This window comes from Mytilus californianus, unplaced genomic scaffold (assembly GCF_021869535.1).
Source record: "Mytilus californianus isolate M0D057914Y unplaced genomic scaffold, xbMytCali1.0.p SCAF_4, whole genome shotgun sequence".
NCBI classification, from domain to species: Eukaryota; Metazoa; Mollusca; class Bivalvia; order Mytilida; family Mytilidae; genus Mytilus; species Mytilus californianus.
In genome coordinates, this window is record NW_026262690.1 from 39922939 (window position 1) to 40044834 (window position 121896).

The 121896-nt window shown below is 33.2% G+C and overlaps 3 protein-coding genes and 1 long non-coding RNA gene across 6 annotated transcripts; 1 reads left to right on the plus strand and 3 right to left on the minus strand.

Moving 5' to 3' along the window:
* Positions 1-24059: 24059 nt before the first annotated feature.
* Positions 24060-35997, minus strand: LOC127738016 (annexin A7-like). 2 transcript variants are annotated; one of them, XM_052249027.1, is made up of 4 exons: positions 35721-35997; positions 32891-33147; positions 26234-26309; positions 24060-24387 (listed from the first exon to the last, which is right to left on the minus strand). In XM_052249027.1, exons 1-4 carry the CDS (start codon positions 35724-35726, stop codon positions 24370-24372), a joined length of 357 nt encoding a protein of 118 aa, XP_052104987.1. In that variant the 5' UTR covers positions 35727-35997; the 3' UTR covers positions 24060-24369. The 2 variants fall into 2 exon arrangements, with proteins under 2 accessions (XP_052104987.1, XP_052104986.1); XM_052249026.1 differs by having other exon boundaries at positions 32891-33153; positions 35721-35993.
* A 17314-nt stretch (positions 35998-53311) lies between these two features.
* Positions 53312-77987, minus strand: LOC127738012 (lys-63-specific deubiquitinase BRCC36-like). Its single transcript, XM_052249021.1, has 8 exons — positions 77894-77987; positions 77631-77808; positions 70876-70995; positions 69898-69985; positions 68734-68822; positions 66903-66967; positions 54549-54724; positions 53312-53742 (listed from the first exon to the last, which is right to left on the minus strand). The coding sequence occupies exons 2-8, from the start codon at positions 77733-77735 to the stop codon at positions 53585-53587; spliced, it is 801 nt and encodes a 266-aa protein (XP_052104981.1). The 5' UTR covers positions 77736-77808; positions 77894-77987; the 3' UTR covers positions 53312-53584.
* LOC127738008 (uncharacterized) lies at positions 77787-101967 on the plus strand. 2 transcript variants are annotated; one of them, XM_052249016.1, is made up of 4 exons: positions 77787-77842; positions 96803-97881; positions 98204-99147; positions 100479-101967. In XM_052249016.1, the coding sequence occupies exons 3-4, from the start codon at positions 98215-98217 to the stop codon at positions 100764-100766; spliced, it is 1221 nt and encodes a 406-aa protein (XP_052104976.1). In that variant the 5' UTR covers positions 77787-77842; positions 96803-97881; positions 98204-98214; the 3' UTR covers positions 100767-101967. The 2 variants fall into 2 exon arrangements, with proteins under 2 accessions (XP_052104976.1, XP_052104977.1); XM_052249017.1 differs by lacking the exon at positions 77787-77842 and adding an exon at positions 77850-77883.
* A 5151-nt stretch (positions 101968-107118) lies between these two features.
* LOC127738021 (uncharacterized) lies at positions 107119-110508 on the minus strand. Its single transcript, XR_007999917.1, has 3 exons — positions 110012-110508; positions 108849-109024; positions 107119-107168 (listed from the first exon to the last, which is right to left on the minus strand). It is a non-coding gene; the product is annotated as an uncharacterized LOC127738021 (long non-coding RNA).
* Between the last annotated feature and the right edge of the window lie 11388 nt (positions 110509-121896).

Below are 121896 nucleotides of genomic sequence, written 5' to 3' on the forward strand. Positions count from 1 at the left end.
AATCTACTCAGCTGCATTTTCCTGTGATAACATACTCATCCCTTCTCGTCGAATGGAAAATCAGTATTTTCCCTTCATAGTAAATGGCTTTCCATGCACTATTTACATGTTAGACAATACTTGGTCATGTTTGGTGTAAATTTGATGGTATTAAATGTCATAAAATATGAACAATATCAAAATAGGGAGATGTGGTATGATTGGCAAGGAGACAACTATACGCCAAAGTTTAAATTAGTGGATGTAAGCAATTATAGGCAACAGTATTGTCTGGCCCACTAATAACATATTCACACCTTAGACTGTAAGAGTGGCATTCCAAATTTATCCATTTCCATTGTTATTAATCAAACCTTAATATGAGTTCATTGTTAAAGTGTAAGCATGCATGGGTAATAAAAGGGATGTATATCATATTTAATGGTGATTCTTGTAAATGTATTTTATAGTGCTATATAAAAATAATGGTGATTCTTGTATTGCATTTTAAAAACTTTGATAAAAAAGAAAGTGGTTGAAAATAGAAAAAGGATGGAATCATATCGTTTTTATGCCTGTTGATTAAAAGTCAATGTCGTAGTTTCTAAGGATAGTTGTACATAGTATGAAGTTCTTGGAAAATTTGATGAAATCTCTTGAAAAGTTTTTCTTGAATTGTTTAATGGGCATGTGCTTCAAGACCCAGTGGATAAAGGCCAAGTTCATGGGAACCGGCCTAGCTGGAAAAAAAGGGCCCAAAGGGGTTTTCTGTATATCAATATTTTGGAGAAAGTATTACAATATAACAGCAATATAAAGATTGAATAATAGGTTGAATCAGAATTTTAGATGAATTTCTAATGATATAACATTTTTCAAATATAAGTAATATAAACTTGACATTTGAGTTAGGGAACCCTTGCCCTATTGTGTAACGATGGATCAAATCTCTTTAAAGGTGACCTACTTCGAAACCCTAACATAGTTGACATTTTACTTACAGTATCTGAGAAACTGATTTTAACCATGAAAACGAGACCAAATTAAGTCAGATGCACCCTGTCAGACGAACAACCCTTACAGTCATTCTATCCAACACATATAATTAACCTGTATTGGTTTAAAGTCTAAAGTTAAATACTATAATTTCCTTTTAACAGGTAGTCTCTGAATAGTTGTTTGGTGTAACTGTAACTGAATGATACTATGAAGATGTATTTTGCTGTGTTAGTTTAGATAATGTACTTTTATCTTATGTTGCATACCTGTAATTTTGAGGACGACGAGGAAGATAAGCTTATCTAATCAGGTTACCGTGTTAAAACAAAGATAATCTGTTTCATTTATTGTTATTATAAAATATATGCAAGATATAATTAAATTATACAGCCTTTTCCCTTTTCGCAGATGACGGTTTTTTTCAGAAATGTTATTTAAAGCGCCAATATTTTGTAAAAATTGTTTGATTGACTGTGTGATGTACTTTTCATAAAGAATTATACGTTTTCATGAATAATTTTAGCATACAAGAGCCAGAACAAGACATTTCTTTTAATTTATGTTTGAATTTAGGAATGTTCATCCTTGACCCTTTTTGTAAAGCAAAAAGAACAGATGATAAGCATTTGAATGGTCAAAATATAACATATCCATGTCTAATTTAAGTGCATAAAAGTCATATTCTAAAAGTTTTATTTTTAAATGACACGTCTATTTATTTTCATTGCGTTTTCGCTTGCTACTGGAGATGACTTTGGAACCGTATGAAGGGTGATGAATGCCTAGCTTTATATCCTTACCATGGTGTCCCAATGTCTGCTTGTTGAACACGACCTGGAAGATATATTACCCGAACATTGGTATATTACCTGGGTTGCGTTCAATATCGTAGCAGCTACATAGTGCTACGTAGATTTTTGCCTACTGAACGAGTAGCTAGCCTAGCTGCTATCAATATCTATGTAGCAGCTAGGCTAGCTACACGTTCAATAGTCATAAATCTACGTAGCCCTATGAGGCCGCTACGATATTGAACGCAACCCTGTACATCACAAAAACAAATGCATTGATGCTCCATATATTTGAAAATGAGGTCAAAGACAAGAAATCATATTCTGTCGGACATGTAGATCTTTGGTCGACTGACTTTTAACTTATACTAATCGAGAAACCAACAAATTGTGAACCATTCGAATAATGCTTTGGTCAATTGACCCCTGTCGGATTGTCATATGAAAATGTATATGTTACAATTGCTTCAATTCTACGATACAGTTGAAGCAACTCAAAAATTTAACTAACACGACCACGAAAAATATAACCGTAAAAATGAAATCTGGTTCATAAGGCCCATCTCTGTCTGATGAGCATGTTCAGTTTAACGCTTTTTAAAATATCTTCTCGAATAAAGTTATAACTGTTAAACTAATAATATCACGTAAACTTAATGAAAACATGGTTTGGTGACCTCTGTCAGGCTGACATCTTCCATAACAGTTATTCTAAAGGTCCTCTTCTACATTTAATCATTTGTAAGATAGCATGAATAATCCCAAATGACAAACTAAATCCGTAATTAAAAAACAAAAAAATTCGTAAAAATGAATTTTAAAATAGGTAAAGGCAAACTGTACACTAAAAATTATTTTTTATTGATTTTGCTGATTTGTTATTAAGAAATAAGATACAACCGTGGTCATCAAAATTATAAGATACTAGTAGTACCGTTGTAATCAAACTTATAAGATACTACCGTGGTAATCAAACTTATAAGATACTACCATGGCCATCAAACTTATAAGATACTACCTTGGTCATCAAACTTATAAGATACTACCGTGGTCATCAAACTTATAAGATACTACCATGGTCATCAAACTTATAATTAAGATACTACCGTCGCCTTCAAACTTATAATTAAGATACTACCGTCGCCTTCAAACTTATAAGATACTACCATGGCCATCAAACTTATAATTAAGATACTACCGTGGCCTTCAAACTTATAAGATACTACCGTGACTATCAAACTTATAAGATACTACCGTGGCCTTCAAATTTATAATTAAGATACTACCGTAGCCATAAAACTTATAAGATACTACCGTGGCCATCAAACTTATAAGATACTACCGTGGCCATCAAACTTATAAGATACTACCGTGGTAATCAAACTTATAAGATACTACCGTGGTCATCAAACTTTTAAGATACTACCCTGGCCATCAAACTTATAAGATACTACCATGGTAATCAAACTTATAAGATACTACCATGGTCATCAAACTTATAAGATACTACCATGGTCATCAAACTTATAAGATACTACCATGGCCATCAAACTTATAATTAAGATACTACCGTGGCCTTCAAACTTATAAGATACTACCGTGGCCATCAAACTTATAAGATACTACCGTGGCCATCAAACTTATAATCAAGATACTACCGTGGCCTTCAAACTTATAAGATACTACCGTGACCATCAAATTTATAAAATACTACCGTGGCCATCAGACTTATAAGATACTACCGTGGTGATCAAACTTATAAGATACTACTGTGGTCATCAAACTTATAAGATACTACCGTGGCCATCAAACTTATAAGATACTACCATGGTAATCAAACTTATAAGATACTACCATGGTCATCAAACTTATAAGATACTACCATGGTCATCAAACTTATAAGATACTACCGTGGTCATCAAACTTATAAGATACTTCCGTGGCCATCAAACTTATAAGATACTACCATGGTCATCAAACTTATAAGATACTACCGTTGTAATCAAACTTATAAGATACTACCGTGGTCATCAAACTTATAAGATACTACCATGGTAATCAAACTTATAAGATACTACCATGGTCATCAAACTTATAAGATACTACCGTGGTCATCAAACTTATAAGATACTACCATGGTCACCAATTTTATAAGATACTACCGTGGCCATCAAACTTATAAGATACTACCGTGGCCATCAAACTTATAAGAAACTACCGTGGTAATCAAACTTATAAGATACTACCGTGGCCATCAAACTTATAAGATACTACCATGGTAATCAAACTTATAAGATACTACCATGGTCACCAATTTAATAAGATACTACCGTGGCCATCAAACTTATAAGATACTACCGTGGTGATCAAACTTATAAGATACTACTGTGGTCATCAAACTTATAAGATACTACCGTGGCCATCAAACTTATAAGATACTACCATGGTAATCAAACTTATAAGATACTACCATGGTCATCAAACTTATAAGATACTACCATGGTCATCAAACTTATAAGATACTACCGTGGTCATCAAACTTATAAGATACTACCATGGTCATCAAACTTATAAGATACTACCATGGTCACCAATTTTATAAGATACTACCGTGGCCATCAAACTTATAAGATACTACCGTGGCCATCAAACTTATAAGAAACTACCGTGGTAATCAAACTTATAAGATACTACCATGGTCACCAAACTTATAAGATACTACCGTGGCCATCAAACTTATAAGATACTACCGTGGCCATCAAACTTATAAGATACTACCGTGGTAATCAAACTTATAAGATACTACCATGGCCATCAAACTTATAAGATACTACCGTGGCCATTAAACTCATAAGATATTACCCTAGCCATCAAACTTATAAGTCAAAGAAAGGTAGTCAACACTATGAGCAAAAGAGATAATGACAAAGTCCACAAAATGGATTGAGCAATAGATCAACCAAACGAAAACAGGTGCTCAGAACATTTTCTACTAGTGGCATTCGTTGGTCAATTCTGGAAGTTTTCAGTGTTACTGATTTCATTAGTTACAAATTTTAAAAGCGATAGGGCCAATTTCCCACTGTATTTGTTTCACATGGGGTCAAAATATATAAGCAAGGATTGATATAGTAAATTTATATATAAATCCTTGCTAAAAGTGACGAAATCCTACTGGAAATTGAAAATTTAAAAGAGTGTATATCATATACGGAAAATATTGTTCCACAATTTTACACATTTCAATATACATGTAATAAAAATGCTATTCAGCGCTATATGTTGCTGTTGAAGGAATTTTGCAATTTTACATGTTTTTGTCAAATTTTGAATCGAAACATGTCGCTAACCAAAATAATACAGTTTGTATCCGAAAGACAATACATAGTGTTACTTCGTACTGAATTTCGGTTTTGGTTAACGATGTTCTTCTTAAACAATTTGGAATTTAAATCTCAAAATTTGTCAAAATTGTGGATTTTGGTTATTTTCAGGTGATCTGCAGGATTAGAAATAAGCCATAATATTGTTATAACCTTAAAGTACATTTGTACACACATTTAGCTGTAATTGATTGAAAAACTTTTCAAAAATTCAAGAGTCTGTAATTTAGTGTTGTCTTTGGTTGCGGTATATCATACTTTGTTTGTCGTTTATTGATTTTTTACATAAATCAGACCGTCAGTTTTCTCGTTTGAATTGTTAACATTTTGTTATGGCAGGGACTTGCGAGATTGGTTATGCTCATTGATGAAGGCCATACGATGCCATCTAGTTCCTTACATCTATATGATATGGGTTTGAGATTGTTACATGATTATCTGCATAGCTATATTATTTTCTGTATATGCAAAAGTAAAGATTTTAGGTAATTGAAATAAATATATTTTTATTAATTTTTATAAAAGAAGAATATGCCAAAAAAAAAAAAAAACTTAAATATATTTATAAAAATGAATGTTCATTGTTTTTTTATGCACATAATGCGTGACTCATATTTGAGTTAATTCCCAAATCGGGTTATTTATAAAAATGTAAACAAGCCACGGTACCATAATCTTACAACAACTCGTCGACTCGTCGGAACATGGGAAATGATTTATAGTTTGCGGTATTTTTTTCTCAAAATAGTTATTTTATATTCTATTTTGATTATTATATATACAGTTTTCATCACTAAGAAAAATAATCATAATAAAAATATCTTTACTTTCAACGTAAACGATCTCGGGAGTTTTTGTAGGTAACATGCTTCCATATTTCGCGGGTTTTTCACAAAGACACAGAAATGTCAAAGTTCAAGCTATTCGTTTTTCTCGGAGATTATCATCAGTCCAATCCAGAAGCATCGCACAGATACAAATTGCTTTCTTTCAAAAAAAAAAAAGAAGAAAAGAAACACGTGAACCCAAGACCGCTGACTGGTCACCAAAAAAATTGTTGCTGAAAATTGTTTGCAGTGGCGGATCCAGAAATTTTCATAAGAGGGTCCCGCTGACTGCCTAAGAGGGTACCCGATCCAGTCATGCTTCAGTGATTCCCTAAATAACCAACCAAATTTTTCCCACTAAAGGGGGGGGGGGGGCCTGGAAAACCCTTTTAATCCGCCTCTGGTTTACTTTTGAATTGAAATAATTGACTGTGAATAGAATAAGATAATGATGATGTTAAAACACCTTTATTGAAAATATGTAATTGTGTGTAGATTTTTGCACAAGTCATTTGAAAGCAATGTTGGATAATTGTACAGCTACTATTTGAATATACATTTTGAGGCTCGACTAATTTATTTATTACTTGGGAGTGTTCATCATTTTTTCATAACCCTTTTGAAAATCCCAGTTTCTACAAAGCGGATGTCTAATGCAAATTGCACAAACCAATCGCAATATAGATTTAAGAACTCAGTTTACTTTATAAACTGGATGCATTTATTTTATCTATCATATCTATTTTTTTATTCACGACTGTTTAAAATTTAAATATTTAGCTACCTTTAGATACACCTCCCTGCTCGTTGGTGCTCATACGTTGCATATAATTTTCATAAATGTAATGACTGTTCAAACCTGTGAGACATAATGCACGTATATATATGACTATCTTAATCATATTCATTCAGAATAAATTCAGTCTCAGTTTAAACTTAATAAGAATATTCTCTAAGTCTGGTAGTATCTATTAATGAAATATAGATATTTTAGCAGAAAAAATCCTTTTGTTTGATTATCTTTCTGCTTTCCGGCCACTGTGTTTTCGACCTAAGATAAATATTTTTAACAGAAATATCGTTTTCTTAATTTTCATCATGCCTTCCGACATTTTCCCATGCTATGATTGAAATACAAAATATAAAATGATAAACGTTCAGAAATAATCAGTTTATTCTGGGACATTATATATCAATAAACTATTCCCAGGTTTATAGTCACAATGCACAACGTGACGCTATATTAAATACCACACACACAACGCGTACAGGGACCGTTTCAAAGCATGAAGTATATAAATGCGTTTTCATTATACTTGATATTTAATAAACATTCACATTATTAAAACACATGTTTTGTCGAAAGCAAATAGGTTCTAAACATATAAATGATTTTTTTACTGCAATCTAGTCTTTATTGTTTTACTTTCCAATCTACAAATGAACTTTGATTGTTGAAATATAAAATGTCACGTGGTAGCCTATCCACAGAGGGACCGTATCGAAGACATAGATAACTACTTGTATAAATGATCGAAAATTTTCGAGACGATCCGAGAATCTTGATTCTGAGGATATTGAATGACCCATTGACACTTCCAAACCTCACCAATATATAAGCGTGAATCCCTCAGGGGGTTCACGCAATAAGGATTTTTAACTTCAGTAACTGAAAGCGAATTTCAAGCCTCTAAAATATTCACTTGGTGTTTGTTAATACTTTGCAATTTTATTGCAACCCAACAGAAATGACAACATTTTGTCAAGGATTTCTCAGCTGTTACGAAGAGAATAATTTGCTATACTGTCTGAAGCTTTCTGATTTTTAGTTGTAGTATGTAAGCAGTTTTTTAGTCTGTCGTATACCCAACGAAAATATGAAGGAATATGGAGTAAATGTACATGAGACAATATTAATATCAATACATGGTAAAACCCAAAAATTGAACGTTTTTATTGTTGTCATTCATCTTCAAGTTACCATGAGGCATTCGACAATGAGCAATATTCCTCATAAATGGTAATGAGTTCCAGTTGACCCCTCGCATCGGTTTGAGCAGAATTCATTGTTAAATATCATACAAAGCTTCATCCATATTTTTATGTCTGTTTGTTGATACTTTAAAATTTCACCAAAACCGAATAGAAATGACAACATTTTGTCGAGGATTTCTCAACCTTTACTGAGAGGAATAATTTGACATTTGTTTGGTTTAAGATTTTTATATCTTTTGTCAAAAGAAGTTGGGGAAGGGATATAGTGTTTCATCTGTCCGTCACAAAGTTAAAGTCCATCTATCTGTGGAAGTATAAGTCATAGTTCAGGAGATTTTGTTCATAGATGCGTCTTGAATAAACAAGGGGTCCTGATAAAAATAAGGTCATTTTGACCTACATTTCATATATGAGCGACTGATTAAAGTTTGCCTTAGAGTCCATATCTGAGATATAACTCGTGGAGAAATAATATTTTGTCAGCAGATGCATCTTTTATAGTCAGGAGGGTCCTAAAAAATAAGTCATCTTGACATAAAATTCATTGATGAGAAAATGAGGTGATAGGCTGCGTTAAAGTCCATATCTGAGATGAGGAATACAAATATTTTGTCAGTAGATGCAACTTTGATAGTCACGAATTCCAAAATCAAGACTTGAAAATGAATTAAATGATATTCCATTTCATCAACTGCACTTAAATGATATTCGATTTCATCAACTGCACAATTAAGTAATATTTTATAGCATTATAATAACTAATTGGATTGGAACAGTTCTGACAATTGAGGATTCAAGTCAAGTCAATATACAGATTGTTTATATAAGCATTTTGCACTTTTTTACACCAAAAACCTCTTTACTTCCGGCCCAAACATTTGGTGCGTGCACCAATTTACTATCTTGTGTATGTATGGAACGCCGACACTGTCTTATTATGCCTTTTCCCATATATGATGTTCATTTGCCATTATATGATGTCATTTTACCCTTATATGATGTGCAAATGACATTATGTGATGTGCACTTATCGTTATATGATGTACACTTGTCATTATGTGATGTGAACTTGTCCTTATATGATGTACACTTGTCATTATATGATATGAAGTTGTCCTTATATGCTGTCCAAACACATTTATATGAGGTGCAAACATCTTTATATCATGTCCACAATTCATTAAATGATGTGCTTTTTCCATTATGTTATGTGATTGAGTCCTTATATTATGTGATGCTTTCCTTATACGATGTAGAAACGGCATTATGTGATGTACAATCACCTTTATACGATATGCAATCACCTTTATATGATGACAATTTGACATTATCTGATGTGCAAATTATATTATATGATGTGCAAATTATATTATATGATGTGCAAATTATCTTATATGATGTGCAAATGGTCTTATATGATGTGCAAATTATCTTATATCATGTACAGATGTCTTTATATTATGTGCAAACTTCTTTATATGATGTGAACTTATCCTTATGTTATGTGCTAACATCGTTATATGGTGTGGTTCGGTTTACATCTTTATATGATGTCAGAACATCATTATCATGATGTCGAAACATCATTATGATGATGTGAATTCATCGTCCTGATGGTCAATGAACATGATTACGATTAAAGCGATTACTCACTACGTCAGAACTGATTCCAATCTGCTTCTGCGGAGTAACAATTAATCAGGCTCAAGTTTTTAGCTGTCGTTTGGAAAATGGTTGAGATTTAAAAAGAGATAAACCTTTGCATATTAGTACCTCGTTTTAAGATGTAAAAAATCACACCTGATATTGTTGGAAAAATGTCAAAATATATGAATTGGACCGTTTTGTTTTAATCGATTGGTCTAAAATAATAAACATACGGAGTCTGCAATAATGAACATACGGTTAAAATTATTAAATTTAAGAAATAATTCTTTTATTTCATGCTCTTTGCTCATTTTAACAAGTGAGGGCATTATATTTTTCAATTTCTGTACACCATAAAAAAAAAAAATCTATAAGAAGTTAATACACGAATTTCTAGTATGTACATTAATGTAAATTTTGCCTTGCTGATTATTTTAGCTGTTCGAGTTTCTCTTTATATATTCTCAAGATAGACACAAAAGAATGGGAAAAAATCGGACTTTGATAGGGTAATGGCTTATATAAGGGACCAGTCATTTGTAACCCCAAAAAGAGGGATAGGAAGAAATAAAAGGGGCCTTTAATTTCATCATTTTTTTAATGGAAAGGTGCATTCAATTTTATATAGTTATAGATTTGCGGTATAATGTTATGGCGATGTCTTCAAAATCCGTAGGCATCAATTTTTACGCCTGGTTCCGCTCGCCTCAATTGTTAAAACCTGAATCCTTAGTTTCAACAATTTCACTAGCAGAAAATTTTTCATCTGAAGCTAATATCGAATGAAGGTGTGGTAAATATTAATGAGACCATAACCGGCAAATCTAAATTAAGTTCGTTGAAATTTGTAGGTCTTTGGAAAAGGGGGTATTTATTGACTGTTTTTCCTTCTTCAAGGTGTAGACTTGAAAAAAAATAAGAGAAATTCCACTGTTTCCTCACACGTCCCCACCCCAATGAAAGAAAATTACCAAAATTATTACTTATTTATTTATTTTAACATTCCGATATATTGTTACCAAAGAGATTTCTACTTACGTAACTTTCGTTTTTGACTGGTTACCGATTTATAAATACGGACATTATAGAGTGCAAAATAACATTCCTTATCGCTTGTTATAAGTTTATTTCTTCAATGAATACTCATAAAAAAATTTTTTTTTAGATCACAGATTAATAATATATAATTTGTACCACTACAATTTAATAGTTATTACGGTGAGGCTGAATTCCCGAACATTTATTCATCATCCACGCACGAACTTGTCACAGAAAAAAAAATATCTCTGTACATTAACATTACTTTCAGGTACAGATATGATTTTTTTCTGGGACAAGTGCTTGTGACCATCCACAAGAATTTGCGGTCATCCGATGATCAGTACTTCACTACTTTGATTATATCTGTTCTTGTCTATACCAGTTTTCAAGAAAAGGTTTCTCTATAGATAAGTTATCAAGATAATAGCCAATAAAACAACAAAACTCAAAATTGCCCAAAAAGGACCTTTACTATAGAGTTTACTCAGAAACATCGCACTATTTGTTTTTTAAATCTATTATAGTTTCCAGGATAAACGCAAAATATTAAAAGCCGCTGCCGTAAATCTCCACTTTGAAAAATTCAAAATGCAACTCTCTATCTGTAAGAGAACAACAGGTCTCAGTAAACAATAAATAAATGCAGTGTTTAAGTTCATTTAGACACCATTCTGATTAGATTACAGGTATTGTGTGTTCAAGCTTTGCTTACGCCGATCTGAAAACGCTCAATTCAAGACCATTGGGATTCTCTGGTTTTGTCGGATTGATCCACACCTTCAAAAATATGAAGGCTGAAATTTTATTGGCTGATGTAATATTAACCAGGACAGAAAGTAAAACGAAGTGTTGTCAGATCCTTGTAACCAAAGCTTAGACAGATGATCTGTACATTATATATTAATCATTTGTTAGACACCGACTGTAGTGTGGGTAGGAGCACGTGTATTTCCTTGATGGACTTTAATAAAAAAAGAACATGGTTATTTTTTTTTAATTTCATTATTGTTTTATTTTTCCCTGATTTAAAATGGAAACAAACTATTTTGCTCCCCTTCTGAAAATATAAAATCTCTTTCAAGAAATTTGAAATCAAACATTTTCCAAAAATGTTGCCCCCCTCCCCCCCCCCCCTCACCAAAAAATGAGCGGCTTCCCACAAAACCTTTTATATTGCGGGTTACTGCATGCGGTGGTGCTTTCGTGGTAGCATGTTCGCATAGAGTGGAAGAGGTCATGGGTTCGACCCCGGCCGGGTCAAATCCAAAGACTTTCAAATTGATATTTGCTGCTTCCCTGCTAAGCCCGCGAAATTAAGGAATAAGAGCAAAAGCTGGTCGGCTCGGAATCAGAAGAATTGTCCGGGTAAGGTGACATGTCTTCCTTCGGAAAGTTACCTTGTGAACTAGCATGTTAAAAATCCGGCTCAGGGTGTCGGTCTAGTACAAAGCAGGGTTAATATTCATATCACATTACAGCTATTTTCCTAATGCATGTAGTTTTAAGGTTTGATTGGCTTGATTGCTTTGTTTTTATAACTGTTTGCTCATGCATTTTAATTAAGTTTTACAATTCTAATCAACAGATAGGCTGGGTTTCAGCTTGTATGATGTTATTGAATGCTTGAACAAACATTTATACAAGCAAAGCAAGCAAGCCAACCAAACCTTTAAACTACATACATCAGGAAAATAGCTGCACGGAAACATAATAAAAAGCTGAAAGCAAATGAAAAACATCGAGTTGAAGTTCATTCCATATCTCCTTTAAAGCATTTCGGATGAAAGAGATGGGCGCTCGCTGGTCGAGTGGTGTGAATAGTCGAACTACTGTATCACTTGTCTGTCGACACTTAGGTGTGTGAGTTCGAATACCGCATGTGGCAGATAAGCTCAACTCCTATGTTAATTGACCGTTTTCCAAACGAAGGTTGGGTGGTCTCTCTGGGAACTTCGGCTTCCTCCACCAATATAAACTCACCGCCACGAAATAGCATGAAAGTGTTGAAAGTGGCGGTAAATATAAATCAATTAACAAATTAATCAATCAATCATCCATACCGGTATAATTATGGCCTCTAAATCTATATCTTTATTCTCATAAAGTCAATGTATGACATCAGTACAGAGATAACAATAATAACTTTACAATATATACAAAACAAGAGAGAGAGGTTTCAAAAGTCTTTAGTCAGGAGGTATACAAAATTTAAGATATATTTCTAATTCTCTTTCCAGATCTTCTGGTATAGTTCTGTTAAGTCCTGTAATATTTTTACTCACTAAGAATTTTTTTTAGTCAATCAAAAGTAAAGAAAATAGAAAAGGTGATAAGTTTACTCCTTGTCGAACACCATTGTCTCAAGCAAACAAAGTATTTCGAATTATAATTACTAGAAGATGCCAGCGAAAGCGCGGAACAATTGGGCAAGTGTTGAAACAAAGAGTGTGGACACAGTAAGGATTTGGACACGTTTAATGCATTTAATTCTTTTTATTTAAAGAGACGAAAACGAGGAACATAATGCAAAAGACGGGCATCACCCCATTCATCTCTGTTGGAAAATAAAAATATCAAATACCCTAAATTGAAAAAGTGTGGCAAAGTGTGATTTTCAGTGGGTTTTTTTTTCCTTTTAACTAAATAACCGTATGAACTACGTAAAATCCTTTGACATTACCGAAAAGGATCAAAATGAGTACACAATGAAAAAAATCTCATCTAATCGGATGAAAAATAAAATCCAAAACACTTCACCAGGAATCAACCCCTCTGTATCTCAGAAACCGTTGACGCCATTCCAAATCTGTTGTCATACTCAAGTTGCAGAATTTTATTAGCAATTAAAAAAATCTCCATTAAAATAAGTTGAAAATAAACAATCTGTATATACAAATATGTGAACATTAACCAACCTGACCATTTCGCATTTCGCGGGCAGTACGTGGACTAAGCATGCGGTCTCCAAATTTGGATATTTTGGCTTTTTCTGTGGAAAAAAGATTGTTTCAAAGACAAATTAAGGAAGTACAAAACACTACATGTATACGTCATATCACAAATATTTCCGACTTTCAAATTGTATGGTTTTGTAGGAGTAACACTACATTATACATCTTACCATTTATATTATACAATAACATTTTATAAAACAAACCATCTCGCCATATTATGCACGAGTAGATAATTTTATAGCTATTGTTGTGAAATTTTTAAAACTGACTGTGAGTTCAATGGTGCATTTTGCAATGCATAGAAATAAGAAGATGTTTCATGAGAGCCAATGAGAAAACTCTCCATCCAAGTCATAATTTGTAAGAGTAAACAATCATAGGTAAAAGTACGACCTTCAACACGTAGCATTTGCTTAACCCAAATAGCAAGCTATAAAGAGCCTCAAAATTTGTTTTATCATATTTTCGCCACAGCCTCAAATTTCTCCAATTAGCTCCTGTATTAATTGATCTTAATCTCCCTCCGAAATGTTTGAAACGTTGATTTTGTTAAATTGCATTGTCTCATTTTTCCTATTAATTGCACTCTCGCTAGCGATAGACACATATTTGAGCTGGGTTTATAGTTTACAGAAGCAGATCGGAATCAGTTATGACGTAGACAGTAATCATTCTAATCGTAATCATGTTCATTGACCATAACGACGATGAAAGCACATCATATAATGACGTTTCGACATCATATAATGAAGTAAACCAAACCACATCATATAAGATTACAAGCACATAATATAATGACACAACCACATCATATAAAGATATTTGCACATATTATAATGGTAACTGCACATCATATAATGATATGTACACATCATATAAGTATATCTGCACATCATATAAGGATCTTTGCACATAATATAAGTACATTTGCACATCATATAAGAATGTTTGCACATCATATAAGAATGTTTGCACATCATATCAGTACATTCGCACATCATATAAGTACATTTGCACATCATATAAGTATATTTGCACATCATATAAGTATATAAGCACATCATTTAAGTATATATGCACATCATATAAGTATATATGCACATCATATAAGTATGTTTGCACATCATATAATGATGTTTGCACATCATATAATGATGTTTGCACACCATATAATGATGTTTGCACATCATATAAGGATGTTTGCACATCATATAAGGATGTTTGCACATCATATAAAGGTGTTTGCACATCATATAATGACAAGTGCACATCATATAAAGGTAAATGCTCATCATATAATGAAAATGGTCATAACAAGACAGTGTTGGCGTTCCATATGTATGTCTTTAATACGTTCCCTCTATGGATAGGATACCACGTGACATTGTATATTTCAAGAATTGAATAGATAAAAGAAGATGTGGTATGAATGCCAATGAGATAACTCTCCATCCAAGTCACAATTTGTAAAAGTAAACCATTATAGGTCAAAGTACGGCCTTCAACACGGAGCCTTGGCTCACACCGAACAGCAAGCTATAAAAGGCCCCAAAAATGACTAGTGTAAACAATTCAAACAGGAAAACCAAGTCATATCTATCTAAAAAAACGAGAAACGAGAAACACTTATAGTTCATTTTTTGATCGGAAAGTGAAAAAGTAAAGAGGCTAGATTGCAGTAAAAAATAGTATCTATATATACCAACCTATTTGCCTGTTAACAGAACATATGCCTTCTGATTTGAATGTTTGTTAGATATCAATGGCTCTGGAAACTTTCAAAGATTATGAACAATATAGCTCCTGTGTGCTTACACAGTTTGGTCAGTGTTAAAAAATCTAAGTATTCTTTCAGGTATGTACAAATTCTGGATGTGCCACAGGTAAAGCCGAACCGTTACGGTAAAAAAATCAAAGTACTGAAGCACTGAACATCGGATGACTGCAAGTTCTTGTGGATGGTCACAAGCACTTGTCTCAGAAAAAAAATCACATCTCTATATCTGAAAGTGAGGTTAATGTACAGATATAGTTTTCTTTTCTTAGACAAGTTCGTGCGTGGATGATAAATAAATGACAGGGAATTCAACCTCACCGTAATAAATATGATATTGAAGTGATACAAATCAGTATACTCTGCCCGGGTTTGTTGTTATATATTATATTAATATTTGTATATTACAGTTGCATGTATATATAATTTTCATCCATTTGTATATCATTCTATTCTACTATATTAATAATAGTGCAGTGCAAGTGCACAGTGGACACTCTTCTGTAATAAATCGATTTTTCTAATAAATTGGATTTGAGTAGGCATTCATATTTTCCCGCCAAACTTTCAATCGCCAATGCAGAGTTATCGATCCTTGAGAGAAAGCGAGGACCGATAACTCTGCATGGGAGATTGCAAACGTTCTTGAGATATTCTTCCGCATGCGTTAACACCATTTTCTGTACGTGTGTATAGATATTAAAGATTTTTTACTTATATATATATTTCTAATGACAAAACATTTTCATATTATTAATTTATGTTCTTAAAAAATATTTTTTGGAGTATCCATTGAAAAAATGAATTTATAACAAGCGATAAGGAATGTTATTTTGCACTCGATAATGTCCGCGTATTTATCATGTTTATAGATCAGTTACAATCCCATCACGAAAGTTACGTAATGGAAATCTAGGCGACAGCAATACACCGGAATGCCCTCACGGTCATCCGATGAAAAATCCAAATTTGTGCCGCAACTTTATGGAACGGCCTTCCAAACCATTTCAGGACTGAAAATAGTTTTTCACATTTTAAAAGTCTTGTTCAGTCCTGGAACGGTTTGGAATGTCGCTGATCTGCTTGCAGATAACTCTTGAGCTGTTTATTATTTATTTTGCTTTTTGTTGCTTTGGACTAGCATTGATGTATTTCTCCATGAATTTTTATATATTAATGTTTAGTTTCTGACACATATTTCCAGAAATTGGGTAATCAATGCATATTGAAAATATTTTGTTCAATGAAATTTCTATATCTCGAAGCAAATACTATAGTTCCAAACTTTTTTCTTTGATTTTTATAAAAGAAATCTATTTATTTAAATAGTTACCATGAAATATATAGATAAATGTTGTACTTCATTCTAAATTTCCCGCTTAATTTTTATTGCATGTTATGTGGGAGATTCAACTTTGTATTGCAGGTTGTTTATATCTTCGACTGTTTTTATGTAATGTATACGTTTTTATATTCGGTCAAAAGCTCCGTAGAGCTTGTGTTGTATTTTTGACTTATGCCAAATCAAAATAAATTTTTCTTATTTTTTCTTATCAAGTATAATGACAACGCAATTATATAATTAATGTTTTGAGACGGTCTCTGTACGCGTTGTGATTGATTGATTGGTGTTTGCTTTACGCCGCCTCAGCACAAAAAGGCTATATCGTGGCGATACGCGTTATGTAGTATTTGATACAACGTGCTATTATGCATTGTGGCAATAAGCCTGGGAATAATATGCTGGCAATATCTTATGTCTTATAATATCTAATAATAAACTGATTATTTCTGAATATACAAGGTTTAATCCTTCATTTTCTACATACGGAAATGCCTGTACCAAGTCAGGAATATGACAGTTGTTTCCGCCATTCGTTTGATGTGTTTGAGCTTTTGATTTTGCCATTTGACAAGGGATTTTCCGTTTTGAATTTTCCTAGGAGTTCGGTATTTTTGTTATTTTACTTTTCACCACGTGATATTTTGTATTTCCATCACAGCCTTAGCAAATGTCGGAAAGCAAGAAGAAAATTAACGAAACGATATTTCCGTCAAAATATTTATCTTAGGTCGGAAACACAGTGGTCGAAAAGCAGAAATTAAGATAAATAAACAAAACGATTCTTCAGTCAAGAATATCTAATTTCAATTTATAGATACTAACAGACTAAGGGAATATTCATTAAAACTAAAACACACCCGTGACATCACCTGTCCGTGACTGAATTAAAGTACCTGGGCCTTATTTTTATCCTGGATTTTTAGTTTTCGTATTCCATGTTTTCTCATCATCTGATAAAGTCATGCCGATTATAAGGTGTTCATTTTTCTCTGCTTTCAAAACTTTCTGTTTGAACCCGTCAACTTGTTAATTATTGGTAATATTAATTACGTGGAAAACAAAAGGGCCTGGAATGGTGTAATTTTTAATCAACACCATTGTCCCATATTAGTTATAATTTTTATATATAGTTGATTTCTTCGATTTGTCGTTTTTACATCAAGCCGGCTAACGAATTGGAAAGTACCTTACGCCTTATATTTAACCTGGATTTTAAGTATATGTATTGTCATCTAATAAAGTCATACGGATTTTAAGGTTCACAGTTTTCTCTGCTTTAAAAATCTTTCTGTTTGAACCCGTCCTGGTTTTCTTACTACAACCGGAAACTACATTTATGTTTTATTGCTTTGTACTTATTGTTTTTGGGATGGTTAGCTTTCTGGTAGTAAGATCCGTCAGGGTCAGGCTGGGAAAGTGGGTAGGCAAATGCTCACATAAAATCTGTACCGATACATTGTGTTAAATGTCATACTTTACACCATAACCAATGGTGGCGCTACTTGTAAAGGTGGAACATACCGAACATACATACATGTGACAAATACTATTGGTATCGGTATAGGATTCGACCTGGAACTTGTTAATTATTGGTAATATTAACTATGTGGAAAACAAAAGGGCATGGAATGGTGTAATTTTTAATCAACACCATTGTCCTATATTAGTTATATATAAAGTTGAATTCGTTTTTCCGTCGTGCCGGCTAACAAATTGGATCTCGTTATTTTAGTAGTATAGATTATTAACTTTAAACTAAACTAAATTCATCATTAATGGAATATAATTAAAAATGTTATTTGATGTCCAACAGGTTTTAACAGTAATTTCATTTATGAAAATTATATGAAACAAATGAGCACAAATTATCAGGGATGTCCACAAATAAATTGAATAGTATCTAAAATTTAAACAGTAGTGAATGTAACCACGAAAAATTCAATTCAATTCACAAGGAGTTTAAATCCTTGCATCACACAAAAAAAACGTAATTAATAATTTACATTAGTCATTTAATTACTACGTCAATCATTTTATACCGGTGTAGTATGGTTTTATAAGTTTCTGCTTATATTTTGTGATTTGATAAAGAAAAATGTCCATCAGTAAATACTTGACGTTTGTGTTATTGATAGTACATTGTAGATTTTCGGAAAAAGATTTATTTACAGAAAAAAAACTCATAAAAAAAACAGGATTGAAATTTGCACGCCAGACGCGCGTTTAGTCTTAAAAATACTCATCAGTGACGATGTATGTTAAGAGGGTACCCAACACTTTGACTAAAATACATTTGGCTCTTTTAATTTCATAAAATTTTGACAAAATAATTACTTTGACCTGTTGACAAAAATATTAAGATTTCAAAAACTTTTAACAACACAGTTTACAGGATTAATTTCATTGGATATAAAGCAGTTCGACAAACACTAATCTTGATCATTGAGAAGATGATTTCCCTTTACTAATAGTATGTGATTAAAATGTTGAGTTGATTTTTGAAGAATTAACTCCCTTATATGTTCTGTAGCCCCTTAATTAAATTTCAATTCTTTTTTGTTTTTAATAGTTCAACCTTATTAGATCTAAATCTTTTTAATATGGTGCGTTTTGAAAATTGTAAATGAATCCGGAGTCAACCCACTTGAGGTAGGTAGTTTGACATCCGGATTCAACCAACATTAGATTTGAGCCTAGAATAAACATTCATGATAACGCGAATGCATATTCTTATTCAGAAAATTAGTGCGTATGCTTTCCATTTACTGTTTCTTGAGCAAGAAAACACGTGCATGTATCAATATTAATTTCACTCGCGGAATGGGAATTTTCACATTTCTTATCTAATTTCAGAACACGACAGTAAGAGCTTGACTTTGAAACGTGGTCATCATTAAGGTATTCTGACTTCTAGTTGTTTCTCTTTTCTTTGTATATTTTTTGAGTTACAGTCCTATTTTAAACTTTGAAATTTTCGAAATACTTAGGATTTTCTACCCAGGTATAGATTACCTTAGCTGTATTCGGCCTTTCGAAATTTTTGGTCCTCAATTTCGTACTTTATTTGGTCTTTGATGAGTCTTTTGTAGACGGAAGGCGCGTCTGGCTTACATAATTCTAATTATGTCATCTATGATGACTTCACCAAACATATCTTTTTAAACAAATTGGTTCTTTTGAGGGCATGTTCAGGTATTCATAAAATTTCTGAACACAAGACATTCTTCAAAACTAATTTTTTTTCTGGAGAATATTTGGATTGATTTAAATAACTTCAGCAAACCATTTTAAAACATGTCAGATGTTATATGAGACCAACATAATTGTCAGTATATAAGTGGTCCTCATGAAACTGGTGTGTTACTCTCAAAAACAAAATACGAAACCTTCTTCTAAGTTGCATGACACAGAGTTACACTTCACATGGAAATGGACTTTCAATGTCTCTATACCACCTCTACCATGAGTTCATACAGCTCCAAGGAACAAAATATGAAGATATGAAAGATAAAAATAAATGCATCCAGATTTTAAAGCAAAATGAGTGCTGAAATTTATATTGCGATTTGCTGTAAATATCCGGTTTGCCGAAATTGGGAATAACAATAGGATAAAATAGTCAATTTTTAAAAGGTAGCTGTATACACTTTTCTATTTACAACTAAAATCCAACAGTGCTTTTAACTGACTTGTGCATTGTCTACACACAATTACATGTTTTCAATAAAGGTGTATTAACATCATCATTTCCTTAATCTACGCATAGTCCATTATATCAAAACAAAAGCAAAACCATTCAACAATGTTTTGGTGACCAGTCAGGTGTCTTTGGTTCACGTAATTTCTTTCTTTTTTTTTTTTTTAAAGCAACTTGTTTTATCAGTTGAGTGAAATAAATTCAAGAGAAACCGACCCTACATCTTTCTTATCACAAATCTTGCATTTCATGTTAGTTTTCTTTAACAGTGGGCTTGAATCAGCAGTGGATAACGAAAGAGAAAAAATAAGACATCTTTTTATTTCTATTTATCATTCAAAAATATAATGTTAGAATAAGAGGGTGTCATAGTATGTATTAACAAGTGTAGAGCAAAACAGTTTTTTTTTGTCGTCTTTATAGAGAAAATTAACTGTTTGTAGAAATGTAGACAGACAACTCGATATCCGTATTACACTTTATAATGTAATGAAAGTTTAATGGTTTTAAATGTCATAAAACATGAACAGTATAAAAATAGGGGGTGTGGTATGATTGCCAATAAGACAACTACCCACCAAGTTCAATTGAAGTGGATGTAAGCAATTATAGGCAACCGTATTGTCTGGCCAACTTAGAACATATTCACACATTAGAATGGCATTACAAATTTGACCATTCCCATTGTTATTAGTCAAACATTAATATGAGTTCATTGTTAAAGTGTAAGCATTTTTTATTAAGGGGGTGTATATCTTATTTAATGGTGATTCTTGTATTGCAGTTTATAATTCTATATATATGCTATAAAAACTTTGATAAAAAAAAGAAGTGGTTGAAAATAGAAAAAGTGTGGAATCCTATCATTTTTAGGCCAGTTGATCAAAAGTCAAGGATATGTTACATAGTATGAAGTTCTTAGAAAATTTGGTTTATTGATGAAATCTCTTGAAAAGTCTGAAATTTTTTTGAACTGTTTGACTGGGCACGTGCTTCCAGACCCGGTGGTTTGCCAAGTTCATGAGAACCCCTACCTAAATAAGGACCAAGAAGGGGTTTCTATATATCAATATTTTGAAGGGAGCATTATAACATGACAGCAATAGCAAGATTGAATAAAAAGCTTGAATACGAATTTTTAGATGAAATCTCTTATATCTTTTTTTCAAATATGTGTAATATGATTGGGCATTTGAGTCGGGGAACCCTTACCCTATTTTGTAAAGATGAATCAAACCTCTTTAAAAGTGACCTAGTTCGAAACCCTAACATAGTTGACATTTTACTTAGTATCAGAGAAACTGATTTTAACCATGAAAACGAGATGCACCCTGTCAGACGTACAAGTTCCCCGTTCAGTCATTCTACCCAACACATTTAATTTACCTGGTTAGGTTAAAAATTGTAAAGCTTAATATGATCTATTGGTTTGCTGAAGCATTTGCTGTAAATGATATGTAGATGTATTTTACATTTATATAATGTACTTTTATCTTATGTGCATACCTGCTATTTTGAGGACGATCAGGAACTTGATAAGCTTTATCTAATCAGGTTATCGTCTTAAAACAAAGATAATCTGTTTCATTTATTATCATTATATGATATATAGAAGATATGAATTATACATCCCTTTTCTCTTTTCGCAGATGACGATATTTTTAGCAAATCGGTTAAATCGGCAATATCTTGTAAAAACTGTATGATTGACCGCGTGATGTACTTTTCATAAGGATACGTTTTCATGAATAAATTTAGCATACAAGAGCAAGAAAGACATTTCGTTTGTTTTTGGTTTAATTTGGAAATGTTTATCCCAGATCCTTTTTGTAAAGTAGAAAGAACAGATAAGCTTTTGAATGGTTCAAATATAACATATTCGTGTCTTCGGTTGGTGCATACAAGTCAGTATGCTAAGAGTTTTTTTTTCCAATGACCGTCCATCTATTTATTCTCATGGCGTTTCGCATGCAACTGGAAATGACTTTGGAGCCGTATGAAGGGTGATGCATGACTAGCTTTAGATCCTTATCAGGTACCAAGATATATTACCCGAACATTAGTATATTATCTGTACATCAGAAAAACCCATGCAATGATGCTCCATATATTTGAAAATGAGGTCAAGGACAGGAAACCATATAACCTCCTTGTTCTGTCTAACTAAAAATCGAAAGAATTCGTAATTTTGAAAAAGGTCAATAAACTGTACAATAAATTATTTTTTATTGATTTTGCTGATTTGTCAATAAAAAATAAGATACTACCGCGGACATCAAACTTATAAGTCAAAGAAAGGTAGTCAGCACTATGAGCAAAAGAGATAATGACAAAGTCCACAAAATGGATTGAGCAATAGATCAACCAAACGAAAACAGGTGCTCAGAACCTTTTCCACAAGCGGCAGTCGTTGGTCAATTATTATGGAATTTTTTCGGTGCTACTGATTATAAGTTACAACAAATTTTAAAAGCGTTAGGGCCAATTTCCCACTGTTATTTTTTTTTTCACTCACAGGGTCAAAATCTAAAAGTGATTTGATTTGATTTTTGGTATTTTAACGCCACTTTTAAGCACCGTTTTGGGGCTATTTCGTTGCGGCCAGTTTTTATTGGTGGAGGAAGCCGGAGTGCCCGGAGAAAACCACCGACCATCGATAGGAAAACTGACAATCCTAGTCAATTAAGATTGCAGTCGAGTGCAACAGCACGAGCGGGGTTCGAACTCACAACCTCAGTGTTGACTGGCTAGTGATTACAGTAGTAACTACTTACACCGCTCGGCCATCGAGGCCCCAAATCAGTGACAATTATACCACATCTTATTTTATTTTAATCTTTTGTGAATAATTCAAGAGAAATTGACCCAACTCTTATCACAAATCTTGCATTTCATGTAAGTCATCTTTAAAGGGGCTTCAGCTGTCAAATTCATGTTCACCGATTTGACTCAAATTCTCATTTTTGATTTATAACATACTAAAACATATATCCAAATTACTTAAAAGTCCAAAATAAATAATTTATAATGCATGGACTCGATACTGTGTATCAGCATTTCGTGTGTAATTTAGTCTAGACGCCATCTAATTCACCATCGAGATGACATCCGAAGACTGCCGACGGTCATAAAAACCGATATAAACAAATAAATAGATAGCGAGCACGTGCAATTGGATTTTTCTAGGTGTGTTTGATTTCATGTTATATGTATAAAAAAAAATTAGTCATCAACTAAATGAATCACTCTTGTTTTACTTTCAATGTTGACATTCTTTTCCTTTTAATAGCTAAGTACGCCTAGTACATGCATAATCCATCCCCAGCTAAGGGGTTAAATTGAAGGTCACATGCATGAATACGGATTCAATTGAGGTTGAATTATTGAATTGCAAGTCAATGATACATCACTGATGTTTTTGAGCTTATTTTGACAAATTTGGGCCAAATTGACGGCTTATAACGAAATATCATTTCAAAAGTCCGCTTTTATTAATACTCGGGGGGGGGGGGAAAGAATCGTATTTTTATTTTTTTGGTCTAGATCGTAGCTAATACATCTTTAACAGTGGGCTTCTGTTAGTATCTCATTTTGAACCAGCAGTGGACAACGAAATGGAAAAAAATAGCAATTTGGACGTCTTTTTATTTCTAATTATCAATCAAAAATATTATGTAAAGAGATAATTGATGTGTTTAACCACAAGCACTTGTCTGAAAGAAAATTTACCTGTATAAAGTATATAGGTAAACAAAAACTCAGAGACAAGTGCCTGTGAATGTACACTCAGAATCATATACGAAAAAAATGTCCAGCAGTTTTATTTCGTTATAGTCCTTGTAATCATTGATAAATAAGAATGCCTGACAAATTAGAAATAGAACAAATTATGTCTCTCAATAAGCACTATCTTCTATCTTCACAACTTATCGTCTTTTTAAGTTTCACAAATGCACTGAAAGGAAAAAAAAAGTTATAAAAAGCGATGTTAGAGAAGTACTAAATAAACTGTTTACACAAAAATGTGTCTCGCCTTATATTCAAAGTCAGTTAACCATGACTTAAGGTACAGAGCCAAACAATCTCCATGGAAATTAGATTTGCCAATGATTATACAACTGAATATCAAATATCATTGACCTACCACTAGTGATTCCCCATAAACTGACCTAATCACAAACTAATACAAAGTCATGTAAAGTAAGCAGAGGTTTCAAAGTCAATAAACCATGACTGAGGGGACGGGACCAAATAATCTCCATGGCAATGAGATGTGCTAATATTAATACAAATGCATACCAATTGTCATTGACCTACCAATAGTGGTTCCCATAAACCGATCTAATCACAAACTAATACATTGTTGATGCCTCCGACGACGCCGGAAACAGCATATCTATGTCTTGCTTTTTGACTCCACAAAGGCGAGACAAAAATTACGTGGTGTTATTTAACAATTATACGCTGATGCATATTGGAAGTGTATTTTCTTCCTAAGTACAGTTCGTTGTCCCGCAGCTACAACAACGAACATTAGCTATGTGTATCAAAACTGAAAGTCTCCCTCCACTACGAATCTACACTAATTAAACTGACCATTACTATGGATTTTGCTTTGTCGCCATCGGTGGTAAAAACTAATTATAATCTGACAGCAGAAACATATGTAAGAAACAAAATTCGCTTCTAGTTTTTTTTACTTTATCATTGTTGCCAAGTAATATCGGTCAGCTTCAAAAGTATGATATAATAGGTATATTCTGTGATCCAGAAGTAGTCTGTATCTCCCCACCATAATAGAAGACATGTAAAGTCAGTTTACTTTTTTTCCTAGGGGGAAAAAGCAAGATTTTGTTTTCCAAACTCAAATTTTTTTTAAATCCATTATCTTCCAAAAAGCAAAAAGGTTCTAACATCTTCTATGGGGATGGATTGTATTCCGAACATTTCTAAAATTGCCCATTATTTTTTTTATTTTCCAAATGTGGATCACTACAAAACGTTGTTTTAAACATAATTAAGCATGCGCAAATTTTCTTGAACGTCTAGCAGCAAGTATTACATGCATTTTCCGAACGGTTACATGTTATTGTTGTGTGATAATGCATTGCTTTGTAATAAAACGATACGCTGGGGCAGATTTTAACGTGCTTGGTCACAATGAATGCATGACAACCTCGGTTAACATGCATATGCTCCTATTTCTAAATATGCGTTCTTCACATAGGAGCATCAACTACCAGTTTTAAAGTCTTTGATTGTTCCGGCTTGTGATCGAATTTACGACCTCTGACACTTGAGACAAGCATGTTACAATGAAACAACCGGCGCGGCGGTAAGTATAGACGATTGAGCAGGATCTGCTTACCCTTCCGGAGCACCTGAGATCACCCCTCTGTTTTTGGTGGGATTCTTGTTGCTCACTCTTTAGTTTTCTATGTTTTGTTTTGTGTACTGTTCTTCTTTTTCTTTTTAACCATGGTGTTGTCAGTTTATTTTCGACTTGTGAGTTTGAATGTCCCTTTTTGTATCCTTCGCCTCTCTTTGAAGTCATTTTCAAACCCGCATACCTTTAATTTGATTTGATATCTTTCATATTGACAAGTTCCGGTGAAGTGCATTCTGTATTAGTTGTGGCTTAGTAGAAGTGCTTAGTAATTATGTCATTTGTAGTCTCCAATTTACATATTTCTGGCAATAAAGTTGGTCTGACAGTTTAAAACAAAACAACAAAAAAGAACAACGTATTTCTGGCAGAAACTGCATCGTAAAAAAACTAAATATTTAAAAAAAAAACTTACCATACAAATCCATACAATTATCCAAAACGGAAAGAACAGTGTAATCACAATATTCAAACAGATTTTGTCAGCAAACCTGAAAAACAGAAGCATTGTTAATGCAAATCTATTCTAGTATACTAAATTGGCCTTATTACTATATATTGTCTTCCTATTTCACCAGTTTTTTTGGTGTTGGACATTTTTTTCTCTCTGTAATTGATGATAGTTTTAGTTTTTGAATGATTGGAATTTTTTTGTTTAAGTATTTGATTTAATTTTGATTTGCTACCGTTTGCTAATAAAAATGTAAGGATTTAGAAATATTCTTTAATATTTTAACTTATTTAATGTGTTCTTGCTCATACGATATTACAATAACAGTTTATATACGTCATGATGTCCCTCTATTCTTTATTTTCCGCAAGTATAAGAATAGAGGGCATCAAATATAAACTAATATTACATATGGTGTAGCATTCTTCTATTTTCATTGGTTGTTACGATCACTTGATTCAAAGGGTATTCAAGTATCATGGACTCTATGTTTCTATTTATATATATGTATTTACGGTCAATATTAAACATCATGCAAAATACAATGCAAAATACACAGAAAGAACATTGAAGTCGATTTCAATAATACACTATTTATATAATTACATATGTAATATATAAATAAAGGACTCTCCCTGTCAATACGTTATATATGGACCTGTTAGATTATATTGACACTCCGGGACTTCGTCCTTGGTCAATATAATCTGAACAAGTCCATATAAATACGCGTATTAACCTCGTCAAATGTCCATAATTGATAACTGTTAATAGTATTGTAATATCGTATGGATAAGAGCAAGAACATATTAAATAGGATAAAATATGAAAGAATATTTACTTTAAAAATATTTAAAAAAAACATAAAAATATTTTTAAGAAAAAGTCGAGGTGTCAATTCCACAACCGCATGTGATCTAAGCGAATATAATTAGGACTAATTACATACTTATCAATTATTCATTTTTCTTTATTTTTCCTGGACGAACCTATTATTTTGTATTTGTTATATCCTGTTTTAGATAATTTACAATGATTTTCATGATGTACAAGTAATTGACGTCAACAATAAAGACAAACCTATTAGTTACAACTTAAAAACTTACTTTTTATACTGTTGTAAATTATTGCCTTTTCTGGTGTTCATTAGGTAACAGCAACGAATGTTTGACATTTTATAAGAGGAAAGACGTAAAGACGACCTGCGACTTACAGATTATCTATGTGCTGCTTATTGGTATATACATCATATATATCTTAATTAATATTCGAGATATATATAAAGGGGAGCAGAACAGGAATAATACTACTCCCGATATTTCGTAATTATTCAATCTATAAAAATACATTTTCTAATGAAGAACTGCAGCCTTCAACAACTTTGATCTCAGCCGTTATTTTTCATAACTTTTCATATTCAATGGCACTGGTCACCACTAGCTATTTTTGCCATTTGTTGCAATCCGATTTAAACCAGCTCTTCATTTGATACATATTGATCAGTGAAAGCAGCAATTGCAGATCTGGTTTTAATCACCATCCGACTGTATGTTGACCGCCAGATGTATTTTTCTGTTGTTTGTTTTCAAGTTTTGTTGTTGGGTTTCCGTTTCATTGACGTACATAACTCATCTATTAGAGTATCGTTCCAATGCGAAAAATGCTCCAATCAAATAGGTCAGGATGCATAAATCACATTCACTAAAGAGTTCACACACAATAAGTCGATATGTATTTCTATCGACCATTAACTTATACATAAGGAACACTTAAGTCAAACTGAAAATATATTCACATTCATTTGAAGTCCGAAAAATTGACGATGAATTACTTGGAAAATTGAACCAATATAAAGGTTCTAAAGAGTCTACATCGTTAAATGTATCACGCTCCAATAGTATGAGACCTATTCAACCTCCTTTAGTTCGTATTAAAAAAAAACTTGCTCTTTGCGGGATTTTTATAAAATATTTCTTGCTTTTGATTTTGAAAAAGAACAGAATAAAAACAAGAGAAGTGAACACACTAATAATGTTTCGCCTACTTTACTGAAAATAATTGTGATTGAATTTTATGTTTAATGCCTTTAAAATAAGGTTATACAGAAACTTTACATTATCAACGAACAATGAAAATGAGATTATAACTAGATGAACACTACCAGACGAACATGTACACATTGTAATCCTTCAATTTACTGAATGTTGTTGACCTATTACTTATAGTATCGGAGAAAACGTACCTACTAACAAAACGTTGCTATTGTGCCTTTTATATTTAGTAAAGGCCAGACGTACTCGTACACATAGCAATCCTATATATATACTCAATATAGTTGACCCATTATTAATAGTGTCTGAAGGAGGAAACAATCACGAAAACCTAAGGATGACCAACCAACCATGAAAATGAGGTCAATGACGGATGAACTCTATCGGACAGACATGAAAATTGGGTCAAAGTCGGATGATACCTTCCAGACAAGACATTTACACCTTACAATCATTCCATACACCAAATGTAGTTGACCTATTGCTTATTGTACTTGCAAAACAGAACATAACACAAAAACTTAACATATTCCAATGAATCATGAAAATGAGATCAAGGTCTGATGACACATGTCAGTTGGGCATGACGTACACCTAACAATCATTTCATACACCAAATATAGTAAACCTATTGCTCGTAGTATCTGCGATATGGACTTGACCAAGAAAACTTAACTAACCTTGTTCACTGATCCATGAAACGAGGTTCAGGTCAAGTGAAAACTGTTTGACATGCATGAGGACCTTGAAAGGTACGCACATACCAAATATAGTTATCCTATTACTCATAAAAAGAGAAAAATTAACATTATAAAAAAATCTTAACTTTTTTTCAAGTAGTCACTGAACCATGAAAATGAGGTCAAGGACAATGGAAATATGACAGACGGAGACTTCATAACATAGATATCTATAAAAAAAAGTATGAAGCATCAAGGTCTTCTACCTTCTGAAATATTAAGCTTTTAAGTTATAAGTTTACGCCGCCGCCACTAACCCTATGTCTCGCTTTCTGCGACAGAAGTCGCAGGCGAGACAAAAAGAGATTATGTTGGATTTTGACAATTTTGCCCTTTGATTATCTTTAAAATATTGGGTTTATTTGTTTCCAGGCGATATAAACTAACCGGTGTACCACTTGACAGGATATTTCTTAATTTAAACATTGTCATGTTTTAAGCCTTAATACAGCTGCGCATCCAAGGTTTTGAAAAAATGGGAGGGGCCAACAAGATAACGTTAGGAGTGAGACGTGTAGAGGGTCTATGCATTAACCATGAATGTAGTTCAATAAGGGGGCGGGTCCCTTCCCCCAAAAATCAGCCTCAGAAATATAGCCATTACTAGTTATTAAGATAAGTTTTATTCTGACAAGTTTTTTTTTAAAATTCTATGGTCTCAGTATATATGTAAGAGTTAAATCTATGTCCAGCCTCAAATCTGTGTCACATGACGTCATGACACTCATATCTTTGGCACTTTGTCTAGCCTTAAATCTGTGTCCTTTCTTCAGATCTATGACTTCGGAAGGCACTTGAAGATTGCAGAGGGATTAGAGTATTGAAATTAAAGCACTCAACCCTCCCCTATCCTGGGACCGTTGTGTGACAACACATAGGAAAACACTATAAAAATCAGTTGGAAAGGGCTTGACTCATCAGATCTGCACATAGTTCAAAATTTAACTATATACAAAACGACAAGAAACAAGATACAGAGTTTCGATATAACAGAACTCGAATTTATTTTACTGTTTGTCCTTCAAGCCTTCGTTACTTATTTGAAGAATTCATATTGAAATAAAAACAAGAGTGCACACGCTGAAATGTCTCGCCTTCTATACTGACCATTGATTTTATGTTGAAAGTCCTAAATATAAAGTTTTACAAGTATCACATTAACATTTATGATCCAAGAAAATGAGGTCGAGGTCAGATAAACCAAGTCGGAAATACATGTACACCTTTAAAACAATCATTCCACACACCGAATATAGATGACTCATTGCTTATAGTATAAAAGAAACAGACCAACCCCTGGAAATTTTATATTGACCAATGAACCACAAAAATGAGGTCAAGGCCAAATGAACCCGCCCGACAGACATGTACACCTTAAAATCATTCCATGCATCAAATATAGTTGACCTATTGCTTATAGTATCTAAGAAACATAGTTAACAAGGAAAACTGAACATTGACCAATGAACCATGAAAATGAGTTGAAGGTCAGATGATACCTGCCGGACAGACATATACATCTTACAATCATTCCATACACCAAATATAGTTGACCTATTGCTTAAAGTTTAAGAAAAACAGACCAAAACACAAAAACTTAACATTAAGCAATGAACCATGAAAATGAGGTCAAGGTCAAATAAAAACCTGCCAGACTGACATGTACATCGTAAAATATTTCCATACACATAATATAGTTGACCTATTACATACAGTATTAGAAATAATGACCAAAACACAAAAACTTAACTTTTACCACTGAAACATGAAAATGGGGTCAAGGTCAGATGACACCTGCCAGTTGGACATGTACACCTTACAATCATTTCATACACCAAATATAGTAGACCTATTGCTTATAGTATCTGAGATATGGACTTGACCAAGAAAACTTAACCTTGTTCACTGATCTATGAAATGAGGTCGAGGTGAAGTGAAAACTGTCTGACAGGCATGAGGACCTTGAAAGGTACCGCACATACCAAATAAAGTTATCCTATTAATCATTATAAGAGAGAAATAAACATTACAAAAAATCTTCACCTTTTTTTCAAGTAGTCACTGAACCATGAAAATGAGGTCAAGGACAATGGACATATGACAGACGGAAACTTCATATCATAAGGCAACTACATACAAAGTATGAAACATCCAGGTCCTCTACCTTCTGAAATATTAAGCTTTTAAGAAGTTAGTTAACGCCGTCGCTGCTGCCGCCGGATCACTATCCCTATATCGAGCTTTCTGCGACTTCTGGTTCGACAACAAGTTTTTATATTCTGACTGTGTTCATCACTATTTCCTTGATTAAAAAAAAACTTGATATTAAGGCTAATTACTGATTGAAAGATCAGAAGTATAAGTTTTTTTTGTGGCAAAAAACTCAAGTCCTATCTTCATTATCATTCCTCGATGATGTCAACACATAGGACGTTGTTGAAAGAGACACAGATTTGAGAAAAGAAATGACATAGATTTGTAGCGTCTATGACACAATACAGAATAGGACACAGATCTGAGGGAAGATTTGCGGCTGGACATATATTTGAGGCTTACATTCCATACAATGAAAATAATTGACCTAGTTTTTTTATAAGTAAAATATAGTATTATTATCATGTCCGGAATAACTTGACAAAATTGATAAAAAAACAACTATCCCAAAACAAAATAGAATTCATGATCAAAATATGAGAATCATTTACTGAAATGGTATATTTTAACGCAATAAGCTTCATGATAGAGTTAAGATTAATACGGAAAAGAACTTCGATCCTAGTTATAGCAATACCATCGTTGCTCGTAAAGTCTTTCCTTAGGATACTTGAAATCTATAAATACAAAGAATCTAACAAGGCTTACTGGTTAATCTACAGTTTGATATCTAACAAAGGAATGTTGTAGTCAAGTAGTCTGTCTGATAAAAATGATGTAAAACTATAGGACAAAATAATTTAGACTTTTTACGTGATGAAATTCATTGCATGTTTTGGATAAACTGCTGACTGTGTGATAAGGCAAATATTGAAATTTAAATGGAAACACTTCAATATGTAAACCGTGCAAAGGTATCAAAGTCAATGGACTATTATCAAGGACCAAATAATCTCCCAAAGTCAATGGACCATTATCAAGGACCAAATAATCTCCCAAAGTCAATGGACCATTATCAAGGACCAAATAATCTCCCAAAGTCAATGGACCATTATCAAGGACCAAATAATCTCCATGTACAAGAGATACAACTGAATATCATTATTTTTTGTCATTCACTTACCCTTACTAGTTCCCCTTAAATCAACCTTATCACAAACTATTAAACATGTGAACTATGCAAAAGTATCAGTAAATGGACTTTAACTGGAGAGCGAGGCCAAATAATATTCATGGTTATGCTAATACAACTGCATATCAAATACCATTGACTTAACATTACTGGTTTAGAAAAACATTACTGGTTTCCCTGAAACTGTAATCACAAACTGCAAAGTATGCTTTATACACATTGTGACTTGGATGGAGAGTTGTCTCATTGGCACTCATACCACATCTTCTTATTTATAAGGTAAATGAACCCTGACAGAGGGAGCTGGTTCAAGTAATCTTCAAGGAAATAATGATATGCCAATGCTAACATAACTGCATACCAAATTTCATAGAATTACCATTATCAGTTCCCCTTAAACTGACCATATCACAAACTAACAATTGACGTAGCCTTTGAAGTGAGACGCCCATTTTTTTCATTTTTTTCTTAGGTCTCGCCTCAACGATATCGTGGAGGTGAGACAAAACATTGTCATATTAACAAAATATTGTGTAGTACTTACCGTTCTCTTTGTTGCACTAAAACTGTCGATTGTTGTGCACCACCAATGTTTACAACTGTTGTTTGTTGTTGCTGCTGCTGCATTTGTTGTGGTGGTGGTGGTGGATAATAATGTTGTGGTGGTGGGGCATATGCAGGTTGAGGCTGTGGGTAATACCCCTGAGGAGGTGGTGGACCATACCCTTGTTGCGGCGGTGGTCCATATCCTTGAGGTGGTGGGGCACCTTGTGGTGGACCACTGTATGGTGGTGGCATTTCCTTTTGCTGAAAAAAAAAACGATTCTTTAGTCTAAAAAATTCGTAAAGGTTCCGCGGAACCAAGTGTCTCGCCTACTTTTGCTGCTAGTCACAGGCTCAACAAAAATGGGGAAAAAATTATTAAAAATTTTCCTATAGATACTATTTTTGGTAAAAATCCAGAATGGTTTATGAATCTAATAAATGTTTTAAAAACTTTAATGATTTATGAATCTAATAAATGTTTTAAAAACTTTAACTACAGACTGTATGTAATGTTAACTGGAAGAAAAACTAAGTCCATTTATAAGTTATATACGGAAAAACAGGAAGTAAATTTTTACAAAATTTCTTTCTTGATACTAGCATTTGATCATAAACAAGCTTCTGTCCAAGTTTGGTACAAATCCAGGATAGTTTAAGAAAGTTATTAAATTTTATAAAACTTTAACCACAGAGTGAATGTAATGTTACCTGGCAGAAAAACTAAGTCCATTTATAAGTAAAATACGGATAAATAGGATTTTTTTTTACATTATTTACTTCTGGATATACTATCTTATGATCATAAACAAGCGTCTATCCTAGTTTGGTAGAAATCCAGGATAGTTTAAGAAAGTTATTAAAATTTCTAAAACTTTAACCACAGAGTGAATGTAATGTTACCTGGCAGAAAAACTAGTCGCAGGATCGACACAAATGTAGTATTTTCTGATGATTTTTCAGACGTAACCAAACTCATGATTCAACATCTGATGTATTTAACTATTTTATAATTCCAATCAAAGTTCCACAGGTGGCCTTATTCGACATGTTACTTTTGTAAAAAAAAATAATTCCTTTGTGTTTATTTTTCTTTTCGCATCATCCTTCGGAAGAATTAAAAAAACACATGCAATAAATATCGCCCCTGTTGAATATGGAATGGAGTTTTCATGCATAGTCTCATCTAGCAGTTGGTCTATGGGTTATTCATTTGATACTGTTAAATAACAAACATAATTTGTTTTGTTAAATTAATTAATAACAATTTCAGTCATCTCCGCGATATAGCCTTTTTGTGCTGAAGCGTCGTTAAGCAATCAGCAATCACCAGTCAATCAATCAATTAACTTCAGTATCATACATGATGTAATACCTTGTGGACTCACATTCGGGAAAACATGGTCAAGGGTTCACAATAAGGACATTATAAAAAAGGCTGTAAAATACTGTCCTTTGGTATCGATTTTTTATCATTTTATCCTTTCGTACACAATTGCAACACCACATATCATACATAACCAACTTCAGACAGAAACTTGCATCATTGATTACCTGTCCCTTACTTAAAATTGAAAAAATCAAGATTATTTATCAAAAACAGTAGTCATTTAACAAATTTCAAGGTTTTCTTTTTAGATACGCGAGAGAAACGTTTACCTGTATATGCCCAAAAAAAATCACGTTTTAGTAAAGAATATACTTATACCTGGTTATATTGTCCTTGGTGTAACAAAAATTTAATCAATCGGCTCTTAAAATATTTTGTCATAAAATAACCACTTCCTTATCTCATTTTGTAGCGCACTTACATATGTAGACGACTTTGTCTTGCTGTCTGAAGAAATGTTCCAATAAACCTAGGACAACTGCAAGCGTAACACTTATAATGTTAATGGTCTTTAGAAAAACTAAGTTTCGAAGGCAACAAAATATATTTCAAAATTATATGTAACATAAAAACATATAGTAACAGCTTAGACACGTTTGTTACACCATGAAACTAGAGTATTTAAATCAATTTAAAAATATTTTTTAAACATAATATTAAACGTCTTATTCTTTCATTTAACAAGACAAACATGCTAAAGTTTTATTTAAAAATAATATGTGGTATGGTTGCCATGAGACAACTCTCTACCAGAGACCAAATGACACAGAAGGTTAGCAACTATATGTCAATGTACGGCCATCAACAATGAGCTATAAAACCCATACCGCATAGCAAGCTATAAAAAGCCATGAAATGACAAATGTAAAACAATTCAAACGAGAAAACTAACGGCCTGATTTATGTACAAAACCTGCCTTTCTATCCGCCATCCAATTGCCCTAAGACTATATCCAACACTAAAACGGAGGCACGGATCGAAGGAAGTAAGTAAGTAGGTAAGTAAGTAAGCAAGCAAGTAAGTAAGTAAAACTTTATTTTGAATCGGCATATGAACAAACAATTTAAACGTGAGCTCTAATGAGCTTTTCACCGAATATATAAACATATACAATAACAAATAAAACAAAGCATGCAAATAAATAGTTATATTAAAAACATTATAAACCCACCGTGATCCTGCTTTGTTTGGAGAGTCTTTATAATAATGATAATTCAAAAAGGGATTTAGGCGACATGAGTCTTGGTTTGTTTGAAAGTAAACTTTTATCTTTTAAAATTGCATACTGAAATGAAATAAGAATGCCAGTGCAACAGTTTACAGTCTAGATTTCTTGGGGTAAGTTATGCTCATGTCCAGATATCAAATGTCTCTGCCTAAATCATCTAAATAGTGGCAACGATTAAAATATCAATTGAAATATAATAAAATGTGTCTCACCTCCATTCTGTTTGAAGTGATTTCTTCCGTTCCTATCCTGTGACAAGTTTTCACCGGGATCTGTTTAGTCACGTGTCAACGCAATCTTTTTTATTGATTTCCCTTGTGGTGTCGGTGTTAGATAGTAATATTTGAATTATTTTGTTTTAAGATAGTAATATTTACATTATTTTGTTTTATTGTGATGTTTGATACAGATAACGTTTACGTAATATTAGTTTAAAAAGTTGCACCACCTCGACTTGATTTGACTATTACTTCACCCAGGAACATATATATATTGTTAGATATACTGTTCCCAGCTTGACCTCAATTTATGTTAGGTTAGTATTTTTAAATATAAAAATTAGTTTTCCAAAAATCATGGGTGTGTTAGTTGGAATTTCCCAAAATACTTCTAATTTCTTCAGAATACAGGTAAACATTTCAACGTTTTATTATTGACATTTCACTGGTTTAACGCGGTTTAGGCTTTATACATGTGAAAATCGTTATCGGATTAGGTGGGTTGAATGAATATTTTATTTGCAAAAGCATACAAAACATGCTATGGCAATACATAATATATACACAATGTGACAAAAGACTGATAACAGAGAACAATACAATAATAACATAACTAACCAATAATATCAGATCTAGCTTTCCATGCATTCTTTAAATAGTTACAGAGCTTAATTGTAAGCGATCTAGAATTAGCTTTCAACAAACAAGATAGTTTAAAAATATTAGGCCATGAACAATAATATTACATATATAATTGTCCCACATACAATAATAATCAAAAATGTGTTTGACAAGTAAAATAAGCGAGTGTGGCTAATCATGAGTTCGAGTTGAAGTTGTGTTTGACAAGTAAAATTAACGAGTGTGGCTAACCATCGAGTTTGAGTTCGAGTTGAAGTAAGAGTTAGAGCTACAGTTAGAGTTTAGAGTTTAGAGTTAGAGTTAGAGTTAGAGTTAGGGTTAGGGTTAGGGTAAAGGTTAGGGTTAGGGTTCGGGTTCGAGTTCGAGTTGAAGTTAAGAGTTAGAGTTAAAGTTAGATTCAAGCTCGATCATTAAAAGTCCTTTGATATTAGAAAACTCATGATGAAATTTGTAGAAAGAAGTCCTCCATCATTTTATATACAATTAATTTGACTAGAGTTAGAGTTAGAATTTGGAGTTAGAGTTTAGAGTTAGAGTTAGGGTTAGGGTTAGGGTTATGATTAGAGTTCGAGTTCGAATTGAAGTTAGAGTTAGAGTAAGAGTTAAAGTTCGAGTTAGATTCAAGTTCGATCATTAAAAGTCCTTTGATATCAGAAAACCCAGGATGAAATTTGTAGAAAGAAGTCCATCATTTTTTATACAATTAATTTGACTACTCCTGCATATGCTCGACAGTGTAGCAGTGTCAATAAAGTATGTACCTCCTTGATAGGTATGACCACTCCGTTATGTTTTACAGTGTAGACCATCCATCAGCTGTTCATCACAATGGAGAGGAGGAATAATGCTATGATCTCTGAGATTTGTTTTAAGTGAAGACATAAACTATTCATCGCGAGGAAGAGGAGGAATAAACTTCGGAACTGTTCATTTTTACTATAAAGAATTGTTGTTCAGTGTGCACCCAATCCCACATCCTTCCCCTTTCAAACTTATCTAAACCTGAAATCTCTAATTAATTGACTTGTGTGTAGTAGAAAGTGTTAGTTTAACATTGTAAAAAATCGTATATATATCACTGCTTAGAAATAGTCGTACAGGTCCTCCACACACAAATAATGCGGACGTTCTTCACTATAACCCAATGTTTGTCATTACATCGTACGCGTTGAATCACTTTCCACTAACTAGCTTGGCAACTAGTATCATATATTGCTCCATGTTTGTCAAACAGCAACATAATCTTAACAGTTCAAAGGTCACGAGATGAGATGAAACCAGATAACGAATCCCGTTATTCGGCTATATTAGATCAGGACACCGTTTACAGTAATAATAAAAAAGTTAATACTATTCACTAAATTAGACTACTGAAATAAAATATTACAAAGTTTACATGTATACTGATATGAATCCTTTTTCCTGTAATGATATTAAACGGTATATATCTATGCTAGATACACTTTCTGAAACTGTGTTAATGCTTCCCTGACTTTATAAGTTTCGACAATAAAGTTATCGACATGTTGTAGGTATTCCTATGGGCACCAATTGAGCCACTGTAATAGCAGAATTGTTCATGTATTGCTATAAATCACAGTTAATAGCAAAACTCAGAAAAGATCTGACTAAATTCCATTTTATAGAAAGAAAAAATACCGTTTCCGTTGTGATATTTTTACTGTAAATAATCAAGAAATCTCTAAATTATTCTGTGGAAATTTTCCGAAGATTACTTTGAATAAATCGAATATAAACAGCATTAACTGTCCTTTCCTAGATTTTCACTTCCACATGGTGTTTCTTTTACATTCTTATTTTTATTTCCTTGGACGGTGATGTTTCTTTGGCCCCCCATTACGGTGTCTCTATTTCCCAACTATTTTGCTTTAATTGTGCCTGTAGTGACGTTTTATATTAAATGAACATAATTTACGTATTATAACTGGTAAATTGTTAAATTATCAAATTGGGCGACTCACTCACAAACTATACATGAAAGCCATTCGGGCTTTTAGTTTATCGCTGCATTGAAGACCCATTGGTGGCCTTCGGCTGTTGTCTGCTCTATGGTCGGGTTGTTGTCTCTTTGACACATTCCCCATTTCCATTCTCAATTTTATTTTAGTCAGTTTGTGGGTTAATAGGTCCAGTTTACCCATCAATAACCTCTAGAACAAATATGTACATTCCTATGATAACCGTCTTTTTCCAGATTTTAATATTTCAGTTTCACATGGGAAACGTTATACCAAAAACGACGATTTTGGGTTCCCTATTGTTAATTTTCCTTTTTTGGACATTGATTTACCTTTGACCCCTTCTTACAGTGTGTATATTTCCCAACTCTTCTGCTCTTTTCGTGCCTGGTGTCACGTTTTATATTTCAAGATTCAAGAGAACAATAATGATCCACAAAGCAAGATCTACAAATAAAGTTAATTTATCTGAAATTGTTGGTCAACTCTTTATTATGTTAGTGCCCTTAGTGACAATACACCTTATCGCTATCTATTCAAATCCGGATAAGTTCTAAAATTACACAACTTTTTCGTCCAGTTGAAGCTATCTGGGGCCCTGTTTAAACAATGTATTATGTATAAAACTTTTCAAAGAGAAATGTTTAAACCATCGTAAACACTTCAAACAAAGCATTTTAATGCTTTAATTTGTGTTTTAAAAAAGTGGATCATAATCCATCAAAGTTTCAAAATGTTTGCTTTCTAAACTTTTTCCTTCCTTATAGCTTGCAACTGATAACATTACTTTTGCAACACTTGACCCAAACTGGAAGTTGTATAAGTGACTGTTTTTTTACGGATTGGACTAAGTAGCGATAAGGTGTATGATATTTCAGTTTCACACGGGAAACAGTTTAACTCTATACTATAACTAAAATGTATGACACAAGAGATATTTTAGTTATGAACAACATTCTAGTTAACAATGTTGGAAAGTGTCCATTGATGAAGATGCACAAAGACCTAGGTGAGCGACACAGGACGTAAAAGGTTAATAACTATATTACTATAACTCTACTATTGTACGGCCTTTAACAAATAAACAAAATGCATGCTATAAAAGGACCCAGATGACAAATGTAAAATAATTCAAACGAGAACACTATCGGCCTGATTTCTGTACAAAACAATACTAGTAAACGAAAATAAAAAAAAATGATATACAGCAACAAACGAAAAACAAATATGATATATAGCCAGGGGCGGATCCAGGATTTTAGGTTAGGTGGGGGTGCAAACTTAAATTTTCGCCAAGCGGAGCTAGGCGAATTTATTTTTAAGGTAACATTATCGAAATATTCTTTATTAACCCATGCTTTGCAAATTTTAGGGGGGCGCGCACGCCCGCCACGCCCCGCCTGAATCCGCCCCTGATAGCAACAAACGAAAAACAAATATGATATACAGCAACAAACGAAAAACAAATATGATATACAGCAACAAACGAAAAACAATTATGATAAACAGCAACAAACGAAAAACAAATATGATATACAGCTTAAACGAAAAACAAATATGATATACAACAACAAAGGACAACCACTGAATTACAGGCTCCTTACATAGCACATAAAGAATGTGGCATGGTTAAACATGTTGGCGGGCGCGCCAACCTCGGAGTCCCCTAACCTGTTATTCGTATGTTATTCGTAAGCCGTTCAACTTATCGACACACCAATCATCTTTGATTTACTGTTGCCTTTTACCTAAGTCTTTAATTTGCCACCATTATCAGATTATGCACTGTTCAATAGGCAACTTTATCTTGAAGCGTTTTTATAATTTCTCGCTAAAATGCACATGGTGAAATTATTCTACAGGAGGGTATGATAAACTTATACGTGTAAAATGTAAAACTCTTCTACATACGTCACTTCACCATCACACTTGTAAACATTTAACCAGGACATTTAATTCCGTGCCAAAATAAAAAGTTCATATAAATCTGTATTCTTATGGTGTTAATGTTGATATCACTCAAATCAAATCATCTGTACTGAGTTTAAATTGAGGTTATAGCTATGTACAACTCAAATAAGTGTCAGTACTCTTAGATCGGTTCTTTCTGTCTTTTGTCTTTATGTTAGTTGCGTTTTTGTGCATTGTGTCGATCTGATGAGTCAAGCAATTTCCAAATGATTTTTACAGTTTGTTCTTATGTTGTTCTGTTACACCACTGCCCAGGGTAGGGGAGGTTAAATTGAGTGCTCAAAAACATATTTAACCCCTCACCATTTTGTATGTCTGTGGAGTATGTTTACACAGTTTTTACTGCTGGATCTCAATTATTGTCACATTTACCTATTATATCTGTTTGGGTTGCTCACCCAATTTTGTCAATATAACGGAACTAAAAACAACTTTAAAAACACTCATATAAGTGGGAGGTTTAGCTAGCTATAAATCCAGATTTAACCCACCGTTTTCTTCTGTCAGGAATAACAGTGTAGTTTTGTTTCAATTTAGTTTTGAAATAACTATCACTTACCAAGACCGAGAACCAATTTTGTATTTTATTATAGAGAATCTCAAAAATGGAATCATACATAACCTTCTAAAATAATGTAGGGCTCAGGTATACTGTGGATTCATTATTAATCGTGGGATACCAATTATTGTGGATTTTGTGGATATAGTAAAACTTTGGAAAATTTAGATGTCCAACGAAGTACACATTTCCTAAAGGCATGTGTACAGAAAGCAGAACAGCAGATTATTAAGTTATTTTATTTACACACGTTTATAGATATATATATATATATATAAAAAAGTCTAAATTGAAAACAACGTTCAAACCTATGATTGCGTTGGATAAAAACCGCAATTTTTATACGTGTGCATGCAAAACAAATTTCTTGTTAGAGGGGTCTAAATACAGCACAAACAACATTTTCCAAAAGACCTAAAAAGTGAAAAAGTATATTTTAACAAAACGCATTTGACTAACAGGTCGAACAACAAATGTTCTTAAACCCTGCCGACTGCCATTGGCGATTGCCAAATAAATGGATCACCAGGTGTAATAAATGGATCTTATTTATAAACTAATACCAAACAGAAAACAATAAACTTGCGGCAAAGATGGTATACCGCAAACAAAAGGTGCAAAGATTTTTGTACACCATATCCGGATTTCGACAATTAATGTCTCTTCAGTGATGTTAGGAATCGAAACGGTATTTGGAAGGCCATATAATTTACCTCAATTTTATATATATATCAATGTAAATGGATGTATGACATTATAATGTAGATATATGAATTTAATCTACTTTATTTATCTAAACCTATTTTTTGAGGACACCAGGGGAATAAGTTGTTAATAATGAGGTTATCGTCTTTTAGTTAAAAAAAATAATAGACAAGCTTATGAACATGTGGTGGGGTTAAATTAATTTCAGTAGTTCATCTCCTGTATCACTAGCCTGTCAACACTGAGGTTGTGATTTCAAACCCCGCATGTGGCAGGGACATTCGACTACAGTCTTAATTGACTAGGATTGCCAGTTTTCTGTTGAATGTCGGAGGTTGCCTCCGGGCACTCCGGCTTCCTCCAATAATTAAAACTAACCGCCACGATATGGCAAATAGTGATGAAAGTGGCGTTAAGCACCAACAATCAATCAGTTATGATGCACTTATAATTTTGCTTTTGTTGATTCAATATTTAAGAATACTGGTAGGGGCAGGTTTATACTGGGCAGTAAGATATTTTATCAATTTCATTAACTGCTTTGTTAAGTTATAAACAACATATGTTCATATATATATGCGGACGGGCCGATATCTAGAAATCATTTGCGCCACAACTCATTTGCGCCAATGCTACTTCTGCGCCATTTCATTTTGAAAACTATAGGTTTCATTTGCGCCAATAAAATACTCATACAATTGCGCCAATATCTACTAAATGATTAACTTCCCTCTCCTTTATCCGGGCTTGGGACCGGCACTTTACCGACTGGTGGAGTTTTAATTTTCAGGAAAAAAATATGCAGAAGTAGAACGTTCACTCATATATACGCAGTCAAAACTATAATATGTCTCTGTTCAACATTAAACCAAAGGCTGGTATTTGTAAATTAAAATAGAAACATATTCCTTTTTGCTTACTCATCCTCTCACTAGTTTTTTTGGTACTTTTTTTAAAAGCAAAGTTTTCTTTTTCTGAGTCGTGCCGACTTCTCGTAGCTTTTGAGCCAGCACTTCGGATTTTAATGTATGTCGTGGCTTGAACCTTTGTGAGAATATCTAAAAACATAAACATTGACGGGTGTGAAGCATAAAATTGTTCTTTGTAATATGAGAGTGGAATGCTTCAGGTCCGTTATTTATTCTAGAATTTGAAGGAATTTCAGCCCATACTGACGAACGAAACAACGCATTATCCTCTATGTATGTTGATAACACGACAGGTTATTTATAATACATGTTTCATGTATAATATAGGTAAAACATAAACAGGTAACTGTGGCGCAATTTGATTCCATTTATTGGCGCAATTAATAGTTATTATACCATCTGAAAAATAGAGTTTTTTTGATACCTTTTAAAAACTGTAATTGGCGCAAATTGATTCTGGCCTGCATGCGAAGGGCGTTTGGGATTTTTTACCTGTAACACAACAGGCAATTGCTCTCAAACAATATGGAATTTGCGCTTTAAACTTTGATACACCTGGACAAAATTGACCGGACATTTGCACTTTTTACCCATATATGTTTACCTGTAATCTTGATTTATCAAAGTATAGGATGGCAAAAATGGACACTATATTCCTCGTATGTTCATTCTATAGCCAGAGGAACTTTCCCATCATAGTTTCTTTGAGATTGTTTCAATCTGTGGAGACCGAAATCAGTTGTTTAACCACCTGCTGTTCATGTTGACTTTGAAGAAAGATGATTCATGACTGTTATAAAGAGAAATATTTAGTAATTTGGACTTTTGAGGTGTCGGATGTGAAATTTCAAAAACGTTTATCTCTAATAAAAAGAAGCAATTTATATATATCTTTGTGAATACTCAAAATTTATCTCTTTTTTGCCAAGCAGTGACATCAAATTTTTTAAAAGTGCGATGGTCAGTTATATACTACACAGTAGATTATTTTTGTTTCACAAAATAAATTTAATAGAGTTACTTGATTTTTACAAATAAAAGATATTACTTTTTGTTCTTTTCACTTACTGAATAATATGTAATTTTCAAATTCTCATGGACTTATTAAAATCAACAAATCAAGCTCATAGCCACACACAACCCTCGAGTCAATCTATACATAATAGACCTTCAGATGAACCTTTCGATGAGGACGATGTGGGAAAAAGAGAATTCATTCAATTGAAAGCGCTCCAAACATGTCGGTACCGCTATTTAGCATTGTACCAACGTGTAATGGCTTATATTTTGATTTCTTACGAATAAAGGTAATAAAATTGCATCGGATGTTGACGAGCAAGCCATTGGTCCAAGAATTGTCCCGTAAGACAAAACTATAAAAATATAAGGTCTTTGCGGCAGGGGATTATTATGAAAAACCAATGATAACTAGCGACGAAGATGGAGAAGATTTAAATGGCCCCGTCCAAAAAAAGAAACCCAAGAGCTAAGAATTAAGGAACTGGTCAGGAGAGAAAAAAAAACATAAAATGTGTAAATTAAGTGCCAACAAAACCAAGGCAACAAAGACAAGTAGGCATCAAAACAGAAGATTATCCAGGAAAACTTGAATGAATAAGGGGAACTAAATGCTGGATTTGCCACATGCTAGGTCATATAAAAGATACTAGTAACTTATTTATAGGACAGACGTCAATTTCTTTTACTTCCTTCGACTCAAAAAATGCTTGTTACTGACGGGTTTAAAAGGACCTTCATTTTAGGACATTGTAGGAGTTTGACTTTATTTTAGTCTTGATAAATTGAGAATCGGTACGACATGACTAGAAGAAGACATCCACATTTCGTCGATCTTAAGACTGGATATGTATATAGGTAATGCACAAACCACATACAGCTGCTATATGCTATGTTAAAACAAGGGCTGCCGAACACCAGAATCGACTTTTTGAGATTACCAATATCGACTCATGTTGCCTTCTTGGGGAACCAGGTTTAACATTTGAAGAATCTATAAATAGATCGAGTGGGCCACACAAGATTCATTTTTCGTAATGCTTTCGAATCAAACTATCAAACTTTATACATCGGAGAAAGGCTTTGTAGTCGAAAAAGGACGTCCGCTCGAATCTTTTTACGTTTCGTTTATATCGACCCATAAACCAACAGAAGACACTCTTGATGATTCAAAGTGCCTTTCAAGTTTAAGCAAGCCGTCTTACAACTGTTAAAGAAGAACACCAACCTTTCTACAAAGAAAGACTCTTATCTTGGTCAGACTGAAAATGAAAATTGACTCAAGAGACGACACACCAATCAAGAACAGACCGTATCGGGTACCACTGAAAAAAGGAAAGTAGTTGATACTGAATAGAAGAAATGCTTGAGACTAAGGTCATTAAAAGATCAACGTCACCTTGGTAATTCCCTTTAATAGTAGCTCATAAAAAGGGTGGTAAAAAAAATCTGTGTAGACTTTAGAAGACTCGACACAATAGTCCAAGCCATTTATTTTCCTTAACCTTTGTTGATGACATACTAGCCCACTTAGGATAGTCTTCTTGCATAACTACTTTAAATGTAAAGGTTACTGACGGGCCAAGTTAGAAGAAAAATAGTTTAGAAAAGACTGATTTTGCTTGTCACAAAGAATTCTTTCAATTAAAGCTCATGCTTTTCGGTCTCAATGTGGCTTTCAAGAACTAATGAATATAGTTTTACAGGGGTGTAAAGACTTCGCAATTGCTTACTTGGACGATACACTTGTTTTCTCTTAGAACCTCAAAAGAATATCTAAAACATCTTCAAGTGGTCTTTAACAAAATGAGAGGGGGCATAATTTAAGATAACAGTTAAGGAAGTATGCTTTTTTTCAAGAAGAGACTGAATGCATAGTATAAAAATGAAGAGATGTGGTATGATTGACAATGAGACAACTATCCACAAGAGTTAAAACGAAGTGGTAGTAAGCAAATTATAGTCCACTGTATGGCCTGCAATAATGTGAAATATTCAAACCGTATACTCGACCATAAAAGGCCCGACATGAAAAATGTGAAACAATTCAAACGAGAAAACTAACTTATTTATAACAAACAATGTGTTTGCCTTTCGGAAAAGATGGTGTCAAACCAGAGAAACTTGAAACAAAAACTGTAAGAGAAATTCGACGTTCCATTGGCATGGGTTCATATTATCGAAGGTACATACCCAACATCTCCAAAATGGACGACCTTCTTATCAATTTGACTTATAATCTTGAGATACTGTCTAACTGTTATACCACCAATTGCGTATCCAAACAATTTTTTTACCAACAAACAGTACGTCTTGTACACAGATTCCAGCAATAGCTGTATCATTGCTTGCTTGGCTGAGCAAGCTGATAACGACGAGGAGACGCCAGTTTTATTTTCATACCACAAACTCAGTCCTTCGCAAACCAATGGGGCGACAATCGAAAAAGGTTTCACAATTTATTACACACTGCAAAAAATAGGACATTACCTGCACAATGCCGAATTTATCATATGAACCGACCAAACGCAGCTCTAATACATTTTAGGCTCATCTATGAAAAACAAGAAAATACAACAGTTAACGCCTACTATTTTGTCTGGTCGAATATATTAAAGAAAAAGAAAATCATTATATCAAGAACACAGAGAATGACATCCAGGCAGTAGAATCTGACTTAAGGTGAACCAGACATAGACGACGAGCCCTTGAAATCATTGTTATCAAACCCAATAAGATTACTAACCCAAGGAACTTTCTAAAGTGTCAAGTTGACAATCCAAAGAAAACAGAACACTGCCTACCAGAAGATATAAACAAATAATAAAAGGAAAAGAACGGGGAAGTCAAAAAGAGACTTCAACAGGGAAATGCGGGCAAGACCGAACAAACACATTAATTAAAGAATCAAGTTGTAGGCAACGCATATTAAACAAACAAATAAGTGGAATGGCCAGATCTGACATGATTAATAGAAAGTAAGAATGCTGTAATTGATTTAATTGACAAGTCTGTGAACCATGGTGACAATATAATAAGTTCCTCAGAATTAATCATAGAGAAAACGGGGCAATGATCTCCAAATAAGTCATATTCGCATCACCCCAAGGGGTTTAGTTGTTCAGTGGGGTTGACGATTAACAATTTCTATATCATAAAACAGTTAAGCCGGATCTGGTACCAATTCAGAATCGGCATATCGGGGTAGACGCGATCGAAATGGTCTCAACTGTACATGTGGAGAAGGATCTGCTTACCCTTCCGGAGCACCTGAGATTACCCCCAGTTTTTATAGGGGTTCTTGTTGCTTAGTCTTTAGTTTTCTATGTTGTGTTTTGTGTACTATTGTTTGTCTGTTTATCTTTTTCTTTTTTTAGGTATGGCGTTGTCAGTTTATTTTCGATTTATAAGTTTGAATGTCCCTCTGGTATCTTTCGCCCCTATTTTACTTCCTGCGATAACTAATTAATATGATACGACGTAGGATACAAGAAAGGATCGTAACCTTTTACTCTTGCCAGATCCAGCCAAGTGGCAGGGTCTATACACACTCATGAGAAACCCCCTGCCACCAGTCGTAAACAATCCCTGAGAAGTCAATATCAAATACTTCAACTTCGGGAAAAAGGAAATCTAAACAAGCTTATTTCTCAAGCTGGGATATTTGGATGACGATTATTACGGTGTCCCTCCTTCATGGCATAATTGTTATAGCACAGTTAACGCGTTTTCGACACTGTGACACTGTGGCATTAAGTTCGTTCCACAACATACACCCTTTTCTAAACCAGCGTATGTAAGGCCCTCTGCTTTAAACTCCAAGGTTTGGGCACCAATATATCTTGATTTTGCGTTTTTCTATGCCCAGTAAACAATTGATCCGATGAACCAAATCGCCTTTGAACCTAAAATGAGATAACATGCATGAAAATCTAAAACGAAAGTAAGGTATAATGTATTCATGAGCTTTTATGAAAAAAAAAATGACATCGTTAACAAACATAAACTTTTAGCCACCTCTTTACAAGCAGAACCCATGCAATAACATGAAAGTTCCAACTATGCACTGGGTTCCGAAGCTGCACAAAAAACCTTACAAATATAGATTTATTTCGTCTTCAAGCCATTGTTCCACTACTAAACTGTCTATTCTATTTGGTGACTTACTAGTACACTTGGTACCATCATAAACCTGGTAAAATAAATTGTTCTAGAGGAATAGGGGAGGGTTGAGATCTCAAAAAACATGTTTAACCCCGCCGCATTTTTGCGCCTGTCCCAAGTCAGGAGCCTCTGGCCTTTGTTAGTCTTGTATCATTTTTAATTTCAGTTTCTTGTGTATAATTTGGAGTTAAGTATGACGTCCATTATCACTGAACTAGTATACATATTTGTTTAGGGGCCAGCTGAAGGACGCCTCCGGGTGCGGGAGTTTCTCGCTGCATTGAAGACCCATTGGTGGCCTTCGGCTGTTGTCTGCTCTATGGTCGGGTTGTTGTCTCTTTGACACATTCCCCATTTCCATTCTCAATTTTATTCAAATAAGGCCTACGAAAATAGTGCAATTAACTACTCTTGGAGTATCAAAAATTCGTTGGAACTACTTGTTAATTGCATGCTCTTATAGGTGCTATTGAATCTGTTCAAAACCATGAATTGTCTACTCTATATACCACTTTGCCTAATAATCTCAGTAAGAAAAAAATCACATATCTAATTAAATGGGCATTTAAAAAGTCAGAATGCAAATATATATGTTCAAACTCTTTTAGGTCATTTTTTTAGTAACAACAAACAAAAGAACTATGTCAATAATACCTTCTTTGATATGATAACTGCACTTAAATTTTTACAATTTTGTTTGCTATGGAGATTCCGTATATCGTAAAGTTATCGGACTTCCAATGGGACTAACTGTGCACCACTTATTGCGGACCTGTTTATAGATTGTTACGAATTACAATTCATGACTAAAATCAGCAAAGACCCATCGAAACAACATCTGATTCAAAAATTTAATATCAGATATTAGGATGATATATTAACTCTCAATAACGACAACTTCAGTATGTACACAAAAGCGATGTATCCTGTTGAACTGACTTTGAATAAAGCTAATACTAATAAATAATGAACACTGGCCTTTCCTGGATCTTGATATATATACAAATGTATCTTTAACGGAAAGTTTAATACTAAAGTTTACGATAAACGAGATGATTTCCTATTGTTAATTATTCATTTTTAGATGGAGACGTTTCCTTGGTACCATCTTATGGTGTTTATATATCTCAACTAGTTCGATTTGCTCGTGTATGTAACAACGTATTTGATTTTAATGAAAGAAATCTCTGGAAAATTATTACACCAGGGTTTTTGATATCACAAACTTATCAAAACTTTTACTATATTTAATCACCGGTACAAGAACATCATTCGTAAATTTAAATAAACATAAAGACAGCTAATACGATCCCATCTTTTATGGTAATATTCTATACAAAGCACAAAAATGTCGTCATTCACCTCACCAGCTAACCAAACCTTTAAACAGACTTATTCAGAAGAGATATAGTTACGACACTGTTGGCACTGAGATCTATCTCACAAAACATGTTTAACCCCGCCGCATTTTTTCGCCTGTCCCAAGTCAGGAACCTTTGGCCTTTGTTACTCTTGTGTGTTTTTTTAATTTTTATTCATTTATATGTTTCGGAGTTTAGTGGGACTTCAATTTCGCTGAACTAGAATACATTATTGTTAAGGGGCCAGTTGAAGCCCGCTTCCGGATGCGGGATATTCTCGCTGCGTTGAAGAACCATTTGGTGGCCATGGGGTGTTTTCTGCTCTTTGGTCGGGTTGTTGTCTCTTTGACACATTTACCGTTTCCATTCTCAATTCTGTGTTAACTCCAAAACCATTCTATGCACCAAATATAGTTGACCCTTTACTTGTAGTATCTGTGAATTATACCTGGCAATGATTAAAACTGACCTTTGAACAATAAAATAAAGGGTCAAGGTCAGATGAACCCTGTCAGATGGACATGTTTTCTTTACAATCAGTTTTCCTTACATTCAGTTATATGAAGTATATTTGACCTATTATTTAAAGTATCTGGGAAAATGACCTAATCATGAAATTTGAAAAAAATAGGCAAGACAGGAGTTTTGAGTAAAAAAAAAGGCAGGATGAGATTTTAAGCAAAAAAAAAGGTAGAATGACAATTTATGTAAAAAAAAAAGTCAGGATAAACTAAAAAAATAGGCAGGACCGAATAGAGTGAAAAATAAAAAGGCAGGACCGAATAGAGGGAAAAATAAAAAGGCAGGACAAAATTTTTCATCCTAGCCCCCCCCCCCCTCCCCAATAAAAATCAAATGGAAGCTCCCTTATAGTATCTGAGAAAAGGACCTCACCACGAACACTAAAGTTGATCATTGATTTAATGAAATGAAGTTTAGGTCAGGTGATCCCTGTTTGACGGAAATGTTGACCTTACAAAGATTTTATGCCAAATATAGTTCCCTAATACTCACAAGTGAGGAAATAATGTGATCAAAAACTAGTTTTTTTTAAGTAGTTGCAAAACCATGAAAATGAGGTCAGGTTCAATGGAAGTATGCTAGGCAGAAACTTTAAAACATCAGGCATTTGAATACAAGATGCAAACTATTCAGGTTTTCCACCTTTTGATATATTAAGCTTTATACAAATGGTTACACTGCTAGATTAGTATCCCTATATTTAGAATTCTTTGAATTTGGTTGCAGGCAAGACAAAAATCATTTTACCCGTATTACTTTTTTATTCTATTTAGAAGAATGATTTCCATCTCAGTTGGTCAGCAAAATTGTCAGATATAAAATATCAATCACAAAACTATAAAACAAAAATGATGATTTTAGTTTCAAAGTTTTTGTTAATTCTGAGAAGCAATTTAATTATATTCATCACCTACAATTAGCGTATACATATCACAGTTGGTTCTTGGTTTGTTTGTGAAGAGCTTATGTCAACAACATTGATTTTCTAAACTACAAAAGGATAAAGTCAACTTGCTTGTGATTTGCCTAGTATTGTCCTCTATACTATGTGTATTCTTACTTGTGATAAGCCTGGTATTGTCCTATGTGAATTAATACCTGTGATTTGGCTGGTATTGTCCTCTGTGTATTAATACCTGTGATTTGCCTGGTATTGTCCTCTGTGCATTAATACCTGTGATTTGCCTGGTATTGTCCTTTGTACTATGTACATTGTTACTTGTAATTTGTGTATTGTAACGTTTGATTTGCCTGGTATTGTCCTGTGTGTATTAATACCTGTGATTTGCCTGGTATTGTCCTTTGTACTCTGTACATTGTAATTTGTAATTTGTGTATTGTAACTTGTGATTTGCCTGGTATTGACCTCTGTATTGTATTACAACTAGTGATTTGCCCTGTATTGTCCTCTGTACTGTGTAACGTTTGATTTGCCTGGTATTGTCCTCTGTGTATTAATACCTGTGACTTGCCTGGTATTGTCCCTTGTACTCTGTAGTGTTACTTGTAATTTGTGTAGTTATTTGTGATTTGCCTATTATTGTCCTCTGTGTATTGTAACTGATGATTTGCCTGGTATTGTCCACTGTATTGTGGGTATTGCAACTAATGATTTGCCTGGTTTTGTCCTCTGTATTATGTGTTTTACTACTTGTGATTTGCCTAGTATTGTCCTCTGTGTATTGTAACTGATGATTTGCCTGGTCTTGTCCACTGTATTGTGGGTATTGCAACTAATGATTTGCCTGGTTTTGTCCTCTGTATTATGTGTTTTACTACTTGTGATTTGCCTGACATTGTCTTCTGTATTATGTGTATTGTTACTTTCGATTTGCCTGATATTGTCCTCTGTGTATTGTTACTTGTGATGTGCATGGTATTGTCCTCTGTGTTTTGTTACTTGTGATATGCATGGTATTGTCCTCTGTGTATCGTTACTTGTGATGTGCATGATATTGTCCTGTCCTCTGTGTTTTGTTACTTGTGATATGCATGGTATTGTCCTCTGTGTATCGTTACTTGTGATGTGCATGATATTGTCCTGTTCTCTGTGTATTGTTACTTGTGATGTGAATGACATTGTCCTCTGTTCTCTATGTATTGTTACTTGTGATTAGCATTGTATTGTCCACTGTATTGTGTGTATTGTTGTTTGGGATGTGCATGGTATTGTCCTCTGTGTTTTCTTACTTGTGATGTGCATTGTATTGTCTTCTGTGTTTTGTTACTTGTGGTGTGCATGGTATTGTCCACTGTGTATCGTTACTTGTGATGTGCATGATATTGTCCTCCATTCTTTGTGCATTGTTACTTGTGATGTGCATGACATTGTCATCTGTTCTCTATGTATTGTTACTTGTGATGTGCATGGTATTGTTCTTTGTTCTCTATGTATTGTTACTTGTGATGTGCATGGTATTGGCCTCTGTGTATTCTCTGTTTATTGTTACTTGTGATGTGCATGATATTGTTCTCTGTTTATTGTTACTTGTGATGTGCATGATATTCTCTGTTCTCTGTGTATTGTTACTTGTGATGTGCATGGTGTTGTCCTCTGTTCTCTGGGTATCGTTACTGTGATTTGCCTGTATAAATTATTCTCTTGGTATCATTACTTGTGATATGCCTGTAATTATCCTCTGTGTATCGTTACTTATGATATGCCTGTAAATATCCTCTGGGTATCGTTACTTGTGATTTGCCTGTTATCAGAAGCGGATTTGGGGGGGGGGGGGGGGGGGGTCCCACCATTTGTGGGACAAATTTGGTTGATTATATAGGGAATCACTGAATTATGATTGGAGCGGGCCCCCTCTTAGGCAGTCAGTGGTCCCCCACTTATGAAAATTTCTGGATCCGCCACTGGTTATTATCCTCTGTGTACTGTTACTTGTGATATGCCTGTAATTATCCTCTGTGTATCGTTACTTGTGATATGCCTGTAAATATCCTCTGGGTATTGTTACTTGTGATTTGCCTATTATTATCCTCTGTGTATTGTTACTTGTGATTTGCCTGTAATTATCCTCTGTGTATTGTTACTTGTGATTTGCCTGTAATTATCCTCTGTGTATAGTTACTTGTGATTTGCCTGTAATTATCCTCTGTGTATTGTTACTGTGATTTGTCTGTAATTATCCTCTGTGTATTGTTACTTGTGGTTTGCCTGTAATTATCCTCTGTGTATTGTTACTGTGATTTGCCTGTAATTATTCTCTGTGTATTGTTACTTGTGATTTGCCTATAATTATCCTCTGTGTATTGTTACTTGTGATTTGCCTGTAATTATCCTGTGTGTATCGTTACTTGTGATTTGCCTGACATTGTCCTTTGTTCTGTGATTTCTCATATTCCATCTTATATATGCTTTACAAGTTGGAACAAAATTTAGACTAAGTTACACACATCCTTTTAATTTACACCACCATTTCACAAAAGTTTTTTGTGGATTATTTGAATATAACCTGAAGACCTTCACTGATGCATGAAAGAAGAGTGGTCAATTAAATACTGTAGTATTTCTGTGGGTACCAATTATTCATGGTTAGAAGAAAAATTTTACTTACATTGATGCTTGATTTCGTGGTTTAAAAAAATGTTTCCTTACAAGCCTAAAGGAAATGTATACTTTTTAAAAATTTGAATTTGTGGTTTGCCTTTACTATTAAATCCATTGAAAATCGGTACCCAACAAATAATAATATATCTATAGTAATATGAATGATATTCAAACTCATTATTTCAAGTTTTCAAGTTTTCATTTTAATACATTTTATATTCAATATATCTTCAATAACTCAACAATAATGTGGTAAAAGAAATATATATAAAGTTATATATATATGCAATTATATCCTCAGAAAATAACTTAAATTCCACAAACATGTACAAGTACACAATACAATTACAGAGCAATGCTTGGAATCCACATCAAGTATGTAATTGACATCATTCTATGTTGGATTCATCTGTTATCCTTTTGAAAAACACAAATTTCCTACTGTTGATCTCAGCTGTTATCTATTTCCTTTAATTGTTTTTCAATATCTAATTTTCTAGCCTGTAATGTCTGTATTCTAGATCTGTTTGTTTCTAGTCTGTTTTCTAATGCTTGTATTAAAGGTCCACTCATTACTTCAGTTATATGACACAATGATTTGGTATAAACTGTAAATATAAAATGGTACTGATTCTCAATATAAGTTATGTCAATGGATTTACAAAAATGTATGGTTAAATAAACAAGAACAATGTTATTTTTATGTCCTGTCTATGACAGTTAGGGCATTATGTTTTCTGGTCTGTGTGTCTGTCCATGTGTTACTCTGTCCAATATCAGGTTAACATCTTGTGTTACGGTAATTTACCATGAAGCTGTCGTCACATCAACTTGAAACTAAGTACACATGTTCACTATGATGAGAACTTTTTAAAAATAAATACCAGTTTCGGGGTTTGATCTAGATTTTGCAGTTCATTGAATATGGAAATGTGATAGTGCAAGAAATACATGGTGTCCTATGGAATTATATGTAATCTGTTTTTATATACTGTTGAATTTTATTATTTCTCCACCATTTAAACATAAAAAAAAATGAATTATTTGCTCTCAGATACTCAAAATTCCAAAAATAACAAAGGAGAGCTGGAATTCATTCAACGATTTTTTTAAAACTATACATTTTTTATCATTAAAAGATGTCAAACATATCAGCCTTCAACTCTCATTTTTGAATTTTATTTTCAATGAAGCAATTAATTTCAGATTTTTTTTTAAAAGAAAAGTTTAGAAAAACTCCAGAAAAAACATTTATTGATTTCAATTGGGCCATAAATCTTTCATTTTATAATACACTATGAAGTGTTGGCAAAGATCTTATCTGTTCCATTGTTTTACTAATAGGGGTCATTTTCTAGTACATTTCAAAGGAAGATTACAGTGCACTAATTGCTTTAGTAAAAGATTTCACTACCTGATACATTATGAAGTTTTGTAATGAGATCCAAGTCTGTTCCATCTGTTGTTTTACTGAAAGCCTCCTTTTCCTCTTGACACAGTATCCTTGGTAACTGTACTAAGGAATCCATACATGCTCTACCAATTCCTTTACTTGGTTCAATATAAAATGGTACTTCTTTTCTTACATACCTATAATTTCAGATAAAAATGGTTATTTTTGAAATATCAAGAAGAGATTTTATATGAATTTATAGGGTTAAATATACTTACCATGAATTTACATTTATATTATATAGAATATGTTTGCCTTCATAACATGTTCTCATCGCAATTAACTAGGTGATTAAAAACACATCCATGAGATGTACTCACCTATGTCATAACTTACCTGTGTACACATACAGTAACTTCAGTTTTAATTCATCATTTAATTGAATAATTACAATAGACTATTTTCATATTACCGACTTTTGACTCCGGATTATATAATTTCTGGACTGGTTACCTTGGACATCATGGCACTCGGTCAAGTAAGAGCAACCAAAATAAGTAAAATCAAACATATAATCAGTGTAATTTGAGGGGAAAGTTTATTGTTTTCCGATGATTTTGTAGTGAAAAAAAAATGTTAAGCAGGTAATTTTCCCCAAAAATTATACCGATTGAACACTTGGTTTTACTTCTTTAGCTTAAAAATATTGCTCTTACTTGGTACCATGATGTCCAAGGTAACCAGTTGACAAATTATATAATCCGGAGTCAAAAGTCGGTAATATGAAAATAGTCTATTGTGTGAACAAAAACTGAATTTATTCTAGGGGCGGTGGTGGATTGTGGTAAGTATATTTAACCCTATAAATTCATATAAAATCTCTTCTTGAGATTTCAAAAATAACCATTTTATATGAATTTGGTTAAATATACTTACCATGAATTTACATTTATATTATATAGAATATTCACTGATTACCAAGCAGTGTCTCATCTTGGTGGAGGATAAATTCTCTCACACATATACAATTTACAACATATAAAAACTATGTCAAAATTGTTAAAAATATAACTCCACTAAATTTTGTAAATACTGTAATTAGTAAAAACTTAAAATTACAAAATTTACATTTATTACACAATAAAGCTATGTTGTATGACTATTAATCTATCAACAAAAACTCCCAAAGGGTGACTGGGGAATAGAAGTATGGTCACCATTGGTCTTCCTCCGACCGGCAGTAAAACCCTCGCCAAAGTGGGGCGTCCGTTTGGCTGTGCGGGATGTACACATTTGCAGCCACGTCCGGTCAGAATGGAGATGTTAAATCTGATGCCTCGTGTAAAGAGAGTGCCACACTCTTTGCACGTTAAGAACCCTTGCAATAACTCTTTGAAGGGTCCATAGGTGACCTGTTGCAAGGCTAAATTTCTGTCCCTATCCAAGATACCCTCATTTCCCGTGGCAATCCAAATTTCTCCGACCTTAATCCCGGACGCCTCTATTACAGAACCTACCTATTGTATGTATTGTTAATTTGTTCTCGTCCTGAATATGCATGAAATATTTGCCACTGGACGTTAAGCAACCAACAATCAAACTATCAACCAAACTTTATGGCAAAACTCTGCAGATTGCATAAATAAAACTATGCAAATATAGCCTTGGATAAATAATCTGCAGAATAGAAATTATTTTATTAAAGCTCCTTCATTATGAGCCAAATTTGTTGTAATATTGCAACAGTAAATGTGCATTTATATTTAATTTGTCATGTGAATAGTTTGTTCTTATTGCTTGTACAAATCTACAAGAACTAAACAAACCTTATCTGATTTAGAAGCATTAGTTTTCTAAACTTATTTGAAAACATTTAGCTCCTCGCTAAATTTTCTTTGTTTTCTCTATAGTTTAATATAATAACAGAGAATATATGATTGGTGATCATCAACTTTTGAAAACCTGATCATTATCAATATCTTTCAAAATACAGCCTTTTCAGCTGAATTGTCAATGAATTATAATCAATTCAAATATACTTTGTAAATCACTTGTGTTCTAAACAGTTCTAACAAAAAACTGTAATAAAGACTCAAACAAAAGTTGTTTCATGATTTTACTAAATATGGATCAACCTATAGAATTTTTGGAAATAATAGTCTCTTTGTGTACTTATCCTTCTAGATGTACTACTCTTACTAAAGTTTAACAGATCTAGAATGAAATTCTTTTTGTCAAGAGAAGTCATGCACTTTACAGTTGACATGACAATTTTCCTATTCAACTAAATTTTAAAGTTTGATTAAAATAATAAGCATTGTGTGTAAGTCTCATAACATTTGGTTGAGGCTAACTTAAGTAGAGAACAGAAACTAAAAATTCAGCAATTTTTCTATTTGTAAACATGCATAACTCTAGAACGGTTGTGTATAAGTTTTATAACATTTGGTTGAGACAAACTAAAGTTAGAGAACGGAAACGAAAAATTCAGCAATTTTTATGTTTATAAAGGGACATAACTCAAGAATGGTAAAAGTGTTGCCACCAAATTTCATACTTAATCTGTATTATGTAGTAATAAGCATTGTGTATAAGTTTCATAACATTTGGTTGAGGCAAACTAAAATTAGAAAACGGAAACAAAAAATTTGTACTTGATCTTAGTTTTGTGGTAATGAATATTGTGTATAGGTTTCATAATGTTTGGTTGGGGCAAACTTAAGTTACAGAATAGAAACTAAAAATTTTGCAATCTTTCAATTTATAAAGGGGCATAACTCAATAATGATTAAAGTGACACTACCCAAATTCAACTTGATCTGTGTTTTATAAGTGGAAGTCAAAATTAAAACATTGCATTGTATAAAGCATTGATTGTAGTTGATTAAACTATAATCATGAACAAAGGAAGATAAACTCAAATTTTAAAAATTACTTGATATTTAGAAGAAAATAAAAATTTTGCAATTTTTCCATTTCTAAAGGGGCATAACTCTAGAATGGTTAAAGTGACGCCACCAAAATTCAAACTTGATCTGTGTTTTGTGGTAATAAGCATTGTGTATAAGTTTCATAACATTTGGTTGAGACAAACTAAAATTAGAGAACAGAAACGAAAAATTCAGCAATTTTTCCATTTGTAAAGGGGCATAACTCTAGAACGGTATAAGTGCACCACCAAAATTCAAACTTGATCTGTGTTTTGTGGTAATTAGCATTGTGTATAAGTTTTATAACATTTGGTTGAGGCAAACTAAAGTTAGAGAACGGATACGATAAATTCAGCAATTTTCCATTTGTAAAGGGGCATAACTCTAGAACGTTAAAAGTGACGCCACCAAATTTCAAACTTGATCTGTGTTTTGTGGTAATAAGCATTGTGTATAAGTTTTATAACATTTGGTTGAGGCAAACTAAAGTTAGAGAACGGAAACCAATTTTGGGACGTACGTACGTACGTACATTCGTTCGTACGTACAGACGGACAAGGGTAAAACTTAATGCCCCCTCCGCTACGGCGGGGGGCATAAAAATTCAATGAGAGTGGTAGAACCTTTGAATACAATGTCTACCAGTCCACCCATGAACAAACATTATCTTTGAATTTCGTACTAGATTACTAGTGTAAAATTAAAGAAATGTACAAATCAGTGGATATATTTAAGTATACATGTTTTCCAATTGTTACTCATTAATACTTTTATAGAGCATTTGGATGTTGATCTACATGTACAAACCAAAATCTTTTGTCCTCAATAAGCCAAAAAGAGTGACTGACGGATGATTTTCCCAAACTATGAAAAATCTTTCTATTAATGATGTTTTAAAATCACACAATGGTATTCTGTCTAAAAATGTGAACCTTTAGGAGACAATTTGTTCTGAATTATAAATTTCCATGCACAGTTCCAAATTAAAAGAAACAAAAATTTGACATATTAAACAACACTTGAACTGTTGCTCTTGACAATTGTTTTTATTTGTTTCAGAAATTATTTCACAATCAGAAATACATTTTGTACTAACATGCAACTTGTCAATTATAGTTCTCTATTTAAAGAAAACAAACGTGTGACATTATAAAAAAACACTTGTACTAATTTGCATTAAGTGTTTTTAATTGTTTCAGAAATGGTTTCACAATCAGAAATACTCATTTCATTTCTCTCTCAGTTCATCTTATCTGAATTCTATACATTCTGATATGGTTCCCTATATACCCACCAAAACACTTTTGGTAGTATGTTTGTGACTTCAACACTGTCATTAGATTAAACTAAAAATCACTCAGAAAATTTTTGCATTTGTCCAAATTGACATAAGATTTGACAAAGCAAAGCAATTGGATTGTATATAATCACATCTTTCAAAACAATATGAAATTCAAAATTTAAAGTACTGTTAATAAACACATTTCAATTTTGTCTAATATATTCTTGCATAAGAGACTAACTCTATGCTAGGTATTTAATATTATTCCTGCAATGCATTAAAAGAATTATGAAATGTTGTTGAACAATTGTCTAATCATTATGAAAATTGAATTGTGAATACCCTCAATTGTGGGGATAAATCACACCCAATCTATTTGAAAAACTGTCCTATATGTAGATAAGTCACAACTTGACTTTGACAAGACTAGTATTTTTGTACTCTTTGTTAGTAATAAACAAAAATAAAAATAAACAGTGACATTTTTAGATTTAGATAATTATAAATGTCTTGCACTAACCATGGAATTATTATATTGCATTTTACTTCCACTAACAGACTATTGAATGTTATTTGCTAACTATTAATCAGTCATTTAAATAAACTGCTTTTCTTGTGTTTTTTGCTCTTAGACAAACTGCTTCTACAGATGCTAAAATTTGAGCACAAATTGAAATATATATCTTTCTTGGAAAATGTAGTCAAAAAGACCTCTTCTTTTTTCTGCGTCTTGTAAAGACTAGCTAAAATGAAGATTATAAAGAGATGTATTGGATAGTTCCTTGCTAAATCTTGCAAAACTACTTCAATCTCCACGTCCATGGCATGTCTAGCATTTTTAATGAATCTTGCATCAACAATGCTTTTTCTGTATTCATTTTCTAATCTTTTACTAATTATAATTAATTCGTGCAAAATCTGTATGATATGCCTTTATTCTAAATTCTCAAAACATAAATAGTATACTAATTTTGTTTTTACATATCAGTACCTTTGAGTCATATATAGTTCAACTTTCTGATTCAATATAAACTCAAGGAAAAAAACTTGTAGCAGTTAGATTAGCTGTTTCAACGACCATCTCTCATTAAGATTGAAAACAGATCCAATGAATCTGTTATAGCAGTTTTGGCTCTTTAAAGCAGACAGCTAATATTAATCTTGTCCAACTTGTTGTCTTTGCTTTGAAAACTAAAGACGCAAAGCCTATTTTACTATATTTTTGAGAACTTCCAACAATCTCTTCCTTTCAGAATTGGAAGATATATGTATTATTTGTCAGTGATTCTCATATCAGTGAGGATAAAATATACCCTAGTCTTATGTTACCACCATTTAGTGTACTTAATGCAAAATAGCATATAAGTACATATCATATATGTCATATATATTGGCAATGTACACTTTGATTTATGTAATCAAAATTCAAAGCCATTTTGTGAATCGAGTCTTTTTGAAATGCACCATAATGGCATCCCCTAAATTCTTCTTAACCGGAGAAACAAACTAATGTTTACTTAAAAACATATAAAAGTTTTTGTTTCATTAATGCAGAAAAACATCCAATTGGTCATAGCAGTGCATACTGATAATAGCAATGTTCTTCTTGTCAGTAATAAACTGACCTTGAAAATAAACTAGAGGCTCTCAAGAGCCTGTGTCGCTCACCTGTATTTACGGATGCTTTGGAAATCATGTAAAATAAGGTTAAATCATAATTAATAGTATTAGATATTAGATATTATAATGATGTCTAAGATAATAACAAAAAACTGCAAAATTTTTGTAAAATTACTAACTCAGGGGCAGCAACCTAACAACGGGTTGTCGGATTCGTCTGAAAATTTCAGGGCAGATAAATCTAAATCTGATGAACATTTTTGCCACCTGTCAGATTTGCTCTAAATGCTTTAGTTTCAGAGATATAAACCAAAAACTGCATTTTACCCCTATGTTCTATTTTTAACCAAGTCGGCCATGATGGTTGGAAGGCGGGGTCATCGGACAAATTTTTTAAACGAGATACCCTAATAATGATTATGGCCAAGTATGGTTAAATTTGTCTCAGTAGTTTCAGAGAAGAAGATTTTTGAGAAGATTACAAAAATTTACGAAAAATTGTTAAAAATTGACTATTAAGGGCAATAACTCCTAAAGGGGTAGACTGACAATTTTGGTCATGACAACTTATTTGTAGATCTTACTTTGCTGAACATTATTGCTGTTTACAGTTTATCTCTATCTATAATAATATTCAAGATAATAACCAATAAAATGCTCCGCAGGGCGCAGCTTGATACGACCGCAGAGGTCGAACCCTGAACAGTTGGGGCAAGTATGGACACAACATTCAAGCTTGATACAGCTCTGAATTTGGATTGTGATTAAATATTTGACACAGCATAGGTTTCTGACACAGAATGAATGTGGTCTAAGAACTTAAAAATTTTAAATTGGACATTCACCTATTATGGTCCAATATCCAAAATCTAAATACATGGTTAGATTCAGCATATCAAAGAACCCCAAGAATTCAATTTTTGATGAAATCAAACAAAGTTTAATTTTGGACCCTTTTGACCTCAATGTGGACAAAGTTGATAATGGGGCCCAAAAATCAAAAATCTAAATACATGGTTAGATTCAGCATATCAAAGAACCCCATATATTCAATTTTTGTTGAAATCAAACAAAGTTTAATTTTGGACCCCGATTTGGACCAACTTGAAAACTGGGCCCATAATCAAAAATCTAAATACATGTTTAGATTCAGCATATCAAAGAACCCTAAAAATTCAATTTTTGTTAAAATCAAACTAAGTTTAATTTTGGACCCTTTGGACCTTAATGTAGACCAATTTGAAAACGGAACCAAAAATTAAGAATCTAAATACACGGTTAGATTCGGCATATCAAAGAACCCCAATAATTAAATTTTTGATGAAATCAAACAAAGTTAAATTTTGGACCCTTTGGACCTCAATGTGGACCAATTTAAAAACGGGGCACAAAATCCAAAAACTTAATACACGGTTAGATTCAGCATATTAAAGAAATCCAAGAATTCAAGAATAAAACCCCATTGAAATTGGTCAAGAAATAAGCAATTTATACAAAGTATCTTCTTTTGCACAATACTGTGCAATTGAATATTTCTTGCTATTGCGCAATACTGTACAATTGACAATTTCTTGCTATTGCGCAATATTGTGCTATTGGATATTTCTTGCTATTGCGCAATACTGTGCAATTGTAGATTTCTTGCTATTGCGCAATACTGTGCAATTGAAGATTTCTTGCTATTGTGCAATACTGTGCAATTGAAAATTTCTTGCTATTGCACAATACTTATTATATAATAATTTACACATCCTGTTTGGTGTGTATCTCCTACCATATCATTATTATTTGATTTTAAATATAAATCAGAAATAACCAACTTAAAATGGAAAATTTTAAAAGAAAAAAAAAAGGAAAAAAAGAAAAAAAAAGAAAAAATCCCCCCCCCCCAAATTTTTTGAACCCCTTATGATTCATCACCCCCCAAACTCAATCCCAGCCTTCCCTTTGTGGTATGGTACCTTGCAGTACAATTTCAGAGAGATCCATACACTTGAACACAAGTTATTGTCTGGAAACTAGAAAAAATGCTTATTTTTGGCCCCTTTTTGGCCCCCAATTCCTAAACGTTTCGGGCAATTACCCCCAAACTCAATTCCAGCTTTCCCTTTGTGATATGGAACCTTGTAGTACAATTTCAGAAATATCCAAACACTTACACACAAGTTATTGTCATGAAACTAGAAAAATGCTTGTTTTTTGCCCCTTTTTTGGCCCCTAATTCCTAAAATTTTGAGGCAATTACCCCCAAAATCAATTACAGCCTTCCCTTTGTGATATGGAACCTTGTGGTACAATGTCAGAGAGATCCATACACTTACACACAAGTTATTGTCTGGAAGTTACAAAAATGCTTATTTTTGGCCCCTAATTCCTTAACTGTTGGTACCATAACCCCCAAAATCAATCCCAACCTTCCTTTCGTGGTCTTGAACCTTATGGTAAAATTTCATGGAGATCCATTGACTTAAACTAAAGTTAGAGTGCGAAAACCAATGTGTCTTCGGACGACGCCAGACGACGACGACGACGACGACGACGCCAACGTCATACCAATATATGACCAAAAAATTTTTAATTTTTGCGGTCGTATAAAAACTGCAAAATTTCCTTAAAATTACCAATTCAGGGGCAGCAACCCAACAACAGGTTGTCAGATTTGTCTGAAAATTTCAGGGCAGATAGATCTTGACCTGATAATCAGTTTTACCCTATGTCAGATTTACTCTAAATGCTTTGTTTTCAGAGATATAAGCCAAAATCTACATTTTACCCCTATGTTCTATTTTTAGCCATGGCGGCCATCTTGATTGGGTCATCGGACAAATTTTTTAAACTAGATACCCTAATGATGATTGTGGCCAAGTTTGGTTAAATTTGGCCCAGTGGTTTCAGAGGAGAAGATTTTTGTAAGAAGCTAACGACGACGAGGAAGCCGACGGACGACCGACGCCAAGTGATGAGAAAAGCTCACTTGGCCCTTCGGGCCAGGTGAGCTCAAAAATGATAATATGATATGAGTTGTCACAAGTTATCAACAGGTTTTAGAACTGTGTTCTAGTCTCACTGCCTCAGCATATCAGTAGTTTCTTTAACTTCTGTAGGAGAAAAAGTTATATGCAAAGAAAAATCTACAGCAATTTCCTGCTCAGAGAAAATATTTCAGGTCTCTTAGAACTTTCTGTCCTCTAAAAAATCTGGACATAATAATAAATTTTGTGTATTGACATGTTTAAACTACATACACATTTGTATTACAGTAAGGACTAAAGAACTCTGTACTGTTTCAAATCTTGACCATTTCTAAACACACTTTCAATATATTATTAATATAATACACAGATAAATTATGACGTAGGTGAGTACATCTCATGGATGTATTTATTATCACCTAGTTAATTGCGATGAGAACATGTTATGAAGGCAAACATATTCTATATAATATAAATGTAAATTCATGGTAAGTATATTGAACCAAATTCATATAAAATCATTATTGTGTTTATATATATGTTACTACAGTAATTAATGTATTTTCAAAATTTTATGCAAAGAAAGTGTCATGATGAATATAATGATACTTATAAACTGTTAACACAGAGATAGGCCTCACCTTTTTATTATTTAAATAGTAAAATGCAAATGTCAAAATTAGAATAGCAATGCCTCAACATGCAAGTTATGCAAAATATTCAAAGTCAATGAAACATGACTGAATGTAAAGGACCAAACAATCTCCATGGAAATGACATGTGCCAATGCTTATACAACTACATACCAAATATCATAAGTGGTTCCCATTAAACTGACAAACTGACCTAATCATAAACTTTAACATGTAAACCAAGCAAAAGTTTCAAAGTCAGTAGACCATGACTGAGGGATTGGGGCCAAATAATCTTGGAATTGCTACCCAGTTGAAGGCCATCAACCCAGAGATGTTGAATGTACACTGCATAGCACATCAACTAGCTCTTGCCTCTGGTCAAGCCAGTTCCAAAATCCAGTACCTCAAGAAGTTTAAGGATATCATGAGACAGCTTTTCTACTTCTACCAGAATTCAGCTGTCCGAATGCATGGATTAAAAGAGATAGAGGTATATATCTTTAAATTTCTTATAATTTTAATTTACAAATAAACTTATAAATTTGAACAATTATAAATACTTCTCACATTTTTTGGTCAAAATAATATAAAGATTTAATAATACATATTTCTCACATTCATTTGTCAAATAAAGTAATTGTGTCACAAAATGTCTCATTCATATTTATGAAATTAATTTTCTTTTTTCATTACAGAACATCCTTGGTGACCCAGTTGTTAAACTGAAGGATATTTGTGACACCAGATGGCTCTCCCACCTGAACTCAGTTGAAGCAGTCAAGCGTTGCCACCCAGCACTCATTGCCAGTCTTGAGAGGGAAGTCTCTGAGCGTACAGATGCTACAGCAGCTGGACTAGCCCTGTTTGTGAAGTCTCCATTCTTCCTGTGTGCCATTGCCATGTTACTGGATACCCTACCACACCTGAACCGCCTGTCCAAACTCTTCCAGAAAACATCTATAGACTTCAGTATGGTAGACACACTTGTTTCTTCAACTCAGTTGGTACTAACCAACCTACTTGACAACCCAGGACCCAACACAAAAGACATTGCAACATACTTCAATAGCCTAGAGGAGTATGGTGTACAGTACAAGCAGACAGAAATTGACAGATTCCAGGAGCAAGTCTACCAACCCTTCATCAACAATGTTATCAGCAACCTTCATGACAGATTTCCCGACACCAGACTTGCTTGACCAGAAAGATCCATCCACCAATGAGTACTTGCAGTTTCAGAAGTTGAAGGTATTATCTCTTTCTAATTTAATATTGGTGCAACATATTAATTTTGTTCAAATTGTATGCAGATGCTATAAATTATTAAATATTTACAGTTACTTGGAGGTTCCTAATGACAACTATGACACAATTTTTTATATGTAACAAGCAATAACTTTTAATTTCTTTGTGATATTTATTTATTAATTTTTATATTTATCTGTTTCAGCAACTAGCCAAGCAATTCCCATCAGTTGGAACCTCTGATACTGCTGAAGAAGAATTTACCTCACTAAGATACATCATTGCCTCCAAGATGAAAGACCAGACAACCAGACAGGTTTTAGAAAAGATAGCAAAGATGACTGACCTCTACCCAGTACTCAGTAAATATTGCCAGATTGCTTAAGTAGTGCCAGTGTCCACTGCAGACTGTGAAAGAACCTTCAGCACCCTGAACAGAGTAAAGAGTATCTTGAGAAACAGACTCGGCCAACACATTCTGAACTGCAGTCTTCACGCTGAGTGGCAGCCCAGGCAGCCCAGGCTTGTAATATTGCTCTCGGGCCTGTAAAAATCATATCTACAAGCCAACAGAATCTAACTAAAAATTTTCAAAAATTGAGCTCCGGGCCTGTAGATTTAGCAGTTCATCGTGAAGACTGGAACTGCCTGATGACCATCTCCACAGAGGGACCTTCTTTACAGAACTTTGATTTCCAAGCCTGTGTAACATTATTTGCACAAAAGAAGAAGAGAAAACTTAACCTTTAGTTATAGACATTAGTGCTTTTGAAATCTTGTGCTTTTAAATTGAGTATTGTGTATTTTGATGCTTGTTTTTGTTAATATATTCTATTATTAAAGAATTTAGAACTTACAAATTGTTATTTTATTCTTAATATAGACATATAGACACATCTGCAACCATATAACATATATACTACTACATTACAAAAAGAAAAGACAACTCATCGCGCCGCGGCGAATGACAATGAAAAAAAACCTGATTTTTTTTTACGCCAAATGTGATGCTATCCAAAATTTCTGGGGAGAACACTGATTGGAAATGAGATAAGCCAATGATAATACAACTGCATGCCAAATATCATTGACCTACCACTAGTGGTTTCCCATAAACTGACCTAATCACAAACTAATACATGTAAACTAAGCAAAAGTTTCAAAGTCAATAGACCATGACTGATGGGATGGGGCTAAATAATCTCTATGGAAATGAGATATGCCAATGCTAATATAACTGCATACCAAATACCATTGACCTACCACTAGTGGTTCCCCATACACTGACCTAATCACAAACTAATACATGTAAACTAAGCAAAAGTTTAAAGGTTAATAGACAATGACTGAGGGGGGCGGGGCCAAATAATCTCCATGGAAATAAGATGTGCCAATACTTATACAACTGCATAACCAAATACCGATGCCCTACCACTATTGGTTTCCCATAAACTGATCTAATCACAAACTAATACATTGTTGATGCCTCGCAGACGCCATCAAAGCCGCCATCGGAAACAGCATATACCTATTTCTCAATATGTCAAGGCGAGAAAAAATCAAACCTTTTATGAATTTGATGGAATATGGTACAAAAAGTAAATGTATTGCATATATTAAAATTTTACATCATTTTCAGTTGTTTTAAAGAGATTGAAATCTAAATTAAGTAATTATATTTCAATACATACTGAGGAGGATAGTCTTCCATAGCTTGATTGATAGATTGAAAGCATGTCACTTCTATTCTGTTTAACTGTAAGGGAAAAAATTATTATAATTCATTTTATTATGTTTGTATCTAGCTAACTAAGTAATTTCCAATGATTGTCTTTCAATCATTATCTAATTTATAGAACTAACTTGTCTTTCGATATAAATTATTGAGTTATCTCCCATGCATGTGATTCTAATTAGTAACAAGAATGTGTCCATAGTACACAGACGCCCCACTCGCACTATCATTTTCTATGTTCAGTGGACCGTGAAATTGGGGTCAAAACTCTAATTTGGCATTAAAATTAGAAAGATCATATCATAGGGAACATGTGTACTATGTTTGAAGTTGATTGGACTTCAACTTAATTCATCAAAAACTACCTTGACCAAAAACATTAACCAGCCCACTCGCACTATCATTTTCTTTGTTCAGTGGACCGTGAAATTGGGGTCAAAACTCTAATTTGGCATTAAAATTAGAAAGATCATATCATAGGGAACATGTGTACTAAGTTTCAAGTTGATTGGACTTCAACTTCATCAAAAACTACCTTGACCAAAAAATTTAACCTGAAGCGGGACAGACGGACGGACAAAGGGACGGATGAATGAATGGACAAACAGACTGAAAAACATAATGCCCCTAGGTGGGGCATAAAAAAGAAGGTATTTGGCTTACTGAATTACCCCCTTGAGTATTGATTTTGTTGTAAATAAATGTTTTATAGTTGTTCTCATTATTTTGATATGTAAGTAATTCATTGAGTTTCCTTCTGTAATTCAAGTTTTTGAAAATGGGTAGCTGAATTAGCTCGTTTGATTGTGGTTATCATTATCCTATATTCACATGTTTCGTGAGTTATTTTTTAAAATATTTTTTTGTTTTAAAACTTAGGGTCATTTCTTTGAGAACTTCAAAAGGCTTTATATAAGTTTTTGTTTTATGGAGACATAATAGCATTCACAGAGAATAATGGGTTTTCATGTCAGATGAATGCCTTTATCCCAAGCAGAATAACAAGATACAATGCAATGAAACACACAATTAACATTATAATTTGGTTTAAATTGGTTTCCCTTGACATTGATTATCTAATGATTTAAACAAACACATATTTTTCTAAATTTTGTAAAAATATGTCATATTGATAATGAAAGATAACATTTTTTTTTCGTAAACAAAAGATAAATAGCAAAAAAATGAATCTTATCGAAATAAACAAAATACTGTAGACAGGGTTTTTTGATTAATTGTTTGGTGAAAAATACAACTGGAAATAACTTTAAGTTAATTTTGAATTACCGGTATTTTGAATCATATATACACAGGGAAAAACATTCATCAATTATGCTATAAACCACTCACTGTAGATTTCTGAGTTATCCCCATGACCATTTTTCTCCTTTTCAAACTTATGTATGTTGTTACTAAGCTAACTTCCAAGATAATATCCATGTAGTTGTAGTAATTTAAAGTCTATATGCATAGCTTAAACAGTTATCTCCTCTTATTTAACACTTAAATGTTAGGATACTGAGTTAACTTCCAGGTGAACTCCTGGGCCTTGGGTCATAAAACTTTACTCAGTACTCCGAGTATAAAATTTGTGCTCGTAACACCAAATCCAGTATTTTGATTGTTTGATTCTGACTCTGAGTCTGATAATTGTGCTCGAAAGTTTTATGACTGCAAGTCCTGATCTTAGTTTTGCATGTAGATAACTGCAGCAACTTGTCACTTTGTGGTCGTGTAAATTCATGATAATACAATCTGAAAAAAATGTTTCCTTTAAATTCACTTACTTTTGTAGATTTATCTTCATTGAATACTGAAAATATAAGTCCAACGAAACCTTCATCCATCATTTGATACATAGCTTGTGTTTGTACATCTACAAAATAAACAAATGTAAAAATATATGTGTTGCCTACGTAATTTACTGTAAAATATCCATAAATCAAGGAATCTAATTTTAAAATTTAGATTTTTAAAGCTTTAATATCAGTATTTTCATCATCAAGATATCATTTACCAACTGATAAAAGAATAAAACCCCATAACTCGGAAACGTAAAATAAAAAATTTATAAAAAACGAAAGGGAGCTCACGTCAAGAGATATAAACAATTCACCAAAGTTTTATGCAAATTGGTTGAAGTGTTTTTGAGTTATTGTCCAACATGTGGACGCGGGACGGACAACGGAATACCATAATACGTCCCGTAAACGGGCATATAAAAATAAGTTGTAAATCAAATATGTATGAAATATACTTATTACAAGACTGTATAGTTAAAGCAAGTACTTATATTTAGAATGAAATTGTCATCACCAAATTAAGTTAAACATTCGTACACAGAGAAATGTTACAATAAGAAACCAACCTTACATTGTACAATACTTATATAAAAATAAAAAGATGTGGTATGATTGCCAATGAGACAACTCTCAACAAGAGACAAAATGACATAGAAGTTAACAACTAAAGGTCACTGTAGTGTATAGCCTTCAACAATGAGCAAAACCCATACCACATAATCAACTATAAAAGGCCCCAAAATGACAAATGTACAACAATACAAACGAGAAAACTAACAGCCTGATTTATGTACAAAATAATGAACGAAAAACAAATATATGATATACCGCAACAAACGACAATCATTGAACTAAGGGCTCCTGACTTGGGACAGGCACATACAGAATGCGGCAGGGTTAAACTAGTTTGAAGGCGCTAACCCTCCCCTTACCTGGGACAGTGGTGTAAAAGTACAACATATCTTTGTTTTGATTTCTTTCAATCATGTACAAAACTACTCATCAAAATAAAATTAAGTTTTTGAGATTCCTGATTCCAAGTTCTTCCCATGTGTTGCCAAGACATCATTGTCTTATGTGCTAAGGTGATAAATGTATATCTATAGACCACAGAGATAAATGAAATACTCAGGTTAAAATAATTCTTACCAACATGTGACGGCCACACAGTAATATGTGGATGTGAATGGTACCAGCCTAGTACTCTCATTGGTCTACACAGTTCTTTTGCCATTCTCTAAAATCATAAATTTATCTAGTATATATATATTCATTGTGGTTTTTTTTTCATTCTCTCAGTCTACAAAATTTTGACTTTGAGTGTTCAATAAATTTATAACTCATTTTTCAAACTTTCCCTGGCAACTTTGCAATAAAGGTTCTTAATTTCATTAAAGTTGGGAAATAAAATTCTTTTTTTCTACCTACTGGTATAATTTTGCAAGCTATTATTTTCCAGAAAAAGCAAAGCTACAGTTTTTCAATATTTAAACAAGCATTGCCTGAAGTCTAGAATTCATTTCAATCCCTTAACCTGACTGGAAATCCTGATTTGGTACTGACACAATATTGTGAGGTTTAAACAGCTTTTTTGTTCCCAAACATCTACTCCCCTAACTAGACCATATTTTTTACAAATTTTAACCCACAAGTACTATATACAAAAATAAAAGCTACCAGGAAAATGACTGCTAAGGTCAAGTATTCAATATTGGCAAACATTATTCACATCCTTGTTTTGCCCATACTTTTCTGAAGTACTTACACAGCTTAATACAAACCATATAGCTTACCAGTTTGTTTGAACCAACAATAGATAGGCTATTTTCCAAACAACATGACAAGTCCACTGAACATGCTGAATGGGTATTTTAGATATAATTACTATTATTCAATGAATTTTACCTGCATAATGTAATTTATTTTATTCAAATGCATATCATTTTATGTATACAGTAATTATTTTAATAACTAACATTTAAATAATAACAGCTATTATGAGGCATTATAATACTATAATTCAAACTGTATATTGGATGTATGTATATCAGAAAGCATTAGTTTGTGTGTACATATGTTGAAAATTGTGCCCACTGTAGAAAAGTGGGTAACTCATGCTAACTGTACCTCTGCCTTAGTTGAAGCATCTGATAACTGTTCTGGTGATATTTCTACTCTGTCTGCCTGTTTATCTGATCTCTGTAGCATGATAACTGCTGAGATGTGAGATATACGATTCTCATCAATCTAGGAAAAGAAGAACAAAGTAGAAATTATTTTCCGTAAGTTTATGGATTAAACAAGAAATGATTGTAACAGGATGCTGTTACGAAGTCTCCCAAACGAAGCTCCCATAATTCGTAATTCCCAGGGTCGCCTGACATTGGGCAACGTCCAGTGAAAATTGGTTTGGTCCAGTAAAGTTATATGCATTAGTGATGCCTAGGGACTAACCCTGTATATCATTCAAATCATCTTGGCATGACAAACCAGAATATATATGGTTTAGGGGTGAGGATCTCGACCATTTACAAGATACTAGAACATTGGGGGTGGGGGGAACCCCTGGGGACTGACCCTATACGTCATTCAAATGTTCGTTACATGACGAACAGGAATATATATGGTTTAGGGGTGGGGATCTCAACCATTTACAAGATATTAAAACATTGGGGGTGGGGGAAACCCCTGGGGACTGACCGTATATGTCATTCAAATGTTCGAGACATGACAAATAGGAATATATATGGTTAAGGGGTGGGGATCTCAACCATTTACAAGATATTAGAACTTTCTCAAATGGCAGGGGGTCAGGATGACCCCTAAGGACTAACCCTGTATATCATTCAAACCATCTTAGCATGACAAACCAGAATATATATGGTTTAGGGGTGGGGATCTTGACCACTTACAAGATATTAGAACTTTCTTAAATGGCAGGAGGTGGGGGTGACCCCTGGGGACTAACCCTGTATGTCATTTGATGTGCTTTATCATAACAAACCAGAATATATATGGTTTAGGGGTGGGGATCTCGACCATTTACAAGATATTAGAACTTTCTCAAATGGCAGGGGGTCGGGATGACCCCTGGGGACTAACCCTGTATATCATTCAAACCATCTTAGCATGACAAACCAGAATATATATGGTTTAGGGGTGGGGATCTTGACCACTTGCCAGATATTAGAACTTTCTTAAATGGCATGGGGTGGGGGTGACCCCTAGGGACTAACCCTGTATTACATTTGATGTGCTTTATCATGACAAACCAGAATATATATGGTTTAGGGGTGGGGATCTCGACCATTTACAAGATATTAGAACTTTCTCAAATGGCAGGGGGTCGGGATGATCCCTGGGGACTAACCCTGTATATCATTCAAACCATATTAGCATGACAACCCAAAATATATATGGTTTAGGGGTGGGGATCTTGACCACTTGCCAGATATTAGAACTTTCTTAAATGGCATGGGGTGGGGGTGACCCCTAGGGACTAACCCTGTATTACATTTGATGTGCTTTATCATGACAAACCAGAATATATATGGTTTAGGGGTGGGGATCTCGACCATTTACAAGATATTAGAACTTTCTCAAATGGCAGGGGGTCGGGATGACCCCTTTGGACTAACCCTGTATATCATTCAAACCATATTAGCATGACAACCCAAAATATATATGGTTTAGGGGTGGGGATCTTGACCACTTACAAGGTATTAGAACTTTCTTAAATGGCAGGGGGTGGGGGTGACCCCTGGGAACTAACCCTGTATTTCATTTAATGGGCTTTATCATTTAGAACATTTTCAATTAAAAAGATTGTGTTTATCAATTTATAATCATTTGAAAATTTAAAAAAATAAAATCCCATAGGGTTTTATAGTAAAACCCTCTTTTCTTTTTGCCCCTCAAAGTACCCCTTTATAAACCCCATTGCACAAACAAAACCCTGATTGCACCACTAGACATGTTAGTCTAACATATTGTGAAACCCTAAGTTAATCTGACAAGTGGTTTTGGAGAACGGGTGCGGACAAGTTCAAATTTAAAAGAGGCGGAAGAAGAAGAAGAATAATAATAATAATAAGAACTGAGCAAAAACAATAAGTCTTCCCAAACTTCGTTTGGGAGACTTAATAAGAAAGATTAAGAACTGGTCAATGGTGCAACCATCAAATGTGAAGGTGTAAAGTTATCATGGAGATATTTAATGCAATCATTATTTCATACTCTGTTTCATATACAGTTTTCAAATGAGTATTGAAAAAGAACTAATATACTGTAAAGATATACATATATTCATTAGACCATTTTTACTACATTTGTACTATTAGTAGAACAAAAATTCTATTTACACATATATGTTGCAACTGCTTAAGTTATGAAAGAAAAAATAATCCATTGTAATCCATCCTAAAATACTAAATAAAATGGGTTATTATACTTCACACTAAAATACCAGATTTTTATTGGCTAATAGGAGGGAGACATTCTACTTTATCTTACCTCCTATACATTTCTAGGAATATGATTGGTTAAAAGCAACTGCATGGAGACCGTGTATATTTCATATGGGGTAAGTAGGCAAGGTTTATTTCAATACACGGTTAGTAGTGGTGTTACGTCCCTTTGTAAAAACAACACAGTGTTGAGGAAAAATCTGGAAAGTTTCAACAGACGAAGAAATTGATGATGAATGATTGAAATAAATTCATAAAGCACATTACAAGCTAACAAGTTGTTATTGTTCTTAATATTGAATTCTTGATCACTTTGATATGCCACTAGTCTAAATACCACATGTTAAGATAGTCAGTAAGATAACTTTGTTACACAGTTTGCTAGTGACCTAATATGATTTATATTGTATTAGTTCACTAGCACATTATGTAACTAATATTATCCCATGGTTTGTATTCTATTACCCTTTACAGAGGTGCTTGATCATTTTTGTGGCATTATTAAATATGGGTGGTTGTTATGTACATGACATCATAGCTGATTACTTTCAATTCAAATTTAAATGACAGTAATAGCAGAACATTCTGTATGATGAATTAAGTAACTCATAGCTGAGATGGTGATAGAGCAGATTGTTACTCTCGAAAAATCATTGTCAACCTAGGCTTTGCCTAAGTTAACAATGTTTAATCTTGGTAGAAATGTGCTCTATCACCCTCACAGCTATGTGTCATCAATATATTACCTCTTTGACTGGATGGGTAATAAATTAAATACAAAACACCTTCATGAGCCAAAAAAGTCCCATAAACCAATGTTGGTACAAAGTTTAAGGATTTACAAGAAATATAGTATGAAAATTGAAATAGATCTGTATAGTACGAAATGACATAGAAATGTATGCAGTTGGCCCATATGATAACAAATGGTCTTTGTTCATGGTAAGGAATGGTTAATTTATGGTATGAAATGGTAATTTGGGGTATGAACTGGTAATATTTGGTACAAAAAAATGACTAGCTTTGTTACCAAAAATTTTTTTTTTTTACATTATAAATTTATGTCCCATTTAGGCTATTATATATATGTACCAAATGGGTTATTATATATAAGAATAAGAAGATGTGGTATGAATGCCAATGAGACAACTCTCCACAAGAGACCAAATGACTTAGAAATTTACAACTATAGCTCTCCGTAAGGCCTTCAACAATGAGTAAAACCCATACCGCATAGTCAGCTATTAAAGGCCCCTAAAGGACACATGTAAAACAATTCAAACGAGAAAACTAGGGGCCTGATTTATGTACAAAATAATGAACGAAAAACAAATATGATATACAGCTACAAACGACAACCACTGAATTGCACAAATGATTCCCTCAGTAATATAAATCAAAATAATTTCATTAATTCAATTATAGAAAATAAGTAATACTGTTTTCCATGGGTAGCTGTCATCTTTATAAATATCAGGAAGAAACAACTCTCTCAAAATTGATGAATTGCTAAACTCAGTGGTCAGCCCAATCTAAATTAAAATCCATAGAATTTTTTTATAATTTGTCAATATGTAGTTTATATCATGCCTTTTTCAAAAGTATAATAAAAGTATTGGTCACAGGGCTTTTTTTTTCACACTACAGTCACGCTACAGGATGTGCAAAATTGTCAGATTTTGTATAGGTTATGCATGGAAAACCTAATTTTGTGTGATAAAAAAGAAAACTACACCATAGAATTTAAAGATAAAATATGAGAAGATAGCTCTATTAATATGATTTCAGATAAGAAAAAGAAAAAATGGGGTCACCTGACTCGTTTTCTTGCTACATAAAAAAATAGGTAAATTCACAAAATATTCTATTATAATAGTTACTTTATCTGAATTATCACCCCTTATGTGGCAAAGTTGAAAAAAATATTAATCAAACAAAAATATTCTGTTTTTTCTGTAAAATACAGCCGTAAATATGATAAAAAACACATATTTTTCTATATTAACATGAAAAGTCTTAAATATGAATTACATACTACTCTCGAAATTTGCACATTTCATTAAAGATCTAGACCGATTGTTATCTGCTATTTCAAAATCCAAGATGGAGGAAGACACCCCAGCTTAATGATCGTGCAAGACCCTCATTTGGTAGTCAAAGTCGTTAAAAACTCCCCTCGTTTGATTGTTAGCTACCTTAGCTCTTGAACATGTTGAACAGATAAACAATAACATCTTTATTTTTCAATGCAAAGTGTGTAATACCTAAGACAGTCAATCAATATGGTCCTTGTTTAAAACATTCTACATACATGTATCTGCACACTAGAATTATGCTTGAAAAGAGAATGGAAACAGGGAGTGTGGCAAAGAGACAACAGCCCAACCAAAGCCAAAGAGCAGAAAACAAACAAACCAATGGGTCTTCAATGCATCAAGAAAATCCAGCACCAAAAGGTGGGCTTCAGGCTCAGCTGGCCCTTTATAATGCTGTTTTTTTTCGTGCCTGTTCTGTTAGATAAGATATGGGGCTGATTTTGAATGCCTTTGTATTAAACGAATTTTAACAGTTTTGTTTGTACAATGTAAGCTTATCAAGTCTTTGATGGTACGAGGAAAGAAGCTGTATTTTGTAAGTTTTTGATGTTTGAAGTAAATCACTGGATACTAACATGACTAACGTCACAGTACCCAAATTGCGCCCTTTTAGCAAAAAGTGTACCGGAAATCTTAAAAGTTTTTTTAGAGACTAAACCATTTGTATTTTTATGATTTGACATTCAGTCAGGGGTACTACTTGTACAAGTAATCTTTATTTACTTGAAGAAGTAAATAATAATATACTTATATAAATAAATTTTGTTATGTTCATTTTTTCTTATAATGTTTGAATAATCTCCCCTATATTTTCTAAAAAATTTACTTTTACATGTATAAGTAATTTTTTTTTACAATCCCTAAAATTCTCAAGTTTTGAGATGTAACAACATGCCTGTAACAATTTTTCTCAGGATAGCTCATAATTTTTATTAGAGATGTTTCATCTCAATAATTCAACAAAGAAACTAATTGCGCAAAGATCTTGTAATTGTGCAAGGCCTTCAAAAATTGCCCCTTGGGGGCTTGTAAATGAGCAGGGTTCTGAAGATAACAGACAAATGAGATTTTCATAACTAAGCCAATAAAATAATTTACCTATACTGTATACAATAAATAAAAAACACTTTTATAAGTATCTTATAAATTTACTTATATAAGTATATTAATATTTACTTCTTGAAATCTTCAAGTAAATAAAAATTACTTCTTCTTCTTCTTTATGTACAGAAAACCATCAACATTTTGAAGATTACTTTCCGGCGCATGCCTGAGTGAGGTTGCTTTAAAGTTAATTTCAATTTTTCTTTTATTTATAAACTTTACGATTTTTATTTAACTTTTAATTTTTACATTTTTTATATATTTTTTTTCATGTTAAGATAAAAACAATAGGCACATTTAATTTAAGTGAGAAAATGTTTTAAAGAGGACTTCATGAGCAAGTGCATCCTTAAAGTTGTCTGTAGAGGTTTGGTTTGAAATTTCAGTTGGTAATTTATTCCAATCTTTAATTGTTTGGCTGACTAATGAGAATTTAAAACTTTCTTTGTTGCAATGGAGTTGTCTGCATATGTTTTTTGATGGGTAGATCTTGTTTTGGACTGGCTTTTTATAAGAATATCCTGCGATGGTATTGCAATTTCATTGTTTATAACTTTGTGGAACATTTGAAGTCTGGTTTTTAGCCTGCGTTCTTGTAGGGTTTGCCAGTTTAGATTTTGAAGCATTTCAGATACACTGCTGGTGTTGTGAAATCTGTTGCAAGTATATTGTGCAGCTCTTCTTTGCACTTGTTCCAGTCTGTATATGTTTTCTGAAGTGTGTGCATCCCAAACTGTGCAGCAATATTCTAATTTTGGTCTTACGTACTATAGTTTGATATGCTCTTTCCTTTGCTAATTTTGAACTAATTTTTAGATTTCGTCTGACGAATGATAAAGATTGATTTGCTTTTGCTGCTGATTGTTGTATATGTTTGTTCCATTTAAGATCTGAAGAGATTGTAAAATATATACTTGTAAAAGTAGTACCCCTGACTGACATCAAGCACGTCTTTCAACATAGCTAAATATATTTAAATGCACACAAAACATTCACAGTATACATCAACAGATGGTGTATAATTCACTGGAGAAATTAAATTCACTGAAACGTCGCCATGCGACGTCCACAAAAAAGTCTACTTTTAAAAATGAGTAATTAAAATATGTTAAAAATGAATAGTAAGCATGACTATTGTCAAATTATGAAATTGTTCCAAATGTTTGGAGAAATAAAGCAAAACATCAGTTATTCGAATTTTATGGATGTTAATTACCTCGCCTATCAATAATCCCATTACTTCCTCTCGTTCTGTTGACAAAGCATGTGTCAAACAAACCATGTACGCATCCGACTCTAGGCAAACACATTTTATAACCATTTTCAACAAATTCTCAATTATTCAACAGTGAATCTCTTGCATTGGTTTTCAGGTAGATCTGTACATTTCGAACCTTCAAAAGAAAAGAATAATCAGAAGTTAAAAAGGTTGTAAAATAATATATATAATATTAAGAAACTCACTTAAAGTAGGTATACCTGATAATGTGTCCAAATACACCTTATCGCTATTCCCGACCCGAGAATCAGTCCCGCTCGAACTTTTGACGTCACACAACAATCCAGGACAGGATTTTGAAAATAAATAACTCAGCCTTGATAATCACAAAAATAAATGGTTTGTTCTGTGGTAGTTTGAAAATAAATTACCTGACTTGCAATGTATTGAAAATAAATAACTCAGCAGGTCCAGAGACATATAATACAATATATGTCTCTGGCAGGTCTAATCGAAAGTATGATATGGCACCAGATTCTTCATAAATTCATCTTTTTTCCAAAAAAAATTCGAGAAACACTTCCCATATCTTTTAAATTAATAATAAAAGTATAAATATTATTTAAATATACTTGCTGTGACCTATAATGGTTTACTTTTATAAATTTTGACTTAGATGGAGAGTTGTCTCATTGGCATTCATACCACATCTTCTTATATCTATTGAAATGTCAGAAAATTGGTTTCATTTAACTTGAGGTTAATTGTCTCAGGAACACTTACCCAACTTCTATTAAATCAGGGCCGTAACTACATTGAGACAAATGCCTCATGTAGGAAATTTCAAAACCAAACGCTTGTCTCCATATCAAATTGTGTTCACCGTGAGTGCCTTGCAAGAAGCAAGTTCTGTTCTCCCTCAGACATAGCCCCTGACTTTTCGGGATCAATGTTTCTTATTTATTTGTCTTTTGTTCATTGATTGCCCTTCTGTATTCTGTTAGTGTTGCATTCATTTTGTAATTTAGTAATTTTATTATTAACTTGATCATGAGTTTAAAACAACACAGCAGCCACAGACTTAACTATGTGAATTACATTTTTGCTTTATCATGCATATTTGTCTTTTGATGTTGTTCCTAGAAACTTAAGTCTTACACTGAATCTATAACGTGATTTTGCTTTGAGACCAAAATATTGTCATAAAATTATTAAAACAGAACTTGCATTTTCAGTTTAAGAAAGGGTCTGGGGAACACCCAGAAGGCATGATTTTGCATCATTTGTTCTATAGCTTCTTGGGCCTTCAGCGGTTCAAAAACCCTTCAAAAAAAATTTTGCCTCGCTCCGCTCGGCAAAGCATGTTTCCCAATACTTTTTAAAGAGCCTTAGTTACAAACAAACTTTAATACTGTATGTGTATGTATGCAATACATGTATATGCATTGGGGAATATAGGAGATTCATTTCTGCAGAGGATAATAATTAATTCTGATTAAATGGTACATAATGACTTGACTATACATGAATTATTTATAATAAACAAATAATTTAAAAATTGTATGTTTTCGAATATATAAATATAGTTGTGAAAATAAATAATCAGTCCCTTGCTTTAATGAAAATGAAAAATCTTGCTTCAATAGTGCAGAAAATAGATAATCTGTCATCTTAGTTTACAAAAATAAATAACCGATCCAAAACAAATCCTCCTGCCCCCCCCCCCCCCCCCCCCCAGAATATCAAATGGTCGTCCCCTAATGGCGGACAAATAGTGATAAGATGTATACCAACATCCAGTGAGGTGCATTTGGATCATTTTGTATCAATATAGAGTATAAAACAAGCGTAACCAGAAATTTTGTCTTAAATAGATATATGATAAAAATTGATATTATATCCCCATCTTTTGTTTTTATGTTGCTTTTTTAATATTGACTTTATCAGAGACATATATATGTCTCTGACTTTATACAACAATTTTTGTTGAAGTTAAATTTTCAATGATACTTAACAATGAAATAACTAGTTCATGCCAGCAGATATGCATTTTGATGAACTATTTAACTTTATATTTCAATTTGCTTGAAAAGTTGCCATGTAATTAGCTGCTGTCTAAGCAATTTTTAAGGTTACAGCACTTTTTAACATGTTTAAATTATCAAGATTTAATATTTTTTTAAAGGGCATTAGATAATGATTTAGACAAAGAATTAAAATGCGATTCATTTTGTTTCAATTATTAATAAAAGAGAAATTTTGAAATAATATTTTATAGCAGTCAGTTTGGGCCAAACTTGTCAAAATTAGTTCAAGAACATATAGCTGATAGAAATAAGAAGATGTGGTATGAGTGCCAATGAGACAACTCTCCATCCAAGTCACAATTGTGTAAAAAGTAAACCATTATAGGTCAAAGTACGGCCTTCAACACAGAGCCTTGGCTCACACCGAACAGCAAGCTATAAAGGGCCCCAAAATGACTAGTGTAAAACAATTCAAACAGGAATTAAAACCGACGGTCTAATTAATCTATATAAAAAACGAGAAACAGGAAACACTTTAGAACCACATCAACAAACGACAACCACTGAACAACAGGTTCCTGATTTAGGACAGGTGCAAACAAATGCACCGGGTTTAAACATTTTTACAGGCGCCAACCTTCACCCTAACCTGATGTATTATTGACTTGCAAGTCGATATAATTCAACCTTGTATAAACATGATAAATGTGACTTTTAATTTAACCCCTTACATGTCTTAGCTGGAGATGAATTATGCATGTTATTAGGCATGCTCAGCTATTTAAAAGAAAAGAATGTCAACATTGAAATGGAAACAAAGGTGAACCATTTTGTTGACTGATTCGATCCACAAAAAATCATTCTAATACAGGTGAAAATCATGATTTACATATTATTTCAACCTATAACATGAAATCAAAAAGTCCTAGAAAAATCCAATTGCATGTGCTCACTATCTATATCTATTTATATTTATATTCATGTTTATTTTGGGTTATATTGCCGTTAGCAGTCTTCAGAGGTCATCTTTGATGGTTTTATTAGACGGTGTCTAGACTAAAATACACACAAATTAACTACTGATACATATTATGAAGTCCATGCATTGTTAATAGTTTATTTTAGACTTTTTATACGACCGCAAACAAATTTTTGTGGTCGTATATTGGTATGACGTTGGTGTCGTCCTCGTCTGGTGTCGTCGTCGTCCGAAGACACATTGGTTTTCGCACTCTAACTTTAGTTTAAGTGAATAGATATCTATGAAATTTTACCACAAGGTTCAATACCACAAAAGGAAGGTTAGGATTGATTTAGGGGGTTATGGTACCAACAGTTAAGCAATTAGGGGCCAAAAAGGGGCCAAAAATAAGCATTTTTGTAACTTCCAGACATAACTTGTGTGTTAGTGTATGGATCTCTCTGACATTGTACCACAAGGTTCCATATCACAAAGGGAATGCTGGGATTGATTTTGGAGGTAATTGCCTCAAAATTTTAGGAATTAGGGGCCAAAAAAGGGGCAAAAAACAAGCATTTTTCTAGTTTCATGACAATAACTTGTGTGTAAGTGTATGGATCTTTTTGAAATTGTACTACAAGGTTCCATATCACAAAGGGAAAGCTGGAATTGAGTTTGGGGGTAATTGCCCAAAACGTTTAGGATAAAGGGGCCAAAAATAAGCATTTTTCTAGTTTCCAGACAATAACTTGTGTTCAAGTGTATGGATCTCTCTGAAATTGTACTGCAAGGTACCATACCACAAAGGGAAGGCTGGGATTGACTTTGGGGGTAATTGCCTCAAAATTTTAGGAATAAGGGGCCAAAAAGTGGCAAAAAAACCAGCATTTTTCTAGTTTCAGGACAATAACTTGTGTGTAAGTGTATGGATCTTTATGAAATTGTACAAGGTTCCATATCACAAAGGGAAAGCTGGGTTTGAGTTTTGGGGGTGATTGCCCTAAACGTTTAGGAATTTGGGGCCAAATAGGGACAAAAAAACAAGCATTTTTCTAGTTTCCAGACAATAACTTGTGTTCAAGTGAACGGATCGCTCTGAAATTGTACTGCAAGGCACCATACATTATAGCACAAAGGGAAGGCTGGGATTGAGTTTGGGGGTGATAAATCATAAGGGGGTTAAAAAAATTTGAGGGGGGATTTTTTTCCACTTTTTTTCTTTAAAATTTTCCATTTTAAATTGGTTATTTCTGATTTATATATAAAAGCAAATAAAAATGATATGGTTTGAATAGGTAAATTAAAAATTTTAAAGTTCTTAGACCACATTCATTCTGTGTCAGAAACCTATGCTGTGTCAAATATTTAATCACAATCCAAATTCAGTGCTGTATCAAGCTTGAATGTTGTGTCCATACTTGCCCCAACTGTTCAGGGTTCGACCTCTGCAGTCGTATCAAGCTGTGCCCAGCGGAGCATTTTATTGTAGTTTGGATATGCGTTTAAGTATGTTATAAATCTAATATGAGAATTTGAGTCAAATCATTGAACATGAATTTGACAGCTAATGCCCCTTAATAAAGCTTATATATACTTTAAAATATTCAATGAAACAAAAAAATTCATGCTAGATATATATATCTTTTGATATGTGTACAACCCTCATAATAAGGAACTCAAATTCAGGAAAAAACATTAATTGACCTAAATGTTTTTTCATTATTAAACTTTTGACCATGTTGAAACAGGATATTAATTTATTGTGCAGAAAAAATTGATTTTCGATTTAAAGTTACCAGTAAATTTTACAAAGTGGAAATAATTACTTAAAAGGCAAACACATTTGGTGTATAACAACTTTTCAGGATCCATACCTGATTGGTCATGAGAATAAATTGATATCAAATGGATTATTTGACTCATTTGTGTGATTGGGTACAAGAATGTTATTCATCAAAATTTAAAAGGATTCTAAAGTATATATATATATATCAAATAACAAGTATTCTCTTATGGTTGTGGCATGTTATCTATTTCTTGCATGAATAGATTAGATATTTCTCGCATCACACTGCACGGAGCGGAGTGTGATACGAAAAAGTGATACGAAAATCTGCGTTAACTTGATTGGCTTATCCAGCATCACAAGACGATATTACGCATTTCCATTGGCTATTCGTTAGGTCATTGATGACTTTCAAAGGTTAAGACGATGTACATTTCGTCCATTGCAACGGACATATGTGATTTCTTCAAAAATATACAAAACACTCACACATTTCACCTGACAATCTTCTATTTGTCAAATTTTATTACATTCTGAAGCGTATAAAAAGTCTTAAAAAATGTCTGATGTTAAAGTTTGACACCGGAAAAGGACATATGACGTCATACTGGAATGTGCAAAAGACAAGATAAAAATTCGGGGAATTTTTTATTTCACACATTGAGAGTGTTGACCATAAGAGAAATAGGTTTAACAACTCGTGAGAATTGGATACTGCTTGATATCAACTCTCGTTATTTAATTTGAATAGTGATAATAAATTCGCTGAAGGCTCGTTTATACACCTTATCGCTATTTGTCCGCCATTACTGGACATCACACAGGTTCCCGTAAAATTTTGACGTCATAATACAAAATATCTGACGCCACAATGGAAAAGTGATTGTTGTATGACGTCAATAGTTCAAGAGGGACAGATTCTCAGGTCAGCCGGGAATACACTTTATCGCTATTTGTCCGCCATTACTGGACATCACACAGGTTCCCGTAAAATTTTGACGTCATAATACAAAATATCTGACGCCACAGTGGAAAAGTGATTGTTGTATGACGTTAATAGTTCAAGCGGGACGGATTCTCGGGTCAGCCGGGAATAGCGATAAGTTGTATAGCGATAAGGTGTATTATTATATTGAAATCAAATAACTTGAGTTGATATCAAGGACAAGGGATATCCAATTTTCACTTGTTCTATAATACAATTAGTATATCATTTTTATTTGTTTTTAAAATTTTCATATTTTTATGCCCCCGCCATAGCGAAGGGGGCATTAAGTTTTACCCTTGTCCGTCTGTACGTACGTATGTACGTACGTCCCAAAATTGGTTTCCGTTCTCTAACTTTAGTTTGCCTCAACCAAATGTTATGTAACTTATACACAATGCTTATTACCACAAAACACAGATCTAGTTTGAATTTTGGTGGCGTCACTTTTACTGTTCTAGAGTTATGCCCCTTTACAAATGGAAAACTGCTGAATTTTTCGTTTCTGTTCTCTAATTTTAGTTTGCCTCAACCAAATGTTATGAAACTTATACACAATGCTTATTACCACAAAACACAGATCAAATTTGAATTTTGGTGGCGTCACTTTAACCGTTCTACAGTTATGGCCCTTTAGAAATGGAAAAATTGCAAAAAATTTTATTTTCTTCTAAATATCAAGTTATTTTTAAAATTGGAGTTAACTTCCTTTGTCCATGATTATAGTTGAATCAACTACAATCAATGCTTTATACAATGCAATGTTTAATTTTGACTTCCACTGATAAAACACAGATCAAGTTGAATTTGGGTAGTGTCACTTTAACCATTATTGAGTTATGCCCCTTTATAAATCAAAAGATTTCAAAATTTTTAGTTTCCATTCTGTAACTTAAGTTTGCCCCAACCAAAATTTATGAAACCTAATTTGGTGACAACACTTTTACCATTCTTGAGTTATGTCCCTTTATAAACATAAAAATTGCTGAATTTTTAGTTTCCTTTCTCTAACTTTAGTTTGTCTCAACCAAATGTTATAAAACTTATACACAACCGTTCTAGAGTTATGCTTGTTTACAAATAGAAAAATTGCTGAATTTTTAGTTTTGTTCTCTACTTAAGTTAGCCTCAACCAAATGTTATGAGACTTACACACAATGCTTATTACCACAAAACTCAGATCAAGTTCAAATTTGGGTAGCGTCATTTTTACCGTTCTTCAGTTATGTCCCTTTATAACTATATGATATGCAAGTGGGGGCATCATCTGTGTCCACATGTGGACACTATCCACATTTTAATTATTTTTTAATTATTTTTATTTATTTAATTTAATTTTTTTATTTATTTAATCTATTAATTATCTTCTATAAAAAAATTTATTGATACTTATCGAATTATTTTTTATTTTATTTCAATGCTTTGTTCCAAAAATTTTTGTTATATTTTTGTCTCTCAAATTCAACATTAGATACTGTAAGGTAAATATAAATTATTTCAATGCCCAAAAAGGTGCTAGCCAGGGCTGATATGAGAGACCCTCATGGAAAATCAAGGTCGTTAGACACCCCAATAGTTTAAGTAGTACAAGTTTGTAATTATTCTTTAAAAACCCAAACTTTTCTTATTATTATCTAAGGAGGGACAAATAGGTGGTTAGTGTTGTCTGCTGGAATCATGGTATCCATAGCTCACCTGGCTTAAATGATATCAGTCATTGTCTGTCATTAGCCCTTCCTCTGTTGTCCATCTTAAACTTTTTGAAAGATATTCTCCTCTGCAACTTCTGAACTAATTTCAGTTAAACTTGGGGTGAATGATACTTAGGGTATCTAGTATTGACTATGTATTTTTTTATCCAGTCAGTCAATAAACATGGCTGCCATGTCAAAAAATGGAACATAAGGGTATGCATGATGCATTTAATTGTCTTATATCTTTGAAACCATATAGATAGATAGAGACAATCTGACAGGGACAGAAATGCCCAGAATATCAGAATGTTATACCTGCTTCATATTTCCATCAAAATTATCAGATGACTTGTTAAGAGTTATTGACCTCAAATGATGATTTTGTCTAACTTTCGTGATTTTGCATATCACAAAAATCATAGTAGATAGACAGAAACAATTATGACAATATAATTTGATCTGCACAAAGGCCAATCTGACCAAAACCATCGAATGACTCCTTAAGGAGTTATTGCCCTTAAATGGAGATTTTGGACTTTTCTTTTTTTTTTTACTATTATCTCAAAATTATCTTTAATGGATAGGTAGAAACTGTAAACAGAAAAGGGGGCAGGAGGATTTGTTTTGGATCGGTTATGTATTTTTATACGACCGCAAAAAAATTTTTGTGGTCGTATATTGGTATGACGTTGGCGTCGTCGTCGTCGTCGTCCGGCGTCGTCCGAAGACACATTGGTTTTCGCACTCTAACTTTAGTTTAAGTGAATGGATCTTTATGAAATTTTACCACAAGGTTCAATACCACAAAAGGAAGGTTGGGATTGATTTTGGGGGTTATGGTAATAACAGTAAAGGAATTAGGGGCCAAAAAGGGGCCAAAAATAAGCATTTTTGTAACTTCCAGACATAACTTGTGTGTTAGTGTATGGATCTCTCTGACATTGTACCACAAGGTTCCATATCACTAAAGGAATGCTGGGATTGATTTTGGGGGTAATTGCCTTCAAATTTTAGGAATTAGGGGCCAAAAAAGGGGCAAAAAACAAGCATTTTTCTAGTTTCATGACAATAACTTGTGTGTAAGTGTATGGATCTTTCTGAAATTGTACTACAAGGTTCCATATCACAAAGGGAAAGCTGGGTTTGAGTTTGGGGGTAATTGCCCTAAACGTTTAGGAATCTGGGGCCAAAAAGGGGCCAAAAAACACATTTTTTTCTAGTTTCCAGACAATAACTTGTGTTCAAGTGTATGGATCTCTCTGAAATTGTACTGCAAGGTACCATACCACAAAGGGAAGGCTGGGATTGAGTTTGGGGGTGATGAATCATAATGGGGGTTCAAAAAATTTTGGGGGGGATTTATTTTTTTTTCCTTTTTTTTCTTTTTTTCCTTTTTTGTTTCTTTTAAAATTTTCCATTTTAAGTTGGTTATTTCTGATTTATATTTAAAATCAAATAATAATGATATGGTAGGAGATACACACCAAACAGGATGTGTAAATTATTATATAATAAGTATTGTGCAATAGCAAGAAATTTTCAATTGCACAGTATTGCACAATAGCAAGAAATCTTCAATTGCACAGTATTGCGCAATAGCAAGAAATCTTCAATTGCACAGTATTGCGCAATAGCAAGAAATATCCAATAGCACAATATTGCGCAATAGCAAGAAATTGTCAATTGTACAGTATTGCGCAATAGCAAGAAATATTTAATAGCACAGGATTGTGCAAAAGAAGATACTTCCTATAAATTGCTTATTTCTTGACCAATTTCAATGGGGTTTTATTCTTGATTTCATGGGGTTCTTTAATATGCTGAATCTAACCGTGTATTTAGTTTTTGGATTTTGGGCCCGGTTTTTAAATTGGTCCACATTGAGGTTAAAAGGGTCCAAAATTAAACTTTGTTTGATTTCATCAAAAATTGAATTATTGGGGTTCTTTGATATGCCGAATCTAACTGTGTATTTAGATTCTTAAATTTTGGTTCCGTTTTCAAATTGGTCTACATTAAGGTCCAAAGGGTCCAAAATTAAACTTAGTTTGATTTTAACAAAAATTGAATTCTTTGGGTTCTTTGATATGCTGAATCTAAACATGTATTTAGATTTTTGATTATGGGCCCAGTTTTCAAGTTGGTCCAAATCTGGGTCCAAAATTAAACTTTGTTTGATTTCAACAAAAATTGAATATATGGGTTTTTTTGATATGCTGAATCTAACCATATATTTAGATTTTTGATTTTTGGGCCCCGTTATCAACTTTGTCCACATTGAGGTCAAAAGGGTCCAAAATTAAACTTTGTTTGATTTCATCAAAAATTGAATTATTGGGGTTCTTTGATATGCCGAATCTAACCGTGTATTTAGATTCTTAATTTTTGGTTCCGTTTTCAAATTGGTCTACATTAAGGTCCAAAGGGTCCAAAATTAAACTTAGTTTGATTTTAACAAAAATTGAATTCTTAGGGTTCTTTGATATGCTGAATCTAAACATGTATTTAGATTTTTGATTATGGGCCCAGTTTTCAAGTTGGTCCAAATCGGGGTCCAAAATTAAACTTTGTTTGATTTCAACAAAAATTGAATATATGGGGTTCTTTGATATGCTGAATCTAACCATGTATTTAGATTTTTGATTTTTGGGCCCCGTTATCAACTTTGTCCACATTGAGGTCAAAAGGGTCCAAAATTAAACTTTGTTTGATTTCATCAAAAATTGAATTCTTGGGGTTCTTTGATATGCTGAATCTAACCATGTATTTAGATTTTGGATATTGGACCATAATAGGTGAATGTCCAATTTAAAATTTTTAAGTTCTTAGACCACATTCAATCTGTGTTAGAAACCTATGCTGTGTCAAATATTTAATCACAATCCAAATCCAAAGCTGTATCAAGCTTGAATGTTGTGTCCATACTTCCCCCAACTGTTCAGGGTTCGACCTCTGTGGTCGTATCAAGCTGCGCCCTGCGGAGCATTTTATTGTAAACTAAGAGGACAGATTATTTATTTTCTGCACTGTTGAAGCAAGATTTTTCATTTTCATTAAAACAAGGGACTGATTATTTATTTTCATAACTATATTAATAATATTTGAAAACATACAATTTTTAAATTCGTTTTTTATTATAAATAATACATGTACAGTCAAGTCATTAATGTACCATTTAATCAGAATTAATCATCATGCTCTGCGGAAATGAATCTTCTGATTTCCAAACTGCATATACATGTATTGCATACATACACAGTATTAGAGTTGGGCTGTGACTAGCCTCTTTTAAAAGTATTGCCAAATATATTTACGCCGAGTGGAACGAGGCAAAAAAATTTAGGAGGGTTTTGAATCCACTAAAGGGCCAAAGAAACTATAGAACAAATGATGCAAAATCGTGCTTCTGGGCGTTCCCAGACCCTTTCTTATTCTGAAAACGCAAGTTCTGTTTTAATAATTTTTTGACAATATATCTGATATATTGGTCTCAACATGCTCAAAGCAAAATGTATAGATTCAGCGTAAGACTTAAGTTTTTATGGACAACATCAAAAGACCAATATGAAGAATAAAGTAAAAATGTAATTCACATAGTTTAGTATGTGGCTGCTGTTTTTTTGTTTTCTTTTTTTTTTTTGTTGTTGTTTCGGCATGCAGAATTTAAATCTTTTATACCTGTAAATTATATGAGGTTTTATTCAAATTAAGTTAAGAGGGGGCTGATTATCAGTGATATAACTATGTCAAGTAATTTTTAATAACACATTTCAATTACAACTTGATGTAGCTCTTAACTGGGATACAATTTAAAGTAGTTAAGTTGTAAAATTAACTAAAAAGTCTTAAATAAAATAAATCTCATGATCAAGTTGAAAACAAAATTACTAAATCACAAAAGGAATGCAACACTAAGAGAATACAGAAGGGCAATCAATGAACAAAAGACAAATTTAAAGAAACAGTGATCCCGAAAAAACAGGTGCTATGTCCAATGGAGAAAAGAACTTGCTTCTTGCAAACACTTGCTGTGAAAACAATTTGATATGAAGACAAGCGTTTGGTTTTAAAATTTCCTACATAAAGGCATTTGCCTCAATGTAGTTACAGCCCTGTAATAAAAGTGAGGTAAGTGTTCCTGAGCCAATATACCTCAAGTTAGATGAAACCCATTTTCAGACATTTCAAGTATATTTAAATAATATTTATACCTTTAAATTTATTATTAAAAGATTTGGGAAGTGCTTCCCGAATTTTTTTTTTAAAAAAAAGATGAATTTTATGAAGAATCTGGTGCCACCTCATACTTTCGAATAGCATTTATTTTCAATACATTGTAAGTCAGGTTATTTATTTTTGAACTACCACAGAACAAACCATTTAATTTTGTGATTATCAAGGCTAAGATATTTATTTTCAAAATCCTCCTCCCCCCCCCCCCCCCCCGAATATCAAATGGTCGTCCCCTTAACCCCTTCGCCCCCCAATCCTGCCTGTAGTCGTGATGGCCTGTATGACCCTCCATACTTTTTTAGAACTGCCCCAGCTCAACTGTCTTTACAGCAGGGACTTCAACCATGCAATTCGTGGTCCATAAACTCTTTTCAGATGTGTGATTAAGAAAATATGGCAACTTTAATGGCCTTTTTAGATTTCATAATCGGAAAAACGTGAAAAGTAGCCAAAATCAGGTGGGGTGGGAGTGTCACGGAATAGAAGTTCCTTCATAATATAAGTTCCAAATGAAAACAATATTCTGGAATATTATTTCCACTGGAAAAAATATAACAGTAAATGTTCCTAACGGAATAAATGGTATAGAATATTTGTTCCAACAGGAACAGATATTATGACATTGTTTATAACAAAGTTTCCAGTGGAACTTCTGTTAGGCGGAACAAATATACGTTGACAGGAGTCTTTTTTTGGCCACTACGTTACTGGTATGGGCTGTAGGTATCAACTAGTATCATAAATACATGCATAGATGGTACAGGAACACAAGGAGGTATAATATGGCCAAAAAATATCTGGTCTGAAAAATTTAGGTCACCGTTTTGTCAGAAATCGGTAAAAACGGACATTTAGGCATACTTGGCTAGCCAAAAATAATTCCCCAGCAAGATTCTCAAGTCACATTTACTTCCAGTCAGTATGGATAGACTGCTATAACTGTAAGGTAATACTTGAATGACAAAGAAACACAGTTTAGTCATTGTTCACCTCTCAAGGTCATATTAAAATCGAAAAATTTACTGAAAATGACCATGTTTCAGTAGGGGTGGGTTTAAACCCACTGGAAAATATACCACGTCCCACCCAACCCCCCTACCCATGCCATCCGTACCCAAATCTCAATACCTAGTTTAATAGATCAGTATCAGTTACAGCATCAAGAGTCTACTAATTTGCATAAGTTAGCAAAATTTCGAAAATGCCTGATTTTCCAGAAATCTCTTGGGGTCGAATGAGTTAAACAACTATTTTTTGACTAATTTTCATAACATTCCTATTTTTTTTAAAAGATTTTCTCCTCTGAAAATTAATTTCAACTAAACTTGGGGTGAAAAGTAAAATAACAAAAATACCGAAATCCAAGGGAAATTCAAAACAGGAAGTCCTTTATAAAATGGAAAGTCCTTTATCAATGATCCTTAAGTATCTTGTATATAGTTTGTGTTTTTTATTCTTGTCACGGGCAACAAACATTTACAGTAAAAGTAACATTTCAACGTTTGTCGTTTTTCATATGAGTATATACACATATGGTCCAAATATACTCATATGGTCCGGAATATATACATTTATCTGAAAGGTGACTTTAGTTTTAACCTGGATTAAATTTTTATTATGGTTACTTTGAGTTATCATTGGGGTGAAATTATATTTAGTCCATAAAAGGATTGTAAGTTGTAAATGTTATTCAGAAAGGGTTCCTCAGGCCTCAATATAATTTTCATGGTTTATTGATCAATGTTAAGTATTCATGATGGCATGGATAAGGGCAGTTCTTTATTCATTTTTATTGATCATCTTTACTCTTTAAGACGCCAATTAAGTCTTGTTAAATTCCTAAAACTTCAAGTGAATTTCTTTTGGTGAATTTTGATACAGCTTTCGTGCTTGTTAGTTCGGTTCATCATGTAGATTGTCAGAAACTTCAAATCTTGCTCTACATTTATATTGAACAACTCTGAACAATTGATCATTAATGGTCTCTCATCAAATATAATTTCTGATGCCTTTATTTAAGAAACTATAAGGTTCCAACTGAAATTGAAATCTTAACCCTGGCAAAGTGATACCCTTGAAAAGGATATTTTGGCCCAAATGATTCATTGTAAAGTCAGCAAATAGCACAATATGACTACAGCAAGTTACAGTATGGCATTTTAAATTCATTATTCAAACTTTGACAAATTGAGAAGTTCAGAGTATTGAAAAAGTCAGAATCAGAAAGTTCATTAATCTAAATAAAGAAAAATAATAAGTTTTTGCACTAAGTATACAATTCCAATGTACCATTGGAAAATGTTGTCCTATGGGGACTTCAAAGACATGAAAGAACAGCAGATTTGAAAAAAAATCAGTAGGGAAATAGTTTAGCACCTTTTGTCTTTTCATTTTTGTCGAGCCTGCGACTTTTGTCGCAGAAAGCTTGACATAGGGATAGTGATCCGGCGGTGGCAGTAACTAACTTCTTATAGGCTTAATATTTCAGAAGGTAGAAGACCTCGATGGTTCATCCTTTGTATAGATGCCTTATGATATGAAGTTTGTCCTTGACCTCATTTTTATGGTTCAGTGACTACCTGAAAAAAAAGTTCAGATATTTTGTAATGTTAATTTCTCTCTTATTATGAGTATTAGGATAACTATATTTGGTATGTGCGTACCTTGCAAGGTCCTCATGCCTCTCAGACAGTTTTCACTTGACCTCAACCTCATTTCATGGATCAGTGAACAAGGTTAAGTTTTCGTGGTCAAGTCCATATCTCAGATACTATAAGCAATAGGTCTACTATATTTGATGTATGTAATGATTGTAAGGTGTACATGTCCAACTGGCAGGTGTCATCTGACCTTGACCTCAATTTCACAGTTCAGTGGTCATAGTTTAGTTTTTGTGTTTTGGTCTGTTTTTCTTATACTGTATGCAATAGGTCAACTATATTTGGTGTATGGAAATATTTTACATTGTACATGTCAGTCTGGCAGGTTTTATTTGACCATGACCTCATTTTCACAGCTCATTGCTCAATGTTAAGCTTTGTGTTTTGGTCTGTTTTTCTAATACTGTATGCAGTAGGTCAACTATATTTGATTTATGGAAATATTTTACGATGTACTGAGTACATGTCAGTCTGGCAGTTTTCATTTGACCTTGACCTCATTTTCATGGTTCATTGCTTATGTTAAGTTTTTGTGTTTTGGTCTGTTTTTTAAACTTTAAGCAATAGGTCAACTATATTTGGTGTATGGAATGATTGTAAGGTGTATATGTCTGTCTGGCATATATCATCTGACCTTCACCTTATTTTCATGGTTGATTGGTCAATGTTCAGTTTTCCTGGTTAAGTTTTTTTCTTAGATACTTTAAGCAATAGGTCAACTATATTTGATGCATGGAATGATTTTAAGGTGTACATGTATGTCTGGCAGGGTTCATCTGACCTTGACTTCATTTTCATGGTTCATTGTTAAGTATAGAATTTCCATGGTTTGGTCTGTTTCTTTTATACTATAAGCAATAGGTCATCTATATTCTGTGTATGGAATGATTGTATTAAAGGTGTACATGTATTTCTGGCTTGGTTTATCTGACCTTGACCTCATTTTCTTGGGTCATAAATGTTAATGTGATACTTGTAGTAAACTTTATATGGAGGACTATCAACATAAAATCAATGGTCAGGGGCGTAGCTACCCGGAAGCATGACAGCACGTGCATCCAAGTCGTTTTCACCAACAAAAAAAAAAGAAGAGAGAGAGAGAGAGAGAGAGAGAGGTGGGGGGGACAAAGTTAACTTATAGGAATTGGTCTTTCTATGTATGTATTTTAAAAACTACACAAAGAATAAAAGCAAGAGGAATAAACATGCAGCGAAATTTTTAGTCCTGTAAGACATGTATGTGTACGATAAATTTATATAAACAACTGGTGTAAAAATATTGAAACTTTTTATATTACGGACATTGTTTAGAAAAACAGCTACATAATTGTCGGTACCACCACCATAACGTATACTAGCCTTGAGTGCAAGCAACATATAATCCCTTTAGGGTTAACAAAAAAACTTGAAAATTATTATTTTCCGCCTCGCCCCAAAGCACACATCTTACTAGAACGAAGACTCTTTAACTCGTATCAATCCGGGAATAATGACTGTTACCTTGTGAACTAGTTCAAAAATTGACCAAGTATGTAGGTCTTGACAACACGAATACTTCATTTTCATATCACGTCAACGTATTCTCGTCCTGGTGTGCATGTAATATTTGCTACTGGACATTAATAACCATTCAATCAATCAATAGTTTCCGTAAACTAATAGACGAGAAGTTGGAACTGCTGTTATTATAAAAAAAAGTACACATTTCCAGTACATGTATTACGTTTTTTAATTTATTTTACAAAAAAACATATACTGAACTATTTGGTCATTCAATTTTATAATGAATTTTCTGTCTGTTCGAACGAAACACCAAACTTTTAATACACGTCTCTTCACTGTTATCATCTAGATATTGCAATACAACTTGTCGAATGCATATGTATTTGTTAGTTAGCTGGATAATTAACAAACGCAGATCATGAAAAGATTGTGATCAAAGTACCATTCTCTCTGAAAAAGTTCCTTAATTTCAACTTGGAGAATTCCTAACTGCGTAAAATAAGAAATTCCTATCTCTCTCTTGTAGAGTTTACCCACAGAATTTTTAAACATCAAAAAACATATGTTCAGCAAAATATTGGAGAATGTGTCCACCAAGTATTTGGTATCCAAAGATGTTTATGCTAACAAATTCCACATATAGTATTGTGTTTATGTTTCTTGTTTGTTTTTTATCCATCTTCTTTGCTCAATACAAATACTAGCATATGGAACAAACCTCCGTGATTTTAAAAGCTCTCATGTCGTACAAAAAAAGGCAAACGACAATGTTTAGTCTTCATTCAACTAGAAGTTAAACAAATAGTTGACCAAAAAAACACAACAAAAATATACAAGTTTTATTACGGTTGTGATTGTTTTGAAACGCTATATATGCGGATTTTCCGGTGGGCTTCGCCCCCCTGGACCTACTGGGGGCCTTAGGCAGCCTCCAGACCTCTCACCCTTTAGTTTGTGATTCCACTTCATTAAGAAGGTAGCTACGCCCCTGATGGTCAGTATAGTAGGCAAGACATTTCAGCGTGTGCACTTTTGTCTTAATCTTTCAGAGGGGCCTTGGTGGCCGAGTGGTCTAAGTCGCGGAACTACTGTATCACTAACCTGTCAACACTGAGGTTTTGAGTTTGATTCCCGCACATGGCAGGTACGCTCGATTCCAATATCTTAATTGACTAGGATTGTCAGTTTTCATACCGAAAGTCAGTGGTTTGTCTCAAGGCACTCCGGCTTCCTCCACCAATAAAAACTGACCACCACGAAATAGCACAGTAGTGTTGAAAGTGGCATTAAACACCAACCAATCAAATCAATCTTTCAGATACTTCAATATAGATATTTACTTGTAAATAAAATGCTCCACTGGGCGCAGCTTGATACGACCACAGAGGTCGAACCCTGAACAGTTGGGGCAAGTATGGACACAACATTCAAGCTTGATACAGCACTGAATATGGATTGTGATTAAATATTTGACACAGCATAGGTTTCTGACACAGAATGAATGTGGTCTAAGAACTTAAAAAATTTTAATTTACCTATTCAAACCATATCATTATTATTTGCTTTTATATATAAATCAGAAATAACCAATTTAAAATGGAAAATTTTAAAGAAAAAAAAAGGAAAAAAGGAAAAAAAAATCCCTCCCCCAAATTTTTTGAACCCCCTTATGATTCATCACCCTCAAACTCAATCCCAGCCTTCCCTTTGTGGTATGGTACCTTGCAGTACAATTTCAGAGAGATCCATAAACTTGAACACAAGTTATTGTCTGGAAACTAGAAAAATGCTTGTTTTTAGGCCCCTTTTTGGCCCCAAATTCCTAAACATTTAGGGCAATTACCCCAAACTCAAACCAAGCTTTCCCTTTGTGATATGGAACCTTGTTGTACAATTTCATAAAGATCCATACACTTACACACAAGTTATTGTCCTGAAACTAGAAAAATGCTTGTTTTTTGCCCATTTTTGGCCCCTTATTCCTAAAATTTTGAGGCAATTCCTCCAAAATCAATCCCAGCCTTTCCTTTGTGGTATGGTACCTTACAGTACAATTTCAGAGAGATCCATACACTTGAACACAAGTTATTGTCTGGAAACTAGAAAAATGCTTATTTTTGGCCCCTTATTCCTAATCGTTTTAGGCAATTTCCCCTAAACTCAATTCCAGCTTTCCCTTTGTGATATGGAACCTTGTAGTACAATTTCAGAAAGATCCATACACTTAAACACAAGTTATTGTCATGAAACTAGAAAAATGCTTGTTTTTTGCCCCTTTTTTGGCCCCTAATTCCTAAAATTTTGAGGCAATTACCCCCAAAATCAATCCTAGCATTCCCTTTGTGATATGGAACCTTGTGGTACAATGTCAGAGAGATCCATGCACTAACACACAAGTTATGTCTGGAAGTTACAAAAATGCTTATTTTTGGCCCCTAATTCCTTAACTGTTGGTACTATAACCCCCAAAATCAATCCCAACCTTCCTTTTGTGGTATTGAACCTTATGGTAAAATTTCATAGAGATCCATTCACTTAAACTAAAGTTAGAGTGCGAAAACCAATGTGTCTTCGGACGACGACGCCGGACGACGAGGACGCCAACGTCATACCAATATACGACCGCAAAATTTGTTTGCGATCGTATAAAAAGGTTATGAATTGAACAATACAGACATATTTGAGCCTTTTTTTCAATATATACTATAATCAACAAAAAGATACAACAGCTGAACATATATTGGAGAGTTAAAAGTAATCAAAAAAGGATGATGTTGAAAAATTTCAAATCAATAATTTGACATGAGACATGTTCAATGACAACAGTTGGTTTTACAGAGCTATATATATATATTTAGAATGCATAAAGTAATATAATAAATTAATATGAAATGTAGCTTGTCAGTCATCTTTAAAATTATTGTGGTAGTAAGTACTGATGCAGCAAAAGTAATGGTTCCAGTGTATGAACAGACCTGTCAACTATTCCGATTTATGGGGTATATCTCCCATGAGATGTGTTGACTTTAATTTTGAAATTCTGTATTATGTAAACTGAACACCTCAAAACAGGCATTCAAATAAGTTAAAATGTTAAAATGGTATATAACAACATATATTTTCATTCAAACAATATAGTAGTAGATTAAAAACACTTATGACAATATAAGAGGAGCATTAAGTCCTTTTGCACTTAAAATCCCCCATGGAGATTTTGAAAAGTTGGCAGGTATGTAAGAATCAATATTATTATATAATCAGATTTATTTTTAGTTTTATTTACAACAGGGGGTAATTCATGTAAATATATTTTTTTACAGAGAATGAGAAAGGACCATGAGTCAGAGATGAACAAGTTGAACAAAAATGTGCCCGTTTATAGACATGATAGATGATAGATATATCGAATAAGACAAACATGAAAGATGAGCATGCTGCACTGCTTCTATAGATATGATAGGAGTCATGAGGTTCAGAAAAAAGCAAAATGTAATTCTATGTCTACTTGGTGTAGCTTTATTGACAACCATAGTATTAAAAGGTCATTTTAATGATCTAGAAAATCCTGAAAATTTACAATTTGTCTGGAAAGCCACTTTCCCAACACTGAGATACTTTGAAAAATCTATACCAGACCAAAGAGTTTATCTTCAAGATCTTGGTGTGAAAGGGAAAAAAGATATTTCAACTACATGTCAGTTTCCTCGACTTTCCCTTTATAATGATGCAAATAAAGACAAATTTGAAACATTGGACCCTCTAGTTTGCAGCTATGGTAATGACTTATTCAATTTGGAAAACGGGATTGTGAAAATGAATAAAACTGTTTTAAAGACATCCGCAGATAATGCAAAAATTGAAAAATGTGAATATGTAGCAATAGAGAGGGTACATGATGACTTCTTCACCTATACAGAACCAGTTGTAAAAGAAAAGCATCCTTTTGATATGATTATTCAACATGATTTTATACAAGTAAAATGTAACTTATTAAACCCTGATGAAGAGGCAGCTAAAATTAAAGCTAATGAAACAAGAGCTAGAAAATCTACTGATTCAAATGAAATAACAGACATGGAGGAATGGTATACACAAGATAATCCATTTTTGTATCAGGAATATGGTATGGGCAAAGAAGAAAATTTTGACTTTGATCAGTTTATAGTTCAAATATACCCGAAACCAGAAGTTCTGAAGAGAACCAGCGGTGTAACATCTGACAATGGAACTGGACTGAATGTTCTTATAATAGGTCTAGACTCATTATCTCATTTGTCCTTCCAGAGACTACTACCATTGACATACAGCTACTTACGTGATGAATAAGATTTTACAATACTGAATGGATATAATATTTTAGGTGATGGTACAACAGCAAATGTGATTCCCTTACTCACAGGTAAGTATGTAAAATTGTTTTAACTGTAAGACTTGAAAACAAAAACACACAATATGGTATCAGAATATGGAAAATATTTGGATTTGCACTACTCTTAAAGTTGACAGGTCTTACAGAAAACACATTTTTATATATATTTTCTTATTACAACTATTATCACTCCAATTTGGGCTTTTCAGATATCTGGACTTATAAAATATTAACTGACTGTTATATATATATAAGCCTACATATTTATGAACACTAGATAATGACAAAAATACAGGACACATGAACTTTTGATGCGGAAAATTTACATCATTCCAAACATTTCCTTTTATAGGTAAAACAGAAATGGAACTTCCAGAGGTTAGGAAACATATGCATAAATCGGGATATGTGGATCAGTACCCATTTATTTGGAAAGAATTTGAAAAGCAAGGATATGCAACAGCATATGCAGAAGATGAACCTTCCATTGGCACATTTAATTTGCGACTAAATGGTTTTAAAAAACAACCAACTGACCATTATATGAGACCTTTTTGGCAAGCTTTGTGGCGGTCAACTTTACATGAAATTAGTCCACGATATTGTACTGGTCATACACCTCATCATCATTATTTACTAGGATACATTAAAGATTTTTTCATCAAATACAAAAGTATGCCCAAATTTGCCTTTCTATTCATGGCTGAATTAACACATTGGAGAAATGATCCTGGTCAGTATTTAGATTTAGATTTTAAGAAATTTTTCCAGTGGTTCGAACATTCTGGTGAATTAGAAAAGACAGTTGTCATAGTGCTGGCAGATCATGGTTCTAGATATGGAAAAGTAAGAAGTACTGTTCAAGGAAAAATTGAAGAAAGAATGCCATTGATGTCTGTACGATATCCTATTGAGTTTCTTGAAAAACACCCCATGCTATTAAAAAATTTAAAATTGAATAAAGACAGATTAGTGACACCATTTGATATTTATGAAACTGTTGCAGATGTGTTAGATAAATCGAGATTTTCTACTAAATCACCTAAAAAATCACACAGAATAAGCTTGTCACAAGAAATTCCATTCAATAGGACTTGTAAAGATGCCCACATAGATACACATTGGTGTTCCTGCTTGTCACGACTTCAACAACATATTGACAATGAATATGTCAAAAAGACAGCTGGTAAACTAGTTGCATATATAAACAGATTAACACTTCCTGTTAGAAAGCACTGCAGAATACTTAAGCTGAAAGAAATAAAGTCAGCATATCTGATGATTCCAAATGAAAAGGTTTGTACTGTTGTTCATGTTGTGTGAAAGTTTACGTTTCACAATACATTATTGGATCCAAATTACTGTCTGTTCAGATCAACTCATTATCTCAATAATCAGCGAGACAGTCAGAGGCACTTTTGTCACGAACAGGTTTTATGTATCATATTAGATTTTTTCCGCATGTTATTTGCATTATTTTAGAAATTTATATGGCTTATAGGTATTTTTTTCTTCATAAATTCTGGCCTTTCCACTGAGGGTCTCAACATAGGATTTGGGGTACAAATTTGCAGCTGGGATTTCAAAACTACTATCATTCATATAAAAAGTCTTGTGAAAATCAAGACCTTACATATATTTCATGGCAAAATCATAATCCATTAACATATTTCTCAGTTGTCACATACCGGTATGTACAACCTGTGACATCCTTATTTGATTTAAAATGATTATTTAACTTGTGTCTATTGATGATAAATATGTTTACCAAATCTGGTAATTTGTATAAATTAAATATATGAGGAGTGGTGTGCAGTATATTCAGACGTTTAACCCTATCTGATTAAAATACAAATGCTGTGTACGCAATTAGCTTACAAGGATCTAACAATTTTTGGATCTTTTTTCTGTTTCAAGGACATTTCAAGATTCTCTGGTTTTGTTGTAATGATTTTTTAGGCAGGAATTACATTGTCTAATGTAATAGTTACCAAAGCAGAAAGTAAAACAGTGTTGTCATTTCTTGTAAGCAAAGCCAGGACACAGGATCTTTATTTTAATCAGATTAAAGACTAATTGAAAGGTGAAAATTACTGACCTATTGCAATATTGCCCAGTGAAATTGCATATCCCATTGAGCTGTTTTAACTTACCAATAAAGTGCCCCATTCTAGTGGTACCCCGATGTAAAGCTTCATATAGAAAGAAACACCCACCTCTTTTCTTTTAAGCAGTGCAAACCCATGATATTGATTGTGTTATAATATATTTACATGTACCGGTATTTACAAAAGACAAATAGGTTATCTCCCCATTATTTTTGACACCATCCATATTTAAGTTTATTTAATATAACTAGAGCCAGAAACATATATATTTGTCTGCTAGAGCCAACTATGCCTTATTCAACAATTTCTTCTAAAAGATCATCAAAAGTAATAAATATCTCCTAATAGAACCTTTTCTTGACATATTAAATCAAAAGTTAGCAATAAGTCCAAAGGTAACTACTAAATACAAATTTCACTCATTTGTGGGTATGATTTTTTACCATCATTATTGGAAAAAGAAGTTTGTGAAATTGCCTTTTTGAGAATTGCATTAAATAGTAAACTACTATGTTTTAGGTACTGAAATTTTTACGAGAGAAAGACCAGGATTACAGATATGCCAATTTCAGCAAAGATGCTTTGTTAGACATAGCTCATTATGAAGTCACAATAGAAACTCATCCTCAGAATGGACTTTTTGAAGCAACTGCAGTAGTTAACTTTAATGAAGGAAGTGTAAAACTCAATCCAGATATAAGTCGATTAGATTTATATGGCGAGCAACCATTATGTGTTCAGAAAAGATATCCTGACTTGAGGAAATTTTGTCTGTGTAAAAATTACAAGTTATCAGAGGGAATTTAATTATCAATTGGAGGGGGAAAATATTTGAATCTCATGGCAGCTACATATTATTTTTTCAAATGCAGTTTTATGTTCCTTAACATAAACAAACTTGTATTAAATCGTTTACTCGTTGATCAAATTTAAGTTGTCAATAATGCACTGTTGTATATGCCATAATTTTTTGGTTAATCCTAAATGTGGATTTATATTATATATGGGTAAAATTATATTTTATGAACTATACAAGTGTGGACACAGATCAGTGTGGATAGTATGATTGGATGTTTGACAGTGTTTTATATGACAAAAGGAGTTCTATGTTTTATGTTTTCTATGTATTAACTGTGTTGCACAATGACAACCAACATGAGCATTAGGGGTGTTGTTTATGTAATATTTAGTTTTTTATGTTCAACACGGGCAGGGAAGAGATACTAATTGCATTAATTACCAAATGATTATGATAGAATATATATGTTCCACATCTTTGATTTTGGATACATTTTGTAGCTAGGAGAGGAACACATAATAGGTTCATTTTTTTCTTAATGTGATTTTTTTATATGGGAGATGGTATCTGAGAACATGTATTTGCTTACTATTTGTATGGTTCTATTTATATTACTTTGTGGGGGATTGTCAGTATCATAAGTAAAAGATTTCGGTTAAATGTGGAAATTGTTTCTCAGTTTAGAAGACATTTAATGTTTTTTAGTAATGACAATGCCTGACATGATGATTGGGGCTAGATGAGCTAGAAAGTGAATTTCTGTGTTATTTTTTATTAATTCTTTGAAAATATCTCCTCCAAAGCTGGTCAAAGCAAAAAAAAGTTTTGACCAGTATGAAAATGATATCAACAAAGGAACCTTTGTGAGCATGCTTCAAAGACTCATAACTAACTACAGAAGTCATATGATAAAATGTCAAGTGGATATTATGAACATCTACTTAATATGTCTAAATATCTAAAAAGTTTTAGTATTCAATATGAAAAAGCTATTGCAAAAGTATTCTCTTTTCAGTTTTTTTTGTTATATGGATACAAATATAAGTGATACCAATACAGTAAGGCAGTTTTGTTATGGTATGAAAGTGTAGTAATTAGCATTTACTGTTAATTCACACAAATTAAGAAGTAAACAAATGAATGATAAATGTTGAACATGTACAATGAAATATATTTTAGAAATCAATTAGGCCAGATAGGCCTTATAAATTTTGGTCTTTTTCTTAACATACTGAATGACCATTTACAATCAGGACTGAGTCGCCAGTAGGCAGTACAGATGTAAACAAATGTGGATAGTGTCCACATGTGGACACAGATGATGCCCCCGCTTGCATATCATATAGTTATAAAGGGACATAACTGAAGAACGGTAAAAGTGACGCTACCCAAATTTGAACTTGATATGAGTTTTGTGGTTGGGGCAAACTTAAGTTACAGAATGGAAACTAAAAATTTAGCAATCTTTAGATTTATAAAGGGGCATAACTCAATAATGGTTAAAGTGACCCTACCCAAATTCAACTTGATCTGTATTTTATCAGTGGAAGTCAAAATTAAACATTGCATTGTATAAAGCATTGATTGTAGTTGATTCAACTATAATCATGGACAAAGGAAGATAACTCCAATTTTAAAATTACTTGATATTTAGAAGAAAATAAAAATTTAGCAATTTTTCTATTTATAAAGGGGCACAACTCAAGAACGGTTAAAGTGACGCCACCAAAATTCAAACTTGATCTGTGTTTTGTGGTAATAAGCATTGTGTATAAGTTTCATAACATTTGGTTGAGGCATACTAAAATTAGAGAACGGAAACCAATTTTGGGACATACGTACGTAATGCCCCCTCCGCTACGGCGGGGGCATAAAAATAAAGTGTAACAAAAGAACCTAGCATCATATTGCTAGTAGCGCCAGTAGCATTGTTTGGTGAATTTGTGCATTTTTTTTTTTAGTTTGGCTAATGGACAAAAAATGTTTGGTTCAAATCTAAATAAAATGCTTTTATCTCCCTATTATTTACATTGTACATAGAATGGATACTACTTTGATAATTCCTTGTACACGAGAGTTGTCTGTCAAATCTTTATTTCACAAAGAATGAATTGCATAACAATGAACTGAGCTCAAAGCAAAGCACTTTAATAATACACTTAGACAATGAGCTCAATCCAGTGATATACTTTGTACTACAGGTCCTTCATGAACATCCTACTGGTCAAAACCATATCTCACAAACATGCCATACTACATGGTTGGATCAGAAGTCCTGAAAAAGACATGAACTTTATTAACATATTTTAAGTATATACACTGGTTAAAACTTTCACAAATTTGTGGTAAAATTATTCAGTATCTAGCAACTATCAATCGCTTCATGCACAAATTGATATAGGTTCAGTACCCCTGTGTCAGAAATAAGAACATACCTCCACCTAATTTTAGTCAGAAACGTAAAATCTAAAATTTATAAAAAACGAAAGGGAGCTCATGTCAATAGATATAAACAATTCACCAAAGTTTTATGCAAATTAGTTAAAGCGGTTTTGAGTTAATGTCCGAAATGTTGACGACGGACAGACAGACGGACAACGGTATACCATAGTACGTCCCGTAAACGGGCATATAAAAATGACAGGGTGTCATACCACACCAAAACCTTCTGAAGGAAACACTAAGTTGGCAAACAAATTTTTTTTTTTTTCATTGACAACCCTGTATAACCTTGCAGCAGTATCCAGTCTACATGTATTAACTTGTATATTTCATGTACATTGAACTTAAAAATATGTGGTCATTGTCAAAGTTAGTTATGTCAGTTATAATTTACACATTTACTGGAACATGCCAGAGAAGTGCAAGTACAAACTTTTGAATTTGATCTGCAAACTGGGTAAGCCATCCTTTTATATGAATAAAATTCCACAATTTATTAAACTGAAAGGGAGCTTGCATCAATAGATATATATAAACAATTAACCAAAGTTTCATGACAAATGACAACTGCTTAAAGCATTTTCGAGTTAATGTCTGAAAACATGGAAATCCCCCTTTTTGAATGAATAAAACCCCTTACATTGTAACTGGATAATGTAAATTCTAAAATTCCGAAACAATCTAAAGGGAGCTCACATTAATTCATGTCAGAATATAATCCCATATAACTCTGAAACAGGAAACCTAAAATTTATAAAATAATCAATTCACAACAGTTTCATGCAAATTGGTGAAAGCGTTGACGAGTTAGTGAACAAAGCATTTTTAGAGTTAATGGGCGTTAACATAAAAATCCCCCTTTTTTGGATGAATAAAACCTCATATTTTGAAAATGTATATTATAAAATTCTTAAAAATCTAAAAGGGAGCTCACGTCAGTAGATATAATCAATTCACCAGAGTTTCATGCAAATTAGTTCGAGATGTAATCTGTCCTGCCTTTTTATTTTTCACTCTTTTTTGTCCTGCCTTTTTATTTTTCACTCTTTTTTGTCCTGCCTTTTTTCTATTAGTTTATCCCGACTTGTTTTTACATAAATTGTCATCCTGCCTTTTTTTTCATATTGTCTCATCCTGCCTTTTTTTCAAATTTCATCCTAGACCCCCCCCCCCCCCCAAAAAAAAAAACAAATGGTAGCTCCCTAAGTTAGCAAACAAATTATTTTATATTTACATTGACAAACCTGTATAACCTTGAAGCAGTATTAAGTTCATGTATTATCCCGCATATTATTACATGTACATTGAACTAAAACAAATTGTGGTCATTGTCAAAATTATAATTTACAGTTTACTTTTCCAATGCTTTCAATTTAAGATTAGGGCATTTTTGTCATTGGAATTGAGTTTTGTAGTCGGAGATTACTCTAACCTCCAACGACTGTTTTGCGACATCAGCTACATGTAGGGCAGTGGGACTTCAGCTGGTCCCATATCAGATAGATGATATTTGCCCGTCCAAAGTGGATGTGCTGCTTCGTTGCTTCTGGAGGCGACTGGATCCATATAAATCAAGCCTCAATTTATTCATTTTTCTCTTCATTTAAGTAAGTTTGATCAACCAGCCACCCGTTATCTTCTCATACATGTATTTGGACAGTTTTCACATTGACCCATCCAGTGGAGGATCCAGAAATTTTCATAAGAGGGGGCCCGCTCCAGTCATGCTTCAGTGATTCTCTATATATTATCAACCAAATTGTTCCCACAAAAGTGAAGGTACCCCCATTACCACCCTCATTTTAACTTTTACTTTATAAGAATGTCACATGACCAACATTATGGGAACTGATTTATGCAAATGACCCTTATTCAATAGGAAAACAATCTTTATAAATCGAGCCTCAATTAGTTCATTTTTCTCTTCATTTAAGCAAGTTTAATCGACCTGCCATCCTCTAATTTCTCATATTTGGACAGTTTTCACATAGACACATCAATACTGGCATTTTTACTTTAACTTTAAAAGATTGTGACATGACCAACAGAAAAAGTAATTTACAATGCATTATGAGAGCTGATTTATGAAAATGACCCTTATTCAATAGGAAAACATAATCTAACACCTCCTTCATTTATGATGCAAATAAGCTGAATGGCTGAGTATGTTCAATTTGAAAATAAAGAGTTAAAATGCCGGAATCGCAAAAACAGATGTTGGACATCAGAGGAATCTCGGACTATGAGTTTTAGGCAATTTGTAGGGGAGAGGGTTCAAGTGAAGCAAATGCTCTTTAAATTATGCATGTTTCAAAAATTGGGGAAAAATTACTCAGAGAGTTGAGTCATTTTTTTCAGACTTGATTTAAATAATGACTAATGTAGACTTACCTTCTAATAGAACTTTTTTGTAGGGAGGTCAGCCAAAATATGAAGTATAGAGAAAGTGCATGAAATTACATTATTATTGAAGAGCACAAAAAAAGAAATTCATTGGTGCAAAAATTTTGGGAATCGGTCAAGCGGTTCAAAAGTTATGACCATTTATATTTCAAAATTTTGGCCGTTTTCCTTGCGAAGGCAAAAATATCATATTTTGGGCTATTTTTCAGGCCAAATATATCAAATGGGTTAGGAACTGCAAGCAATCTATATGCATTATTGCAATAAGACTCTTTTATGCTTTGATTTAAGCCACTATAGTCCTTTGTAACATCAATATTAAGAAAACTACAATATCTCAAACTTTGTAAAAAAAAACTTTGGACTTAGTTTTTTTTTGCTATGTGTCAAGGGCATCTTTGAATAAACTGCTATGTTAAGACATTGATATCTTGAAATGGAAAGCAGGCAGAGGTCTGGTTGTTTGCAGTTATGTAAAGACCTAAACAGTCAACAGAAATATATTAACAGTTGTATTGCCAACATATCTGAATTTTTTTTTAGCCGACTCAAAATCATGCCGGCAGGCCCCCCTTTTTTTAGGTAGTTTTTTTTGGGAAAAAAATATATTTTTGGTCAGACAATGCTGGAAAAAAATCCCTAATTTTTTCTACTACTTGTTTTGTATTGGTATTAAGTTGTTTCACAAATAAAATAAGCTCTGTAAGCTAATAAAAAAAAATTGAATTAGAAAATCAGCATTTTGACGTAAATTTTTGAGCTATTTTTCGCCAAAAAGACACTAAAATTTACACAAAAACTTAATTTCTTAATTTGACAGTAATTTTTCACAGAAGTTAGTGACTGTTACTGTGACTTTACATGTAAAAGCACCTTTTTGTCATATATTAATAGAATTTAATGCAATACAAATTTAAAAAATGGTCAAAAATAAGAAATGTTTTGACAATTTTGAAAATCGCGGATTTTTTCAAATATTTGCGCAGTTATGCAAAAATTTAACGGAAAATAAAAGATTATTACACATGTTTGGTATCATATTAAAGCTTACAATCTTAGCTTTCAGATGAACCTAATTTCATTGTATTTGGCTGATTGATATTTATTCTAGATGGAATTTGATTAGCCCTATACCTGCATGAAAAAAAACTGTAATTTTGAAAAATCCCAAATTTTGACCGAGAAAATAAAAAGAATCCATTTAAACTCTAAGAGTTAAGTCATTGTTTAGTCAGACATTGCTATAATGATGTTTTCTCTTGGAAAATGTATTATTTACACTAAAATATTCTCATTATTCAAAAAAATTGGTAAATATTTTGCGAAAAACCTGTTATTCCTATAAAAAATGGATATGTCGAGAAGTTATTATATATAAAGACCAAGATCAAAGCAGTCTTTAAGTCTAATAATCCATTGGGATTTGCAATAGTGACTATCTGAACTGTTTTGGTATTCATTATAATAATGATACATTAACTATTCATCATTTGACTAAGTTTATTGAATGTTCTAAAGTATATATTTTCAGGTCTGAGCTGTTTCTTCACCAGAATTTACCATATCTACAATAGACAATATGTACATTATACAAATTAAATATTTTGTATTTGTTCAATTAACTTGAGAGTACCTGCAGTTTCTTACAATTCATATAAAATCTGGTTTACATGCAATCTGAAAAAAAAAGACTTTTTATTTTTGAGATTGGCTGCTGACAAAGTGGTTTTTCTGGATTTACCGTCATCAGAGATGCTCCATGTCAAAATAAACAAATACAACTCAACTAGATATCATTGAGATGGGAGCCATCTCTGTGGGCCACGCTGTGAATAATGTGTGGTAAAAAATTTGTATCTTTATCATTGGACATGGGGTTGTCAACTGAAACCAAAGTTTTTGACCTTGACCTTTGACCTAAGAAGTTGTACATAAATTATGACACACCCTCTGGTGTTGTTTTTTATACACATATCAAGTATAAACTTTGAAATCATAATGGTTCTCAAGATATAGAGCGGACACGATCGTTACCATAGGACATGGGGTTGTCAACTAAAACCAAAGTTTTGACCTTGATCTTTGACCTAGAGAGATGTACATACATTATGACACACCCTCTGGTGTTGGTTAATATACATGTCAAGTATAAACTTTGAAATCATAACAGTTCTCTAGATATAGAGCGGACACAATTTGTTAAGGACGGACGGACAGACGGACGGACTGATCACTATAGGGCGTCCACCATTCGGCGGGGCCCTAATAAAGGTCAAATCAATTTGCTGCAACCATTCTACAAATAAATCATTACAATATGATAATTAGTACCCTGGATACATTTTTACAAAAGAAGAAAAATAGGTTAAGAAACTAAAAGAAAACTAAAAGAATTAGTGCTGAAAGACAAGAAAACAATCATTAATCTTGCTGAAAAATAGTTTGTCTATAATAAAATCCACACATCTCCATTCTGGTATTCCTCTATATATAGTAGGCTTCTTGAAAACATTACTGTTGCTGTCATTGACATCACCCCCCTTCTCAAAGTCGTATGCAATATATGACAACCCTGTATCTGCATCATGCCCTGTGTACTAAAACTCCTTCCCATCAGCCTCTCGACAAAATCTGTGGTCTACTCGTCTAACTACAATAAAAGCTGGATCCAGGGGCGCCTCTCCATGTCGTTGTTCCCTAGAGTGTGCCCTGTCCTAGTGGAAAACCTTAAGTTAATCAAAATAAATCTAGACTGTTAAAAGTAAGTTCTAAATCTTAAACAGAATGAAGAAATTTATTAAGGTCAACTCATATACATGTGTGTCCCAGTAATAACTTTGTTTGTGGAGATATCGTTGCTCATTTTTACATTGTATTTAATTCTTTTTTTTCCGTATCATATTATATTTCTGAATCTGTTCTCTATGCTTCTTCAAAAAATTTCTTATTTTTTGTAGTTTGGAAAAAAATGAAAACAACATGTTATAAATTTTGTGCGTCCAAAGTGCTTTTCTGGATTTACCTTCATCAGGAACATATTAAGATGCTTTTTAACTGTGATTCCCTAAAGAGAACCCTTTATTTTACTTCTATTAAATGGTTTGACTGGTGGTATTATAGCACTATCTTTAAGCATTGTATAAATTTTTTTTTTTTTTAAATTTAAAACATTGTGCAGAAGAAATTTATTTAGCTGAGCTGTAGAATTATATAATATTAAATTCAAATCATACACATACACATACATGTTCAGGATGTGCTTCATCCAAACTTTCTAACCAATTCACTGTATGGGTTTTGAGTCCAATATTGGTATTTCCCTCCAGGGCGTTGGTATAGTGACTCTCCACATGACTCTGATGAGACTGTCTAACTGGGAGAAGATCCTTTCAGGCAGATGGATGGACAGACAGTATCATTCCTATAAACACAACAAAACTTTATTGTATAATAGACTAACAAATTCTATCAAATTTCAAATAATCTGAATTTTTATTATTTTAATACAAAAATTGTTCAGAGGAAAACAGATTTTTAATCCTGATCATATTTGTAGATAGTCATAAGGTACATGTGTTATAAGTAAACACAGCATCTGCAATTCTGTTAATAACTTAACTGTCAGTTAATAGGCATCAATATTAAATTACATAATAAAGTAAAAGTGACAATTATTAAATTCAAAAGTCAAGGAATAAAATCAAAAGTTTGAATATAAATATAAATGAAGGATGCAAATATCAACTAGAATTCTTTATAAACAGTGTGCATATTTAAGAAAACATCTACAATATTGTTTATTATGACCAATTAGTTAAAATAACATACTCATGCTACTGTTGAAAAATCATAAATATAAATTTTTAATGTACATGTATAAATGTGTGCAAATATTCTTCCAAACTGTCATATGTATACATTTTTGACAGAAAGCATTTTTGAAAAAGAAAATTTTAGTTCATTATGCCTAATCCATAAGTTTAGAATAAATATATAGTTGGTAATATACTAATCTATGGTTTAAACAACATATTCCTGTCTCAAAATGAAAAAAAACAAATGTAATGTGTTCAAATTATACCAACTATAATCAACTGCAATGTAAAGCACCGAAAAATCCGAGTATTATCAATGAATAAAACCCGAGAAATTCCGAATGGATCACATTCCAACGTTAGGAGAATTTACCTCATTACATATTCATAGCTTAATAAAAAGGCCATGGGGAGCGTTTAAAAAAAATTGCTGGTAGAAAGTCCCTTCCAATTTATAAGTTTAATATATTTAAACAAAAAAATACATCCTGGAAATAATTTAAAGTTATTTTTGTTGACTTTTATGAAACAAGGAATTCCCCTCCCTGAAATATGGCAAATTTGCTAATATAAGATATAATAAAGGTACTTACCTTACGTGATTGGCCTCCGTGGCCTATTTCCAATGTTGTCTGTCCTCTCAGTAAGCAGTCCGTCCAAAAAATAGTCGGTAAAAGTCATTTTGTTACATGTTTCATGTTAGACACAATGGCGGATACGTCATTTCCGGAAGTCAAGAACAGATAACTCTTTTCGCAGATTTTTTGCGTGAAAACCACGCCCTGCTCATACAAATATACAATCAATTCCGCAAGCCGCTATTGTTTTCCATGTGAAACCATGGATACGTGTGGAAGGAGAGAGTTCTGGAATTTATGAATCCGAGTGTCAGTGGTGTTTACAAAGTCGTAAACGATTTTTTTTTCACATCTATTTCAAAGATTTTTCATATCTATACTGAAAATCGACCGTTAAGTATGACTGACAACCGGATCATAAAACTTGAATATATTTCCAAAATTTTAAGCCATCAATGAAGAAAATCTGACGAGTAATAGCTTGCGGAATGAATTTCAAAATCAGTAGTACCTTTGACACACAGTTTTTCCGGCGGCCATTTTTTTCAAAACAACTCCACTTCAAACATTTTTTTTATCGAACCAAATCACTGCAATACCCATAAAACTTATATATTTAGAAAGACAAATGTCTGAACTTTAATTACATATCAACTGTTTGCTCATACAATATATTTTTCACCTTTTTCAAAGCAATTGAACTTGGGTAAAATCCGATATTTTTGCCGTCGCAAGGAAATCATTACGTTACGATAATCGCATTGAAGTTCTAATTCTATAAAAAAATTCACAACTACTGAACATGAACAATCATGCCTTTTCATGGTACTTTTTTGTCTATGAAACTACACTATGACATCTGATCTGCAAAACCTACAAACAGACACAGAAATATCATCAAATAGTGAAATATAAGATTGATTGCACCTTGTATGGATAGTTCCGACACGTGTTACATGGGGAGCCCGTTTGTTTACAAATAATAATGTCACGTGATCACGCACTGACCGTCACAAATTTTTATCCTCCGCCATTATTCTTATCAGCTTATTACACAATATTACTGTACTTGCACAATTCACAAATGCATAACCCATTTATCTTGCGGACATGCAATGGGAATGTGCACGGTTATCAAAAACTTCAAAAATATTGCATGTACAGTTAATGAAGAAGTTATTTCATCAAATAGATAAGATTTTCACTCATGACACAAATTGACTGGGTGTCATCGCCATCGGGGATAATTGATAAATGGGATTAAATTGACCACCAAGAAGGTGAAGAGAACCACCTCTGGAGAACCTTAACATTAATAAGTAATACTCACCAAAATTTGTCTATAATTAACGCTATTTTCTGTTGGAAAATTTGAGAAAGATGCTGACAAACTTATTTGGTGACACAGATTATTTTTTTGTGTTGGCGCGAAATATATTCTTACTCTTAATGCTTGACGTAACAAAAATTTGTATAGAATTATATTTTACTAAAGCTCAGCGTAAATATGCAGAAGCATGACAATACATTAATGATAAAATGTGTAAATATTTCTGTAAAAGAATATAATTTTACTTTACCAGTATACTTCACTTAGAATTACATTTGAGCGCAAGAAAATCTCTATGTGAATCGGCTGAATCCCGGGGTCGAAGTTCAACATATCAACGGAAATTTTTGCGTGTGCTTGCGTTGCTTTAGATCAAGGCCACAGCTTTTCAACCAATCGGGGAATGTTTACTTGGGGCATACATCTATTTTTACTGCAGGTTTCGACATGTTTAAATCGGGATTATAGAAAAATGGAATGTTGTTGGTAGATACAAAACAGAAAATGATGAACACTTTTAGCAAAAGATATATTGGATCGGGGGTCTGTGAATTCACATTATTTGTACAACTCTCCTTACTCTTGGGAAGCGTGTGCTTTACATCGAGGCTTGCGTTGCTTTACATTGACGCAATAGTAGTTCAACCAATCGGGGAATGTTTATTTGGGGCATACATCTATTTTTACTGCAGGTTTTGGCATATTTTAATCGAAATTAGAGAAAAATGGAATGGTGTTAGGAGATATAAAACAGAAAATGATAAATATTTTTAGCAAAAGATGAATTGGATCGGGGTTCTGTGTATTCACATTAATTGTACAACTCTCCTTACTGATGGCAAAAAAAGGAATTTCCGTGACCTAAATGGTTCGCGAAAATTAATATTTTTATATATATATAGTAATTAGGTGAATTGCAGAAAAAAGAATTTATATATATGTCTTTCATATCAGGGGCGGATCCAGGATTTTGGAAAGGGGGGGGGGGCGTAGTATGTAAAGTTTACCGAGCGGAGCGAGGTGAAATTTTTTTTTACCTTTTTTGGGCGAAAAAACATAAAATAAGTGTAAAATGCACATTTTTAATGATTCCTGACGTGGGGCATGTATATTTTATAGTTAAAGTGTAAGCTAGGGTTGGACATTTTTGATGCCGCATTCTCCCCATTAATTGTCTATTATAAAATAATTGAATGGATCCAAAGCTATGTACTAATATATTTGATGTGGGATTTGTCAGTAAAAAATGGACATGGAAAATTCTCGTTTGTTGTATGGTTAATAAGCATAACCTCACAGATTTCTTGTTGTAAACATGATATACGGCTATTCAATGAAGTTTATAATACGACCGACAAGCACAAAGACAAACAAGCAATTTTTATCCAAATGTTTGGTTGAAATGTTTCGCCCAACAAGGGAAGTGAGGGGTTCCAAATCAACCAAAGGCTACGAATGAGTCTGAAAATCAAATGACAACGAAGTTGTTAATGACGGTCGACAAATGGAGACATAAAGGCCACACCCAGCAGGCAGATTGCAGTTGGGCCTTGAAAAAAGTATTCAGTATATCAGTTCGGGGAAACAACATTCCGGTCAGGTATGGGATTTACATGCAAACCCCAAAAAAAATTACGCCCGTTTTTTATTCACCATGTTCATTTAATGCTGAATAATTTTATTGGATTTTTTTTTTTTTATTTCAAAAAAGGGGACACGATAATTGTTTTCAATACAGATACGGCCAGAATTTTTGTTTAAGGCAAATACCAGGGTCAAAATTTTTTCTTTAAAATATCTAAGACTGCCCTTTCAAATCAAATGGTACCTTAGACTTTAAATCTATCTAGAGCTTACTGACTGGGGATCATTATTCAGCAATGTTATTAATTGGCTGGGGCGTGTGGGGTTACACATATTTTCGTAGGTGAATAATATTGCTTTGGAACTTTTTTTTTCATGAGAGTGTAATAGAGCAGTCTCACTAATTAGCGACAAGAAGAATTTTAGCGACAAGAAGAATATATTTAGCGACAAGAAGACTATTTAGCGACAAGAAAACATTTTTTTATTAAAATTATTTATTCCAAATGTATGGGATTTACATGCAAACCCCAAAAAAAATTACGCCCGTTTTTTATTCACCATGTTCATTTAATGCTGAATAATTTTATTGGATTTTTTTTTCTTTTTATTTCAAAAAAGGGGACACGATAATTGTTTTCAATACAGATACGGTCAGAATTTTTGTTTAAGGCAAATACCAGGGTCAAAATTTTTTCTCTAAAATATCTCAGACTGCCCTTTCAAATCAAATGGTACCTTAGACTTTAAATCTATCTAGAGCTTACTGACTGGGGATCATTATTCAGCAATGTTATTAATTGGCTGGGGCGTGTGGGGTTACACATATTTTCGTAGGTGAATAATATTGCTTTGGAACTTTTTTTTTCATGAGAGTGTAATAGAGCAGTCTCACTAATTAGCGACAAGAAGAATTTTAGCGACAAGAAGAATATATTTAGCGACAAGAAGACTATTTAGCGACAAGAAAACATTTTTTTATTAAAATTATTTATTCCAAATAAATGTTAAAAGAATATGCAAAATAAACAATTTTAGCGACAAGAAAGTTAATATTCCATCAATAAATAGATCGAAAAAGTCATTTTTATAGTAATAAAGCATCACAAAATTTTGAAACATAGATCTAATTGCTACATATATTTGTGATATTTTATTATTTATTATGTATTACATTTACCCTATAACTATCGTATTATGAAATCAAACCAACTAATTCTAAATAATAACGTTTAAGGATGAACAAATTAGAATCATCAGGTTGTGGTTCTAAAGCAATAAATTCCTTTTCTTCAATCAACATTAAACTATGCATAAACGTGATAAATATCGTTAAATGAGGCAATACTCAAAATAAAATGATGGAAAAATATTCACATTTTGATTATGTTTTCCTCTTGTTTGATTTCAGTTCTTTGTATTTCACAATTTGTGTGTATTTTCTGGACAATGATGCACAAATAATGCATTTTGCAAGTTTATTATATATTGTACAAAGAGAGTTTTAAAAACAAATTATAAGATAAATATATTATTGTTCTAAAACAAAAGTAAAATTAATAAAAATATCATAATACGACAGGGTAAACGTAATACATAATAAATAATAAAATATCACAAATAAATGTAGCAATTAGATCTATGTTTTAAAAATTTTGTGGTGCTTTATTACTATAAAAATGACTTTTTCGATCTATTTATTGATGGAATATTAACTTTCTTGTCACTAAAATTGTTTTCTTTTGCATGTTCTTTTAACATTTATTTGGAATAAATAATTTTAATAAAAAATGTTTTCTTGTCGCTAAGTAGTCTTCTTGTCGCTAAATATATTCTTCTTGTCGCTTCTCGACGCTTCTTGTCGCTTCTTGACGCTTCTTGTCGCTAATTAGTGAGACCCTAATAGAGTATTACTTTCTGTTAAGTGGAATTGTGAAATAGAAGCCAATACGTTCTTGCTCAATCCTTTGTCGCTTTGAAGGCGTCATGCATGTCATCTTCCGCTTAAGCAATGTGTTACTGTAATTTGAATTTCAAAGTGCATGACTGAGTGTCGTTTTTTCGACGTACTGATCAACTCCACCGTAGCGAATCACATGACTTCAACATAATCAATAATATATTACAGTACATACGAGCGTAAAAATTAAATACACTGCCGGGAAATGGCAAAGTTCACTAAGTCTAGTCTGATTAATAATTTTACAAAAAATAAAACAAAAAAAGTTCAAGCAAAGGGGCGGCGTACGCCCTCTACGCCCCCCTCTGGATCTGCCACTGCATATCTTTTATATACTTTCTTTTCATTGAAATTACATAAATAAGCATTTGTTAGTCTTGTATCATTTTTATACGCCCGTTTACGGGATGTATTATGGTATACCGTTGTCCGTCTGTCCGTCCGTCCGTCCGTCCGTCGTCAACATGTCGGACATTAACTTAAAAACGCTTTAACCAATTTGCATAAAACTTTGGTGAATTGTTTATATCTATTGACGTGAGCTCCCTTTCGTTTTTTTATAAATTTTAGATTTTACGTTTCCGAGTTATGGGGTTTTATTCATTAAAAAAAGGGGGATTTTCCAGTTTTCGGACTATAACTCAAGAATGCTTTCACCAACTTGCAAGAAATTTTGGTTAATTGTTTATATCTATTGGTATGAGCTCCCTTTTGATTTTTATAAATTTTAGATTTTACGTTTCCAAGTTACAGGGTTTTATTCATAAAAAAAAGAGGGATTTTCAAGTTTTCGGACAATAACTCAAAAATGCTTTCAGCAATTCTCATGAAACTTTGATGAATTGTTGATATCTATTGATGTAAGCTCCCTTTAGAATTTTATAAATTTTAGATTTTAAATTTCCGAGTTATGGGGTTTTATTCATTAAAAAAGGGGGGATTTTCCAGCTTTCAGACAATAACTCAAAAATGCTTTAAGCAATTCTTATGAAACTTTGGTTAATTGTTTATATCTAGTGATGTAAACTCCCTTTAGAATTTTATAAATTTTATTTGTTTATAGTCTGACAACAGATTTACTAAGTATTGCGCAACAGCATAGTGTATTGCACAACAGCAAGAAATCTTTAATTGAATATAAATTCAATTCATATAACCAATTTCAAGTTCTTTGACTACATTTATTCAGAAACCTATAATATGTCAAATATTTAATTACAATCCAAATTCAGACCTGTATCAAGCTTGAATATTGTGTCCATTTTTGCCCCAACTGTTCAGGGTTGGACTTCTGCGGGCGTATCCAGCTGCGCTCAGCGAAGCAGTTTATTAATTTTAGTTTCCTGTGTAGAGTTTAGTATGACGTCCATTATCACTGAACTAGTATACTTATTTGTTTAGGGTAGGGGCCAGCTGAAGGACGCCTCCGGGTGCGGGAGTTTCTCGCTGCATTTAAGACCCATTGGTGGCCTTCAGCTGTTGTCTGCTCTATGGACGGGTTGTTGTCTCTTTGACACATTCCCCATTTCCATTCTCAATTTTATTAGCCAGGGCTCCGTGTTGAAGGCCGTACTTTGACCTATAATTGTTTACTTTTTACACATTGTGACTTGGATGGATAGTTGTCTCATTGGCACTCATACCACATCTTCTTATTAGCTCACCGGGCCCAAAGGGCCCCATGTGAGCTTAAGCCATCACTTGGCGTCCGTCGTCTGTCGTCGTCGTCGTCCTTGTAAACTATTTCAAGAATCTTCTTCTCTGAAACTACTGGGCCAAATACCTTCAAACTTGTATCCAAAGTTTTGATCCATCAACAAAAATGGCCGCCATGGCTAAAAATAGAACATAGGGGTCAAATGCAGTTTTTGGCTTATATCTCAAAAACTAAAGCATTAAGAGCAAATCGGGGTTAACATGTTCAATAGGTCAAGATCTCTCATCACTGAAATTTTCAGATGAATCGAACAACCCATTGTTGGGTTGCTGCCACTAAATTGGTAATTTTAAGGAAATTTTGCAGTTTTTGGTTATTATCTTGAATATTATTGAAGATAAAGATAAACTGTAAACAGCAAAAATGGGCAGCATAGTAAGATCTACAAAAAAAGTTGATGACCTAAATTGTCAATTGACCCCTTAAGGAGTTATTGCCCTTTAAAGACAATTTTACACAATTTGTTCATCATGTTTGCTAACATTTAAAAATCTTCTCCTTAAAACTACTGGGCCTAATTTTTCTAAACTTTAACTGAATGTTCCTTAGGTTAACTGGTTTATAAATTGTATCCGAAGTCTTGATCCATTAACAAACATGGCCGCCATGGCTAAATATAGAACATAGGGGTCAAATGCAGTTTTTATACGACCGCAAAAATTTTGCGGTCGTATATTGGTATCACGTCATCATCGTCGTCGTCGTCCGAAGACACATTGGTTTCTGGACAATAACTTTTGTTCAAGTGTATGGATTTCTATGAAATTTTACCATAAAATTTATGACCACAAAAGAAAGGTTGGGATTGATTTTGGGGGTTATGGTCCTAACAGTTCAGAAATTAGGGGCCAGAATTGGGCCCAAATAAGCATTTTTCTAGTTTCCAGACAATAACTTGTGAAATGGTGTATGGATCTCTCTAAAAGAGGGACGAAAGATACCAGAGGGACAGTCAAACTCATAGATCGAAAACAAACTGACAACGCCATGGCCAAAAATAAAAAGACAAACAGACAAATAATAGTACAGATGACACAACATAGAAAACTAAAGACTAAGCAACACGAACCCCTGGGGAAAACTGGGGGTGATCTCAGGTGCTCCGGAAGGGTAAGCAGATCCTGCTCCACATGTGGCACCCGTCTTATTGCTTATGTTATTACAAATCCGGTAAATAGTCTAATTCGGTAAGTCACATTCGTGAAAGGAAGGGTATTGTAGTTACGACATAAGGAACATATCCGACATCATCTGTGAAACGGTTATTCCATAACGGTCAACCAACTCGTGATGGCGTCCGTAAAATTTACGAAGGGATGATTTCAACTTCACTATTTGGAACTCTTGGTTTAATAGCTTCCTTGTGAGCAGCAATCCTCTATCAAGGAAATCATGATAGGAAACACAAGCCTGGGAATATCGTATCAATTGGGAGATATATACTTTGTATGCAGGCGCTGCTGGAATGTTGCTACATAGAAATGGAAAGTTCACAATTGGGAAGCTGAAATCATCTCTTTTGTCGTAAAGTTTTGTTTTCAACCGACCCTCATTGTCAATTTCTAGATGTAAGTCAAGATATGAGGCAGACTTAACTGTATCTGTAGTATCCTTTATCTAGTTCGATGGGATAGATTCATTCAACATAGTCACCAAATTTTGTATTATTCAGTGAGAGAACATCATCTATATAGCGGAACGTAGAGTTAAAGGATATTGCTAACTTCTTATCTTTCTTCCTAAGAAGTTCCTGTATGAAGTCAGCCTCATAATAATAAAGAAACAAGTCGGCAAGAAGAGGGGCACAATTGGTTCCCATTGGAATTCTGACAGTCTGTTGAAAAACACGTCCTCCAAAAGTAACAAATATGTTGTCAATCAAGAAATCAAGCATCTTGATAATGTCAGTTTCAGAGAATTTTATGTTTGAATCAGAGTGATTCTTTACAAAGTAGGATTTATCCCTCCCCAAGACAAGATACTTGTATCTACGTTCGCCATTCTTTTTAATGAAACAAAGTAATACCAACTCTTTCAATTTGTCTTTTAGTTTGGAATTGGGAATACTTGTGTAAAGTGTAGAAAAGTCAAATGTTTTAATACTATTGCAAGATGAGAGAGTCTTAGATTGTATGTACTCTAAAAAGATCTTTGGAATTTTTTAGTATCCACATCTGATTCACGCCACCTCTAGAATAGGCAGTTTCACAATATCTTTGGAGCCCGGCTTTGATTGCTGATAAAATAGATGTTAATAATTTAGAAAGAGGTTTCGTGGAGCACTTGGAAGACCCAGCAATATACCGTTGTTTGTAAGGACACTTATGTAGTTTAGGTATCCAGTGATGGAAGATCCAGTACTTCATCTTTGCTTGAAATTCCAAAGGAACATAGAACAGACCTATGATTATCCAGGATTTCCTCTTTGGTAAGTGTCGTGAGGGTATGTTGAGTTTCCAAGTGAATTGTCAATACCTAATTCATTTATCAAGCAGTTTATGTAATGATATTTACACACAAAAACGATGTTGTTTGGGGATTTATCTGCGGGGACAACAACATATTTGTCATGGAGGTAGGTCAAGTGTTTTGCAACATTTGGGTCTTTAAAAATTGATGTAGCGTGGGTATTGATATGCCCATTTAGTTTCTTAATTCGGATTTGTATCAACGACCTCACAGCCTTAATTCGGAAAGAGTATCTGCGTCTTCTTTCTCGCGTTTAGCCCATTGCCAGGCATAATCCTCGACTGAATCCATCAGTATTTTGAAGTTGTATTTCCAATTGATGGATTTAGGCTCACGATATTTCGGACCTTTGGTTAACAAATTTCGCAGGGAAGTGTTATTGACAATGTTGAGGTCTCCGGTAATAACGTGGCCAGCCGGATTATATGTGAATTGGGAACTAGCACAGGTGCAATCAGGAGGTTTAGACTTGAAGTCGTCAATGTTGAGATCCTGCAAAACGTGCTTGTAATTGAAAATTTTAGTTGCAATTGGTTTGGTATAGGTATAAGAAATTATTGGTACAGACTGATCTTTAAAATAAGGAGGTATTTTCGACTGAACTAATTTATGATGAAGGATATTGCCTAAGTTGACGCCATCGAGACCTTTGTTGGCAAAGGAAAGTTTAAGAAAAGATCTTTCATCTTTTTTCATCTTTTCCAATGCGAACTGGTTTGAAAAGTCTGTGACTTGCAATATCCGAAATGATAGCTGTAAGTTTGTATTGGTTTCCAAACATAAATTGAACAGAGAATGAAGTTTTGAAAGGGGTAATACAGTTTCGTGCGAATGTGATGAATACCTAATGGCTTTTGTATAAATGGCAGCAAGTCATTAATAGAGACATCATGCAAAGTAGGTGATGTATAATGACGATGACCATGACTGCGTCTACGTCGAGGAGTAGAGTTGAAAATATTCATCACATTCACCGAGCTACAGGAAGGACTAGATAGAATACCTATACCATCAATTTTGTCATTGCAACCATATTGTGTTGCAGTTCCCAATTGTCGAATCCAGTAGTCCTCTTTTTGTCTACGGAGAGGCGTTGCAAGTTGATGATTGTTAGTCTTGTGGTATATTTTTTCGATTATACGAAACGATGGAATGATCAGGCTGATTAAAATGCTGGTACAGAATGTCGTTTGCATTGAGGTTGATATCTGATCTATGGCCGCACATACGTATGTTTAGCCTTCCTTCGTTTCACCGACGTAAACCAATCCACAAAGGTTACACTCTAATCCGTAGACGACATTTATAGATTTACAATTCAGATCATCGTAACTTCTAGTAAAGAAAGACTTTTTAGTTGAATTGCTAGTGAATTGAGCGTCTGTTATTAAAATTTCACAAGTTTTGCAGCCATTAGTTCCACATTTCGAAATGAGACAGTGTTGCTCAGAGTCATCAAAATCCAAAATGTCTTTAAGGAGAACTGAACATGGCTGTGTATGTGTACTATTGCTATTGTCACTAGTATGATGATCTGAATGAGTCATGTTTGTGATATTTGTCATGTCTGGTGATGAAATTATACCACAAGTTACCATATCACAAAGGGATGGTAAGAATTTGCTTTGGGGGGTTATGGCTCAAACTGTTTAGGAATTAGGGGCAAAAGGGGGGAAAACAAGGGTTTCCAGGTTAATGGACAATTACTTAAGTACAAAACATAATTTTAAAGCAGTGTAAAGGAGGTAATTCAAACATATTGTCAAATTACCTCCCTTACACTGCTTGTATATTATTTATAAAGAAATGTATTGTCTTTAGGTGATTAGCTGTCAATTTATTTTTAGAAGTTGCTATTTTAAAAATGTTTAATAAAGGTAATTTAATTATAGACATGATTATGTATGTGAAGGAATTTTATTTTTAGATATTACTATTTAATGTTGCTGATGGAGGCTTTTTAATTTTAGGCATGATTATGATGTCATTTTTTATTTTAATACTTTTATGATGTATTTAAATAGGTTTTTATGGTTGCAAAGTCCTAGCTGTCAATTTATTTTTAAAAGTTACTTTTAAATGCTGATGAAGGAATTTTATTTTTAGATACTACTATTAAATGTTGCTGATGAAGGTTTTTTAATTTTAGTCATGACTATGGTGTCATTTTCTATTTTAATACTTTAATGATGTATTTAAATGGGCTTTTATGGTTAAAAAGAAAACATTTTTCTAGTTTCCAGAGAGTAATTTGTGATTAAGTGTATGGATCTCTCTAAAATTGTACTACAAGGTTCCATACTACAAAGGAAAGACTGCAATTGAGTTTGATGGTTAATGCTAAAAGGGGGATTCAAAAAATTGGGGGAAGGGGTGGTTTCCAATTTTTTTTTTTAAAGGGTACATATTTTTTTTTTCAAAATTTTCATAATTTCAAATTTTTGAAAGTTTCAAGAAGAAATCTTCAATTGCACAGTATTGCGCATTAGATTTGTAAGATCTCTGACCACATTTATTTTGTGTCAGAAACCTATATTATGTCAAAAATTTGATCACAATCCAAATTCAGATAGTATCAAGCTTGAATATTGTGTCCAAATTTGCCCCAACTTTTCAGGGTTCGGCCACTGTGGTCGTATCAGGCTGCTCTCAGCGAAGCATTTTATTGGCTTTTATCTCAAAAACTATAGCGGTTAGAGCAAAAGTGACATGGAGTTAAAGTGATGAATAAGTCAATATCTATCTGTTATGAAATTTTCAGACCAATTGGACCACCCAATGTAGGGTTACTGTCCGAAATAGTTTATTTTTAGCTCACCTGGCCCAGAGGGCCAAGTGAG

Excerpts from the sequence above, each read along its gene's own strand:
- LOC127738016 (XM_052249026.1), bottom strand. Across the intron at positions 26,310-32,890 it reads TTAGTGCAACAAAGAGAACG|GTTTGCTGACAAAATCTGTT; the intron begins GTAAGTACTACA and ends TCTGTTTTTCAG.
- LOC127738012 (XM_052249021.1), bottom strand. The coding sequence starts at position 77,735 with ATGGTTATAAAATGTGTTTGCCTAGAGTCGGATGCGTACATGGTTTGT. Across the intron at positions 69,986-70,875 it reads ATGCTTCAACTAAGGCAGAG|AGAATGGCAAAAGAACTGTG; the intron begins GTACAGTTAGCA and ends TTATGATTTTAG. Across the intron at positions 66,968-68,733 it reads ATGAAGATAAATCTACAAAA|TTAAACAGAATAGAAGTGAC; the intron begins GTAAGTGAATTT and ends TTTCCCTTACAG.
- LOC127738008 (XM_052249016.1), top strand. The coding sequence starts at position 98,215 with ATGGAACTTCCAGAGGTTAGGAAACATATGCATAAATCGGGATATGTG. Across the intron at positions 99,148-100,478 it reads TGATGATTCCAAATGAAAAG|GTACTGAAATTTTTACGAGA; the intron begins GTTTGTACTGTT and ends ACTATGTTTTAG.